This window comes from Myotis myotis, unplaced genomic scaffold, assembly GCF_014108235.1.
Source record: "Myotis myotis isolate mMyoMyo1 unplaced genomic scaffold, mMyoMyo1.p scaffold_m19_p_3, whole genome shotgun sequence".
Lineage (NCBI taxonomy): Eukaryota > Metazoa > Chordata > Mammalia > Chiroptera > Vespertilionidae > Myotis > Myotis myotis.
In genome coordinates, this window is record NW_023416335.1 from 766,292 (window position 1) to 910,470 (window position 144,179).

The following is a 144,179-nucleotide window of genomic DNA, read 5'->3' on the forward strand; positions in this document are numbered from 1 at the left end:
AAATATGTCATCTCTTTCAAGCCAGCACACGCTGGCCTCGCGTTACTTTATGAGCAATCACACCATGTTATTACTACGTGGAAAATAAATTGAACTGAAAAGGGACGTTAAGGGACTAGGTCAGTGAAAGAGAACATGGAAGGGTGCGTCAGTCTGAAGCTCAATCGTGCGGTCAGAGAGAACTGCCACAGACACACAGAACAGAGGTGGGGCTTGTCACCACAGGGCCGGCGGGTCCTTGATGCGGTTTGAGAAGGGGAGCCCTCCGAATTCATATGTCAATTCCATGTGAACACGCCAAAAACACTTTCCCCAAAATACCAGTAAGTCCACCTCAGGGGGTGGGTAAGCATGGCTTTGGGAATTTGAATAGGGAAGTGGTCAGCCTCCCTCGATGTTTGGATAAGCACGTTTGAGGGTTCCATACGATGCGTTGGGACTGACCCCACAGCCTGCTGTGCTTCCGGGCTGACAGAGGTCCAAGCAGAGGAGAGGTGGCTCCAGCGTCAGCCCTCCCTGCGCCCTGGGAGTCTGGGCAGGAGCCAGGCCCACCTCTTGGAAGCTACTCGAAGAAAGAATTCATAGACTGAAACCCAGTGCTGAGTGTTTCATCGGAGTTCAGACAGAGGGACAAGCAGGTTGGAACCTGGAGAGGACAGCGATGAAGACACGGGAGGCGGATTTCCCGCTCTAACCCAGGGCCCCTTGACGCTTTGGAAGACAAAAACAGAACAAACATTCAAACAATGATTGAGAATAATGATTGAGAATTTTTCAAAACTGGGGCTTCGGAGAGGTGCTTGCAATGGGTGTAGCTAACAAAGATGACCATGCTGAGTGTTTGAGGAGCTATACATCTATAAGGAAAAGCGAAACAAATAAAGGAAAATAAGCAACAGAAATGAACTGTCCATTTACAAATAAAAAATGTCCCATTTCAACAAATGCAGGAATACATCTTTAAATGATCAGAAGATGCCATCTCACTCATCGGTTGGAAAAAGTGTAAAAATATGATGTTGGTGAGGATAAGGGGCAGGGAGACACTTCTATGCTGCTGGCTAGAGAGCAAACAGAGAGGAACTGGGTAATCTCTGTTATACCTGAACACGCACGTACACGATCATGACCCAGCAACCCCACCTTGTGGTCTGAGAAACCCACAGACAAGCGCACAGACGAGGAGATTCAGTGCATGTCACACGAGGCAAAAGTTGGCACAACTTAAGCACTCACCACAGGTAAATGAACAAATTGTGCTCATACGTTTGTTTCTACAGCGAGACTCTTATCAGTCAAAGTAAATATGCCTGCGCACACCAATATGTACGAAATGTTTAAAATAATGACAGAGAATGAGCAAATTTAGAATAGAGGTTTATCTATTAGGTCAGTTACATCTGAGTGAAATGAGAGGTTATGACAAGAGGGGAAAAAAAGGACTATTCTACTTTATCTACAAAGTGCTATTTTTTTAAAAAGACAAATGTGGCAGAAGGTAAAAATGTATTAAACATAAATGTTTATTGTGCTATTCTTTGTATTTTCCTGTTTAAATATTTTATAACTTAAAATGTTTTAGAAAATTCAATCAATATCATTCTAGTGATAAAATCTCAAATTTTATGCAATTATTGGTTAATTAATTTTAAGCCCCTTTGGTATATCATGAAGTCCAAAGAGTAATGTTAGCTAAGTAATACAATTTCATAACAACTGAAATGTTGACATTAATTTTACAATGTATGTGATATATATATATACCTTAATAGACAATATTGTGGAGATAGATTATATATTTTTAAAACTATTTCAAGTTTTCAAAGTACTTTCACATACAGAAAGTTTTACAATATTTAGTTCTCTATGTAGTTACTGCGCATCAGTTCGATCAGGTTTTGTGGGAGTTTTTTTGACATGCTTGTTTTGTTCTCTTTCCACTTTTACGTTAAAAGTAGTGAGAGAGGGCCCTAGTTGCTCTGGCTCAGAGGATAGAGCGTCCGCTTTGGCAAACTGCAGCTCGTGAGCCACATGCGGCTCTTTGGCCCCTTGAGTGTGGCTCTTCCTAAGCCTTAGGAGTACCCTAATTAAGTTAATAACAATGTACCTACCTATATAGTTTAAGTTTAAAAAAGTTGGCTCTCAAAAGAAATTTCAATCGTTATACTGTTGATATTTGGCTCTGTTGACTACTGAGTTTGCCGACCATTGGCCTAAACCAGGGGTCCTCAAACTACGGCCCGCGGGCCACATGCAAATACAAATATTGTATTTGTTCCCATTTTGTTTTTTTACTTCAAAATAAGATATGTGCCATGTGCATAGGAATTTGTTCATAGTTTTTTTTAAAACTATAGTCCGGCCCTCCAATGGTCTGAGGGACAGTGAACTGGCCCCGTTTAAAAAGTTTGAGGACCCCTGGCCCTAAACAATGGAAAAATATTCTCGGGTGAGGCTTAACAAGAACAAAAAAACAGTGTGAGAGGGCTTTTCATGTAGGTGAATCTAAAACCCTTTTGGCTAAATTTTTCTAAAATGTAAGAAGTTCTTGTTTTTAGAATATTCCCTGAAAAGGCTCTCACCACATGAATAGCACTGAACACCTTTTCCAAGCCACTGCTCTTAGAGAACACGCCTGGCCTGGAAGACGACTCGACTAGTCATTTCATCCCCCTAACCGCTCTGCTTCTCAGCTCATCATGAAGAACTCGCTGTGCTCTGTGTGAAGAACGGGATGAAAGTACACACTCAATGTTCCCTGAATAAAAGAATGAAATTAGAGACCTTTTCCTCAGAAATTAGGTTATAGTGTTTCTCTCTGGGTTCTAAATCTAACTACGTCTGCTATTGTTTAACTCACCCTTTCAAAACCAATGAACGCAATCATAGTAAAGGAAGAAGGGCACTGAATTGGGCATCTGGGATGATTATATCAACTCTGCATGACTTGACAGATTTATAACGCTACAGGCCTCCATACCTTCATCTTTAAACTGTGAAGGTATAAACAGATAATTTCTAATGTTCTGCTTGATTTATGATTCTTAACTGAAGAGCTGGAGCAATTATGAACCAATTAGAGATAAAAGACTTTTCTATCCAACCGATGGACCATGCTAGACATGTCTTTGACCACTGTTTTCTCTACATGTATATTACCAACTATTTAGCACTGTACCTAACAAGTATCAGTCATAAAAGGAAATGATAGTCTATTTCCCCAGAAATGTTTCTTGGGATCTTCCCTCTTCATCATTCCTCCTTTCATTGTCTGAGTTCAGGCCATCAGTATCTTTTCCACAATCTACTTTATTTTTCTTCTGGTCAATTGTGCCCTGGTTTTAGAGGTCAGAGTGTAACCTGAATAGGGAGTCCAATGCCCTTCTCCATCTTTTTTTCTCCATTGACCATTTCCATCTTTTTAAATTTATCTCTCCCCCTCGCATCTTCAGGTCCCCATCCTCACTTCCTCCAGAGAAAGCAAACAAGTTAAAATCAGGTAGATCTACCATGCACTTCCCCACTTTGTGCTTTTGCTGTTCCTGTTGCCTAGTAAGTCCTGTTTCCTTTCCCAGCAGGTGAAATCTGTTTCTTTGAGTTCCTGTTCAAATAGCACTCTTATTGAACGTTTCTCTGAATACACGGGGAGAAAAAAATTCTCCCTCCACATGAAATCATCTCATAGAACTTTCATATAACCCCACTGTCGAACTTAGCACATTGAATTATACTAAGTTGTTGCCTTTTATATTTTCTCTAGAGGATGGGCTAGTTTTTCCTTTATCCATCCATCCATCAACCTTCTTTGAAGGTCTGCTCTTCATCAGGCACTTGGTTAGATGCAGGGAACAGTTGTAAGAGCTGACTGTAGCTTTTAGCAAGTTTATCGTCTATGTAGAAAGGCAACTTTTAAGTAAATTTTAATTTGCAGAATAAACTAAGTGCCGTGGGAGGGAACAGTCTGCAGGGAATACTTTAGAAGAAAACTCTATGGCTTAGGAGGGTAGGAATTTTGTCCAGGCAATTTCCCTAGTCCGGATAGACCATTCGTTAACTAGTCAGAGTCTGATATATAATTAAAACCGAATAAATGAAATTAAATACACTTTATGTCAAGTACAAGAAGGCTTAGTTTCTCCCGTGTGTTTGATAAAGGCCACAGGTAGTGAAGGTATTTCAAAGGCATGAAGACGAAAATATAAATGACAGTACCAAGTATTTCCATTCAACCAAACCCCACAAGGAAAAGGCCAGTGTGCACACCTTGAAGGCCGCATATTAACTCCATAGAGCTCCAAGAATAGAGACAAAACAGTTGCACCCCAAGGCATCTCCCTGGGTGCCACCTGAGTCCAATGAGACCATCATGAAGTGCAGGTGAGGGTGTGAGGCCAGGGCAGCCTGCTCCTGAAGAAGACTCGCTTCCCTCCTGCGGCCCCTCCAGGAGGACATTCTGACCTCTTGCTCGCATCTTTCACCCGCTCACGTTACCAAGAAAGTGCAGACTCCGCACGTGGGCAGGGCTAGGGGGCGGCTCACTGTGTTCCCGCACGGCCAGCCTCACTGTAAACCCTGCGGAAGCCTCGCAGAGCCTGGACCCACGTCTTCCCCGCGGACTACCCGTTGCTAGGTAACCACCTCTGGCGCGTTTGGTATCCCAGGGTCACGAGCCACTTCCGCCTCTCCACCTGGCGCTCCAATCAGTGGCCAGGATAGCCGTCACGTGGACCTCGGGGCGGGATCAGGGGCGCCGGAGTGCCGCGGTTGGCTGGTGGAGCCCTCCCTCCTACCCTGGAATCCTTAGTGCGCGGGAGGAGAGGGCGGGGCTCGGGAGATGAGGGCGGGGCTCTGGGGGAGAGGGCGGGGCCGGGAGAGGGAGGAGAGGGCGGGCCGCGGGGTGAGAGGGCGGGGCGCGGGAGGAGAGGGCGGGGCGCGGGATATGAGGGCGGGGCTCGGGGGTGAGAGGGCGGGGCCGGGCGCTGGAGGAGAGGGCCGGCGCGGGGTGAGAGGGCGGGGCCGGGTGAGGGAGGAGAGGGCGGGGCCGGAGGAGAGGGCGGGGCCGGAGGAGAGGGCGGGGCCGGGCGAGGCGGGGCCGGGCCGCGCTTTGGGCTCGCCGGCTGCGCCCACTTTATCCTGGGCTGCTGAGCGCGGCGGCGGCGCCTCCTCCCGCAGGTAAGGAGCCGGCGGCGGCGGCGGGCGGGGGACGGCGATCCCGGACCCTGTGGCGTCGTGCAAGCGATGGGTCCTGCGGTCCCTCCAGGAGCGCAGATCGGGCTCCGCGCGCCCCTGGGCTGTGCCCCCGACGGGGTCCCGCGGTCCGTCCCCAGCTTCGGACGCACCTCGTTAGGACCTGCGCACCAGCCCCCGCACCCACAGGTCTCAGTGCCGGGAGACGGGGTGTTCCTGTGCTCTCTGGGCGTGTGTGTGGATTGGGGGGGGTCCCCCTCGGTGCCCGCCAGCAGTGCTGTGCTGATGACCTCCCCTCCGAGGAGGGTCTTCATCTTCAGGTTGTGCCGGGAAAGCTGTCAGGAAAGGAGGAAACGTTCGGAAAAAAGACAGTGTGAAATGTGAGGGGCCTCGTAGACGTTGTATTTCACGAAAATGCCACACTTCCTGCCCCCTAAACAATCCAGACTTTTTGCAGGCAGATAGTAAGAGGAGCAAAATGTAAGCTGACTTTTTTCTGTATCAATTAAAAGCAATTGATTGGAATGACATTTAGTGATTACTTTGGTCTTGTATCAAACACCAGGCACACTTGTGTTTGTCACTCCCGTAGATACATTTACTTACGGGCGCCTTCAGCAAGGATTTGAAGAGAAACACTGCATTCCTCAATCTTTCGTTGTCTGAGACTTTCAGACATACTATTCACAGGATCTCATCTCTCTGCCAATCTCCGTAACCGAGGTTATGGGTCCCGGTTGAGTATGTTAAGTCACCTCAGTTAAGAGGAAGGTTTCCTTGAGGTTCTGTTTCTCTACAGAGGACATTCCTCGGGGATTTCTGCAGCTCTCCGCAGGCATCCCTGCGTAATTATTCTTGTTTGTAAATCTCCAGGGAAGAGTCTGCCAACAGGGAGAGAGTGGTGTCCCTGTGACTGTCCCAGGCCGCAGCCTGGCCTTGGAGGTTGGCTGGAGGGGCTGGCGTTGATGCGGGGGCTGGTGCCGACAGCCCCTGGGAGAAGCTCCCACTCCCCTTGAGATTCTGCCGCTTGGCCCCAGGGCGAGACAGGGGCATAGTCCCCTCTTCCCGGCCTGGGTCCAGTGGTCTGACCCTCCTGCCTGCTCTGCGATCTAAAGTTAAATGTAGTCATTGGGTGACTGTGGATTCAACAACCTTTGGGGGAACATGCTCTGGTGGCTTGCGTGGAGACTGATGTTACAACGCTACTTGACTGTCCTTGCGTTACTAGTTCCTGGGAGATTTTCTAAATTGGAATAAACCAATGCCTATTTCAAAGGGCACACATGGAAAGGAAAAAAAATAATATAATTAAGTGTGCTCTACAAACTTACTCTATATAAAACACGTAGTTGAATGGTATTATTTATATAGATCCCGTGTTCCCCTGTATTGACATCAATAGAAGTACTTAAAGAACTGTATCTCTGAAAAAAAAATATGTATTTATGTAAAAGTTTTAAAATTCTTCATTCTTCTTGTTTTCAATAATTAAATTCTGGTGTACTAAAATCTTTTGTGACCCATCAGTCACATAATAATGCCATCTATTAGAAAGCCACAAACTTAATTTAGCTTAAAAGAATATTTTTGGCCGAAACCGGTTTGGCTCAGTGGATGGAGCGTCGGCCTGCGGACTGAGGGGTCCCGGGTTCGATTCCGGTCAAGGGCATGTACCTGGGTTGCGGGCACATCCCCAGCAGGAGATGTGCGGGAGGCGGCTGATCGATGTTTCTAACTCTCTCTCTCTCTCTCTCCCTTCCTCTCTGTAAAAAATCAATAAAATATATTTAAAAAAAAAAAAAAGAATATTTTTGAGTTCCTCTGCTCCAAATAGAGGGACTACCCCGGGGAGAAGGTTTTGGTTGTTGTCTTCTATAGACGCCATCTTGTAGCCCTTCGCCTGGGCATAGGTAAGTCAGGAGCAGTTCTTAAATTACTTAGAGTTGGGATGGTCTTATTTTTGTTTGTTTCACCTTCATAGATACCAGACATCAAACATGAATGACTAGGTTGTCACTACCAGTAAAGTGCCTCCAAAGTACATAACATTTGCTTAAACTCTGTAAAGAAGGCTAACATGAAATTCAAACAGTTTTGAAGGATTTTTCTTCCTATATTCCAGTATGTACTTGAAATCTGATGTATGTGAGGAAGGCAACAGTTGGTCAGATTACTGAATAACCAGTTTACCCAGCCATTCATGATAAGGATGTATATACAAGTATTACTTCTACTTCCTGTAATTGCCAAACTACCTCATTCTATATTTTGTGTATCTATTCCATTGGGCAGACTGAAGTATTAAAGTGGAGTTATGTAGCTTCCAGTGTGTCTTCGAGACAGAGATTTGAGAGTATTTTGATCCACAGAAATCGTATTAGGAGATTGGGAGGGATTTCTTATTTACCCGACTCCTTCTTTTCTTTTGTATCAGAAACACGTACTAAACCAGGAGTTGGCTGGCTCTTTTCAACCTCCGAGGCCAGGCCACAGCCCGGGATAACCACATGGGCATTGTTCTCTCCCTGTTGAGACTATTCACCTTGCTGTGAGCAAGAAATTAGACAGCGATGCCTGCAGAGAACAAGAAATCCCACACAGAATTACTCTGTAGAGGAACAAAGCCTAAAGGAAAACATTTCTCTTTCTTGAGGTTATTTAAACTGTTCAAGGACTTGTAACTTTGGTTTTGAAACATGGGGGGAAATACTGTAGAATGACTAGCTCTGACCTGCACCTTTCAATATTGAAGGTAAAAATCCCAACATGAATAATTGGAAAGATTTCAACAATTTTCATGGTAAAACATAGGCCGTCCCCTGAGGAGAGTGTTGAGGCTGTTTTCGCTTGACTTCAAAGACTAGACAAATATAACTGGAGAGAAATTCGAACATTTGAAATAGGCTAGACTTCCTGAAAAAGACAACCTAAAACGATAGGCCCAGGCTCAGTTGTCATAGGGAAGTCACATTAGCAGGTACTTGAGTGATACTTTTTTAAACCATACGGATAAAAGCCTTAACTTGTTATTACTGTACATGCGCTTACGAAGTATAATTTAGTAGCCTAATTATCTCCTAACACTCTGGAATTCTATTATATTCTAATTTAAGAAATCCATATATAACGGAAACAGATAGTAATATAAATCTTATACAACAAGATTATACAAGAGATAATTCATCAGTGTTATTTGCCGGTATTGGGATAATTGATCATTGAAATGTTTAAGAAAATTATCAAAAGATGTAAGAAATACTTTTCCATGCTTCAGTGAAGAAGGTGCATCAGTGACTACTTGATTCATAGATGTGAATGCTCAGTCATGGAGAACTCACCATAGAGGCCATTAAATAATTTTTCTGATGCTTAGGTTTGTTGTTTTCTTCCAGATTGTCAGCATTTTAAGTTGTGAGCATGTGCCAGCATCCATGTAGGCTCACTTGCAATTACGTATAATAAATTCCATCTCATACTAAACACACAAAAAACTTCCTTTCCAACTGGAAAGTAGGAAATAAGTCTCATTACAAGGAACACTCCTGTTTGATATGCTGTAGGAAAGCCTTCATTCCCAATAAAAAACAGCTGCACACGGAGGGGTGAAAATTGAAGTCTTGGTTAATAAGAAATAGGTAATATTTAATTTAGTTTGGTCCTTTAAGACAAAACATTATGAATGAGTTGTAATGAAAAGTTATGCCACATTTTATTTATTTATTTAATCCGGGACATTTTTCCATTGATTTTTAGAGAGAGTGGAAAGGAGGAAGGGAGGGAGGGAGGGAGGGAGGGAGGGAGAGAGAGAGAGAGAGAGAGAGAGAGAGAGAGAGAGAGAGAGAGAGAGAAACATCCATGTGAGAGAGACACATTGATTGGTTGCCTCTTGCACGTGCCCTGACCAGAGTAGGGATTGAACCTGTAACCCAGGTAGGTGCCCTTGACCAGGAATGAACCTGAGACCCTTTGGTCTGCAAGCCAATGCTCTAACCACTGAGCAAAAACAGCCAGGGCCCACATTTTATTTTTAAGGTAAACACGGTAACAGGTTTGAAGGAGTCGCTTCAGAATTTAAGCTGGAGGGATCCTTGGAGACAAAATAATCTAACGCCACTATTTTGTGGATGAGGTCACTACACACATAAAGACTGTGTTGCTTAAAATCAGTCAGCGTGAAAGCTGGTCTAGACCTTCAGCCTTTGGCACTCAGCATTGGGCTGCTCCCTAAAGATGTTAAAAATGTATCAACAACATCATTTTCCCTTTCCACTGCATTTCTTCAAGTGACTAATTCAAAAGTTCGAGTAATGAAGGTTTAGATCACGTTTGTAATGTTAGAATGATTGAGGTGCATAATGAACAATGTGCATGTGTTTGGTTTTTATCATGTAAGATTTTACTTAAGCTATTCGTTAAAAAAGTGTTTTCCTACACGTTTTGCTATTTGTTGATTTGCTCATTAATACAATTTAAGTTTTGCTGCAAAGTCTTTTGTGATTCTTTTGGGATCCAGTTACCTTACAAATTTTTTTTATCCTAATGCATCCCAGTGGCACAATAAGTGTATGTAGCCCAAACATCCAGAATGGACTGTTAAGAATATAAGCAATAGGAAGCTTTCGGAAGTTACGTCTGAAGCGTAGGTTATGGTTACCATTAGGTGACATTTTTGAAGTTGGATGCATTTATTTGCTAGACTTTCTGCCACTTTGGTATCAGATGCCACCTTGAGTGGTATTATTCAGTGTGCACCCTCCACCAGCAGCATGGGTATTGCCAGGGCGCATGTTAGAAATGCACATTTTCAGGCCACACCGCTACGGAATCAGCATCTCTGGGGGCGGGCTAGGGATCTGGGTCTCACTGGGCCTCAGCTGCTTCTTCTGAAGGTGGAGATGGAGGGGTACTGACAGAGCTTCATGCTGCCATTGGGTCTGATCAGCTCGTGAGCTGGTGATGTCCATGTCTGATGCCCCTCTGGAAACTTGGGAGTACCATGTGCTACTAAACAAACGAATTCATTCCTAGAAACATAGTAGATCTATTTCACAAGTATCTATATTTCAATAATAGCTATCATTATTAATTATATCAGTTCATCTTTAGGGGGATTTTATGTTGGCTAAGGTTATACCTTTCGACAGGTGGTCTATCAAAGTAGAGTAGCAACCGATCCGATCTATGCATTGGCCCTGCCTTCGCTGATACAGCCTTTTACTTACCAAAGTTGAGGATTTATTCCAGGCCACCCATCATTGTATGGTGCACATATTAAAGAAATGTTTGGATGTAATAACTTTATGTGGGCTGCTTCTTTTCATTTTAAAGCTTTCAAGCTTTATATTCCTTTGCTGTTTTTTTTTTTTTCAACTGACTTGCCAGTGTAATTTTTAACATCCTTTGCCCAGAATATGAAAATGCCAGCTTTAGTGACTGCCAAATGGAAATCCGGATTGTCACAGATAGGTAAGCGTAAAGGTCCAGCCTACTTAAAAATCTCACAGATAAAATCCAACTTACGCAACAGAGAATTAGAAGGGGCGGGGATGCTCAGCTTGACAGGGTCATGGCGTAACTCAGGTCTTCCATCATGAGGAGCGGTCCTATGGACAGAGACAAGGCTACATCTTTTTGCCATGCTCTGTTACAGAAATAATCCTATATCTTTTTATGGCAAATATTTATATATTTGCATTATAATATTTACTTCTAACTCCTTAGTTGATGAGTGAACATACGTGATTTTGCCCCTTACTGTTTTTTTGGCTGACTTTCAGAATGTTCACACTGAAGGTATGTGAGTGACCCTGTTGTTCAAGAAAAGTGGATTCGTTCTTCTATCAAATTAAAAAGCATTTCCAGCCGAAGCCGGTTTGGCTCAGTGGATAGAGCGTCTGCCTGCGGACTGAGAGGTCCCGGGTTCGATTCCGGTCAAGGGCGTGTGCCTGGGTTGCGGGCACATCCCCAGTAGGAGATGTGCAGGAGGCGACTGATCGATGTTTCTCTCCCATCGGTGTTTCTGGCTCTCTATATCTCTCCCTTCCTCTCTGTAAAAAATCAATAAAATATATTAAAAAAAAAAAAAAAAAAAAGCATTTCCACATTACAACGAAAGAGATCCTGTAATCCTTCGAGCACCTAGAGCAGTGGTTCTCAACCGCCCTAATGCCGCGACCCTTTAACACAGCTCCTCATGTTGTGGTGACCCCCAACCATAACATTATTTTCGTTGCTACTTCATAACTGTAATGTTGCTACTGTTATGAATCGTCATGTAAATATCTGATATGCAGGATGTATTTTAATTGTTACAAATTGAACATAATTAAAGCATAGTGATTAATCACAAAAACAATATGTAATTATATATGTGTTTACATATATAATTATATATGTAATTATATTTGTAATTATATATGTGTTATAGATGGTCTTAGGCGACCCCTGTGAAAGGGTCGTTCGACCCCCAAAGGGGTCACGACCCACAGGTTGAGAACCACTGACCTAGAGAAATCCAGTTCTATAATTCAATTCCATATAATTTTCAGTCTGGTGGTTAAAATGTAGGGAGGTATAACAGTGAATGTGTAGCTGACCAATGGAATGCATTAGCTTTGCCACATCTTTAAGTCAGTTTCGTGGTCCTACATATAATGCCTGCATTTTGTGGATCAAATTGGAATTCACACTGGTATAAGTGCTTATTTTATGGTCCAAACTCGAACTACTGCAATGACCTTCTCTGATTCTATTTGCTCCCTAATCCAGGGTTTTAACCTAGCTTAATACTGTGCTTACTGTGACCTATTTTACAATCTAAGCTCTAAAAACATTGTGACTTGACATATGTTGGGAATGCTTCGATAAAGCGCCTTGCCAAATGCATGAGAGGAACGCTTACGGATGATAGAAATGGAAGAGATGAATCTCCGTTAGTAGAGATAACAGAGGCGGGTTTTCTGCTAATTTCCTTTCCTGTTGCTGGATTAAGAAAGTGGCCCTCAGCTTTACTGTGCACATTAATCTCCTGGGAAAGATGTTGAAAAGCAGGTAGCCAGACCCTGAGATGCTGACCCACTGGCTTTGGGGTATCATCCGGGAATCTGATCCTTGGCCGGTTTCTTAGTGAATTCTGATACAAGAGACCTGAGAGCCCTACTTGGAGAGGCACTGATTTAAAATCTCAGTCATCCTTGGTTACTGTAGTTTTCGTATCTCAGTGAGAAAGTGGTCATTTAGAATCGTGGACACCAGACAGGGGAAGACCTCAAGTTAGTAAACTAGGAACTAATGCAAATAAACTCTTCTCGTTTTCTGCAGCTTCTGAAGTTTTTTAACAAGCACGTATTGATTATATAATTCCAAAAACATGTTGGCATAGCCTTGCGCATATAGTGCAGTTGAGAACCTTCTGGCCCTTTAAATATAGTTCCTCATGTTATGACCCAACCATAAAATTATTTTCGTTGCTACTAGATAACTGTAATGTTGCTACTGTTATGAATCGTAATGTAAATATCTGATATGCAGATGGTCTTAGGCAACCTCTGTGAAAGGGTCGTTAGACCGCCAAAGGGGTCGCGACCCACAGGTTGAGAACCGCTGTTTTAGAGACAGTGGGAGAGAGAGGGAAAGACAGAAACATCGATGTGAGAGACACACATCGATTGGTTGCTTCTTGCATGCACCCTGACCAGGGCCCGGGCTGGGGAGGAGCCTGCAACCAAGGTACCAGTCGAACCTGTAATTGAACCTGGGACTCTTTGGTCCTCAGGCCAGCGCTCTATTCACTGAGCCATACTGGCTAGGGCAATGCATATCCTTAACGTAGCCCCTCTCAGCCCCTTCAGGGTAGACTTCAGTTTCTGCTCTTCTCCTGTTATCAGGTTATTTATTTTTTGTGTCCATCTGCTTGTCCTTGACACTGTTTCTAAAAACGATTGTGGATGGATAAAATATTAGTGCTCTATCTCAAAGAAAGACGTAAGTTAATGTGTTCCGGAATATGATGGCTGGGGTGGTAGCTGGGCAGGGAACTCTAAGGGGAAAATAACAAGATAAATGAGAGTGTCCCAGTGAACTTAGAAAATAAAATCCAATTATGCAACATCTACATGTGGACAAGATTATTGGGGGTGCTCCTCCTTACTTTGCTGTTAGCATTAGAAAACACTGCTATGGATTCCTAGTGTCTGGTTTCTTTTTATTTAGATTATATGACTGACAGCAGAAATGTGCAGCTTAGTGTTTTAGAGCAGCAGAATGTTCCCATTAGCATATTTAGCATAAAAAGAAACATTTTAAGCTTCCTGGAAATCCCCTTACGGCTCCTTCCCGTGACTCCTTCCTTCTCCCCAGAGAAAACTTGCTCACAACCTCTAACAGCACAGATGAATCCTGCTGGTGTTTAAAGGTCGATAAACGGAGTCATGTGCTATGTGTCATTTTATGTTGGACTTTCAGTCACCATGGCATTGCAGGCTTCATCCACTTGGTGTGGGTGGCTCATTCTAATTAGTGCACAGCACCCCGAATCTATGGTGATACTACGATTTCTATCTCCCAGATCGGGGAACCTGCCCTTGGGGGCGATCGGCGTGTCTCCCCCTCCCCACCGCCCTTTGTGGCAGCCATACTGGGCTCTGGATCCGTGAGGGTGTTGGGCGGGAGAGACTGCACCTCCTCAAACCCTGGCAGATCTGGGCTGAGTTTCCCTGCAGATGTTGTCCTGCCCACCCTCCACCCACCCGATCAGCTTTGGCTTCTCCCCTTCTGCCCCGGGGAGTGCGTCTTTGCTATCTTCCTCCAGAGAGAATTCACTTTTGCTTTGAAAAGCGTCAGTGTGGGGAAGACCACTCGCTCCAGTCGTGGGTGGATTTGTTTGAAGCTGACCCTCAGGCTCTGTGAGGGAGGGTCTGTTTCTATTTCCTCCTTAGTCTTCAAGTTAACTGCCACGACATTCTGAATTTAATTAAAAAAGGTGCGCCGCTTGCGTCTATAGACGCTTATGGCGTGCAAACGGTTAAGCCATAGCCCCAGATTATTCTTGCTGAAAGGACACCATTATTAGGTCATTTCCCCGTCCAGCCCTATGACATCACCAGAGCTCTCCAGAGCTTCTCAGTATTTTATTTAGGCAAATGCTGTTGGGGAAAACGTGGCATCCACCCCACCCTCCACCCCAACCACCATCATCAACGAAAAAGTGCTCGGCTAGGCTCTTTGGACTTCTCGTGTGACTCCTCTTCTTAGCCTGAGAGCTTACGTATTTTTATCCACTTTTCCTAGTTGCTCTCAGTGGGAGAACTAGAATATATATACTTGTGTGCCATTGCTGGAAGCCAGGGTCTTATTTATAAATAACAATATATATATATATTTTTAATTTGTCTTTATTATTGAAAATATTACAGATGTCCACTTTTCCCCCCATTGACTTCTCTCTGCCCTCTCCCATCCCTTTCCCAGGCCTTCGCCCCACTGTTGTCTGTCCATGGTTTATGCAAATGTGCACATAAGGTCTCTTCCCTCCCCACCCCCACCTTCTCTCTGAGAATCCTCATTCTGTTGCATGCCTCCATGTCTCTGCGTCTATTTTGTTCGCACGATCTCACTTATATGTGGAATCTAATGAACAAAATAAACTGACAAACTAAAGAACAATCTTTCAACAGTGAGGAACCATTCTGACCATTCCAAGCACACTTTTTAAACTGTGTACCTGCTTCTAGCTCTTCCTCCTGACGTTTTACTGCAGGGCTTTGATGGAGGTGGGGTAGAGGGATCGCCCTAAGTGCAGTGACATGGTGCTTCTGACAGCTGCCTTCCACTCATTTCGGTGCCTTCAAGGAGAGTTTATTCCTGGTGAGTAGGCAGGCAGGTGATCCCAGGTCCGCAGCACCCTGTGCACCGCCTGCAGGAGGCACGTGTACGCTTTCCAAGTCCCTCTCCCAGCCCCGTCCTCTCCTCTGACCGTCGCAGCAGGGCTCTAGGCAGGTCAGATGCAGGGATGGGGAAGGGGGTGATTTGAGCAGTGCATGATGTCATACTTCGTGCTCCCCTGTTTGATTGAACCAGTGGTGGCCTGTGCTCACCTTGCACGTTAATTCCAGTTCCTTGGGAAGTTCCTGTAAGTATCTTTGCTGTGTCACATGGTAACGGAGACAGGGCCGACTGAGAGCGTAACTGCAGCTGGTGCCATAGGTTAGAAGGCGTCCCTGGTGGGGACAGACTTCGGATAGGAAAGGACAGGCTGCAGATGCCGACATTTCAGAGGGTTAAGCCGATGCTCTGGTCTGAGACAGCAGGTGACACTGGATGGAGAAACCTGGCTGTGGAATCAAAGCAGAGACAGTGGAGACCAAGACTTCGGGCACAGGCCGCCGTGTCATTTCACTGTATCGGGATGTTACACAGGCGAGAGCGATAGAAACAGTCCCAGGTTCCGGCAGAAGAGCGCAGAAGCGGACACTTCGGGATCTGGCACAAATAGGTCCCCATACATTTACACCCAGAGAACTTTTAGTACGTTCAGCTCTCGGCCAGGAACTGCCCGCCAGGGTTTTGATTTCAGTCCTTGTAATTATGGCCCGAGGTGAGGACTGGATGCTGTGGCCAGCTTCTCAGAACGAGAGCAGGGCCTACGTCTTGTGCTTCATCCTACCCGTCCTGACACAGAATTAGAAAGCGCTTCTGAAAAGGGTGTTTCTCAGATGGAAACCCCGCCCCCGTCTGACTGGGCCTCGTGGATGTGCCCCTGCGTTTGCCTCCTGTGAAATGACTGACCCTCAGAGACTGAAAAAAAAACATGAGCTAACTCAGATTCTTTATCTACATAACTATCTCTTGCCCTATTTAGCTATCTAAAGAACGTCCTGTCCTCTGTAACTCTCCTCCCGCACATAGGTTGTCAGGACACGCTAAACCTTGTAAACCCCGCTTCCTTCCTACAGGCATCAGCCCTGCTTTCCCCATGCAGGTGAAGGGAGCCTGCTGTCTGGGCGAGCTGAGCTCCGTGGAGTGGAGTGTCTTCGTGGCTCGGCAGTGCTGGGTCTGATATCCCTGGGGGCCGTTGTATGCATCAGGGAGCTATTGCCACAAAAGTGCTGATACAGATCCCTCCCACACTCAGCACAGTAGGACAGCGAGCATTAATATGCTCACAGGTGTAATCCTAGGGTTTTCCTAACAGGTTTGGCTAAGCTGGGTGGTCCTGCACGTCCCTGGAGGCCTGGGATTGGTCTGGACAGCTCTGTCCTCCTTGGCCCAGCGAGGTAGCCATGGACTGTCCTTCTCAGGTTGACAGCAGGGGCACGAGGGTGGGAATGGACCTGGGACAGTGATGTCTGCCCACCTGTCACGAGGCCAAACAAGTTGCGTGGCAAGTCCAAAGGCAGCAGGCAGGGACCATCTGCCGCCGAGGAGGTCATGGCAAACAGAGATGCGGAGAGTGTGTGCGAGGGTCAGGACCGACAGCCAGGCCGTGTTTGGATAGTAATACTTGCAGTAAGGTTTCTGACATTGCAAACATTCTCCTTTATCGCCTTTGTTTATGTCTTTATCATGATGACACTGGGGTTTGATTATTGTCATTTCCTTCCATCCCTGATCTTACCGGGTGAAGGAGTGGACTAAGCCACCATCACCCCGCCTTCCTGTCTCAGTTCTCACGTCTCTTCCGAGGGCAGTTCAGGGTCTCCCTCTGCACCCCAGATGGTTCTGACAGGGAGGGAGGTTTGGGAATTGGAAACTGTCTGCCATTCTTACACTAAACGAACCAGGTTCTGTTCACTCTCAGGTCATCAGAATACCCGGAGTGCAATGAAGAAATGTGTGCTTCTAGGCAAGATAATGTTTCGCCTGAGATTACATGACATGAAGTATTTTGCTTTTCTTAATTCTTGCAAATATGGAAACTAGTGCTCATGGAGTAACATCAGGAAATAATCATGAGACGATGTGTGCCCTGTCAACAAGGTGTTCGTGTTAACTGCGTTGGATTTGCAGTGTTGTAATAAATCACATTTGGTGTCTGGGATAATGATAAAATAATGGTACCAGTTCAAGTGAGCATTTGCACCTTTTAAAGACAATTTCTTAAGTGAGTGGTTAGCCATTTCCGCACAAGGCATGGAAGAGTGGTCCCACTTCGCTTGGTGGGTCCCTCACAGGTCACTGGGGTCTGTGTCGTTGGCTCCTCCCTGAGTGTCAGCTCTGGGCGCCTTCCGTTCCTGTGACCTGCCCCTGGTCGCGGGGCTCTTCTGTCAACTCTCTGGCGGACACGTTGTGTCTCCGTACAGATATGGTTGTGGTGTGGCCCTTTGCCTTGCAGAGCTCACAATTTATATCCACACAAATTTTCACTATCCAGTGCAGATACCAACTTAAAGGCACCCAGGTGAGGGACTTGGTGCATTTGCGGAAGGCTTCAGAGAAGAGGGATATTTAAGGTGGGTCTTGTAAGACCCTCAATATGAAAGAGCTTGTTATTCACCGGAAAAGGGGGAGGGGAAGGACAGTTCAGGCAAAAGCATTTGAAAACGTCTGGACATAAAGTCACGACAGTATAGGACGTGTTGAGGGACTGCAGTGGAAGGAGGGATTGGTAAGTAACCTCGTTTATTAGTTTATGCAAGACACGGGGGTTTGCCCCAAACAGTGGCATTGGGAGGGAGAGAAGGGCCTTTTGAAGAGACCTGTTAAAAGACTTGGAGATCGAATGTTCTGGGAGGGGAGCGGGAGGGGACGAAAGGTGGCCTTTTGTCGGTGTCTTGGGTTACTGAGTATAACGATCGTCTCTGAAATGGGGACCGCAGGGGAAAGTCAAGGCTGTTTGGGAGTGGTGGAAAGGGGAAGCCTCGCTCAAGAGAGATGAGCTGGGTTTTACACATGTTCACATGAGATTACCAGGTAAAAGGCGGGGGGGGTCTAGGTTCGGTAGGTAGTTTGGAATGGGGTTTGGGCGTTTGGCATGGGTGATGTTGGTGGACTGTATTAGAAGAGAGACTGAACCACTGAAATAGTAGCAAGGTAGTTAGAGTTGTTGGTCAGCTGCTAGATAGAAGTTCAAGGCGGGGTAAGAATGCTTAATGCAGGACATAGAATTGTAGCTCAAAATCAGATAAGCAATAGACAAGAGAGACAACAGTGGGTGTGTGGGGAGCAAACCCAGAGTGGGGGACAATGCAGGAGATTCCAGTCCTGAGCAGCGAGGCAAGGACAAGGGGTCCGTGGGAACTCAAAGGGCAGGACAGAAAACACGGTCCACATTCAGGGACCAAGGTGGGAACCTTAAGCAGGAGGTTGTACCAATCCTGGAGCTTTCTCTGTAAGGCTTCAAGCAGGTAGTATTGACAATATTTCTAGAAAACAAGAAGACTTCGGCAGAAGAGGGTTGTGGTCCATTGATAAATTTGTAGCCATAGGCTGTTCTCACTTACCTACAGTGACATTTACATGCCATACAAGTCTATCTCTCGATGTCAGAACAACAGCTAGTTTGCTTTTGGGGTATGAAAAATGGAACACTCACATTCTTCAAATTGTTTTCTTTTTTCTTTCCACCACCACCTCTCTTCCCTTCTCCCTTCCTCTCTCCTTCCCTTCCTTTTTTTCTTCCCCAAGGTGTGAGGGTTTGATGAGCTCAGCCAGGACAGGATCACACAAAACCTGTTACACAGCGGGTGATACACCTCAGCTTTAGGGAGGCCATTTTCAAGTTCAGATATCCTCCCGGGATTCCAAGAAATCTCTTCTTTAGCGTGGCTAGTACATAACTTCTTCTGGAAGTGAGTAAGACTAAAATGAAGCCCAGTGGGTGTGAGTTTGATTCTCTGTTGAACACCTTAGCACCCCATTCAGTCCTGTGCTGTCTGTAAACCATTTCAGGTGCTAAGGTTAGCAGCCAGCTGAGCTGGAAGCGAATAGATATATAGGATTGACCTTGTCCTCGTACAGTTGTTAACCTAGAAACTTTCTCCGAGCTGTCTGTCCAACTCCTAAGGTTGACAATGAAAATGATTTTCTGCTTCCTGTTATTTTGTGTGTTCTTGTGCTAACTTGGTAACTTCTAGAAACTCACCTGTTTCTTGCGAAAGTTAAAACTAAGATTTTTAGAATGAAAACTGTAAACCAAATAAACTCTTTGATACAGCATTTTCTCAGGTACTGTGCAATAACATTATTGTTTTATTTTTTTTCTTAGTTGAATATAGGCGTCCATTTTCTGGTTTAGCATTATTTCTACAGATACTGTTCTTTGTAAATCGTTAACGCTGCTTCAGCTGAAATGTGTGTGCACTCCTCGCTTCTTGTCCTGAACAGCCCTTCTCCAGGCAGAGTTGGGGAGCTGCGTGGTTGAAACTCATTGTTGTTACTTTAGGTGCTGCCTTGCGATGCTGAGTTTCCATTTGCCTTGATTAAGGTAGAAACAGCCTATGGCTTGGATGACTTACATTTCAAGTTGGTTTGAGCAAGATGATTGGTATGAAGGACTGCAAAGAGTAAGCGATATTTATGTTGTAATTATAATTTTATGTTTTTTTTCTGTTTTATTTCTAATGCAATTGTATTGTATTACTGTGTCATTTTCATTGTGGACAATTTTGCATTGCAAAAGTTTGAGTCAAGTAACATACTTATTTGATAGATTTAAAAGCAGAGGTAAGAAGATGATATATGCAAATAGTCCTAATTACCTATACATTGAAGAAAAGGCATTTTTCTATCCTGGTTTAAGATGAATTCATAGTGTTTTCAGATTGTCTTTAGGCTTAAATATAAAGTGGGGCAAAAATAGGTTTACAGTTGTTCATATGGAAAATAAAACAATAGTAAGTAATAATACAAGAATTCTCTGTTTCACATACTCATAACTGTAAACAGACTTTTGACCAACCCTGTATAAACTAGAATTCTTTTGAATGAGATTAATATATAAAAATAGCAATAATTTCAGTGAAATAATTTTTCATAAAGAAATGCATTCAATGAATAGATGCGTATAATAATACTATCTGTATATCTACAGTAATAAAAGAGAAACATGCAAATTGGTGTCACTTCGCTACCCTTCCCATTGGCTAATCAGGCAATATGCAAATTAACTGCCAGCCAAGATGGCGGCCGGCAGCCAGGCAGCTTGAAGCGAACATGAGGCTTGCTTGCTTCAGTGACAGAGGAAGGTAACATTCCCCGCCTGCCGCTGCCGGCCTCTGAGCTTGCAGTTTGAAACATTGTTACAAATATAGAAGCTAAACAAACTCCAGAAACCTGCTTTCAGCCAGCTGGGATCTCAGAGCTGGAGTTGAAACAGTGTTTCGATTATAGAACCCAAACAAACCAGATACCTGCTTTTAGCAGCCGAGGCCTCAGAGCTGGAGCCAAGCCTCAGAGCTAAAGCTGGCCCAGAATAAAAAAAAAAACAAAGAAAAAAAGGAGCGGTTGGGAGCTTCAGTCACCCGCCAGCCTGAAAACAGCCCTCAGCCTCTCACCCAGACTGGCCAGGCACCCCAGTGGGGACCCCCACCCTGAAGGGTGTGTGACCAGCTGCAAACAGCCATCATCCCCTCATCCAGGCTGGCCAGGCACCCCAGTGGGGACCCTCACCCTGATCCAGGACACCCTTCAGGGCAAACCAGCCGGCCCCCACCCATGCACCAGGCCTTTATCCTATATAGTAAAAGGGTAATATGCCTCCCAGCACCGAGATCAGCATGACAGGGGGCAGCGCCCAAACCCCCTGATTGCCCTGCAGCTCTGTGTGTGACAGGGGGCGGGGCCACAACCTCCCTATCGGCCCTGCTCTGTTCGTGACAGGGGAAGGCACCCAACCCCCTGATCGGCCCTGCTCTGTGCCTGATAGGGGGGAGCTCCCCAACCCCCTGATCGCCCTGCGGCTCTGTGTGTGACAGGGTGCGGCACCCCAACCCCCTGATCGGCCCTGCTCTGTGTGTGACAGGGTGTGGCGCCTCCCCCCCCCCCCCACGGGCCCTGCTCTGTGTGTCACAGGGTAGAGCCATAACCTCCCCATCAGCCCTGCCCTGAGTGTGACAGGGTGCGGCGCCCTAACCCCCTGATCCGCCCTGCTCTGTGTGTGACAGGGGGCAGTGGCCCCAGCTCCCCTATTGGCCCTACTCTGTGAGTGACAGGGGCAGCACCCCAACTCCCTGATTGGCCCTGCTCTGTGTGTGACAGGGGGTGGCGCCGCAACCTCCCCATAGACCCTGCCTTGAGTGTGACGGGACGGTGCCCCAACCCCCCAATCGGCCCTACCCTGAGCGTGACTGAGGGTGGCATCGCAACCTCCCAATCCGCCCTGCTCTGTGCATGACAGGGGGTGATGCCCCAACTCCCCAGTCGGCCCTGCTCTGAGCCCGACCAGGGGCTGCACCTAGGGATTGGGCCTGCCCTCTGCCACCTGGGAGCAGGCCTAAGCCAGCAGGTTGTTATCTCCCGAGTGGTCCCAGACTGCGAGAGGGCACAGGCTGGGCTGAGGGACCCCTCCTCCCCCCCGAGTGCACAAATTTTTGTGCACCGGGCCTCTAGTCCAGGGGTGGGCAAACTTTTTGACTCGAGGGCCACAATGGGTTCTTAAACTGGACCGGAGGGCCGGAACAAAAGCATGGACGGAGTGTTTGTGTGAACTAATATAAATTCAGAGTAAACATCATTACATAAAAGGATATGGTCTTTTTTTTTTGTTTTTTTGTTTTATTCATTTCAAACGGGCCGGATCCGGCCCGCGGGCCATAGTTTGCCCACGGCTGCTCTAGTCTCTATATATAAAAGCCTATGTGACCATTCAACTGTTCAAGTGGTAGTTATGACAGGCACTGACCGCCAGGGGGCAGATGCTCAATGCACAGGCATGGAAACATGGAACAGACTGATGAATCTCAGAGGAAAGTGGGGAGTGGAGAGTGGGGAGTGGGGAGGGCAGGAAGAGATTAACCAAAGATCTTATATGCATACTAGAGGCCTGGTGCATGGATTCGTGCATCTGTGGGGTCCCTTGGCATATCCAGTGGGGATTGGGCCCAAACCGGCAATCCAGTGCCTCCTGCCGCTTCTGCCTGCCATTCCTGCTCATCCCAGCCCGGCTGCACCTGCCACCGCTGCTGCTCGGTAGGCTCGCTGCTGCTCTGCTGTGGTCTCCGGGCTGCAGTGGCCAGCTGTGAGCCCTGCGTCTGGTGCCCGTTGGTCAGCTGAGCGGCGCTCCAGCTATGGGAGCGCGCTGACCACCACTGGGCAGCTCCTGTGTTGAGCGTCTGCCCCCTGGTGGTCAGTGCACATCATAGCAACTAGTTGACCAGTTGTTCAGTCGCTTAGGCTTTTATATATATAGACTAGAGGCCCAAGGTCCCTTGACCTGGCCTGTGGGGATTGGGCCGAAACCGGCAGCCTGACATCCCCCAAGAGGTCCTGGATTGCGAGAGGGTGCAGGCCAGGCTGAGGGGATTTGTGCACCGGGCTTCTAGTAATATTATCAAAGGAAATGTAAATAATTTTCTGAGGTAGAGGGCTATGTTACATTTGATAAATTATTAAGCAATTATGTTCCAAAGGGATTTGCATTGCTACTATGGCAACTTTGGCATAGTATTTTGAAAATAACTATTTGGATGTATTATTGCAGTAGTACAAAACTGCTCTTTAAAAATGCACCTTATCAAAATGGATTTGTTTAGAATAACATATAATTTCTCTTAGACTTTTTACCCTTTTAATGAATGAATTATAAATTATTCAAATGAAGGCAATTAGTGGATTTTTTTTTCATTAATGAGTGGAACATCTTCCTGTAGTTTCCCAGCTTCCCCGTTGCTGCTGGAGGACAGGTGCTACTGAGATGTGCACCACTGAATGTTCCTTCCTCCTCACTTCTTCAGTTTCCCATTCTTATCATCTTCATCAGAGATATTTTCTCACTATTTCAGTTCATTTTATAATATACTTTTTATTGTTGATAGTATTACAGATACCTTCCATTTCCTTCCTTTTACCCCCTCATCACAGACCCTACCTCACACCCTCAGGTCTTCACTGCCCTATTGCCTGTGTTGATGGGCTATGCATATAAGGATATAAGTTTCTTTGGTTTATTTCTCCTTGTTTTGCTTAATTATCTCTTTCATTGTAAATCCTCAGCAGTTTAAAGCCTCTTGCCTGCTTTTTAGAATTTTTTCCTTCAGCTGTGAACCAAATTGGTAAACAGTCCTGGAGCCAGTTAATACCTGACTCTGGAGGAAATCCCTCATACTGTGAATCCTGAGCATTCTGCAGGATTGAGCTTGAAAATTCTAGTCCTACCCGTAAATGATAAAATATTTCAGCTTATGAGTTTAAAATAACAGCACTCCAATCCCCCTGGACACACGCGCACACGTGCCCGCTCACACACACACACACACACACACTCTGCAATGTCAGCATTCTTTATTATGTATTATGTCCATGTGTTTTAAATGTAGTAAGTGCATTTCTGATGTTGGAACAAAAGGCTTAGTGTCCAGTGCTGTCCATATTTCCTCATTGGGAGGGGACATGGGTGGTCATCTAATTTGGGGAAAAGGGTGCCTGAGGCCAAGAAAAAAATGCTTTTTACTAAAATCATGTTTTCCCTTACAGTGCCTCTGGGGCGGCTCATGGAGAGTGTGAGGATTCCAGTCCCTCCTCCACCCTCTGCTCCAGTCTGCCCTTTGCTGACACCCCTGGCCTTTAGAGATGATTTCTTGGTTCTGAGACATTCCATAGTAGTAGCTGTTGTAGGCATAGTGTGACCCTAAAACTACCATATTGTCTTCATGAGCGTGAGCTTCTTCTGGCTCACGTTTCGGTCATCTCTTACACAGGCTTAGACGAGAAAGAAAGATTCTACCCTAAATAATGAAAATGGGCACATGAGCATTGACTTTTATATTCTCCAAAAATCCAGCCTGTTACTTTTCAGGTGATGTGTATGTGCATTTATACCCTATACTAGAGGCCCGATGCACGAAGATTTGTGCAAGAATGGGCCTTCCTTCTCCTGTCTGCTGGCACCGCCTTCGCTCAGGCCGGAGTGCCTTTCCGCCTTCCCACGCTGCCCAGAGGCCTGGAGCAGCAGCTGGGGCGGTGCGGAACATCCTGCCCCACACCCGGCTGCTCGGCGCCTGCATATGCAAAATAACCCGCCATCTCTATTGGGTTAATTTGCATACTCTTGATTGGCTGTTGGGTGTTGTGAAGGTACAGTCAATTTGCATCTTTCTCTTTTATTAGTGTAGATAATCAGCATTCAGCATGGCAGACTTTGTCAGTAGGTTATGTTTTAAATATTCACAAGATGGATTTTTGAGTTAAAAATTGTAATGGAGATATGTAGTGTTTGAAAACTCACATACAGGTGTGAGTTTGATCTTTAGAGCACCAAATTGGCCTTTTACACATTGATGGAATTCTTGTTTATGGCATATGTACATACTTCTACAGTCTCACAGACACATATATAAACTTGATTTTAACTTAGTTGTAAAATTTAATTTTTGTCAGGGTTACAACTATATAGCTGTATTTTAAATTTTATTGTGATCATTTCATTTCATAATACTCTTGCATTTTCAAAAGTGAGCTCTCATCCTATATAATAAAAGCTCAGCAACCAAAATGGCAGAACGACCAGAGACCAGAATGATCACGGCCCCTCACCCCAGCTGGCAGCCCCCCAGTGAGTGGTTGGGGTGATCAGGCAAGCAGGCAAGCAGTTAGGGGTAATCAGGGAGTCAGGCAGAGTGGTTAGGAGCGATCTGACAGGCAGGTGAGTGGTTAGGGGCAATCAGGAAGGCAGAGGGGTTAGGGGCGATCAGGCAGGCAGGTAAGCAGGGGCCAGTGGTCCCAGATTGTGAGAGGGGTGTCCGACTGCCGGTTTAGGTCCAATCTGCAGGCGGGATCGGGCCTAAACCAGTAGTCGGAGATCCCCCGAGGGGTCCTGGATTTCGAGAGGGTGCAGGCTGGGCTGAATTTCATGCACCAGGCCTCTAGTGGTATATAAATGTAATGACAATATACTCATCACTTTCATCGTATTTCGTACACTTACTGTGCAAAGCATCTTCACTGCAGTTACAGTGTATGTGTGTGTGAGTGTGTGTGTGAGAGTATGTGACTGTGTGAAAGTGTGTGTGTGAGTGTTGTGTGTGTCAGTATGTGAGTGTGTGTGTGAATATGTGTCTGAGTGTGTGTGAGTGTTGTGTGTGTGTATGTGAGTGTGTGTGAAGGTATGTGTGAGTGGATGTGTGAGTGTGTGTGTGAAGGTGTGAGTGTGTATGTGTGTGTGTGAGTATATGTGTGAATGTGTGTGATCAGGCAGGCAAAGTGCTATGTTTTAAATATTACAATGTGGCTGAAACCGGTTTGGATAGAGCATCGACCTGCAGACTGAAGGGTCCCAGGTTCAATTCCAGTCAAGGGCATGTACATGGGTTGAGGGCACATCCCCAGTAGGAGATATGCAGGAGACAGCTGATCGATGTTTCTAACTCCCTATCTCTCTCCCTTCCTCTCTGTAAAAAATCAATAAAATATATTTTTAAAAAAATAAATAAATAAATATTACAATGTGTGTGAATGTATGTGAGTGTGTGTGAAGGTGTGTATGAATGGATATGTGAGTGTGTGTGTGTGAATGTATGTGAGTGTGTGTGTGTGTGTGTGTGTGTGTGTGTGTGTTTGAAACTAAAATTGTCCTCAGGCTGGAAAAATTAGCACCTTCCCTCTGCAGGGCTGTGGTTGCCAGGCTACTGACACCGGCCTTGCACGCGGTGCAGGAAGCTCAGGCATTCTTCCTCCCAGAGCCTGTCTCCGTCTGCGTTAGCCGTGAGCTGCACTGCCTGGGGCTTCATCTTTAAAGCGCACACGTTGTTTCTGGGCCAGAAAGATGATATGTTCTGAAGAAATAGACATGGGATTCCTTAAGTTGTTCAAATAAAAAAATGAAACATATAGAATAAAGATAAACAAGGATACAATATTTATCTGAAGCACATAGTTACCTGCCACCTAATTTTAAGTCTACTTACTTGCCTAGATATGTGACATTCTACAGGATTCGCATTTAAAATGCAGATGCATGTTTTGAAATGGACCACAGCTGAGCAGGTCTGCTTCCAGGAATGCAGATCCATTCTCTGCAGACCAACCCATGCTGACCACAGAGATGACAGAAGCTTTATCTCTTCAGAAACTCTAGGCATCACTTCATAAAGGCTATATAGTATTATGTGCCAAATATACTAGTATCTTATAATAATACTGTTGAAAAATAATCTGGACGTTTCAAATACTACCAGATTAAATACGTAACTCAGATTTATAAATGTCATAGTATTCATATTTAATAATAAATGATTTTTAAATATTTCACTCAAAATGTTAGATTTTTAAAATAAAATGCCATTTTGTTTTGTCCTATGTAGTATTTTCATGGCTGGTGTGGATGAGTTATTCAACTCTGAGTTTAGGAAGGACATAAGTTGGTGGACCCCGAGATTTAAAGGGCATACAAATTATGTGACAAAATCGAAATGTTTATATTATCTAAACATGAAAATTAGAAAGTAGCAAATCAGGATACACTAATAGTTAAAGTAAAAATATATTGGCATGGATTTCAGAGTAATTTATTGTTTTTAGCACAAAAATGGAGCTGAGGGACTTCTAGGTTCTAGTCAGGCAAGTAAGGAGCTTAGAAGTCCTCAGTTGGATCTGAAACAATAAAACCTGAAGGAACAGAAAATGGACAACTCTTCTCAGATCCACAAGAGAAGTGAGGTCACAGGACACACTGCTGCTCGCACACCTGGAGCCACAGACAGACAGACACAGAGGATCCCGGTGAGGCCACATACACAGTTTATAGTCAGCGGTCTCGGCTTCCGTCGGCCCCTCTTCGCAATGAACAACATTACCATGCAGCCTGTAGGTCTCCCTGTGTAACTCACGTCGTTTCTGTAAGAATATAGAATCCGTGTAAAAATGTTGAAGTTCTATGACAAATGCCCTATTCCTCTGGGTATTGGCTCATTGTTTTACATTTGAATTTGATGCCTTGAATAAATTGCCCCTTTTTACATTTGGCAATTTGTACATTTTACATAAAAATGTATTTTTATTTTACATAAAAATCTGTATAATATTTCTGCCCAGCCAGCATGGCTCAGTGGTTGAACGGTGATCTATGAACCAGGAGGTCACAGTTCAATTCCAGGTCAGGGCACATGTCCAGGCTGTGGGCTCCATCCCCAGTAGGGGGCGTGCAGGAGGCAGCCGATCCATGATTCTCTCTCATCATTGATGTTTCTCTCTCTCTCCCTCTCTCTTCCTCTCTGAAATCAATAAAAATGTACACAAAATATCTATATATTTCTGTCTGGGAAGCCCCATGTGTCTGGCACCAGGCAGGGCCCCCCCCCCAGGGGTCTCGGAGCCCTGCAGGCAGGCTGTGCACCCTCTGCTCCACGCAAGACCCCGTCACTCCCCTGTGCTTCCCAGCCCTGGGCCCAGTGTCCCCTGTCACTCAGCACTTTACAGTCTCCTGCTTCCCTAAGTTAAATGGCCTGCCTTGATGTCCATAGACATTTGCAGATTAAACTCCTGTCCTCTGAAACAGTACATTGAGATTGACGGCAATCATAGAACATTTGTTCAGGGCACAGAGACAAGGATTGAGGAAGACAGTTATAGACAATGAAAAGGAAGGTTGTTTCGGGATGACAGTAACCGACCTTCCTCCCCTTTGTTTCCAAGCCCAGCATGTCCCGGGTGAGGCAGGTGGGGCTGCTGGCCGCCGGGTGTCAGCCCTGGAACAAGGACGTGTGCGCTGCCAGCGGGGACAGGTTTGCCTACTGCGCCACCCTGGCCATCTACATCTACCAGGTAAATAACCCCGCCTCTCCCCGAATGTTGCTTTCATCAGGTGCGATGACCATTTAAGCAATAACTATCTTCCCCATCGTTCAGTTACATTATCGTGCACTCTGGCATTCAGCAGATACTCACTAAATGTTTCCTAAATGATTTTTTTTATCTTGAAACACCAACTCATTTCAGTTAAAAGTGAAAAAAAAATGTTGCTTTATTCTGAAGTAAAATTCCTTTTAATTACTAAAAGTGTTGTCGTCTATTGAAAATGTTGGAAATAATAGTGTTAATCTAGACACGAGTGAGTTTCCCACAGTAGCGAGTAAGGTTTTGTAGAGTTCACTTCTCCAGTGTGTGGCAATGTCAGCCTGCCCCTGGAGGCCCAGGCCAGTCGGCTCAGCTGGTTGGAGCTTCGTCTGAAACACCGGGGCTCAGGGTTCAGTCCCCAGTCAGGGCACATACATGAGTCAACCAGTGAATGCATGAATAAGGGGAACAAGTCAGTGAAAAATGCAGCTCCCATGGAACTCACAGTTCTCCACTTCCATCCCCCATACGGAAGACGGCAGCAAGCTCACTGTATACAGATATCAGATCAGCATATTGTATACCTGAAGCGAAGATAATGTTAAGTGTGCGTTATATATCAATTTTAAAGGTTAAAGAAAGTCATGGGACCGTTCCTGGGAAGGGGCATGAAGTTATTTTGATACCTTGGTCAGAAAACAGGTCTCTGAAGAGGTGTATTGAACTGGGACTTGGACAAATGGGGGGAGGGCATCATTGGCCCAGGGGACTGCAGGCCCAGGCCCTCCAGCAGGAATGGTTTGGCCGTAGTGGAGAAACAAGGTCAGAGTGGACTAGGAAGAAAATGAAGCCAGATGATACTGGCCAATAGCAGAGGCTCCCGAGGGAGGGTGTTCAGGGTCATGTTAGCAGTCAGGATTTACTGTGACTGCATGGTTAAACAGAGATTGGGATAATAAGTCACATAACAATGACTAGTAAAACCCTGAATAACAATGTGAAAAGTTCATTGCATGTTAAAGGATGAAACAATAAAATGACATCATATAATCCCAAATATGTTAACAATGATAAAAAAAAATTGGCTCACTAATGAATGGCACATTTACGAAGGAAATGGGAAAATGAGGCAATTCCTTTTGCCCACTTACATATAAGAACACAGTATAATGCCCCATCCAGAAAGCAAGGATATACAATAGGGTCATTGCTTGGCAGACTATGGACATCTTACTAATGTAATAATGAGAGTTAGTTTATTTAACCTAAATGTTTTTATTCAAATATAAGTGAAACATTGCAGTAAAAATATTTTTGAGATGAAGAGTGTTTTCCTCATAAGTAGATTTAACTATAAAAATATGATAAAAGTTAAATTATGTGTATTTAAATGTACATCATTTATTTTTACTTGTTTTTAAAATTGATACGTTTCATTTCAATTCTCTCATATTTTTTCAAAATAGTTACTGTCAGCTGATCAAATATACCTGACAGTAGACCAAGGCTTGAAATGTGTTCATATTTTGTTATTAGAGGTATGCTAATGTTCACCGAGGTAGCTTGCGGAAATGTGATTGATGGAAAGTGTACGATCTACAAAGAAGCACTGAAATGTTTTATTTATGTATTTTTTTTAGTTGGATCACCGTTATAATGAATTTAAACTCCACGCAATTATGTCTGAACACAAAAAAACTATCACAGCTATCTCTTGGTGTCCACATAACCCCGATCTCTTTGCAAGTGGCAGTTCCGATAACTTAGTGATCATTTGGAATGTGGCAGAACAAAAAGTCATTGCTAAACTCAACAATACAAAAGGTATCTTTGGAACGGGGATGTATTTTATGGAATGAAACATTTGTATTTCGATGAACAGAATATTTTATTTCAGTTAGCTCCGGTTGTCAAGTAGCCCAGCTTTCTCCTGGTAACCTGCACAAGAAATACAGTGCACGTCCTGGCTCGTGATTGTGCGTGTGCGTGTGTGCCAAACGGAAACAGAATTCCATGAAAAACTACACTCAGTACACCAAACAATCAGAAACAGTAAATACCAAATCATTTTGTTAGTATTTAAATAAAACACAAACATTTTCAAAACTCAGGGTGTGGCAAAAGTAGTTTACAGTTGTTCGTACCTAAAATAATACAATAATCTATATAATAAAAGCCTAAGTGATGGTTGTGGCGGAATGACCAGTCGCTATGATGTGCACTGATCACCAGGGGGCAGACACTCAACACAGGAGCTGCCCTCTGATGGTCAGTTCGCTCCCACAGGGGGAGCGCCACGCAGCCAGAAGCCGGGCTGATGGCTGGCAAGTGCGGCAGTGGTGGTGGGAGCCTCTCCCGCCTCCATGGCAGTGCTAAGGAACAGCGAGCCAAGCAGGAAGGAGCAAGGGGTCCTGGACTGCAAGAGGATCAGGCTGGGCTTAGGGAACACACCCCCCCCCCCACCCCCCAGTGCACAAATTTCATGCACCAGGCCTCTAGTTAATGAATAATCATAAACTGTTTCGCATACTCACAATGTTAACCTACTTTTGCCCCACCCTGTAAATATAAAAATAACAATTAGATAAGATTTTCTTAATGGGACAGTTGGCCTTGCCTATTCATTGCTCTATTCCAATGTGAAACCCAGGAGGACAATATGCACACATCTTTAGTGCCCTATTGAATGGGTTTCTTTCCTCCAGATCAAGGTGGAAAGCCCTGGTCCACACCAGTGGGTCTTAGTGAAGCGAATACTGTCACTACGCTGCTCCTCCTCCTAGAATCAGACCCTGCAATCATGGTGAAGTTAGTCATCCTGTTTCTGCATTAAATATCACAATATGCAACCTCTTTCTGAGCACCAAGTGTGGCTCAGTTAGTGATTATGAATTTGGAAGCTACTGCTGGGTACATTTTCCACATTTAGCTTCTTCCCTAAAAAATTCAGATGAGAACTGTGAGGGAGAACATGGAGACGTGATAATGTCGCTGACTTTATTTTGTTTAAAGATTCTTTATCATATTCTTTTCAGTGTGTAGTGACAATGTTGAGAATCCATAGGCCATGATATTTCAGTCTTGCTTCCAAAACAATAATAATGCATGTTGGAGGGAGTCTTTGGATATGTTCAACCTATTTTGTTTATTGCTTTTTCCTTGTCTTTCAAATTTAGGTCATTAGGAATGTTGAAAATACTGGTAAAATATACCAATTTTGTTATATAAATCTCATTTTAAAAATACTTGTCAAACAAGGTTCATTTTTCAACTAGAAAAATGTAAGTCTTATTTCCAGTTTCATACATCCTACTTACTATTTTTACTTGCCGCAACCAGTGAACTTCAGTATTAGTAATTTGCTGTAATCTGTGAGCAGATATTTTTAAATATTCAGTGAGCTTCCATTAACGCAAGTAAAACTTTTCCTTAAGGCTTTCCATAATCAGTAAGAGAAGCCAGATTACTTTTGGTACAAGCTTTGTGATCTAGAAACGCCATGAGCCTGCCGGTGACTCAGCTGGCGGAGTCTCCCGTGCACCAAAAGGAGGTGGCTGGGTTTCCGGTCAGGGCACACACTTCAGTTGCGGGTTCAATCCCTGTCGGGGCGCCTAGGGAGCAACCAGCTGATGGTCCCCTCTCTCTGTCCTTTCCTCTCTGAAAATCAATAAAAACATATGCTCGGGTGAGGATTTTAAAAAGTTATAAAAGCCATCGATAGCCTCCATCAAGATTTTTCATGTTTTTCTAATCCTATGTGTTTCTCCAACAACCACAAACCCTATAAATTTTCCAGTATTGTTTATATTAACAAACCGTGAATTTCCCCAATACTTTAAACCTAGCTTTCTGTGAAATTTATTTTAAGTAGCACGATAAATACTCCTTAAAATTCTGTCTGTGTTTTATGTGACATAAACTAAAAATATCACACAATGTCCTTGTTCTTATGAGGTTGTCACATGAAGTCTACATGAGACCATGCTATCTAAATGTTAAGCTAAAGTACAGCTGAGACCGTGTGTTGTTGTAGTACCACCCAGTCTATCCCCTGCTCTGTCATCAGACAGCGGCTACATCACCCCCATTCCTGGAGGGAGAGGTTTTTCATTCACCAGCTGTGTGGACCAGGGCTTCCTTTGCCACTGAATCCACAAAAAAAACTTTGCATTCACGTTGGCAGAATGGTTAAATAATTTTGGTAACAATTTAAATCAAGTGTGCATACCTTTTCCTCCGAAGTTTTCAAAGACTTATCAATAAGTCCCTCATGCTGTTTCCAAGTACCTCCTTAATGTGAAGATGGAAAACTTTGATATTTTATTTTCAAAGAGTTATTGTGAATATGTTTGATCACTTTCATTTTAAATAGTCCCCTTGAAATGGCTTAGACTTTATTTTTCTTCCTTTCCAGAATCCAGGGTAAGCAAAGTAGAAGTTTGCATGTCAGTTTTTCAGTCAATATTAGAACTTCCCCATCCAACAGTTGAACTTGAACCTGCAACTGTAGTTTTTACTTCATCATTACTTTTCCCCAATAATCAAAAAATTAATTTAAAGGAAATGTATTTGTTTAATTTTAAAATGTTAAAATTGTCACCCACTTGAAAAATGTCACAATATGCTGTCAGAAAAGAAAGCCTTTAATGGTGGATAATTATGTGTCCTACTTATCTCAGAATCTCGTTGGGAGAATCAAGTGCGTGAGTATTGGTAGGGCTCTTAGAAGCACGTGTATACAGCAGGCCGCTGCGGTAGGGGTCTCTGTTGTAAGGCTATGACATTGGTTCTTGCCCCTTTTCTTCCTTGCTGCCCTTCTGGAAATAGCCGTTCAGAGAGCCAGAATTCTCATGGTTTCTCAAGTGTTCTGTGTGGTTTGGTCACACAGTGTGTCTCACCCCTTATCAGGGAAATTCTACGTCTGTTAATGTACCTTAAAACCACATCGTCTTTTTAATCGACCTCATTTATATATTCATGTATTCATTCATTTAATGCAACTGGTGGAGTTCCCCTTGTATGTCAGGCCCTGACCTAGGCATAAGATTCCAGTGTCTGCCTCCTGGCTCATTATAGGCACGAATTGATTTTACGGTCAGTAAACAACTTTGGACTCTGTGTCTTTATTTATATCATTTTCTCTTCCTGGGAAATAGTGCTCATCTCATATATTTAAACTCTATGGCTCCTTCAAGCTATAATCTAAATCCCACTTACTTTGGGAACAGTAGCCCAGTGGCTCACAAACCCCATTAAAATCGATTCCCAGGCCCTAATTCCGCATCATCCACTGCCCGTCTTCAGTTGGGCGATCTGATGCAATTGATCAGTGTACCTGCTGAAAGAGTCCCCATCCCTGTCTTGAGTCAGGAATTCGCCGTAACCCTTATTTCATTTAGGATCTATTTGATTGCGATGACAGTGGGGAGATTTACAATGAACTGTCCTATTTTGTCTCACAGTTTAAGGGGGCTTTTACATCCATTGTTGTATTTCCTTTTCTCGATGTTCATGTGAAGTAAGTGGTTAGATGGTTGTAGTTGTAGCCAGTGTGCGGACGAGGAGACAGAGGTTCGGACGGGAAGTGACTTGTTTAGTTCACCTGAGGGAAGGCTAAGTTTGATTCTAAACTCCTGCTAAGACGGAGATTGTAGCATTAACTTCATTGTTATTAAATCCTTGACAGTAACGTCTAACTTTTCATACATTTCATCCTTATCTTCCCCATTTTTACTTAAGATCCTTTAAAGCAGGAATTGTAACCCATACTAACTTGTATAGGGACTGCCTAGAGCAGGTCTCACACACAAGAACTCGGTCAAAATTAATTGCTCTAATGAGCAAACAGTTTCCTAAAAGAAAGAACTCCATACCCTTCTTTACATAGGAAGCGTGTAATCGTGTTAGTAGTTTAAACCGAACTAGGTGCTGTTCCTTTCACCGACGAAGCACCCTGTGTACGTTCCCGGGGGTCTCAGGGATTAGTTTAAAATCCAGTCCCCAAGTCAGAAGGTCATGTGTTTGTAAGTAATGAACGTGCTCTTCTACGTGTTGTAGAGCTCACAGAGCAGAAGCTGCTGGATGGCAGTTCTCGCCGGAACGCTCTGCTGTGACCACGTCTCCTCTGTTCCAGGGACGCCCACCTCCCTGAGCTGGTGCTGGCACGCGGGCGAGGCCGTGGCCTTTGCTCCCCGCAGGGGCCCGCTGCTCATCTGGACCATCTCGGGGCCGGACAGCGGCGTGGCCGTGCACCGAGACGCTCACAGCTTCATGTCCGACATCTGCACCTTCAGGTGGCACCCCCAGAAAAAGGGCAAGGTCGTGTTCGGTCACATGGACGGGAGTCTATCGATTTTCCAACCAGGTGAGGATGTTCTTAGAGCTCCTCCATTTTCTTTTCCTGAGCTTCTGTGACATCTTATTTACACGGCAGAAAGCCAAAGGTAACAGAATTTTGATTTTTAAGTAATAGGTGTGCAAATATTATCCAGCATCTTACTGATTCCAAATAATCATTGGAAGCTAATTTACATCTCAGGCCTTGTCGTGCATTCAACCCAGCCATGCAGAGTTTACTTTGATGTGCCCTGAATCAGGCATGTGTCCCATAGTTTTACTTTTTAAGTCAATTCTTTGTTTCTGCACACTTACTAAGAAAGCGGCCTGAGTGGGTAAGGACATGGAGCTGGAATCCTTGATGACTTACCACTCAAAAATATTCTCCCACCTGCATGTAAAATGCCATTCAGACGCCCCAGATCCTCAGCCAGGTCTTTGGTCCTGGGGTGGAAAGGAAAAACAACTCTGTAGACCCCATTAGTTCATCACTCTGGCTGAAGGAAAGGGTCTGAAAATTTTGTTGATTTTTAAAATTTAAACAATAAAATGTCTATTGAAAACTTCCCTGAATGGCTCCCTGCTCATCACAGAGTCCTGCTGGCACCTGAGCAGCATGCTGTCAGCACCGGGCGTCTCTGTGGCTGGGGGCTCCTGTTTTCAAACCAAGTCACATGCTCAGCAACGTCACAGATACTCCACATCCTCTGAAGGGACACAGTTCTACCACTGAGAACCCAATATGGACTTCTTGCTCTCATTGACGCCCCAGGGCTTTTAAGAAGTCACGCACACACCATTAGGGAAGGTGTCATCTGGCCATACCTTTCCCTTTTGTGTAAACAAGAGCAAATGGGTCTTGAAGAAAATGTTGCTTTTTGATTCAGACAAGACACTCCGCTGAGGGTTTGAAACCGTGGCCTGTGGCGTTATACTGTAGCTCTCTGCTTCTTGCTTTTCCCCGAGGAGCGGCCACCCTCACCTTGTTACTGACTTCCCGCCCCATGGGGGTCTAGTCTCTACCTGACAAGATAGAATTTCCGTCCTCCAGGCTCCTGCAGGTGACTGCTGTCCAGTTTATCTATCTTGGAAGAAGAAGAAAAGGGAAATATTCATGGAGGACTGCCCACAATGAGGCAGTTCACCCATTATTTTAAATCCGTGATTTCAAAATTGTGATTGTGAGTATGTTTGTATATCTGTGTGTGTGTGTGTTGGGTGGAGGGGAGAAGGGATCCAGGAGACTCAGTCAGACTAAAAGCACCACTTTGTTCTGTATTATCTGTATTTTCATGCAAAAATCCTCATATGAATAGAGGGTTCCAGGGCCAAAAATGTTGGGAAGCCACTGCTTTACCTATTTCCAGTTATATTCTTGGACAAAGCCAGCTCATCAGAGAATGTTCTTACCTTCATCACAGAGCTGTTTTAATTGACTTGACTCTGCTGTTACCCCTAGGAGGGCATTAATCAAGTTTGCATTGTTTCACCTTAGAAATGTTGTTGGTGACATTGTCCTCGTACAACACCATGTCCCCGTTTGGAAGCGCTCAGGGGAGAGGCATTTATTTCTGGTGTCAGTTCTAGGAAACGTGCTTCTCGTCAGTACATTTTTTTGTTTGTCATTTTGTTTTATTTTTATCCTATTGTGCCACCTTTCATGATTTCTCTCCTCTTGGCTTTAGCCACCAGATCTCAAGATCAAAATTTCAACAGCTCTTTGGATTATGCATCATCCTCATTATTTTATTTTTCAACCATAATTTTCCCTTGCCCCAGTTTTTGTCTCTCATACAGAAATTGTCACCCTCATCTTACCAATTTATCGCATGCGTCTGTCCTTATCTGACAACACAAGGGGCCTGATATTTGTATAAAAAAATAGAACACAAGTAATAGCAAAATAAATAATGTAAACTAGAATATTATCAGCGGTTATTCTAATCACTGGCTTTACATTTATAGATTAATTTTTCTATATTTTATAATAAAAATGTTGATACCTGATAGAACAGAAAATAGTGACTATAACTCTTTATCATTTTGACTGTAAGGGGCTTTGCAGCAACATGATTTAGATATTATAATATTTTCATTGTAAATTTTATCATTTTTTTGTTGCTATTATTTTTTTATATCCTGGAATATTTTTATTAAGTCATAGATGTTAACTGGCACATGAAAATACCTAAAAATTAGTAAAGTACAACCTAGGTCAGGGGTGGGCAACCCCTGGCACGTGTGCCAAACATGGCACGCCAGTAACTTTTGCTGGCATGCGAAACCCTCTCCTATAATCTTCCATTTACAATTTTTTTCTTAATATCGACTTTTTTATTTTTCAGATAAATTCAGTGTAGGTGCATCTTAGATAAATAAATAATTTTACATAACAAGTTATCTTAAAGACCATAGACATGGGTTGACTAGAGAGGGGAAGAGCAATTTCTATGCCTCTGCCTTAACTCTCCCTGCCTTCCTAGATCCGACCAGTGTTTTGGTTTCATCCACATACGCTTGTGAATCTTTGTTCTCAGTGATGAATTTTGTTAAGTCTCGTAATAGGACTAGCCTGACAGATGAAAGTAGTAGCTTGGGCATATCTCTGAAGGTCACGAAATAGAAACCTGATGTAAAATCTCTGTCATCAGCGATGCAGCAGCAAAAGTCCCACTGATAATATCAAACGGAGTCAGAAAGTTTCCTGTCGGACTATCAGTGTACATGTATACATTAAAAAATAAATGTATTTTTCATCATCATATACTGTGTTTTTGTCGCTCGAATGAATTTTATTATTTCTTCAAGGTTCTTCACATACATACACCTTAAGAGATACCAAGTAGGCGTAACGTTCTCAAAAAATTAGGGTTGGCACGCAGAAGAATTTTGAGTCAGAGATTTTGCTGGTTTTGGCACACACTCACAAAAAGGTTGCCCACCCCTGATGTAGGTTAATAAACCATTTTTCTGCCTCTTTTGGCCTTGTAATGACCCACCTTATTAATATTCATTATTGTTACATAAAATAGAAATTTAAGATGATGTTTGTTTGGGGAAAGAAGAAGCAAACAAACTTTCCTTGATGGTCATTGTGAAAATTTGACAAATAAAACTGTTGTGCACTTTCTATGACTATATCACAAATTCTGACTAAAACAATATCTGTTTAAGATCCACATTGTATATATATAATATCATATTCTGATGAAGTTAATGTCAAGGCAGAAGCTGTAAGGTGTTTTTTTTTTAATATATATTTTTATTGATTTTTTACAGAGAGGAAGGGTGAGGGATAGAGAGTTAGAAACATCGATGAGAGAGAAACATTGATCAGCTGCCTCCTGCACACCTCCTACTGGGGATGTGCCTGCAACCAAGGTATATGCCCTTGACAGGAATCGAACCTGGGACCTTTCAATCCACAGGCCGACGCTCTATCCACTGAGCCAAACTGGTCAGGGCCAGCTGTAAGGTTTTCAATTCATTTCATAATACCTGACAGACCCACGGGAAACGCTTTTCTCTGCTTTGATAACCTGAAAGGTGGGAGAACCGTATGCGCTGATGACAGAGCTATGGTATCTTCCAGTTGTGTTATTTTTTAAATTAAAAAAAATTATTTTAACGTGTAGAGCACGCAGGGACAACTGGGCTGTCGCCTCTCAGTGTAGTCATTTCACTGCCGTGCTTGGAGAATGAGAGCGTCTGTGGAGTGGAGTCCCCTGAGGTGCGTTGCAGAAACGTAGTCCCCCCATTGCCAGTTGTATATGTAATTTGGAAGGAAGAGAGGATTATTTGTTGGGCCTTGGCTTCATTTATTTTGTTGTTTTTTTTGTGGGGTTTTGTTGTTGTTGTTGTTGTGTTGTTAATCCTCACCCAAGGATATATTTCCATTGACTTTTAGAGAGTGGAAGGAAGGGGAGAGTCAGAGAGAGAAACATCGATGTGAGAGAGACACATCGATTGGTTGCCTCCCACACAAGCCACAACCTGGGCCAGGGATGGAGCCTGCAACCAAGGCACGTGCCCTTTGACCAGAATCGAACCTGGGACCCTTCAGTCTGAGGGCCAGCACTCTATCCACTGAGCCAAACCGGCGAGGGCGGGCCTTGGCTTCATTTAATTCCCCTTGTTTTGTCTCCTGTGTTTCTGGCTGCCTTGGTTGTACTGGAGTCAGGAGTGAATGATGGTTATGACAGATGGTCTGATGCATGACAAAGAGTAAATAGTGATGTGCTGCTCATATCGCCACTGTCCTAAGCACTTTCAGCAACTAGTTCATTTAATCTTAAAAAACAAACAAAAAAACTCTACAAGGTAGGAATCGTTATGTTCACTATACACACAAACACTAAGCACATGGAGAGGAAGTGTCTTGTCCAAGAACTCCAAGCCCGTACGTGGTGGAACTAGGTCAGGCTGGACCCAGTCTGTGCTTTTAATCACAGCAGGATGTTCTTCCTTCTGGAAAGCCCTTTCCTATCTGTGTGCTTTGTCACCCAGTGAGATGGTAGTTGATGACAGAGTCGTGTGTATGCATGTCTTTCTCTCACAGTTTTTCAGTAACAAATAGGGCAGGCTTCCCGGGTACTAGAGATCGCCAACGCAGAGCAGTGCCGTCTGACCTCCGTCTCTGGGACAAACTCTGTTCCCCGCCGTCACACGTCCTGGGTGACTTCGCGGAGAAAGTCAGCACCCTCCCGGTTACTGACCTTTTTCTGAGAATGTCGTTTGAAATCATTTTCTTCGCATTTTAACAGGGAATAAAAGTCAGAGACATGTTCTGAGGCCCGACTCCCTGGAAGGGACAGACGAAGAGGACCCAGTCACGGCCCTGGAGTGGGACCCGCTGTCCATGGATTACCTCCTGGTGGCCAACCTGCATCACGGGATCCGGCTGGTGGACTCGGAATCGCTCTACTGCATCACCACCTTTAGCCTGCCCAGCGCAGCCGCCTGCGTGCAGTGCGTGGCCTGGGTCCCCAGCGCCCCGGGCATGTTCATCACCGGAGGTGAGGGCTCCCACCCCCCACATTTAAAATGCGCGTGTGTTCTTTAATTCAGTCAGGAAATGATACTCCTTCATTGGTTACTTCTGTGTAAGACCTATTAATACTGCAAATTAAGACCCTGTTATCCAGGTTTCTGGTAATAAATTGGAATATGTATGTGCACACGTGTGCATGTTCATGCTTGTGTGTGTAAAAATACAAAGACAGTTCAGTTTCAGTAATGGCAGGACGAGAGTTAAAGGATGGACTCGAACAGCGGGTTATCTGGACAGGAGGCCTATGAGCCTTCCTGGGGATTGTGATCGGAGTGAGCCCTTATGCCTAGGCAGCCCCAGAACCTATCACATGGCTTCCTAATCAAGAGAGTGAGCAAAGTCAAGGAGTGATGAGGATGGGAAGAGGGGGGATTTAAAATACTCATTAGAAATTAATTAGTATTACTATTTATTCTTTACTTAGGTTCAGAAAGTATGGTCTCTGAATGATAGTGCTAGCAGCTGCTGTGTAAATCCTGTTATTGGCTTAGTGTAAAATAAAAGAGAGTCTTTATCCTCTTGACATTTTTAAAGAAATTATTTGCACATTATTCACAATAGCCAAGATCTGGAAACAGCCCAAGTGCCCATCGGTAGCTGAGTGGATGAGAATGGCATACTACTCAGCCGTAAAGAGGAAGGGAATCTTACCCTTTGCGACAGTGTGGATGGACCTGGAGAGGATGATGCTCGGTGAAATAAGCCCGTCAGGGGAAGACAAGTACCGTGTGATTTCACTTAATATGTGGAATCTAATGAACAAAACAAACACAATAGGAACAGACTCAGAGATAAAGAGAACAGACTGCCAGCTGCCAGGGGGGAGGGGCTTGGGGGTCTGGGTGAAATAGGTGAGGAGACTGAGCAGGTCACATTGGTGGTTGCAGAATAGCCACAGAGATGCAGAGATGCGATTGCAACGTGGAGAACACAGCCGGTGATGCGGAGGTGACGGGCATGGAGCCAGGTGGGTGGGTGGGTAGCGGGGACCACGCAGTAGAGGACCTGTCCTTCCAGCCACTGTGCTGTGTGTCTGAAACGGAGGCGGAACGGTACTGGCTGTAGACTGTGGTTTAAAAAAAGACATTCTTTACTACTTTAAGCACTTCGGTTACACATGGAAGCAGACAGATCCTTATATATCTTAATTGCCTTTAATTTCATAGGGTACGTTAATGATAAACATGGGAATTTTTTATATAGCTAATATCATTATTTTTGAGATAAAGCTCACATACCATAAAAGTCACCATTTTAAAGTGTACAGTTTAGTGGTTTCTATGCTCAGAACGTTGTACAACCTTTACCGCTATCTAATTCCAGAACATTCCATCATCCCCTCAGTTAATTCCCTCTGTACCACTAGCAGTCACTCTCCGCTACCCCCTGTCCACCACCCCTCCTGTACACGTGTGTGAACATAAACTGCTAATCTGCTTCCTGTCTCTGGGGATTCTGATGTTTCATAGAAATGAAATAACTCAACATGTGGCCTCTCTGACATAGCAGAGAGGGTTGAAGCTTCATTTGTGTTGTTGGGCGTGTGAGTAACTCGTTCCTTTTTAAGGGCGAATGACATCCCAGGGCATGGGTATGCCAGGTTTTGTGTATCAGCTGACAGACACTTAGCTTTTTTCTACGTTTTTTGCTGTTATGGACAGCGCTGCTATGAGCATTGGTGTGCAGGCCTTTGTATGGGCGAGTTTCTAATTCTGTGGGTACATTCATTGGATGCCATTGCTGGGTCACGTGTTGGCTCCATGTTGAATTGTTTGAGGACCTGCCAGATTGTTTTCCAAAGTAGCTGATGAAGGTAGAATTCTGGGGGCTGCCTAGCCGGGTTTCGGGTCTATTGGGCAGCCTTGTCTGGCTGCAGTTTAGCAAGGGAGCTGCTTATGAATGTGTCGGACGAGGGAGGATTGTGTAACGGTGGGTGGGAAGTTGTCATTGGCTGCCTTTCCTAGACCGCATGGGTCAGTAGGTTGCTTTTTGTGATCAGATTGTCACAATGACCTCTGTGGGTAGAGGTGCCATAGAAGGCAGTTTCTCACCCCAGAGAAGAGTCCAGAACAGAAAAAAATAGTAAACATGTCAAAAATGTAAAGGTTGAATAGCACGTTAGCTGTCTCTTTCACTGTGTTATTGTATAGTCTTATTATTGAAGAAGGCCATTGGTAGTGCTAAAAATCTTGCATGTTGAAGATTTTGTTATTACTCTTACATCTGGGCATTTCATATCTCAAGTAAAATTGTTAACATGATGCTTTTTCCTGACTAGATTCTCAAGTAGGCGTTTTACGCATTTGGAATGTTTCAAGAACAACACCGATTGACAATTTCAAACTCAAGAAAACGGGGTTTCACTGCTTACACGTACTTAATTCTCCACCAAGAAAAAAATGTGAGTAAAAGTATCATCAGAGTTTAATACCTTAAAACTTCCAAATGAAATGTAGTGATATAGGCGTATCAGATATGTGCTACTGAAAAGCACATGTAAAAACCAGCCTTTGGCAAAATCTGTGCTTAAGGAACCACGTAAGCCACACAAGCTAAGCTTTTCTGTCAGGCCTTACTGCTTCTAAATCCTGGAAACGGGAGTGCTGGAGGTGCTGAGACCGGAGAAGTAACATTGTGGAGGCTGATACACGGTATACCCTGCAATTATTTATTTTTTTGTTTTGTTTTTTTGGTGGTTATTTGTTTCTTTGCTTAGTTCAGGGGTGGGGAACCTTTTCTCCACCAACGGCCATGTGGATATTTAAAACATCATTCACAGGCCATACAAAGTTATCAGCTTAAAGGTTAGCCTGCCGTATTTGGTCAAACGTTTAGTTAACCCCCCCCCCCCCAATGTCTTGGCAGGGCCAGACCACATGACTTCTCGGGCTTATATGACCAGTGGGCCCCGTGTTCCCCACCCCTGGTTTAGTTGCTATGACGTGCATAACATAGGATGACTGAAATATCACCGATTCTCTTCTTTCACATTGGTTTTCATATTACAAAAACGGTCCATGTTCTTTAGAGGAAAGTCATAAAATATGGAGAAGCACATACCAGTCTTGTCATTTGTGAGTAATTCCTTTTCGGGAATCTATTGCTAGATGTCTAGTCTCTTACCCCATTTTTAAAAATGTAACAAAGTGTGGAATAAGAAAAATTATGTGAAAATGAAGATTTTAAAATACAGACATACCAAATTCTAAAAAAAGGAGGATTTACAGGTAGATAAGTACATAGAAGGTATCAAAACCACCCATAACATCAGTAAATTAAAATATTAGAACAATGAGTCATGAAACATATATGAATTTTAACCAAATGGTCAATACAGTTTCATGGAATCAGATGCCTCTTTTGTTATGAGAAGTTCATTCTAGCTTGAACTTCCTGCCATTCCCAGATTCCGAGAAATAGTGTTATCCAAATGAATGCAGTAAGGAAGACGATTATATTTGAATAAAGAAGGGAGCATACTAAAAAAAAGAGACTATCTGGGAAGTATTTATCTATATTCCAGTATGTAATTAGTATAGATTGATCTGATAATTTACAGTAGTATCATTGTTTTGGATTATGTTTGCAAAAGAATATTCTTGTTCTAAGGAAAAACTTCTTGAGAAGAAGACACAGTATGAGATAAAGAGTAGGCAGAAGATAACTAAACATGGGGACACTTACGCAAGTGAAAGTTGGAGAAATGAAAGCACATGAACAATAAAAGTAAACCTGAGGAGGAAGAGAGAAAAACTGAGAAGAAAATGTGACGCCAGACTGTCTGGCCGCCATGGCTCAGTGGCTGAGCATTGACCTAGGAACCAAGAGGTCACAGTTCCATTCCAGGTCAGGGAACGTGCCTGGGTTGCAGGCTCGATCCCCAGTAGAGGGTGTGTGGGAGGCAGCTGATCTATGATAGTTCTCTTCCATCGATGTTTCTGTCTCTCTATCCCTCTACCTTTCTTTCTAAAAGTTAATAAAAGCATATTAAAAAATAAGTAGAAAAAAATGTATGTCAGACAAGTATGGTTCTTAATTTGGGTGCTAAATTAAAGTGAATTATATAATCTCAAGGATAATTATTTTCATTAGAATAGCAATTACTAGAGAGTTATGAGCTTTAAAAGACAAAATTCACGTGTGTGTGTGTGTGTGTGTGTGTGTGTGTGTGTGTAAGGGGGAGTAAGCTGATATATCCAGACTTTGAAAGAAGGTTCTAATTAAAAAATAAGCATTCTCTGCTTTAATATATGGGGAGATAATATGCCAGATATTCACAGCATTAGTGATTCCTCACACACTACTTTTATTTTTTTTCTTTATTGATTAAGGTATTACATATGTGTCCTTATCCCCCATTGCCCCCACCCCCACTCACGCCCTCACCCCCCTGGTGTCTGTGCCCATTGGTTAGGCTATATGCATGCATACAAGTCCTTTGGTTGATCTCTCCCCCTACCCCCACCCTCCCCTACCTTCCCTCTGAGGTTTGACGGTCTGATCGATGCTTCTCTGTCTCTGGATCTGTTTTGGTTCATCAGTTTACGTTGTTCATTATAATCTACAAATGAGTGAGATCATGTGATATGTATCTTTCTCTGACTGGCTTATTTCTGACTGACTTTTGGCAAAACTGCAAGTACTCCTGAGGCAGAAATGTGGTTGTTGCCTACAGCTCACGGACCCCAGTTCTGCTGAGAGGAAACACGGGAGCCTGTTTATAAACCCAGCCTCACGGTGTCATCTGCACACGGGAAGCTGCTACCATAAATGTTCACCTGCTGATCTTCTTCTTTTTCAGTTTCAATCCAGCCTCCAACCCCAAATCACTACACGTCCTCCACGAGTGAGGCGGTGCCCCCGCTGGCGCTGCCCCCAGGCCAGGCGTTCTCCCTGCCCCCCGGGCACGTCCTCTGCTGCTTCCTGGACGGGGGCGTGGGCCTGTATGACCTGGGAGCCAAGAAGTGGGATTTTCTGAGGGACATGGTATGTCTGCGGTCCTCCCTTCTTTCACACCCGGCACTTATTTTGTGAAGCTCATGATGTTTACTATTCACTCACATATTAATATTGTTAACATTTATTTTTGTAAAAATTCAGCCTGGCTGGTGTGGCTCAGTGGTTGAGCAACATCGACCCATGTACCGAGAGGTCACAGGTTCGAGTCCCTGTCAGGGCACATACCCAGGTTGCTGGCTCCTTCCCCAGTAGGGGGCGTGCAGGAGACAGCCGATCAGCGATTCTCTCTCATCCATAATGTTTCTGTCTCTATCCCTCTCCCTTCCTCTCTGTCTAGAAATGTATATTTTTTGAAAACGAATCATATCATTAGGACTTTACCCGGGTGGCTGAAACATTTCAGAATGATGTCTAGAATGGTGACAAAACTATTAAGATTCTTTAAGCTTTAAACATGAAACTCCAGTGAACATTATGGTCTCGCTTATCCTGGTTGCCCTGCATGGCTGGTAGTGTTCCATTGCTGTGTGGACCATGCCAGCCCTTCGTACAGTGCTGGGAACTGCATTGCTGTGCCATGCTCTGGAAGCAAAGAGAGAAGTAGCACAGGCCTTTCTCAGGAGGAAGGACAAGTCCGTCTCTGCCAGCTACCCCAAGCTTTGGTGTTCTCATCTGTAAATGAGCAAGGCGGTTGGGTTAAGTATTTTTAAGATTTTTTTTTTATTAATGAATCATTATAATTCTATGATTCTATCATCAGTTTTTTTTTTAAATGCTTTTATTGATTTCACAGAGAGAGGAAGGGAGAAGGAGAGAGAGAAACATCGACGATTGGCTGCCTCCTGAGCACAGCCCAGGCATGTGTCCTGACTGGGAATTGAACTGGCGACCTTTCGCTGCATGGGACGATGCTCAACCCACTGAGCACCACCGGCCAGGGCCCTTCTGTTCTCAGGACCACTGAGCCTCTGTATACAATAGGGTACAACCTCACTGAGGACTCGCGCTTTTGTTGGGTTTTAATCTATGCTTTATCTCCACTACCAGAACTAGGGCCTGGCACATAGCAAGACTTCATTAAGTTTTGCTGAATGAATGAATACATGCATAATGAACGAGTGAATGAATATAATCATGTATATTGTGTTGTAATTACTATTTGTCAAGAATCATCCTCCCTAATTCTTCCTTGTTTATAAAATGCCCGTTTTTTCCCGTACAGGTTTGAATTATACTAATCTAGACATTTAAGACTTTTAAATGTTAATTGCTTTTCTCTGGAAAAACTTAGAAAGGACTCTACAGCTATAATTGCCCTTCTTTTAAAAAAAAAAAAAGAGGGAAATAATCAATGATACTGTTATTTGAAGGCTAATTTGATTTTATCCTCAAATAAAAATATGGAACATCAACAAAAATATTTTTTAACAATATGTAGCTTAGTTATATAAAAACATTCCTTTTGTAGATATTCTTCAGTTTATTGAATTTTCTTTCCATATAAATGCTTCCCCAGTGTGGGAAATTTTTTCCCCATTTCAAATTACCACCTACTTTTAAAAGAATTATGAAAGGGAAGGGAGAAAAATATAACAAGTGTTTTAAAATTCATATTAGTAAGGAAGTTACACAATCTAAGTTCAAACTACTTTCTATTGAGTGTATACCCTCATATTAAAATATGTTTTATTTTAAAAAAAACTATGTTAAATTTATAATTCAATCAAAACTAAAACATTCCTTGATTATAAATTATTTCAGTGGCTTTTCTCACTTTTAAAGTGTCTGCCAGTCAGAAGAGACTTGAGTTTTTTCCTCACAAAGTCCCATTGCTAACGCAGACCCAGACCTGGGATGGCTAGACAGTTACCAGCACAAACATCCGACGTGATGTTGCAAGTGCCAAGCATCTCCAAGCTTCCAAGGTACATGGCATCAGAAAACCCCTGTTCAGATCAGATACTTGCTAACAGGCGTCCTTCCACGCGAATGTCGACTTGATTAAAATGAAGAAAAACGCTTCCCTTTCTTCCTTTCACCCCTGCATTCCTCCCGATAAGAAGAAACATTCACCACGTAGCTCTTGCTATATGATTTCTCAAATGCGTTCTGAAAGCATAGCCGTGAATTAACATTGAAGAATGCACCTGCAGGCAGTCCCCTGCCCCTGCCCAGCCCCTGGGCCTGCACCAGCAGCTGCACCTGCCTCCCCTTCCTCTCGCTGACTCTGGAGATTGTCCCCTCCACTCCCCTCCCTTGTAGCCCTGGTGTGGTTTCTTTCCTCAGGGCCCTGCTCCCTGGTATCGTGTGAAGGCTACCTCTGTACCTTTAGGGCAGGCAATCGGAGGGGGGGGGAGGGGGGGAGAGCTCGCCCGCCCTGTACCTGTGTTAATTCTCCCCAGCCCCGCATGCTGCGGTGTCTGCTGCTTGGAGTAGGAGGGGAGGGTCAGTTCCCATCCCCAATGCTGGGAGCCACACATGGCAACTGGCTGCTTACCTGAGATTCTTCCCAGGTTCGCCCACAGGCACCCAGTCATTAACCTCCACTTAGCAGGTACATGTTTGCACACATCTGTCCATCCCACCGCACAGCCTGCGGGACGTCTGGGACCCATGTCGCCATGTCACGGGAACAGGATTGTGAGTTCCAAAGAGTGAACTTGCTAGAAAACGTTGGAACAGTTTAACAACTTGATGAAAAGCCAAGACCAAGCCAGATGCGTCTTCTTTCAGTTAAAACTGTGAAGTCCTTTTGGACTATGTCATTGGTACGAAGAAAGTGATATTTGCATTAAAGGATGCTTTCAGTTTTCTCTTGTCTTTTATTATGTTCCCAGAATTACATAGTAACTGTTAAGAATTCACTGCTTTATGAATTTCTAGCATCGTCCTCTGTGTACGATAAGTATTAAGAAAAGCTATGCATTGGGTCGCAGTTGAAATCGGACTTTTGGAAATCTTTGACTTAGTTGCTGCCGTAGGGAACGGAGGCTGAATGAATCTAGGTCTGTGAGGTGTGTATGGTCACAGCACAGGGACCCTGCACAGCAGCAGCACGCGGGTCCTGTGTCTTTGCTTGCCGTTGCATGTTTGCAGTCGTATTTGGAAACCCTGGTACCAGGTTGAACTTGACTGCACACTGGTTTGCTTATTAATCACCTGGGTTGTCTGAGTGGCTGAATTTTCTCAGTGACTTGTGTGCCTCATCCTAGGGACACGTGGAAACCATCTTCGACTGCAAATTCAAGCCCAACGACCCCAACCTCTTAGCGACAGCGTCCTTCGATGGCACCGTGAAGGTGTGGGACGTGGACACGCTGACCGCGGTGTACACGTCCCCGGGGAACGAGGGGGTGATTTATTCCCTCTCCTGGGCGCCAGGTAAGCATGTCCTTAAAATCGGGAGGACAGCTCAGTGGCCTTCCTGACTTTTGTTTTCATGTGAATGCCCTTCTTCCCCTCAATGTCGTCTCCTTCCAAAGGCTGGTGGAGGCGCAGTAGGAAGAACGTATTGGTTGGGTGAGTTTGGGGGAGGTTTTCAGAATAGACTTCCTGCTGGACACTTGGGTTTCTGGGCCCTTTGGTATCACATGGCTATAGAGAAAAGCCGGGGTAAATCAGGTTCATTGCGACCCACCTAATTTTAGCTGCGTTTGTACAGACATGCCTGTAACGATATAACGCATTTTACGTGACCATTTTCTTTAAAAGTTTTATACAAATCAAATGTATGAAAGTGTTAAAAATGTGCTTTCTAAAATTACAGAATGTGCTTTCTAAACCACAGTACAGATTTTTCCCGGGTGCAGCTGTTCTGCAAATATGAATGGTTATGCATCCGCCCCGTTCACTTGTGACCGTGCGAGTAATTCTGTGGGTTTTCACATAAATACATTTTTTTTTAAAGAACTACTTAGCAAATCTCAAGTCTTTTTCAAAGATTACATCTCCGGGAAGCACATTTCTGGCAAGCATTTCAGGTAATGTCTGTCCAATTGTTTCCCCAGGTGATTTGGATTGCATTGCCGGAGCAACTTCCCAAAACGGCGCCTTCGTTTGGGATATTAAAAAGGGCAAAGTGATCCAGCGCTTTGACGAGGTAAGGTGTTACTTGCCTGATGTCTTATGCGGCCTCAGACTTGCCCAGTGCTGTTGTCGCTTAACGTCATAGATAACCCCCGGGTGGCACTGTGTTCTCTGAATTAGAAGGGCACCCAAGGAGATGTTTACATGTTCAAATGGATTCTGAAAAATAACTCCACCTCAAGTGGCATTAGGTCTTCGGAGGAATCTGAGTCATCCTCCCCAGATTATCTGGGCATATATTCAGTAGCTGGAAGAGACGAAACCCAGAACAATTCCCACATCACCGTCCCAGGCCTCTCGCTGGTTAGCTGTTGATGTAGGGAGAAGCCTTTGTTGCCTGAACCCGACTCTTCACCTCTGAGACAGGGAAGTTGGTTATATACTGTCTTAGCTTCCCTTTCAGTCCTCAAATCCTTTTATTCCATGACAAGCCCTAAAACCAATCCTCTTCCTCTTTGTAGTGTCACAGATGGTGCTTGTACTTCTGCTTGGAGTAGGTTGTCACCCAGAGGTGACCGAGTCCCACTAATATTTAGAAAATATACATGGTCTCATGACAGCATGTTAGATACGAATCCAGGGAAACACCCCAGAATCTAGGATTGTCTCTTGCTATTTTGAAATTTCGTTCATTTCGAGTGATTACTGTTAATGCCTATTAAGTATATAACGTCTATAAAAATCGTGTCTATATTTGAGGCTTTAAAACCATGTATACTAAAGACTTATCCCTTTGAGGATCAAGTAGCCTTCATCTCCGGAGGTTGGCAAGTGTTTGGGAACTTCCAACTGCAGGGGGCAGTGTTGCCCTCAGCAGAGGAAACTTCCTACCCCCCCCCCCCACCCCACCCCAACCCCAGGACTGAGCTCACCTCCTGCCCTTTCTCCATGTAACAACCACACTCTCCTCCAGCACTGCCCACCCTATCCTCTGCCCCCCCTCCGCCCACCCTAGCCTCTGCCCCCCCTCCGCCCACCCTAGCCTCTGCCCCCCCTCCGCCCACCCCTCCAGCTAGAACAACACGCATCCCATGACAAAGGGAGAAGAAAAGCACCTGAAGAGGAAACCTAAATACAAGACACTCACCCAGGTGTCAGATCTGCTGGGCTGTTCTTAGGGCATCTTGTGACCTATAGGAGCTGTCCATTAGCTCTGGAGCCGCCCCAGCCCCACCCCAGCAGCCCAGCATCGTAGCACCGTGTTCTTATCGCCTGTTGCCACCATATCCTTCTGGTTCAGACCAGTATCAAAGGCTCCAATCTAGGAGGATCAATGTGGCGGAAATGAGCAATGCCCGCGGGACTTAGCCGTTACCTGCGCCTCACACAGGAAAAGCAGGGTATTCGAGAGCCGGGGTGTACCCTGCGTGGGGGAGCGGAGATGGGGGGGTGCGTGCTCCAGGGGACGGGGATGGACACGACCCCATTTTGTATACATTTTTGTAAGCCTCCCCCTTGACCTCCAAAGAGGTAAAAACAGCAGCTAGAGACCGCCTTAGTCAAACGGCCATAAAACAGGGTAAAAGGGCATTTTCTCTCCCCTTAAAGCAGCACAGCTTAGTGGGATATAAGGTTGAAATGTCTTCAGTCAGCTTTGGAAATGGGGTGACGGCACCTTATTCTCCCGTGACCCCGTTGAAGGATGACATGCCCGTGGGTAACACCCTTCTGGAGTTTTAAACGTTCCCATCACAGCAGCTGGGACTGCGTCCCTTTCCCCGCCCGCAGTCTGAGAACGCAGACGCACAGATGAATGAAGCTATTTGTTCTAGGAGTGACCTTAAATCTGCTCTTCTTTGCTTTTACAAAAGTAAAACTTTGAAATTGTGAAGAACGGTCGTGGCAACAGTGTCTGCCGTATGTCTTCACTCCAGCCCCGGCTGCCCTGGGTAGGAAGCCGGCGGTCACCTGCACCGCAGCCTGGTGCGTGCAGGAGGCAGGGAGCAGCGCTTCATCCGTAAGGAGCTCAGCAAGCACTTCTGGCTCCTGACCGGGGTCCACAGCAGAGAGGCGGAAGCCCCCGGTTCACGTCCTGAAACAATGATCCTGAGGTTAAGTGTGAGAGCCGGACACATGCTTAGAGTATATATTCCCTCCCTGCTGCGGGCCCTAAGGCCTCCGTTAGCCTCACCCCGGCAGCTCCTCGTAGCGAAATAACACCTAGACAGAGTAAGTAACTAAGAGAAAAAGAGGTGAACTATTTCTTATTGATAGGTGTTTTGCATTTTTTGAAGCATGGAAAGAATGGGATATTCTGCGTTGCCTGGAGTCATAAAGATTCCAAACGAATAGCGACCTGCAGCGGAGATGGTCTCTGGTGAGTGCTGTGAGCGGCTGTCACCTCCACAGAGATGCCTGGGGCCTGCCAGTGTGTCCGGCAGCTCCTCCCTGAACGTCCTGACGCGGTTCCATTTGTGCACACCTGTCACCAATATTATGTAGACGTCCACACAGGCATCTGCTGTATCGCTATGATGCATCAGTAATAAATAAGGATGAGGTGATGTTCAAAAATAAATAAAAAGAGCCCGGCCGGTGTGGCTCCGTGGTTGAGCATCGACCTATGAACCAGGAGGTCACAGTTTGATTCCCAGTCAGGGCTCAGGCCCCGGTTGCAGGCTGGATGCCCAGTGTGGGATGTGCAGAAGGCAGCTGGTCCATGATTCTCTCTCATCATTGATGTTTCTCTCTCCCTTCCTCTCTGAAGTCAATTTTTAAAAAATTAGCAATAAATAAATAATAAAAAGGAGCCAGCCATGGCTGCAAAGTGACAGCACTACCCAAGTAATAATTACAAGAGTGAGTGGCCTCCAAGAGGCTTGAAGGACTTTTCACAGAGTCTAGCTGTTTCTCCTCCGATTTTGGAGGGAGTGGCAGGTCAGTGTTACAGCAACTCAGGAGCTATCATGTGCTCTAGAAACGTCTCCACAGTTGGGGAGGTGCCATTATTTAGAAAAGGGTAGGGATAAGGGAATTCATGTGGGAAATGCCTTTTTATAGAAGCTCAGTTCTCTGACCCCGTGTCTCAGAAATACATGCTTTCTCAGTTCTGTTAAGTCCTAGGGGAAGGTAGGTTTCCAAAATATACCTTGCAAGGGAGAAATTGCCTTGGGGCTGAAATAATGTTTTAATCTGGTGATGCCCCCTCAGCTGCAGGGGTTGCCGTCTCTGACGGTGATACAGACACTCATGGTCGCTGGATTAGAGTCATTTGTCCCGTCTTAGGTTTTGCTGTACAGGCACCACTTTTCTTATTCTCACTTTTAATTTCAGTGGAAAAGACAGTACTTATGGAAACTAAAGTTCTTTACTGGGATATTAAAATTTTCGGAAATAACAATATTAGTGATGTTTCCCTTGAAATAACTATTTGCAAATTGATACAGACCAAAATACGAAAAATGTGCCTACGTGATTTTTGGTTGGGTGACACATGTCTGCTCAGGGCTGTATTTATTTGATGACTGAGCACAGTCAGTGACTAAACACTTTACGCACGGTCACCACACTACCCAGTACCCTCAGAAGTTCTGGTGGACCTAACGGTGTCTTAAAGGGTCTGTTCCAAAAACTTTTTAAAACCTGTAATACATTAGTTTATACAGAACTTACTTTTTTCTTTCTAAAGGAATCAGTAGCCCTTGCATTATGGTGTCATGTATATGGTATTTCAGTTAAAGTATACAGGATCCTTTTAGGGAAAAGGGGTCCTTCAAATTTCTACTTATATCACTTAGAACATGCAGAGAAATATTACAACATGTACATCTTGGACTTGGTATGATAGTACATGTAACCAGCATTAGAAATGAGTTATTTTAAATAAAAATTTTGAAGCCAAATACCTAAGACATATGTCAGTTACATCATTATGGTTTAAAATATATGTGTAACTTGTGCTTTTCCTCAATAAAAAAATTCTATAAGAAGTCGTTTCTAAATAAAAATGTATCCCCTTTACGGGGTATAAGTAGATGACCATAATCAATAGTATGTGATGCAGATAACATTTACCCAGCACCTTCGAATGTGCCCAGTGCCTGCAGCCAAGGTCCCTGTCCTAAAGCACTTGGGCTTGACTTACGCAATTCTTCGTCCCCTTGAACGAGTGTTTGCAGTGTGTGCTTCCTGTTGACACGTTGCACTCGGTTTCAGTATCATCCGAACCCTCGATGGGAGAGTGCTGCACAGGTACAAGCATCCCGCCGCCGTGTTCGGTTGTGATTGGAGCCAAAACAACAAGTGAGTATTTCCCCCCGAAATCAGTGATAATTACACTTCTGAGATGTCAAATAACCACAAAGATTAATGTCACCCCAGGGGGAATACGCCTCCCGCCTTAGGTAGCATTCCCCTTGCCTAGCCTTGGCATTGCTTATTGGGTCCGGGTGTCTTTTTATCTCATGACTTGTCTTTATATGATTTAGAAACATCAATTCCCTGCTTTTGAAACAACTTTCTGGTGCTTTAGGGTAAAGCGTGTGGCTGACTAATGAAACATATAAATCAGTCCCGTCTATAGGGTGGCCCCCCAAAATGTATACACACACTTTGAATCATTTAAAGACAGTGTTTATTAAAATGCATGTCATTTTCAAAATTGAGCAATCAACTCTCAAAGTGATACCTTTTTTGTAGCTCTGTGTTCTTAATCAAACACTGTATTCAATACACAAATTCCCTTGTGTCTGACCAACATAATCTCATTTCTCAGTTTCATAGGTTTAATAGGCATTTGACAGTTGAAATTAAAATTAGTGACTAATGCAATATGCTTTGTTGGCTAAGAAAGCTTTTCTTTTCAAAAAGTCCTTCATACTTAACTATTATGCTCACTACCAAGCCTGCCTAATAAATTTTATTTTTAAAGATCTTTTAAAAATATTCCAATTGCTATATTCATGTTCTACTTAGCATGTTAGGAGATAAGTGAGAACACCTTGAATTTATAAAAGTTTATTCATAAGGTATTGCTGAATATTAATTTTGATGCCTGTATGTACACGCTTTGAATGTTTATTATTTCATTTCTAAGATTTTATACTTACGTATCTGTGTGTGTGTATACATATATATATATATTCATTTATACATATAAATATTTGTATTATGCAAATGATATTGAAACCAGCCCATGTATCAGTGGGCTTGGGCAGATGTAACCTGCATATTTACAGATCAGCATGCCCGTTTGAAAACTGGTGTATTTCTTCACATAGGACTATATAAGTACAGTTGTTATAACCCCTGCGACAAAGGTCAGCTCCCTGCAGTTCGAGGCCTGTGCCCTGTGATGTGGGCTCTTGGCCTCGAGGGTGTGGGAACTGCTTATGGTGGGCAATGGCCCTTAGTGGGGGCTGCTCCGATGGGCCCAGGATCCCACCGTCTGCCGAGGACTCAGACTCCCTTTGGAAACAGTATCCCAAGCATGACCACCGGGCATAAGCAGTTGCTTGGCTCACTCTCACGCTCCTGAGAATGCGGAATGAGATCATTTAAAGATCAAATCCACATATTCTAGTAGGTCCTTAGTTGCCTCCAGCAGTTAGAGCGTCTCAAGCTCAAAAGAGAATCGGCAGACGGGGCTGTGACTCACCCTAGATAGACAGCCCTGGTTTGGGGGTGATCCCAGCGGGCCTCCCCAGGGGACTACTGCTTGACCCAGGTCACCACAGAATCGACCAGAGGGCCGGGCGGGTGTCATTAACAATCTGCTTACCCGAAAGCAAGCACATCTCCATCACTCACCACTGGGGACCCGTAATAAGAACCAGTAGTTCTGAGAAATAGTCAAGAAGTTCTCAATCTGGACATTTTGAAAAAGAACACATCGAAATATAAATACCGTTATCTCAGATCTAGGATGAATAAAATAAAAATGTAACTGGTTAAAGGGGAACAGTAAGAGAGAGGGCAGTTTCTGCAAATTATGTTTTTACTTATGTAAGATTTTAGTCTCACTTCACGAAGGAAGCAAACACTTCTACTGTTGGAAGTTAGAACTGTGCGCGTTTGAAAATGATCAGCAAGAAGTAACATGGCATCTTTCATACTTTCCTATCTCCGTGGGCCACAATGGCCTTTCAGAGACATGATAGCCACTGGCTGTGAAGACAGAGGCGTCCGCGTCTACTACGCGGCCACCAGCTCGGACCAGCCGCTGAAGGTGTTCAGTGGGCACACGGCCAAGGTGTTCCACGTGCGCTGGTCTCCCCTGCGGGAGGGCATCCTCTGCAGCGGCTCTGATGACGGGTACGTGGCTTTGGATCCGAATTTCCTGGTCCATTTGTATGAGCCAACTGGTGGGGAAATATGTTAAATGTGCACTTAATATGTTGGCAGTGAACAAGTACCTAACTGCATTCAACCAGAGGTAAATTAAATGTTGCTGTGCTTATATTATCATCAGTCATGATTTCTATTTTCTTACTTATTTTACTTCACTGTGGATGCTTGTTTCTATCTTACTAGTAACAACGTTAATAGGAACAAAAATGTTAAAAGGATCTGTTGGGAAAGGGTAAACGGTCGGAAACAAGTCTGTAAAACACACAGAAGAGTTCATTTTAGCGTTGTTCACGTGTCGTGGAAAACAGGTGACTGTTTCATTAAGAAGGGATGAAAGAAGAGGGATGTATATCTTGGCATGAAGAAAAGAGCTATAACAGGAGTGATTTAACATTTTGGGGCATTGTGGACGTTTCTGAAATCTTGTCTGTATTTTATGTTCAAACAAGACTGTTTTGCATAATACAATTTGGTCACTATTGAATAGGAGATAAATTTAAGTAAGGATGATCTTCATGCAAGTAAAAGTCATAGTATACAGTAACCTCAGGTCTAATATTGAAAATTAAATATTTTATTCTTGAAATTTTGGAATCAATACAAATTTAATAATAACAATAATTGTGGGGTTTCTATGAGTTATCACCAGTCTCTTAATAAGGACTCTAGTCTAAATTATATAACACATGAGAAAAAGCATAATCTTCAAATGTCTAAGCAATATTTGTCAGAAAGACAGCAATAAGCATGTAACTGACTTATGGTTTTGAAAGTTGAAAGACTCTACTGAATTCTGGTTATTGGTCCTCCTAGTAGTTATATAGGTGATGGTTGTACCTAACACGCTACGTAGCACCTTTACATAAAAGTCAGAATTGTTGGGAAATCATTAATTGCCAGTGTCCTTATTCCAGAATTCACAGGTACTGTGCTTCAACCTGGAAGCCCGCTCTCCTTATGTACAAGGGGCCACAAACATGCTTTTCTTATGTTAAAAACACACACACACACACACACACACACACACACACACACTAGGACTTCAATGCCTGATATTTGCCTAATCTCACTGATGTCCTAAAAGCAAGGACACCTGTTCTAGTGCCCCCTATGGTAACTATAAAGTATTTTGAAACCAGTCACTTTAATATAGTCTTACAGCTCTAGCTAGTTTGGCTCAGTGGATAGAGCATTGGCCTGCGGACTTAAGGGTCCTGGGTTTGATTCTAGTCAAGGGCACATGCCCAGGTGTGGGCTCAATCCTCAGTAGTGGGTATTCAGGAGGCAGCTGAGCAATGATGATTCTCTCTCATCCTTGATGTTTTCTGTCTCTCCCTCCTTCTCTGAAATCAATAAAAATATGTTTTAAAAAATTAATATAGTCTTATCTATGAAGGTGTGATATCAAACAAAATAATTTAAATATATATAAGAAATCAGCACTCAAAAGTAGATTTTGATACACCTGGATACACTGTGCTGTCCTAGGATAAGGGGGAAAGAAGAAGTCTTTTTATAGAAAGCAGAATAGATATGCTGTAAAGAAATACAAATATATGTAATGTGTCTCCTTTGTAGTGTAATGTAATATTTGAAGTATCAATAGTTTGGTATCAGCAGATTGATATAAATCTGTAACTAAAAAATTAGTATGAATTGTCTAAGCAAAGTTGACATTTGGGGGAATCTTAAGTTGATTTTTAGTTCAAATTTTATTTTAGTAACAATTGTACTTTGTTTAATCAGTAGATTCAAGTCATATCATGAGTCCAGTTATATTTAAATTTTGGAATGATCTGAGAGTGATTCCACACTGAATAAGCAACTTATTATGATGACTGATATAATCATAAGTTTGAATTGATTTTTCAGATGATATCCATTGCCATATATACAGTATTTTCATGATTTACGAAAAATTTAAGTGTTCTTAAATTGTCATCCAATATGAGTAATAACTCATATTTTTCTTTGGTTTTATCTGTTCTGGGTATTTCATTTTAAGAAATAAATTCTTTAAACATATAAACTGTGAAATAGTACATTTAGTATCATTAGCAAATGACCAGTAAAAGTCAGGAGAAAAAAATACTCTGTATTGCAGTACGCTAACTCTAGCCTAATTATTCATTTCCAACTTCTATGAAGAAGAGATTCTTAGCATATCTTGAAACATAAAATGCTTTTTTGATATACTGAGAAGTAATCATTGTGCTCCAATAAAAATATGTGAATATTTTAGGTAACTGATAACTCGAATGGTATTAGACCCATAATGTTCTATTCCAGTTCTGTTCGCATCTGGGATTATACTCAAGATGCCTGCATCAGTGTTCTCAGTGGGCACTCCGGCCCCGTGCGGGGGCTGGTGTGGAACCCGGAGATCCCGTACCTCCTCGTCTCCGGCAGCTGGGACTACACGGTGCGGGTGTGGGACACGCGCGCAGGGACGTGCCTGGACACCGTATACGATCATGGAGCAGATGTGTATGGTAAAGAGCTCCTCATGCTTTTCCACTGTGCCCTCTTCATGGTGACTCTCGTTTCTGAGCAGTGTGGTGTTTTTAAGACGTTTTACACTGTTTCATTTTAAAACAACATTCTCATTAGAAACCAAACAGACAATAAAAGCATCATCAGGAATTTGCAGAATATAACTTTTGTTTACATTGTGGTGTCTTTACCTGCAGGTGTACTTGTGTTTACACACACACACACACACACACACACGCACATATTTGCATGTATGGCTTGGATTTTTCTTCCTCTCTTACCATCAGTCCAGGGGTAAGTTATAAAACAGGAAATCAGTAATGAAGTAGATATAATTTATTCAGCCATTCCTCTACCGCCAGGATATGTAGAGTGGTGTTTTGTTTTTTAATATTATTGAGTTGGGTATGGAAAATCAGATATCTTATCTTTTGCACATCTTTACTCTCATTTGCAGCACCAACACCTTAATGGGCCTAAGTAGGTCAATTACGATGGCAAAAATGATTCCTGGAAGAAAGTAACCCTAATCCAGCCATGTGTGTCCATGTGCTTCAGCCCAATGGCCTTTTAATTGAGGCAGTGCAGGACTGAGCGTGAGAGAGAATGGCACTTCTGGACATTTTAAATCAAAAGGGCCCCGTACTTGTAGCTAGAACTTCCACGGAGTCACAGATGGCTGTGTGCTGCATTGGTATTAATAAACAGATATAATTTCAACATTTTCATCCAGGGCCGCTTGCTTTCCCATAACTATTCCATTTATAAAGGGTGTCCCAAAATTCACGCAAGATTTGAATTTTGCGTGAACATTAACAACAACAAAAAATAAAAGCCTAATTTTACTTGGTTTATTGCAACAGATTCTAATATCTGTTGCCCTTTGATTTCAATCCCTTCAATTTGATAAGTATTACCAAGTACCAATTATGGACCAGGAGCAAGGACAATGAAGACCAATGAAGACCACGGCTTTGCGTATGTGCCAGCAAAGCCGTGGAGGCCATTTACCCAATGTGCTATTCCATACATGACCCTATCCTGTATACTTTATGAATCAATAAGAAATTTACAATTTTTAATTATAAACCTGTGTTTTCCATCAAAATTACTTCTTGTGTGAATTTTGGGACACCCTTTAGCCATTATTTATGGAATATGCTAAGTAAGTTATTCCATTCTTACAGTATTTTCAGTCAAGATAGAAACATTTCTTTAAAAGTCCAATCCTGTATGCGTTCGCTGACTTCCATGTAGATAAAAATTTCCAATGTTGACTCCAGTTAACACCATTTCTTCTTCCTCCAGGCTTAACGTGCCATCCGAGCCGCCCCTTCACCATGGCCTCCTGCTCCCGGGACTCCACCGTGAGGCTGTGGTCATTGGCACCTTTAATCACCCCTTTACAGATTAGCATCCTGGCAGACAGACCATGGAAGGAAATTATCGGGAACACTGGTACTGACACTATGCATGTGTCAGCTTTTTATTTTTACTTTTTATTTATTTATTTATTTATTTATTTATTTATTTACTTTTAAATGTCTTTTTATTGATTTCAGAGAAGGGAGAGGGAGAGAGAGAGAGAAACATCAATGATGAGAATCATTGATAGGCTGCCTCCTGCACGCCCCCTACTGGGGATGGAACCTACAACCTGGGCATGCGCCCTGACTGGGAATGGAACTGCGACCTCCTGGTTCATAGGTCGACACTCAACCACTGAGCTACGCCAGTTGGGCCAGATTTTTATTTTTAACTCAAATTTCCTGACAGTCTTTCCTCACTGAGTGATGTCTGTTCTGCAGATGACGCCATCCTGCAAGGCTCGCCCCCTGTGCTGTGCGGCAAAGTGTCGAGGGACATTAAACAGGAAATAGAGAAGCTGGGTGGACACCCGCGTGGGAAGAAGCTCAGGTGGTTTTCGGAGTGTTTGTCCGTGAGTATGACAGGGATGAGGTGTGAGCATTTCCCTTTGCCCCAAAATGGATCGTCACAGCCGTGGTCACGAAGTCATCACATGTTTACACGTGTCATGGGTTCCCTGCGTCCCTCTGAACATGCCTGCACAGTGTAAGGAAGCAGGTGAAGCCGGAAACAGGCAACGGGAGGCGGCGTGGCTGTTCCCTTGTTAATGCTGTTCCGATGTGCCTGCATTGCGTGTGTGAAGGTGCAGCGTGCTGCGGGGTTTCTCTCTCCTGAGCACATCTCTGGCTGTTGACTCTGCATCCACTGTTAGCCTCCAGGTGGCAGCGACAACCTGTGGACCTTGGTGGCCGTGATCAAAGGGCAGGATGACAGCTTGCTTCCTCAGAACTACTGCAAAGGCATTATGCACCTGAAGCACCTGCTGAAGTTCCGCACGGTGAGTGCAGTGGCACACAGGAGGGCTCTGGCAGAAAGGAGTTGTGCGTTCTCGCTATCCTATATAATAAACCCCTAACGTGCAAAATGACTGGTCACTATGACGCACACTCACCACCAGGGGGCAGGCACTCAATGCAGGTTCCCCCCGATGGTCAGTGTGCTCCCACAGGGGGAGCACCGCTCAGCCCGAAGCCGGGCTCATGGCTGGTGAGCACTAAGGATCCCTTGGGGGATAGCCAGCAGTTGGACATCCCCTGAGGGATCCCGGTCTGCAAGAGGGCACAGGCCTGGCTGAGGGACTCCTTTCTCCTGGTGCACAAATGTTGTGCACCGGGCCTCTAGTTAAAACATAAAGATTATTTTAAAATTTTATGTAATTAGAGTTAGTCGACTGAAATATGTGAATGTTGAGGAGATAAATCTTCAGTAAAACCAAGCATGAGAGTCTGACCACGAGAGCAGCAATTTCCTGAGAACCGAGGAGGCAGCCGTAGTTCTCATAAGTCAAACTTCGCGAAATCCCGAAGGTCACCTGGACCTGCTTGCAATGCTTCCCATTTACCCTGCAACCAGGTGACGGGGATGTGGGGGCCACTCTGGGTCTGGTCTCAGGGGCCTGAAAGGCTGTCTTCTGAGCTATGTCTTATTAAACTGATCGTAGTGAATTGTAATGCAGAAGCATTAGTTATCTCACACCTGGGTGATCTGCAGTACCCACCACACTCCAGGCCTGGGCCCGGAAAGAGAAGTAGCTCTTAGGTCTGCAGTGAAAAATGTCCGCAGGGAACTTACCTGTCAACATGGAGGGAATTGCGCACAGCTAGATGCGTCTGACTGCCACAGTTCCCTGTTGGCTGTACAGGAGCCAGTTTGAGGAAGCTGGTAATTTAGCTTCTGTCAGCGGCCATCTTATGCCTCTTCATCACGGCTGTCTCTCCCTCACTGCCTCCGGCCCTGGGGCCTCTGTGTCACCATAACCCCAGGAGCTTTAGGGACAGTGGGAGTTCGCCTCTGCCACCGACCCCAGGCCCCCAGGCTCCATCCCCACCCGCCCTGTGAGCGAGGCTGCCTCCTTTAGAGGGAAGTGTGGTTCTCAGTCTGCTTCCCAGTGCCAGATGCTGTTAAGTTGTGTGTCCACAGAGCGCCCTTAGGGCAGGTGCATCCCCAGCGCTTGTGTCACACAGTTCAGGAGAAGGGCCTTTTCTTCGCCTCAGTCTGAAGCCCAGGAGCTGACCACAGTCAAGATGTCCAAGTTCGGAGGGGGCATCGGCGCGCCGACCACGGAGGAGAGGCTGAAGGAGGCCGCGGACATACACCTGAGGCTCGGGCAGATCCAGCGCTACTGCGAGCTCATGGTGGAGCTCGGCGAGGTGAGGGGCCGTCAGAGTTTAGCAGTGCAGTCGGCCTTGGTAAGTTAGGGGCTGTGAAGCTGACCTTTCTCCGGATCTCGCTGGTCCTCGGTCTGTCAAGTGTCTGCCATCACAGGGGGTCCTGGGCTCGGGGACCTGCTGGACACGCATTTCCCACCCCAGGCCCCAGTCAGAAACCCTGGGTGGGAGCCAGGCACCTGAGCTTTTGTTTTGTTTAATGTATTTTTATTGAGGGGGAGAGAGAGAGAAACATCAATGACGAGAGAGGTCATTGATCGGCTGCCTCCTGCAGCCCCACACCGGGGATCAAGCCCACCACCCAGGCATGTGCCCTCTGGGATGAGAATCTCAACCTCCTGGTTCATAGATGGATACTCAACCACTGAGCCACGCCCGCCGGGCTGATCCGAGCTTTGATAGGCCCTCCCGGAGCCTCTCGAGCAGGAGGAAGTCTGAGAACCACTGCCCGAGGCTGGACTCTGATTCCCGAAGAAGCTTCTCCGGTGGCTAACTTGCCCCGTGGGTTCCCTCGCGAGTACTGGTTGTCATAACTCAGTCCCGCACTGGCCCACTGAGGGTCATCTGATGGCACAGCCTGATTTTAAAGAGGACTGAGCTCAGCAGTTCCCATGAGAGGTTCGGATGAAGCTGCCCTGGTAAAGTCCTGCATCAGGGCCAGCACTGGACAGGGGCGGGGACCGGCAGAGCCGAAGGGGGCGGCCTCTGTTCCTTGACCGGGGGCTGGTTACGTGAGTGTAGCCAGGGTGGAAACGTACTGAGCTTTTCATTTTCCTATGCGTGTATTTACTCCAACAAAATCCCCCCACCCCACCAAAAAACAAAAACAAACAAGATGACGTGGATTTGTTTCATACTTGATCATTTTTCTAAATGTCTAAGTTAGTTAATTTCATAGTTACCATGATGACGACATACAAGTAAGGATACTTATCAATAATATGAAGGTAAGCAATAGTTTTAATAAAATACGTCAAGATGAAGTTTAATGCACCTTTTAATTGCTTCATACTCTAGAGACAATTACTTCCTGACCTTAAATAATAAAATGTATCATTTAAAAGCATTGTTGAAAGGTGCTGCAAATTAAAAAGTGTTTAATCTAGGAGCAGTGTAAAGGTTTTACTTATGAAGAAGTAAAGATATGACATAAAAGTTACTTTTTTTAACAGGGCACTACTAGAAAGAATGGTACCTATCAAAAGCCAAAGAGAAATACATTTTGATAGAACAGTGTAATTCTTTATCTTTATGAATTTTTTATTTTGGCATATCTAATTTTAAACTATTTAATTCAAATTTAATTAAAGATCCTTTACTCAGGTGCCGTTTTATCAATGGACTAAAGATCTCCAGAAACTGCTTAAAATCCTTTAGAAATATGGGTGTCCTTGCAATTGTTCATCATTACCTCCTTACAGATCGCTTATTCCTGCAAGGCCAGCACTGTGAGGTTAGAGCAGCGGTTCTCAACCTGTGGGTCGCGACCCCCGAACGACCCTTTCACAGGGGTCGCCTAAGACCATTGGAAAACACATATATAATTACATATTGTTTTTGTGATTAATCACTATGCTTTAATTATGTCCAATTTGTAACAATGAAATTGGGGGTCACCACAACATGAGGCACTGTATTAAAGGGTCACGGCATTCAGAAGGTTGAGAACCACTGGGTTAGAGAAACATTTAATCTTTTCACTTACAAGACCTGTTTTTATTGAAAGAGCTTGGTGACATTAATTTAGTTTACATTTCAACTTCTTTTTTCCATTTCTTCCTACTATAGTATAGTTAAATTTCCCTTTAAAACATATTTAGATTCCCTTTCTTAGGTAACATGATGATAAATTATATAATATTTAAAATTACCTGATTAAATTTTAACGTTAATTGTAGGCTAATTACCAGTTTTATAGCCTTAATTGCAGTAGAGCTCTGTTTTGAAAAGCCTTCATTAAAACGAAGTTTTGCACCCTGTCTGGTGGCTCCGTCGGTTGGAGTATCATCCCGTGCACGGGAAAGGTCGTGAGCTAGGTTCCCAGTCAAGGCACACACCTAGGTTGTTGTGCACGTACCTCAGAGGTAACTGATCGACGTTTCTCTCTCACATTGATGTTTCTCTTCCTCTCCCTCCCTCTCCCTCTAAAAATCAATTAAAAAACATATCCTTGGGTGAGGATTAAAAAATGTTTTAAATAAAATGAAGTTTGATTTATGTAGTGATCTTTCAGAATATTTTCCCTTCACTTCCCTTCCAAACTTGAATGTAAACTCCATATTTTTTTCTTTTTATTGATTTCAGAGAGGGAGAGAGAGAGAAGTAGAAGCATCAATGATGAGAAAGAATCATTGAAAGGCTGCCTCCTGCACACCCCTACTGGGGATCGAGCCTGCAACCCAGGCATGTGCCCTTGACCGGAATCGAACCCGGGACCCTTCAGTCCGCAGGCCGACACTCATCCGCTGAGTCAAACCATCCAGGGCTGAACTCCATATTTTTAAATCACAGTCACAGTCAGTCTTGGTTGAGCAATGAGCTTCTTTATTAGTAGCCTAATATTTCAAATATGAAGACTGGTGTTACCAATTGTAAAGGAAGAATTTACAATAAATATAATTTATAAAAATGAGTAAGGAAAGAATAGAAATAGATATATTTGTTAAACATAACAGTGAAGTAAAATCTCAGTGCAAATTATTTTGAACGTAGAACATAGAATACCACAGAAAAATTACTCTGGTGTTGTGTTGGACGATGAGTTAATATATTTTTCAAACTAAAAACTCTAGTTACTATCCCTCCCCCACCATCACCTTCTTTCTCTCTTCCTCCCCCTCTTCCTAGCTCTTGTCTCTCTGTATAATACTAGTTTGGGATTTTCCCTGCTAAATAATACAATTTACATATCATTTCATTTTAAAACTAGAGGCCTGATGCACAAAATTCGTGCAAGGGGCTTGGCTCTCGCAACTGCGGCAGCTTGCCTTGGCCCTGGCTTCATCTGGAAAGTCATCCGGAACGACATCCGGAAGGTCATTTGGCTGTCTGGTCTAATTAGCACATTAAGCTTTTATTATTATAGACTAGAGGCCTGATGCATGAAAATCATGCAAGAGTAGACCTTCCTTTCCCTGGCTGCTGGTACTGGCTTCCCTCTGACACCTGGGACCTGGGCTTCCCTCGCAGCCTGGCTTCATTGGGAAGGTCATCCGGAGGGATGTCTGGTCTAATTAGCATACTAGGCTTTTATTATTTAGGATATAGTAATATTTATACTCTGTGGGATGAATGAGATAGAATAGAAAAGTAATCCTGGAAATGCTCACACTCTAAATACACTCTAGAATCTTGTTTCATAAATACAAGTTCATTAAAGAACAAGTCTGCTGGGCGTGAGACTGTGCATCAGAACGCTGTGTTTCTGCTCTTCTCCCCCTGCTGCAGTGGGACAAAGCCTTGTCCGTGGCACCAGGCGTCTCGGTGAAGTACTGGAGGAAGTTAACGCAGAGGTAAGGCCGTCTGTGTCCCATAGCCCTTCCAAATATGTTAGCATAGGAACAACAGGTGAAGAGGACAGCAGCTTTTGAGATTTATACTTTATGTTCTTTTAAATAATAACTGAATTTCATGTCTTCTGACACAATAAACTAATTGGTTACAAGTCATTTTGCTGCTCTTATGTTTGACCTGACATCTGATAAAGTAATTGGAAGGCCAATTTCCCATGTCAGTGGATGAAATGACAGGTCCATAAACATGCTCACTGGTGGCTGTGTTGCTATTGAATGGTAAGTGGTGAGATTTTCTGAAGGTTCCCAGATGTTTGTGGAATGCTTCCTCTGTGATCTCAGAAACTCTCTCAGCAGACACTAATCCCCGCCTTTTCCTCTCCAGGGATCTTAGGGAGGAGCTGGTGGTCAAGGAGAATGTCAGCACCAAGCAAGCTTAATTAGGTGTCCTTGCTGACGAATGTCATAAACAAGATTTTTTTCTAAGATGTATTCGCTTTCTAGGGCTGCCATAACAATGCACCACAAGCGAGGGGGTTTGGAACAACGGAAATGTATTCCGTCCCAGTTCTGGAGCCAGAGGTCTGATATCAGGTCATTGGCAGGGGTGGTTCCTGCAGAGGGCTCTGAGAAAGAATCAGATCCACGCCTCCTCTCAGCACCTGGTGGTGGCCAGCAGTCCTTGGCTTGCAGACACATCACTCCAACTTCTGCCTGTCTTCGCATGGCATTGTTCTTATGTGCCCCTGTGCCCAAATTCCCCTCTTTTTATAAGGACATGACCCATATCATATTTAGGGTCTGTCTTCACCCCTGACCCACTATAACCCTATCGTAATTAATTACATTGACACCCTATTTCCAAATAAGGTAATGCTCACAGATATCATGGGCCAGAATGTCAACATATCTTTTTGGGGTACACATTTTAACTTACAACATAAGGCTATTCTCATTCATTCATTCATTCAACAAATATTTATTTAGTGCTTATTATGTGTTAATCACTGTGCTAGGCCTATAGAATACTATTTAATGAGTATTTATATCTGGCATTAAAAATGAAAACTTTCCATTTTTATTTTATGGTACATGATTTGTAATAAAATTGAATTGCACCTCACATTTACCATTAAAAATCAATCAGTGAAGCCTGGAGCATGACGGGAGTAATGCATTGGCTATGGAGGCAGGGTTCCCAGCACCTGCTCTCCCAGCTGTGAGCTCAGCAGCAGGCGGCCCCGCCCTCCGCTGGAGGCTCCCTCCCCTAAGCTCCAATATCCAAGGAATTCTCCGGTCCTCGCTAAGGTCCTGAGTGCTACTCCTCCCACTGAAGCCTTAGGAGGTCAGGTTAGCTGAGGACGTTTATTCCTCAAAACAGTTTTGTCTTAACCTCAGCAAAAGCTCTTTTTCATTTATCTTTGAAAACTGACACCAGATTTTCCCTGCGCCATGGTCCACATGGTGGCCAGGAAATGATCTCTCTCCCCAAGGCTCCCAAGTCTACGTTCTATAGACGCCACCATTGAGCTTGATTGGCCGTCCCCTCCTAGTTCCGAATGCCAAGGGGGAGAATACTGTTTCTAATCAGCTGTAACAAGGGATTCAGGGTCATGTGGTATCAAGAGAGCTGTTGGGAGGAACCCCAATGACCCTGTACATTGGGGATGGTGGAAGGTGGGCTGGAAAAACAACATAAAATGCATCTACTGCCCCTGCTCAAAGATTGGCCATTGAAATGCAATTTAGTGCAAATGCCAACACAAGTTAGATAAACCAGATTCATGCTCAACAAAGCAGGTTAAACACTACGAGTAGAAGGAACTAGCTGGCCTTTTGAGAAAGTACCTGGGATGATGGTAGGGAAAGAGAAGCAGAGACAGACAGACGTGGATACAATAGAGACAGAGAGACCCACAGGTACCCTTCGTAATCTTTGGCGTCAAGATCCCCCACCCCCTTCACCTGTCTGGAACATTCCTGGGTCACTTACAATACCCCACCTTTCATTATCAATATTTATATTCTTGCATCATTCTTTTTAATGATTTTTAAGCAAGTGGCATTTAGAAGCTCTCTATTCATCATTGTGTTCACGGTACCATTTAAAATCCTCTTTAACAAAGCAGACACCCACACATTTGTTAATCCAGTCGAGAGCAGATCTGCCATGGCGCCGTATCTAGTCTATCTAGTTGACCTTCAGAAAAATATATCGCTCGTGCAAATAGATAAGCTGCACTAATTTTAAGACCTGCCTGGTCAGTACATTTAAAATATGACTGTATGTGGTGGTCTAAGGAAAGAAATATCTATTATTTCTGAAAGTTTTTGTCATCTATGATTTGATCATAACATCTGTCTTTTAAAAAAAGTGATATGCAAAAAAAGCTTTTATGAAACCTGCCTCCAAGTTTAGATATTTCAGAAAAGCTTAGTCCACCCGAGAACCTTGAAATGACTGTGTTGTAAAAAGAGAAATTATTCTCATTTCATTAGGAGAGCCGACCAGCTAATCCAGCAAGATAAGGACGACGCCATCCCATACTGCATCGCCACTGGTGATGTGAGAAAACTGGTCCACTTTTTTATGGCCCGGGGTCAGCTTAAAGAAGCTCTGCTTGTGGCCCAGGTACAGGTGCAGAGTCACGCTGCGCACGTTGGAGGGCGGGCGTGGAAGGGAGAGGGTCCTGTTGACTGATCGCCATCCTGACAGAGTCAGAGAAGGCCAGGTCTGTGCTGTGGTCACACTGACCTCATTTCAGGTCCTCACATACACACGCTTCTCTGAACTCAGAGCCTTTGTTCGCTGCTGAACGTTGCATGAGCTCGACCAGCTTTTCTGGTAACTGAGCACTGAAGCTTCATGTTCATACAATGGAGTTCACCTGTTGGTGGTTTGTTTTTTTTTTTCAAATTCTAAGGTGGCTCCGAATTATGGTATAAATTTCCAACATGACTTAGGTATCCTTTGTTCAAAATACTAGCCTGAAATGTGTCACTTACCAACAGTGAGCTAAAGGTTAATTAAAGTAATGGTGTGTGCCCTAGCCGGTGGTGAGAGCATCGGCCCTGGGACTGAGGGTCATGGGTTCCATTCTGGTCAAGGGCACAGACCGAGGTTGCTGGCTGGACCCCTGGCCCCAGCTGGGGTGGGTGAGGGAAGCAACCAATCTATGTGTCTCTCTCACATTGATGTTTCTCTCTCTCTCTCTCTCTCTCTCTCTCTCTCTCGCTCTCTCTCTCTCTCTCTCCCTCCCCCCATCTTCCCCCCCCCCCCCGGAAAAATCAATGGGCAAAAAATATCCTCAGATGAGGATTAACACACACAAAAAAAAGGAATATTGTGGTGAAGGCCTGGGGAGGAGTAGGGAGTGGGGGGAGGGGATTAGTGGGGGAAAGAAGGGAACATGGTAATACTTTCAACAATAAAGATTAATTTTTTAAAAAAAAGAGTGATGAAAGTTTTCATTTAATTCTAGGCTGCGTGTGAGGGAAACATGCAAACCTGCCACGTCCCCACCCCCGATGGAGCCTCCGGTCCCGAGGATGCCCGCGGGGAGGACTTCACCGGGTGAGCGGCGACGCTGTGTTGGGGTCGATAGGTTTCTATGGCTGGTTTCCCTCTCGGCGTATTTCAGGGCCCCGTGGCCCGTCTTCCTTTGCACACACAGGACGTGGCGGGCTCAGGTCCCCCTGCATTTCCCACCAGCATCCAGGTCTGCGGCAGCATCCGACCCCAGGTGCACAGGGACATGCCAGCCACGTGGGCGCGGCCTAGACCCTTTAGCTTCCAGGAAGGCAAAGGGGTTTCAGTGTGGAGACTGCAAGGCCAGCACCTGAGTCCTAAGGCTGCGGCAGCCCGTGGGGAAGGGCTGTGTGGGGTCACTATGCTCCCTGTGCAGTCAGTGCGGACCGGGTCCCGGTGACATTCCTCATCACCCGTGGCCCCAGGGTTAGTGTCTGGAGTAGCATTTCAGCCTCTTGCAAAGAAGAAATCCCAGGAGTTACATTCGCAAAAGAAAGGAAACTAGACTTCTCCAGAGTCTTTCCCTTTTCCAAATCTAGTCGCCCACCTTCCCGGCCTCTTCTCTCGGCTCCCCTTTCGCCCTAGTACAGCCGTGGGCAAACTACGGCCCGCGGGCCGGATCCGACCCGTTTGGCTGTTCTATCCGGCCCGCGGAGCCGAAAGAGCGGAGGGTTCTCTTGCTCTCCCCTCCGCTCCTTCACCAGCAGCAGTGTTAACATGGCAATGTCGGAAACACGGCCGCAGCTCCTTCTTCTGAGTCCAGTTCAAGAACCCATTGTGGCCCTTGAGTCAAAAAGTTTGCCCACCCCTGCCCTAGAACATAGGCCATTGGAACGTTTAGAACACTGACCGGGTAAAAGGGCCATAAATGTTGGGCAGTGATGTGTTGGGACCAGCGTTTCCTCCTGGTCTTGGCTGCCCTCGGCCATCCCACTCCGCCTCTTGCAGACCTAACACGCGCACTTCCCACGGCCCGTCACCACCCAAACCTTGGAAAGTGAGGGTTCCGCCTGCAGCTCTCCACAGGTTAACTGCCCCCTGCCGACGAGTCTCAACTCATTCCACGAGGGGTGGCAAGTTTTGAAAATTAGGCTTTTTTTCTGACATTTGGGGGACTCACCAGCTCGTCTGCTAAGAAAGACTGCTGTCCTGACTTCCCCCAAGTCCGGCCTTCTACCTAAGTCCCGGGTGTCCAGTGAGGTCCCTCCGATCCGCGCAGCAGCCTGTGATAAGGGCATCAGCTCCCTTCCTGGGGCGCCTGCTGATCTAGATTGTCCCCCTCTTCTCCCCTCCTCTTCTCCCGAGGCTCCTGCACACGGCGAGCGCGCAGCTGGCGGAGTGGCACTTCCAGGGCGGCCGGGCGGTGCGGGCCGCCTGCTGCCACCTGGCCGTGGACGATGTGGAGGTACAGTGCGGGGGAGGGCATGTGAGGGGAAGGGCGGGTGTCTGAGGGACAGCAGGCTGAGTCCTGAGTCATATGCGGGTCTGCATGCTTTCCCAGCCGAGGGTGACACTGCGCAGGCCCTGGGATCTGTCCTTCCATTTTAAATTTCTATCACAGCTGGCTCGAAGTATCTCAGCATAGGTGAGAAGCAGGAGGAGGTAAAGGGGAAGTCGCTGCACTTGCACTCCATTCCTGACGTTTGAAAGATCTTATTTTACTTCAGTATGTTCTTTGCCAGTTGTACTGTTAGGGTGTTTCCCACTGGACCCACTAATGGAATCAGGGAAATCCTAAGTAAAGACGCAGACTGGGGGCTCCTGGCTCCTTAGAACACTGCCTTCCCGGGATAATTGATACTCATCGGACACTACTTAGGAAGCTTTTAAGAATTGACACTTTTGCCCTGCCAGGTGGCTCAGTGGTTGAGCATCGACCTATGAACCAGGAGGTCACGGTTCGATCCCCGGTCAGGGCTCATGCCTGGGTTGAGGGCTCAGTCCCCAATGTGGGGCGTGCAGGAGGCAGCTGATCAGTGATTCTCTCTCATCATGGATGTTTCTCTCTCTCTCTCCCTTCCTTCCTGAAATCAATAAAAACACATTTAAAAAATAATTTACCTTTTTTTTCTGATAGAAACTGAAGGACATATTGAGGACATTGCAGGGAGACTGTTGTTAATTACAAAAATATGAGCAAGCGCTCTAAGCTCTAAAATTCTAACCTTAGAGAGTGTTTCCTGTGTGTCCCTGTATCAGCGTTTCCGCTTGAAATTGCAGTCACCCCTCTGCCCTGTGTGGAAATAGTGCAGCAGGGTTTTATAAGAATGCCTGAGTAGCAGCTCACGCACCCGGTCTGCTTCCCGAGCTTGGCGGGAGCGGTGCCCCTGCCCCGTGTGCGTCTCTGACCCTGAGGACATTGTTTCTCCCTGGCAAGCTGGCCATGGCATCGCTGCTCCGCGGGAACGAGCTGGAGTTGGCGGTCTGCGTGGGCACGGTCCTGGGCGAGTCGGCAGCCCCAGCCACCCACTACGCCCTGGAATTGTTGGCCAGAAAATGCATGATGATCCCAATGTGGTAAGAGCTCCTAAATGCAAAGAATTGTATGGTGATGGAATGCATCTCTTCAGTCTTGCAAGTCGCATTTGATCACTTGTTGGGATATACAGGGTATCCTATTTTTTTTTTTTTTTATTATCAGAAGCTAACATATAGTTGATACCTAAACTGGATGAGGACAGTACAAAAAGAAAAACTGCCAGAGAATCTCACTCATGAACATGGAAGCAAAAGTCTGGAACCAAATACTTAGCTAGCCAAAGTCAGGCCTATATAAAAGGATCAAGGGTAACTTGCCTTTATACCAGAGAAATAAAGTTGGATGACTTTAGAAATACAATTAATATAATTTATCACATAATGGAATAACATAGAAAAATCATATTATTGTCAGAAAGATACAGAAAGTCATTTGATAACAGTATTGGTATATAATAATAGTAATAAAATCTCTTAAACTAGGAATAAAAAAGAAATGTACTTAATCTGGTAATGAATACTTATAAAAACCTACCACAGACATTCTTTGTATTGGTCAAATATCAGAAAGCATCTTTTTTGAGAGCAGGGTCTCCTTTTTTAATAAAAGATAAGATTGTGAGAGGAAAGGGGAGTGTGAGAATGAAGTAACGGGCATGTAATGAAATCTACTGTGGCCCATCCTGAATAGCCCAGCTATAATTCCATAGAACTCCAAGCCCATAAAGCATCAGGAGTCAGTAATGTGTACATCTTAAGATTATCAGGACCACACATTCCCACATGTCAAATTCTGCATCCCTGCTCCTTCTTGTCAGATCCTGCGTCTTGGTTTAAGGTTTGGAAAATAAGGTCACTTTTCCAATGGAGAGTAATAACTAAGGTGATTTACCGGGGACTTGGCACAGGCCATTGCCTCGAACTTGGCAACGCTTTCAGGACATACTCTGGGAAGTGGCGGGGGTGACCTGGGCCTCCTGGTCCAGTGGGTTCTCACTTCTGCAGAGCCCCGTCCTCAGGGCCAACCGCCCTTCACTAGGGAGGGACGTTAGGGAAGATGCAGGGGATGCTGTCACTCAGAAGGTATGTGTTGAGTAAAGATGATTTTAGACTTTAATCTTCTCTCTCACCAAGTTACTTAGCACCTCGAGACGTTCTGGATAAGCTTGTTTGCTAGGACCATGACCTCTCCCCGCTGTCCACCCCTTGCACACATGCCACTCTTAAGATGAGCTCTCAGATTCGCCTCAGGCCTCAGTGCACGGTCAGAGCCAGGATTCAAGGCCACATGAATGGTCTCCAAAGTGTGCACTCTTACCTAGGGTCTCAGTCAGTACAGCTGCTGTAACAAACACTCCGGCAGCTCGTAGACAACAGAAATGCATTTCTCATGGTTCTGGAAGCTGAGACCTTCAAGATCCAGGCGCTTGCGGATTAAGTGTCCATGGAGCCGGCCTCCTGGTTAACAGTTGGCATCTTCCACTGTGTCCCATGGGGAGGGGGCCGCTCTGTGGCCTCATCTACGAGGGCATCAGCCCTGTTCATGCCAGCTCTGCCCTCCTGACCTGAGCACCTTCCAAGGCCTGACCTCCAAGTACCATCTCCTTGAGGGTTTGGTTTCCACGCGTGAGTTTGGGGGCACACACATGCAGACTGCAGCAGCCATTACACAGTTCTGCCTCCTGTGGGGGCTGACTCAGGCAACACTGTCCACTCTCCTTTCCACCTGCACGTGGGAGCTCTAGAGTGAGCTGGGCATCCCAGAGCTGTTCTTTGTGACCCATATGGCGCAGGGTAGGAGAGCCTCTTCCCCCAACCCCAGCACGCCATGGGCCCCTGCCCCAGACCCCCCGCATCGGTGTATGCAATGCTGCCCCTTTGAGAGACCCAGGTCTCCCTTGGTCGAGAACTGCAGTGGTCAGTCACCTCGTCGCCATGGCTTCCCTAATCCATCCCAAAGCATGAGGCCTGTTCTGAGAGGTGACTGCCTCCATGTAAAGTCAGCACCCAATCTAGGGAAATGTGGTTTGTGTGTGTGTGTGTGTGTGTTTATGTGAAAGCAAAAAAAAAAAAAAAAAAAAAGGCAAACAGGATTAGATACTGAATTAAAAGAGTTTTTAAAATCTTTCAGCTGACTATATATCTTAGGTGCTTTTAATATAAAGCAAACGTCTGTTTCCCTGTAACTCCCCCAGAAGTTCTTCCTTAAATACCCATCGATACGTAGATATGTGTGCCGAAAACCAGAGCACAGTTCAAATTCCGAAATAGATGATGCTGATCGGTTATTCCCGGGGGAAGGGAGATCTGTAAGTCCAGTGGCTAGTAGAGCTCCACAAATTTTAAAGAAAAATTAAGATAGCAGCATAGTTTCAATAGAATGTGTGTAACTTCATAAACCAAGAATCCTTCACATGTCTGTGTTTGCTGGTTAAAGTTCGCTGCTGGTTGGTTCTCATTGCCTGTCTATGGTATTCATATCCAGAATTGTTTTCTTTCTAGCTTTCCATCTGATGAATACAGGTATCATCTACTTTTATAAAAGCTGCTTAACTAAATAATTTATATTCTATATTATTGGGACACCAACTGTATATTAAGAAATTATCATTAACTGTTTTCACTGTGTCTTACAGAATGCCAATTTATTTCCACAATTTATAGCATATAAAACCTAACCACAGATGAATGACAAAAGTCCCTATAACCTAGGCACAAAGCACTTGTGATTTTGTACTTAGAGGTATATAATAAGTGAACGGTGGCTCTCTACAATATAAAACAATAGCGAATTCAGCTAAGCAAATTGAAAGGCCTGTTCTGATTGTGAAATTTAAGAGGTTAGATCATTTGGTTGGTCCATATCATTACTTGTAACATGGCTTACTAAATTTTCAGTAAGTAGTGATTTCATCTAATGAGTGAATAAAATTAGATAGCATTGCTGTAAATTTTACAGTATCAGGATATAATTCAAGACAGGTTTTGGTCTGTAGTTGATAGAAGTTTGAGTAGAATTTTAGGGGGGCAATTTTATACATTATAAAAGCAAGTAATTTCTATATTCTCATGGACATTATTGAAAACTGTTATTAACTGTTAGTGTCAGAAAACAAAGTCATTCATAATTTTAGCAAGAACAGATGAATTACTTTAATTTGGAAATTGTAAACACATTCAAATATTTACCTTTGCAATGATAATAGAAAATGAGACACAACAAATTATCTCTACTGTTCTATGCTCACTATATTCTTGATTAAATATCTCTTAATGTTTTTAAAAATAGCTCATTCACATTAATGGCCGATCTAGATTTCCCTGAAGGCTTCGCACAGAGGTGAAGGGGGGTTTGTCTCACTCCGGCAGCACACCCTACCTAATTCACACTTGAAGTATCGCCTCTTCTGAAGTCATGCTGAATGTTTATCAGTTTCTTGAAAGCTGAATAATAACATCTCAAACTATGAAAATTAGTGTTTTCTCAGTTACGATGCATGCAACCAAAAACTCTCCATCTAGTGATTTTAAAAAAAATTTATAAAAAATACTTTTTTATTTTTTTAAACATATTTTTATTGATTTCAGAGAGGAAGGGAGAGGCAGAGGGAGATAGAAACATCAATGATGAGAGAGAATCATTGATCGGCTGTCTCCTGCACACCCCCTACTGTGGATCAAGCCCACAACCTGGACATGTGCCCTGACCAGGAATCAACCACTGAGCCACACCAGCTGGGCAAAAAAGTATTTTTAATGTAAAGCTGCTGTACATGCAATTTCTTACACACCTTAGTTTTAAGTGTTTTATTCCATTGATCACATCTCTAAAAATGTAAATGAGAAAACTGCATTTGTGTGTGACTTCCACCTAATGTTTAACAGATAGGCAGGATGCCCAGCTCCCAAGCGTAACCTATGCACTCCAGTGAGTGGCCCCCTGTCCATGGCTGGCGAGCACTCACTTCACAGTCTGTGATTCATTCCAAAGCACAGATCTAATTCAACTCAGTGTGATTAGGCCATTATATAGGGACAGAATCAATTGTGAACATGTGAAGACTCCGTTTAGAGCTTTAAAAACTATTTAAAGCCTGGCCAGTGCTGTTCAGTGGTTGAGCGTTGACCCTTGAACCAGGAGGTCAGGGTTTGATTCCCAGGTCAGGGCACATGCCTGGGTGGCAGGCTCGATCCCCAGCAAGGGGCGTGCAGGAGGCAGCCGATCCATGACTCTCCCGCTTTCCCTTCCTCTCTCTGAAATCAATAAGAACATATTTTTTAAAGTAACTATTTAGGAATCTCATCACACATTTTTCCTTCACGCCCTTTGGTTCCTGGCACCTGTGCCGAGGAGCGGCATGGTTAAGCGGGAGGTTGGTGCTGTTGTGAAGCTAGGACGGCCTGGGAGGTATCCTGAGCCTCCTTCCTCGGACTTAGTTCTCACGTTGTGTGTGGAGTTTTGTTTTCATGGGCGTTTCCCCTTTTGTTATGTGACCAGGAATTTGGCAGCCGATCTGCTCCTGATGATTCCCGATAATGAACTGCAGCTGGTGAAGCTCTGTGCCTTCTACCCAGGCTGCGAGGAGGAGATGAGCGATCTCCGCGAGAAGGTAGTTGGGGTCGCAGCACCGTGACTTAACTCATTTCAGGTTCAGGGATTGAGATACAAACAGAGAAGCAAAGATATGGTCTCCCTGGGGCCCTTGTATATATACAACAAAGACGATCCTAAGAAGTAACTGTTATTGAGCTTCTGCCCTGTACTTGGAACTCTTCTAAATGTTCACATGTATTTATATTTTACTCTGTCCTCACGAAACCCTGAAAAGCAGGGGGTGTTGTTCCTATTGCATAAAGAAAGTGAGCACAGAGGAAGGAAGGAAGCTGTTGCCTAAGTGAGTGAATGGTGGGCGAGACCACCAGCCTCAATGCCTGTCCCCGACCCCACTGCTCCCCACTGCTCCCCACTGCACTCAAGGTGCATGGATGCCAACTTTTAAAAGTAGACAGTTTAAGGCCTTTAAAAGAATTGATAACGTATAATGAAATCTGCATGCATTTTTATTAAGCGCTTTAAAAGAATTCTCCTTTGCAGAATATAGGAATTTATGTACCAAAATTATATATAAAACAACCCAAGTGTTCTACAATAGGGAGGTTATATGTTTATATAGCTTGTAGGACATTTCTGTATGTTAGTGCTACTAATGCATTAAAAAGATCTTGAAGTTCTGTTTTTATTGACATTAGTCAGCTGTAAAACAAGTGAAAAGCAGATTATGACACTACGCACATGCCAACGTGATTTTCATTTTGAAAATGACTACACAGCATATTTAAGAAGATACATATAGTTCTTTTGAGAAAAAGATAAAAGTAAAAAATGTTCTCATTTTCAACTCTAAAAATAACCTAGATTTTGTACTTATATGAACCTTGATTTTCCCCCCAGTGTGAGGGACCCTATTCATCAATAATGGGTACTTACTGAGTATTGTGTTAACCAAGTATGTGTGTGTGTGTGTGTGTGTCTGTGTGAGTGTGAGAGTGTGTATGTGTATTTGTATGTGTGTGTATGTGTGTGAGTGTGAGTGTGATACCAAAGAAAATACTTGTGAAAAGATAAATGTTGAGTTACCAATGGGTTGTGAGCTGAGTGACTTTAACTTCCTTATACACTTTGTCTTCCCTGACTCGCTTTACAAATGAGCTGTGCTTTGCTCATAAACATAACAAATGAAAATTATTTTCTGTGGAAACCAATGCACATGGAAGGAAGAGGGATGCTGTTTTCGGTTGCGCTTTACGTGGCTGTGCAGTGTCTTACTGCACGCGGGCATGTCCCTGGCCCAGGAGGCTTAGGGAGATTAGCACCTGACTTCGATCACAGCTGTTAACGATGGGGCCAGAGGGGTGGGAAGGCCTCCACCAAGTCTTCTCACTGCACGCACGTTCTGGAGAACATAATTACTGTCTCGTCAGACTCCAGTAATAACATTCAGAAAGACTGGTTAGAATGTGTGAAGAAGCGGCTAGCTGGACAACTTCACAAGTAGTACAGACAATTATACATTCAAATATTATGTTACTTACACAACTCCCAGAATCTTAAGGTACAGCAAGAATTACAGGGGTGATCACCTTACTCCTCTTGTCATATCCTATTTGAGTGAGAAATTTAAATGGGGACCACTGTTTTTACCAGTTAACTGCCACGTGTCTCAAACGGAAACCATCCCCTTTTCTTCCATACGCGCTGGAATATTTTCAAATTTAAGTTACCATAATCTTCTTTACAAACCCAGAGACGTCACCAGCAAGTCTGATTTTAAAATTGGGCAACCAGAGTTGATATGCGAGGTTTGCGGCTATAGACGAGGGTGGCGTGTGGGGCAGGTCCGCCTCCTGCATCTGTAGACGCTGATGGCGTCCAAGGGGTTCATCCCCTCTGCTCTTTGAGCATTCCTCAAAGTGAAGAGGCCTTTTTTAAATCTAGCCAGGCACAGTACCACGCACATAGGAGTTGCTCAATAAATAACTGTTGTTTAGTGAGTAGAGATAGGAAACAATAGGAGATGTCATACACATGAGAGCTCCTGTATTGTAGTTTGTGGTGATTTTTCTGAGAGGTTGAGTGATCTGTAATGTTAAATATACCTAATTTTTAAACAACAGAAACTATTGAGTAAATGCATTAGTAAGTAAGTGAATTGAATAAACCTTTTCAGTCACTTAAGGGGATATAAGAGGAAAGTGAGGGGAAGAGGGTGGCAGGTCCCCCAGGAGAAGGGACAGGTGACCTCACGGGGGTGAGGCACACTTTCCGGAGTCATAATGCAAACCATTTCTTGCTGTGGCAGCTCATTGCAGTGGTGGCCAGAGTGGTGGGAGCCAGAGCATCAAACTGTTTATCAGTGTCTCTCAGAAACTAACCAACACACTTCAACAATTTAACTGAACCAACCATGGACATTATTGGAATTTGATCCAGGAGATAACGTAATTCCTGCCTTGTTATGGAAGCAGAACTCACCTGCGGGAGGAATAGACTCGGTTTTAACCGGATTTTTAAAAATGGAGACCATGGGGAGCACTGCTTCTCATGCCACAGTGATGACATTCCATGGGCTCCAACCCCGCACAGTGGAGGATTTCCGGACGGCAAAGCTAAAACTTGTAGAGCTTGTACAATTATTGAAATGAAGCTGCTTTGTCTCAGAGGCCACATGAAATTAATGTATTGTGTACATTAGTTCTTTATAATGGTCAGCATATTTGTTCTAAAATAACAAATCTCAGCATTTTTTCCTAAGTTACAGCTGCAGGCACTAGTCCCAATATCACAACCAAGGTGATTCACTTCCCACCTCTTTTATTAGGTAATGGGTGGTAAAAACCACTGACTCTTGGGTAACATCCTATTTATTATTATTAATTATTATCACTATTATTATTACACCTTCAAGATAGCTTCATAAATATATCTCAGTAGAAGTTATTTTATTCACATCTATTTTGAGCAACTTTCCTAAGAAATAAATATGAAGCTTATGTAGTACTTATACTGTTACTTTTATCTGCACATTTTGGTGATGTTGTCCTCAACCCGATGATTTTCTAGTGCAAGCTGCCCACCGTAGGAGAGTGTATGCAGTTGGCGGAGACAGCGCATGCAGACGGCAATGTGTTTGAAGCTGTAAAGTATTACTTGTTAAGTCAAGAACCTGAAAAAGCCCTTCCTGTTGGTGTTGACTTCGTCAAAGGTGAGTGTTTAGTTGGTAGAGACATTTAAAATCTGCTCATTTACTTCATATTTTCATTCATGCTGCTAAAAAGCTTTCACATCAAGCACTAGCCACCCTACCTTGAGAAAGGAAAGACACTGCTGACCATATGGGGTGGGGCCTGAGAGAGGGTGGGTGGGTGAATGAATACCTGTGATCGGATCCCAGGGACAGATAGGATTCACCAGAAGGGAGCTGATCCCATGGGTTCAACAGTGGGGGAAACGTGAACTCTGCTACTTAGAGACTCTTCATTTCGTTCTGTTTTGCCAGAACACATCAGTAGTTCCGATTGGACTTTGGATACCATTTATCCCGTTCTTGACCTGCTGAGTTACATTCAGACGGAAAAGTTACTCCTGCCCACGTGTACCGAGTGAGTACCTTTCCCCAGAACCCATCACTCCGGCCACGTGGTGTTTCACGGGGGCTCTGCGAGTTTTGGTGTTTAGATCAAGAACGAAGATCGTCTTGGACAGGTAGAAGGACATGTCGAAAAAATTATGTTTTTATCTGTTGTCATCTTAAGAAAAAGTGCAGAGGTCAGTTTGAACCAGGAATCATAAATCTTAGTGTGCTCCTTTACTAATAGTGCTTGTATGTTTATATAGGTATGCACACACACATACACACATACACACCAGGTTCAGATGGGGCTAATTTAAAGCTTTTGGGTGGTTTTGGACCTCACAGTCCTGAGAAACTGGTGGTCTTATCTGTTAACTCTCCATGTGTGCAAAGCATGCTGGGCTAGGACGTCAAAGGTGGATGCCGCCCCCAGAAACACGTGTCATTTAAGGCAGTTAAGGCAGGGGTGGGGAACCTTCTCTGCCGAGGGCCAGTTGGATATTCATAACATCATTCTTGGGCCACACAAAATTATCAACTTAAAACTAGCCTGCTCTATTGGGTCAAACATTTCATTAGCTCGCCCCTCATGCCTTGGCAGGGCCAGACCAAATGATTTCAACGGCCTTACACGGCCCTCGGGCCAGAGGTCCCCCGCCCCTGGTTCAAGGTCACTGTTCCATGTGGCTGAGGTCCCGAGACTGTGGATAATCTATGATGGAGGCCTGGGCCCCTTTTGCTTGATGCCCGTGTGGGAAGGTGAAGCCGTGTCTACACGCGTGGCAGATCCCAGGCAGGAAGGTGGTGGGTGAGCGTCCGTGTGACGGGGATTCCTACTCGGACCCAGCAGCTCCCGAGGGAGCAGGCGCATGAAGAAGCGGCGGAGCAACCGAGAAAAACAAGGCGAGAGTGAGACAACGTGGAAGATGTGTGTTTTGACAAATTTGTGAATTTGTCACAGCACAACGCCTGGCTGAGCCGCCTGGTGAAGGCAGCACCCTCGCGTTCAGAACATGTTCTAAACAGGGTTTGCTGTCAGTGTCGCCCACTAAAACAGACACAAGTGCAGTGACCACAGACGAGAATGACGCTCTAGGCTTCAGGGTACAGGATTCTTAAACCGGACCATCCTCCCCGCAGAGCGCGGGACGAGCTGCTCACCCTGAGTGGCTACGCGGGCGCGCTGCTGGCCGCCAGGAGACGGTACGCGAGCATCGTCCCCGCGCTCTATGAGTACACGAGGTAGGCCCCGGCTGCCGGGAGAGGAGGGGCTCTTCACGGAGCGGGGGCCCCAGTCCTGCCGCACGCGCCCGCTTATCCGCTCAGCCTGCGCTGTGTCACCCCACGAGGACGGTGGGTCCGGCGCCGCCAGGCCCTGCCTCTTGGCCCAGCTCGCAGCCGCGCCCCCTCCTCCCCGCCGGCCGACAGTGTCCGACTGCCCTCCTGCTTGCTTCCTTCCTCCCAGCAGTCATGTTAGTGCAGACGCACACGGCCCCACAGCAGCCGGGCGTGGCCGGCCGGCCGCAGAGCTGGCTTCTCCCACCGCCCCCCCTGCATTATGCAGCTCGTGTGTCCGTCCCCCCCCCCAGGCTGTCACCCGGCCCACAGCTGGGGACCATCTATGGCTCACCAGCACTTACAGGCTAACCACACAGTGAGCAGGCGCACGCGCGCACACACACACACACACACACGCGCACACGCGCACACACATGCACGCGCGCGCACACGCACACACACTCACACTCACACGCACACACACTCACACTCACACGCACACACACTCACACTCACGCACACACACTCACACGCACACACACTCACACTCACACGCACACACACTCACACTCACACGCACACACACTCACACGCACACACACTCACACTCACACGCACACACACTCACACTCACACGCACACACACTCACACTCACACGCACACACACTCACACTCACACGCACACACACACACGCACACGCACACACACTCACACACGCACACACACGCGCACTCACACACTCAGGTATACGCATGAATTTTTGAACAACAGCTGTGAAATCTACAATGGCAGCTGTTTATTTGCTTTCCTGGTGTCCTAGTCTTAGATGCCAGCTGTTCATTTCTTTCTCACGCTGCAGCCAGCTGTTGAAACGTCGGGAGGTGTCCGTGCCTTTGACCATCGAGCGCCTCTCTGAGGAGCTGGAGGCGTGGAGAGCCTGCACGCAGCCCGCCCACCCGTGAGTGACTCTGACGAAGAACGGGAATGCTTAGTGTCGTCCACAGGCTCATACAGAATGCGGATTGTTGTCATTCACGCGAGCAAAAGCAGGACTCTTGGTTTGCTTAGCAGATATTCAGTAATAATTTACAATGCTGCCCTTTTTCTAAGTCCTTCATGTTTACTGTAAGTTGCGTCTAAAGTTGATTTGGCATCATCTATGAAGGGGGGCTGAAAAGCATCGGGACCGTTTCTAGTTAAGCCTTAATGATTCTGTGATTTTACAAAAATGCAAATACAATGTGTGTTGACAACACAGATCATCAGAGGACTCTCCCTACACACCCGCTTCCGAGTCGCAGAGAAGGGTGTACGCAGCCCTGCTCCGGAGACTGCAGGCCGAGCCGCTCAGAGGGATGGTGGGGCCGGACTATGTGACGGGATCCCACCTTCCCAGCCATTCGGACGCTCACATCTCTTGTCTCACGGGGTTAAAAATCCAGGTACTGTCTAACGGGGCTGCGAATTTCATGCATCAGGCCTCCAGTCTACAAATAATTTGTTGACAAGCTGTATTATTTGAAATCATGCTCAGAAACCTGGTAACTTTAGAACATAAATAAGCAAGGTTTTTGTGTTTTGAAAATTGTGCTTTTCCTTCTAAGAGCTGAGCAATACAGATTGAAAGGGGTTTTTTTGTTTGTTGTTATTTTTTTGCATTTAGTTCTTCAGAACTGCCCTTGACATACGGACTAACTGATATAACTAAATTATAGATCTGCTGGCAAATCACACGTTTGGCACAATTTTAATTATACAGACACACACACACACACACACACACACACACACACACACACACAGCAGGTTCAGAGGTTCTGGCTTGGATAACTTCCTAGCTGTATAATTAAACAGTAAAGCACGTTTAAGGCTATGACGAGGCATATCTGCCTTTATAAAATGGCAACTTCGTAGTATTTAACAGATTAACATTACCTGTTATCTCTGTTAACACGGCTCTATTTAAAGATCTCAAATTATGAAACTAAGTCCTATTTTGAAAGACATCAGGGTATATATAACATTAAGATGTTTTAAAATGTTTTTATAGTTGTAGCAGTTCAAAAAACTAATTTTTCTCATACTTTTTAAACATTTGTATTGAATTTATTGGGGTGACATTGGTTAATACAAAGATATAGGTTCAAGGGTACAATGTTTAATACATCACTGTATATTGTATTGTGGGTTCGCCACCAAAGTCAAGTCTGTATTTTTTCATTTCCTGTCAGCACCGTGCAAACATCACCCGTGGGTTTTCTATTGGAGGGATTGTCTCTGTTTAAAAACATGTGGATTTTTACTCCTCTTCTTCCCTCAACTCTCGCCGTGTGCAGGGCCCCGTGTACCTCCTTGAAGATGGGAAATCCGCCATCTCCCTGAACGATGCTCTGATGTGGGCCAAGGTGAACCCCTTCTCACCTTTAGGGACTGGCATTCGCCTCAACCCGTTCTGATGGAAGACTGTTCTCCGGCTTCATTGTGTCTTGAAGACCTTTTATTGGTTAGTATTAACCTCTGTTGCCCATGAGCTGAAGGTTGGGAGGAGGAGAGGGGGAAGTAGGGAATAACAGTCGATTTTATTCATTAAGTTCAAAAAATAAAATATTTATATACTTTTGAGAAAAAATAGGTGTCTCCTTTATAAAATAGAATAGCCATAATTGGGGGAAAGGAAATATTTGAGCTATAAAGGACTGAATGAATCATCGAAAAGAGCACATAAGACTTTCACAAAGTGCAGAAGGAACCCAAGTATTTATTGTTGAGACAGGAAAGGGTGCGACCCCTAGGACAGCGCTTGGTGTGCAGTATAATCCTACTGAACATTCGAAGGACTGGGGTTCCAGGCATAGATGCGGAAGGTGTGTGGGCTGAGCGTCCATTCACAGACACATACCTTGTCTTCTATTTAATGTATCATAAGCCACTGGTTTTAGCTCATCTTTAATAAAAGTTTACAGTTATAAGTTTAATATATATCAATAAATAGATACACAATCAAAATACTTTATTAATCCTTGTCCAAGGATATTTTTTAAATTGATTGTTTAAAGAAAGAGGAAGAAAAACATCGATATAAGAGAAGCATACATCCGTTGCCACCCCTACACTCCCCACCCCCAACTGGGGATCAAACCCACAACCTAGGTATGTCCCCTGACCCGGATTCGAACCTGCAATCTTTTGGTGTTCAGAATGGACGGTGCTCCAACTAGCTGAGCCACATGGAGAGAACATTACCAAGGTTTCTATCTGAAATTCAAATGTCCAATTATAAAGGAATCGGTTCTATAAGCATGAAAACAACTGGGGAGTGAAAACCAAAATGCAGTGGCATCTGTATGAGAATTTGCATTTTATGATAATTGACTGTTTTAAAAGAGACCGGATATGTATAGATATTAATTTTCATTAATGCACGTAATACTGACATAATCTCTAATCCATGTATATTGACTATAACTGAATTTATTTGATGAAATTTAGTTTGAAGTAAATTTCCTGTAAGTGGGATATTAAAAGTTTGGAAATAGTATGTAAATTCAGGTTTTTAAAATATTAATTAAAAGAGTAAAGCTACAAGAAAGAAAAGCCTGAAGCATGGCCATAAGTATCTCAGTTGTTCTAGAATTCTGACTCTGAAGTTTATGAAATGAATGCATTTCAGGAAGAACAGTACTTTTATACTCGAGTCATGCAGGATTTATAATATAGATGTTTTTGTCTAATAATCGTGGTTATTATTTTTAAACTTGTTGCATTTAAAATATTTTAACATTTTCTTAAACAGCTTCTTAAAACAGAAAACAATATATAATATATACCTATCACATTGACCACTTCTAACTCCTCATTAAATTTCATTTTATTAAAAAAATTAATATTATAAATGAGAACGTATGCAACTCAGAAAGGCAGTGGGTAATATAAAGTGTATCTGAGTATTTTTTAACCCTTGGTGATAAATGTAACTCAGAATTGTTTATTAATTGGCATATGTGTACTAGAATTGCCTTACTTCAAAATGAGTCTAAGTCAGTGGTTCTCAACCTTCTGGCCCTTTAAATACAGTTCCTCATGCTGTGACCCAACCATAAAATTATTTCTGTTGCTACTTCATAACTGTAATATTGCTACTGTTATGAATCGTCATGTAAATATCTGATATACAGGATGGTCTTAGGCGACCCCTGTGAAAGGGTCATTCGATCGCCAAAGGGGTCGCGACACACAGTTTGAGAACCGCTGGTCTAAGTCCTACCATATTCCTCTTTATTCTGTTTTAAATAAGGAAGCCTATCTTTTGTGCTTTAATTCCTTCAAAAGCCATCATTGAGTTTAAGTTATACATATATAAGTAATCACATTTTGTATTTTAATGAATGCAGGAAAAACGTATTTTTATGTATAAAGTATGAAAAAAAAATCATGTCTGAAATCTGTCTGAAATCTAAACTGGACTGATTCAAGTGCAATTCCATTATGCTTTGACATCTACAATGTTCTATACCTTAATGTTAATTTTAACTATGAATTCTTTGCAGAATTGTAAATGTCACTTGACTATGTCAATCTGTATATATTGTACCTTAATATGAAAAAAATAATTTTTAAAATTATAAAAGCATTTTCCATGGTTAGATTTCATATGCATGAAAATCCAATAAACAATATGAGCTTATTTTACTATTTGAAGATGTCCATAGTGTGGACAAATAATTTTGCAGGTTTAAACCTGCCTTTATGGAGGAAGTCTCATAAGACAGTGAATTTTAAAAGGACTGGGAAAAATTTTTCTCTCGAACATTACCAGGTGTTTCACAAAATTGCAATATCAAAATGATTTACATGTTGTGAAAACCTCTGATTTTTATGTCAGTCAGTTAATGAAACATACATATATTTCCACAAGACCATTTTTTTGGTCTTCAAAGGTATTCTGAATGTAGTATACGCGTCACACATTATCTGTAAAATCCGGTATTTCCTATTTAGTGCACTCGTAACACGGAAGTTATGTTTATAGTGCACTCCTAGTGAGTGCTTATTGTACCGTACCTTTGAAACATTTGTACGTAAATAAATTGAAAAACACTTCATGCTGCATTGAAGCAGCATGTGACTGTGCACGTAGTTGTCTAGGTTTGTATGTATGTACGTATTCCAGGTCCCCCCAGGGAAAGCCAGATGTGACATGGCTAGCTGGTAGGATGAGCATCAGCCTTGTCCCTAACGCTCCACTGCTTCCCAGGGGCACTGCAGGTGTGAAGGGTTGAGCTGTCCATCAGAGATTACCCTCCCCGGGAGGAAGCCTACAAAAGCCACGCCATGGACCTTCAGAGGGAAGACCCTCCACGCACAGGAAACGACGACTATGTAAACCGCCACGTGAGCAGGAGAGAGCAGCAGGTCTTCCATGGCCCTGAGGAGCGTTCTGCCACTTGATGGGCAGGACCCTGTTCCTGAGGCGGCCTAGCTCCCGGGAAAGTCCGTCCTTCCTCCTTCCTTCCTTCCTCCTTCCTTCCTTCCTTCCTCCTTCCTCCTTCCTTCTTCCTTCCTTCCTTCCTCCTTCCTTCCTTCCTTCCTTCCTTCCTTCCTTCCTTCCTTCCTTCCTTCCTTCCTCCTTCCGTCCTCAGAAGGAAGGAATAGACTGGAAGGTGAGGAGGAAGACGGGACGGACGGGACGAAGGTCAGGAAGAATGGAGATAAGACGGACAGAAGGACGGATGGCTGAAGAAGGCAGGAGGATCGCCTTCCTCCTTCCTGTCCTTCCTTCCTCCTTCCTTCCGTCCTCCTTCCTTCCTCCTCCTCCTTCATTCCATCCTCCTTCCTTCTGTCCTTCCTCCTTCCTTCCATCCTTCTTCCTTCCTTCCTTCCTCCTTCCTTCCATCCTTCCTCCTTCCTTCCTCCCTCCTTCCTTCTGTCCTTCCTCCTTCCTTCCTTCCTCCTTCCTCTGTCCTTCCTTCCTCCTTCCTTCCTTCCTTCCTTCCTTCCTTCCTTCCTTCCTTCCGTCCTTCCTCCTTCCTTCTGTCCTTCCTTCCTCCTTCCTTCCTCCTTCCTTCCTTCCTTCCATCCTTCCTCCTTCCTTCCTTCCTTCCTCCCTCCTTCCTTCTGTCCTTCCTTCCTCCTTCCTTCCTTCCTCCTTCCTTCCTTCCTTCCTTCCTTCCTTCCTTCCTTCCTTCCTTCCTTCCTTCCTTCCTCCTTCCTTCCGTCCTTCCTTCCATCCTTCCTTCCTTCCTTCCTTCCTTCCTTCCTTCCTTCCTTCCTTCCTTCCAGATTCTAAACACCCTCCTAAGAAGTCTTCTCTTTCTTTTACTAAATGTGCTCTCCCCCAAAATGTAAAATCAAACAAGGAAGTCTCCGGAGGTAGAAATTCTAATAAAACTGTGGAAGCCTTCCACACTGCAGGAAATGTGACCAAGGGTAGCTGGAAACTGACCCACACACGGTGGGACTTACCACTGTCATCTGGGAAGCCAAAGGGACTGTGAATGAGATGGCATCTCACAGGAGTGATTCCAGTTGAAGAAAATGTCCCAAATACGAACATAACATTACTAAAAGATGGAAGAGAACCCGCCTTTCAGGGTGCCAGCCTGCTATGGTTTCCCTTCAGTAAAGTATGGAGGATGGCAGCAGCCCGTGGGTACATTTAGATGGAAGAAATAGGCCGCTAAACCCCAGACCAGTTTCTAAGTGAAGGTTTTCCTTCTCCACAGCTCGGTCTCAAGGAAGGATGCCAGTTTGTAAGAAACGTTAACGGCTATTTATGGACCTGGGCAAGATGGTCTGTGGGCCAATGTACAAGGATCATCGTTCAGAATAAATGTTTTTATTTATAGATGTGTTGTGTAAATAAACACTGTCCGGCTGCCTAGTAACTCTTTTCATTTCTAATGAGGAAAATATCACAGAGCACAGTCACCATTCCTACCAGCTCTCTGGGGAAGGCCTGTGGCTCATCGAGGTGAGTTGTGTTTAACTGCACCCTTACGGTGATCTGGGCTCATTCTGCGCTAATTAATTTGCTTCGTGTTTTCCACGGGATGTGGCACAGGTGATGTTAATAAACGGTTGTTGAATGGAATTGAGAAGAAAAAACAGCCCAAGAATGGATACGACAACCACTTTAATTTACTTTCCATTGAAGTATCAGCTAAGGAGGCGATTCTGTCCCTTTAACGTGGCAAAGGTGGTGGCAGCCCTTCTTCAAGCCCATGAGGGGTTTCCAAGGTCACCTGTCCAGGTCTGGACAGGCACCATCTCAGGGCCGAGAGGTGTTCCAGGCTGCGTCCCCTGGATTGGTTTCCTAATTGCCAGCGTTGCCTATATTTGCTGGAATATTTTTAAAACAAAGATAAAATCAGTGTGTTTATTAATTATGTACGCAACCACCCACGTTTCTGATATATCAAACGTACGCACAGCGCAGGGCCGCAGGCGGAGATGGGTTCATCAGGATAGTAGCCATAAATAAGAGCTCGGCATGCCACCCGCCTCCGGGAGGCGCCAGCAGGGCCTAAAAATACCCGCGGCTTATTTTGATCCCGAAGATGACTCAGCTGTTTTTAAATGTTGCTTCAGAAACAGCTGAGGCCACTGCACAGGACTCCAGAAGCCTTGCTGTGGCGCACGCAGTGCACACCCGCTGCTGGAACTCTGAGCACCTGGTCGGCCACCCGGGCCCTGCGGCTCACTCACTCCTCAAGGGACAGTCCCGTTGCCACTAAGAAATCTATATTCTGTGGCGCATCATGTGGCTTATGCTAGATTTAGGTAAACCGATAGAGGAAGTTAAGTGTTAGAAAAAGAAAAAGACAGCTTGCCCGGTGTGGCCCAGTGGTTGAGCATCAACCTAGAAACCAGCACCCAGATGGCTCCCACAGAGGAAGGAGGGCCTCAGCTTGGGAAGCTCCCCTGATGGGGCCCCATCTCTCTATCAGGAGCACAACAACGCCCTGGCCAGTTCGGCTCAGTGGATAGAACGTCGGCCCATGGACTGAAGAGTCCCAGGTTCCATTCCGGTCAAGGGCATGTACTTCAGTTGCAGGCTCAGTCCCCCGCGCTGGTTGGGGCATGCGCAGGAGGCAATCAATTGATGTGTCTCTCTCACACGGTGTTTCTCTCTCTCTGCCTCTCCCTCTCCCTTCCACGCTCTTTAAAAATCAATGGAAAAATATCCTTGGGTGAGGATTCACATAAAACAAGAGCAAACAATGAGTCAACCAACTGTGGCATCCTTTTAGACCGAAGGCTGAGACCAGCATTGCAACTCTTTTTAAAAATGGATGGACCTGGAGAGCATTGTGCTAAGTGAAACAGGCCAGTCACTGAAGGAAAATACCACATGATCGCACTCACTCATGGATAATAAAGACCATTATAAACTTATGAAAAAAAAATAAATAAATAAATATGTCAATGAACACAGCAAAACAAACAAAAAAAATCCCTTTTCACAGATAAAAAGTTAAAAATGAAACCACAGCAAAAGCGCGTACGTAGAACAGAAACGTCCCGTGGCCGTGGAGTCGCTGCTTTGGGCTTGTGGCGAGAGGCCTGGGCAGAGATGTGGTCCAGAGTGAGTTCTCCCACGGTTGGTTTGACTTCAAACCTGCCTGTAAAATAGACACAAACGTCGTTTCTTAGGAATTCACTGTGGCCATTGGCAAAATAAAGCCCCACGATTTAAAAATTCAGCAAATTGTGTAGATAACCGTTTCCCCATAATCCTAGGGGTGCTGTGACTACAGAGCTTAACACCCCTCTCCCTGCAGTGCTTACCTTCTTCATGCACAAAATAGTTGCTTTAAAAAGTTACTTTAAGCCCGGCTGGTGTGACTCAGTGGTTGAGAGTGGACCCATGAACCAGGAGGTCTCAGTTCGATTGATTCCCGGTCAGGGCACATGCCTGGGTTGTGGGATCCATCCCCAGAGCGGGCGTGCAGGAGGCAGCCAATCAATGATTCCCCCTCACCACTGATGTTTCTATCTCTCTCTCCCTCTCCCTTCCTTTTTGAAATCAATAAAAATATTTTTTTTATAAATCAAGGAAATCATAAGGCAGGAGGACAATGGCTGCTCTCGGCGGGAAGGGTAGAGAATGCTATCATAGAGGACGCTCAGGGGAATGTGAAGGCACCGGTGATACCCTGTTTCTTACAAGGGGGTACACAAGTGTATATGCATTATACGCTGCATGTATGATACATTTCACAGCAAAACGTTAGTGTCTGAAAACATCCCAAAAATCTGAACCTAAAATTTACAGTTCTGCCTCTGCTCAAATTCACAAGTAGAACAAAGAAGAGACACAAAAAATGACAGAAGATGGTAGAACAGACACGATAAAGGAAGGACAAAACGTCTGTCTCACAATTAATTAGGGAGGGAGGTCAGGTTGCGGCTCTCCACTCCTTCCAGAGACTAGAGTAAGATGGCTCTTCAGAAAACTGGGTTCAAAAAAGGGAGCGAGAAATCCTGGTGACCTACCCCGCCTGGCTCCGGGACGGCGTGGATGTCTAGGTAATGACGAGTCTCCCAGTGTCTGCAGTCAGGGGGGTCGGGTTCCCAGGCATGGGTGGTGTCCCGAATAAGTGTCAGAAAAGCCACAGCAACAAGATGACACTGTGGCTGACCCAGTCGGCCTGGCCATCTACACACCAACAGCTACTACAGAAAGGACAGCACTGACCACACTCTAGAGAGCAGCTAGGGGTCAAGTACTTACACCCTGACGGATGCTTAAACACTCCTATCCTCCTGGGTATCTTGAGTTCATATGTGAACTTCTGAATTCCCACAATATTTTACGTGAACAGATTCACTTAAAAGATTTTCTAAAAAGAAACGTGCTTAGACACTGGTAACCTATGCTTTCATCAAAATGAATGAATTATAACACTAACCACCCCGACGAAAAGAATTGATCCCACTGCTTGCATAACGGGAGTATTTCCAAACCGGTGACCGGAGACAGCAGACATGAGAGTCTTTCCTTCATCCGTGCCCCAGAGGAGCGTCATTGGGCGCGGAGGAATTCGGTTGAGGATTTCCAAGGAAAACTTACTTGGATGCATCTTTCTGCTTAACTTCCTTTGTAACATTTGCAGAAGGAAGAGGAAATCGATTTTCAGCTCATTGCTGAGCAGGCTGCGATTGCTCATGAGTTCGGACAACCTAATGTTATCTTTAATGAACTTGGAGGCCGTGGACCTGGGGAGCAGAGGCAGTTGCATCTGGTAACTGTAGTCTGTGAAGTTCACAAGGTCGTCCTGGATACTTTCAGTTCTGGAAATAAAAAAATAACATGCTGTTCACAAGCGGCATTTTAGGAGTGAGAAGTGTGTTACCCAAAGTTTCAGATGACGCGGTGTTTGCTAGGAAACCCAGCTCACTCACTCCTGGTGTGTTAGCAAGCGGTGCACCTCCTGGACCAGGATCTCCGGCACGCCGGCTTTGCAATGGATCGTGCCGTAGATTAGTTCTCTGGGTAATCTGATTTTCTTTTTGGCCAGGAACTTTAATAGTGGAAAGAAAACATTTGCATCGTGAGTAGTTTTATTCAAAGGTTCCATCGCTACGAATTCCCGCCAATCCCCCTTTTATCTCTTCACCAATTTTCTGTCTCACGTGTTCATCATTAAATGATGTTATTCGGCAAGAAAACCATTACACCCCACTCCCACGTGAAGTGAGCATGTTAATAACCCTCTTTTCAATCTCAGGAAGCAAGCTGCCAACGGGCAGTATCCCCTCTGAGCCCACCACACACGTCTAGAAACCCAGCCCTTTAACACCACCCATGCAGCAGTGAACGCCGTCAACGGTTGCGGATTTACCTTTTCCAACTGCGCCCAGTTATCCAACTTGACTCTTAAAGAAGTGCCGTTTCTAAAGGATGAGAGGCTAAGGTCCCAGGGGTAATAGATAGCGAATATTTCTGCTACCAGGAAGCCATTGGAAAAATCCCTGATCCGTGGCCGGAAGGAAATGAGAGAACATGGGGTTACTTATACAGTCTGCGCTCCAGTGAACACCAATCTAAGATTCTGTCTTGACAGCAAGTAACTGGTCTAGTGAACCTGAAGAGCCTGGACTATTTCAATACTCTTGTAGTCACCAAAGCTTTCTACCTATATTAGCGCAGGTCTAACATTTAATGATCGATTGCTTGAATGAATGAATGAATGAATGAAATGCTCTATCTATTGTGTTGTTTCAGGCCCGCTCCCTAAGGGCGCAGGTGTGTGTGTGGGCGTGGTGGGCGGCCTGGAGGAGGCGGGCGGGGTCCACCGGGCCCGCTTCTCCCCCACCTGTTGATGTTCCTGGGGAAGAAGGTGAGGTCCAAGCTCTGGAGCCAGCGCAGGATCGACCTAGACAGGCGGGACCTCCTGGGCGGGTGCGGGTAGACCAGATACTTCTTAGGCCGCCCTGGGGCTGCCTCTGAGGCCTGTGACGAAGGTGGAGGTAAGTTGGCCTTGGCTACCTCTGAGGCCTGTGACGAAAGTGGAGATAAGTTGGCTTGGGCTGCCCATGGCACTTGCAAAATCGCTTTCTTCTGGCGGCTGGCTGCCATGTAGCTTTCTGGGTTTCCATAGCAGCACCCGCGGGGGCGGGGCCTCGAGGGGCGGGGCCTCGAGGGGCGGGGCCAGGGGACACGATACCTGAGCAAATTGGACATGGACCTGGTCCTGGAGCTTCAGCCTGGGGGCTGGGGGAGGGGTGGAGGGTTTCAGGCTGTATTCCTTGTCTTCACTAATTTAGAGCTCCCTTGAAGTTTACATTTTATTTTATTTTATTTTATTTTATTTTTTACATATATTTTTATTGGTTTCCGAGAGAGGAAGGGAGAGGGAAAGAGGGTTAGAAACAATGATGAGAGGGAATCCTTGATGGGCTGCCTCCTGCACGCCCCGCAGGGGGGAGGGATGGGCGGGGGGGGGGGGGGGGGGGAGGGGGGGGGCGATCCTGCAACCACTGGCCAGGCCGCAGGGCAAAATTTTAGATCCCATCCCAAGGTTTGTAAGCCCAGCTGGAGGCCTGTTTCCAGCCAAGCGTTTTAAGGAGCAGGTGAGAGGGCTCCAGAGGACGAGGACGGTGTTGCTTGGAAACTGGAAACAATATGGTGTTTCCTCCTGAATACCCCTGGGAAAAAAGGCCTTCAAAATTAAGTGCCCAGTGTCTAAATGTTTAATAAGATGCTTAATGTCTAAATAAATGTTTACTGTCTAAACGCAGCCTGCCTGTTTCCTTGATTATTACATTAAGTGTTCGTAAAAATTACATAGTATTTGGAAACAATTTGTAAGTTGGGTTTTCCCACTTCCTGAAGATGCCCCAGTGTGTGCAATTCATTCAGTCAGTCTCCACTGAGTCCCTACTGTGCACTGACACGGGTACTTGGGATTTATCAGTGAACAATGGGGGGGGGGGGAGGAGGGAGGAGATGATTGCAGAGCAGCATAGACAATTATAAATTAAACTAGAGGCCCGGTGCACAAAAATTTGTGCACTCGGGGGGAAGGGGGGGTCCCTCAGCCTGGCCTGTGCCCTCTCGCAGTCTGGGACCCCTCGGGAGATAACGCCCTGCTGGCTTAGGCCTGCTCCCAGGTGGCAGAGGGCAGGCCCAATCCCTAGGTGGAGCCCCTGGTCAGGCTCAGAGCAGGGCCGATTGGGGAGTTGGGGCACCTTCCCCTGTCATGCACAGAGCAGGGCAGATTGGGAGGTTGCGATGCCACCCTCAGTCACGCTCAGGGTAGGGCCGATTGGGGGGTTGGGGCACTGCCCCCTGTCACACTCAAGGCAGGGTCAATGGGGAGGTTGCACTGCCACCCCCTGTCACGCACAGAGCAGGGCCCATCGGGGTTGAGGAGCTCCCCCCTGTCACTCACAGAGTAGGGCCGATAGGGGAGTTGGGGCACCACCCTCTATCACCCACAGAGCAGGGCCGATCAGGTTGGGGCGCCGCCACTCTCACACTCAGGGCAGGGCCGATGGGGAGGTTATGGCTCTACCCCATCACACACAGAGCAGGGCCCGTGGGGTGAGGGGGGGTTGGGGCGCCTCCCTCTATCACCCACAGAGCAGGGCCGATCAGGGGGTTGGGGCGCCGCCACTCTCACACTCAGGGCAGGGCCGATGGGGAGGTTATGGCTCTACCATGTTACACACAGAGCAGGGCCGATCAGGGGGTTGGGGTGCCTTCCCCTGTCACGAACAGAGCAGGGAGGATAGGGAGGTTGTGGCCCCGCCCCCTGTCACTCACAGAGCTGCAGGGCGATCAGGGGTTTGGGCACTGCCCCCTGTCACGCTGATCCCGGTGCTGGGAGGCATATTACCCTTTTACTATATAGGATAGAGGCCTGGTGCATGGGTGGGGCTGGCTGGTTTGCCCTGAAGGGTGTCCTGGATCAGGGTGGGGGTCCCCACTGGGGTGCCTGGCCAGCCTGGGTGAGAGGATGATGGCTGTTTGCAGCTGGTCACACCCCCTTCAGGGTGGGGGTCCCCACTGGGGTGCCTGGCCAGTCTGGGTGAGGGGCTGAGGGCTGTTTTCAGGCTGGCGGGTGACGGAAGCTCCCAACCGCTCCTTTTTTTTTTTTTTTTTTTTTTATTCTGGACCAGCTTTAGCTCTGGCTCCAGCTCTTAGGCCTCCGCTGCTGAAAGCAGGTATCTGGTTTGTTTGGGTTCTATAATCAAAACAATGTATAACTCCAGCTCTGAGATCCTGGCTCACTGAAAGCAGGTTTCTGGGGTTTTGTTTAGCTTCTATATTTGTTACAATGTTTCAGACTGCAGCTCAGAGGCCTGCAGTGGCAGGCGGGGAACGTTGGAGTCCTCCGTCACTGAAGCAAGCAAGCCTCATGTTAGTTTCAAGCTGCCTGGCTGCCGGCCACCATCTTGGCTGGCAGTTAATTTGCATATCGCCCTGATTAGCCAATGGGAAGGGTAGCGGTCGTACGCCAATTACCATGTTTCTCTTTTATTAGATAGGATATTTACACAACAGTTTTAAAAAATCTATTATACCAAAGGGGGAAGAATCAATGTGGCATGTAGCTACATGTTATTGTGCAAAAGGTAAAATTGTGGTTGGAAAAGGGGCCACATACTAATCTCGAGAGGATCAGGGGAGGCCTGCATGGCCCACCTCACAATGCAGAGACCAAAGTCACCACACACACACACACACACACACACATGCGCACACACACGTGCACACACACGCACACACGCACACGCACACACACTCGCATGCACACACACATGCACACACACGCGCGCGCGCACACACACACGCAGTCTCCATATGGAAATTCCTAACTAAAAGTGAGTCATGGTGGACAGTCACTCCCAGGCCTGTAGCTGCCTGACAAAGGTTAATCATTTTGAAGTTGCCCGTGGTCTCTGTGCATCTAAGATAACATACCTTTGAAATGGAAGAGTAACCTTCCTTCAGACCCCTCGGCGCTCACCTGCCCGCCCCGGAGCGCCAGCCCAGACGGCAGCCACACTGCAGGCCGCTGGGCTCCCAGCCTTTAATTTTCAATCTGGGCAAGAGCGGAAGTACTAATTCTTGGCTTCCTCCAAGATTCCACTATTTTAAACGATGGAACAGAAGCTATTACACAAGAAGAGATTTAGAGAAGGTGGGATAAAGAATGCACATTTCTTTTACCATCTAAGCCTGCTGCTTATTACGGATTCTGATACTTTCAAGACTCAGCCTAGATATAGGAATGTGGGATTTTTATAAATTTTAAATACTCACTAATTAAAGTTTTGATAGAAATATTTTATGTCTAGCCCAGCAGGTGTGGCTCAGTGGTTGAGTGTCACATTGGCCTATGAACCAGGAGGTCACGGTTTGATTCCTGGTCAGGGCAAATGCCCAGCTTGCAGGGTAGGGCATGCAGGAGGCAGCTGATCGATAATTCTCTCTCGTCACTGATAATTCTCTCTCTCCCTCCATGTTCCTCTCTGAAATGAATATACACATATATACATATATATATATATATGAAATATTTTATGGCTATTTGTGATCTATAAATCAATAGGACATAAAGCAAATTTCTCAAAAACTTGAGGCTTCTATGTGATTGTTTATGAAAAGGTGATGTTGCTCTACACCAGCGGTTCTCAACCTGTGGGTCGCGACCCCTTTGGGGTCGAACGACCCTTTCACAGGGGTCGCCTAAGATCATCAGAAAACACATATATAATTACATATTGTTTTTGTGATTAATCACTCTGCTTTATTTATGTTCAATTTGTAACAATGAAAATACATCCTGCATATAAGATATTTACATGGCGATTCATAACAGTAGCACAATTACAGTTATGAAGTAGCAATGAAAATAATTTTATGGTTGGGGGTCACCACAACATGAGGAACTGTATTAAAGGGTCGTGGCATTAGGAAGGTTGAGAACCACTGCTCTACACCATAACCTCCATTTAAAATTTGTTAAGATCTGGTTTCATCCCCGGGCTGCAGCGCCCAACTACCTACCTTTGCCTTCCGCTGTTTTAAGCTGAACTTGGAGGCTCACCCTAGAACTACAGGTTATTTCATAATTGCCACTGGACTGTGGGTGTTCCAAGGTGGTTCTACGGAAAGATTATGGTCCAGTTCGTACGGTGCTGGTGATGAAATACCCCCCTTATAAGGCTGCCTGCTAATGACCTTCCTAAGTTGGAAGGCATAGCCCTGAGAATGCAATAAACTAAGCATGGATTGGGAATGCCCTTTCTACTTAAACAAGAACTATAAACTTAAGTCAGAACACATCTACTACCTAAATTACTATCTAAATATTTTACAGGTCAGTGTCAGAATCAACTTCTTAAAAGTGAGTGCAGGATTTTATCCTCTGCTTGGATATTTTAAGATCGCAGATGCTAAAATTAGTTTCTGCTAATTTTGAGTCAGAGTCTCAGCCTTTATCTCCCCTCTGGGGGCCTCACACAACGGTGTTCAGGCCAGACTCACAGCAGAGCACTCTCCTCAGTGGAGCACTCCAGTGCATTTGACCGTTTCTCGTCTCCATCTGTACAGATGAGCCTGGATCCTGCTCACCCCTGTGACTGTAATTACAGTTCATGGTCAGCTCAGTGTCCATTGGTAATGACATAATGGGCCATAATCATCCCCTCGCAAATGGAAACCCCAGTAGGAACAGTATCTTTCTCCCTCCACAAATACACAAAGAGTTAAAATTAAACCTTTCTTTCTATATACACTGTGCGTTTGTATGGGAATGAATGAACTGCTACAAAGGAACTGGCAAACGTATGAGGCCCTTGGATCTTCGCCTCTGATTGCTGAAGGTTAAACAGATGGAAATTAATATATTGGACAAGTTATTACTGCGAGAGCACAGCGGCTCAAAGATCTCGGTGGCTTCACCCAGGAAGGTTTGTTTGTGGCTGACATTTCACAGGCACTGTGGGTCAGTGGTGTGAGTTTCCATGTGTGGCGATCCGAGCTGGGTCAGATTGCCTCGCTGGCCTCTGAAGGTGCTGGGGCAAAGGGAGAGAGAGAGGAAGTCGCCGAGCCTGCAGGTGACCCGGGTCACTTCTGCTCATGTCACCGTGGACGCTCCTCTACCTGCGTGGGAGTCCCGGAAGGCAGGGGAGTGTGTGGCCCACTTAGCCAGGCTCACTGCTGTGATGGGAAGCCTCCTCTTGAAGAGGTCTGATCCCGCAGGTGGGCTGCGCGTGGACATCAGAGAAGAATGAGTTCCAGGGGCTTGGCCCTGAAAACTCAGTCCTCCTCCATTTGGATTCTGGGTAGGAAATGGTCTCAGAGATGCTTTGTCAGTCACCACATTTCTGTCCCTCATTCTTTTCTTCTGGTGACCTCAGAGTTTGACCTTCTGCATCTGGAAGAAGGACGTTTCCCAGGTGGGGAGACAGCTCTCCTCCCTCAGGTCAGCATCACCAGGAGGGACATCCATGCCCCTCCCCGGCCCCTGCAAAACTGGGAAGTCCCCCAACGGAGCAGCGGGAAATGAGAAGTGAGCAGGAGAGATAGGAGGGTCAAAAGTAGTTATCATTACCTATTGCTTTGTAACAGAACCATCCCCAAACTCAGCAGCTTGATTTACTGACCATAACTTATGTTCTCACACTGAGGTGGGCAGCATCGGCTCCTCCCGCCTGGTGTCAGCCTGGTGCTCAGGCTGTGGGGGGTACTGGTGGCCTTGCTCACACACCTGTTAGTTGGAGGTAGATCCAGGCTCCTCCTCCACAGGTGGGCCAGGCTCCCCCACAGGTGGGCCAGGCTCCTCCCCCACAGGTGGGCCAGGCTCCTCCCCCACAGATGGGCCAGGCTCCTCCACAGGTGGGCCAGGCTCCTCCTCTACAGGTGTCCAGGCTCCTCCCCCACAGGTGGGCCAGGCACCTCCCACACAGGTGGCCAGGCTCCTCCACAGGTGGCCAGGCTCCCCCACAGTTGGTCTAGGCTGCCAAGGGGATGGAATCAGAAGGCACAAAGTCCCCAGAGGCCTACGCTCAAGAGTTACCCAGCATCTCCACCACCATGTTTTTTATGGGTGAATGATATTTACTGGGAGTTACAGCATCACAGCAGAGCAGGAGCAGGTGCATAATTTGCAGGGCACCGTGCAACATAGAAATGTGGGCAGACCACTCAAAAGCAAGCTTTTCAGATGACACAGCAGACCATTCACCCAGCACGGGGTGCCTGGGAAGGGTCTGGGTGAGAGTCCAGCCCATTGTTACTAAAATAAGCAGACAGGGGTGGGTTGATCAATTAATTGTCCCTTCTCAGACACAACTTGATGAGGAAGGTGGTGAGAGTCTCTGCAATACTTTCCACTGCTTGTCCGAAGGAGAATGCAGCTGAAAGTATGAAATCACGGCCTTCCATTCCCCGACCGAGACCGTGTGGCTGAGGACTAATTGAGTCCTTCCCACGAGGAGTCATTTCCTGCTGAGGCAACAGGCCTGTGCAGAGTGGATGTGCGTCTGCATGATCATCGAGACCTGCCACGTGAAGCGCTGCCTTCCTCCTGAGAGAGCTGCCGCGGAAATGGTCAAGTGAGGACGACATTTCCTTCCACCTTCCGTGCTGGGTGGTACTACTGCCCCTGGAATTAATTGGCGCTCGGGGTGCTGCCGGGGTGGGGGGGGGGGAAAGGGGGGAATAGAGAGCAGTTAAAAGGACATGTGCCCCTCACATTTCCAGGGAGATGATGACCCTGACCAGACTCTGAAAGCCAAGTCCAGCAGCTTCGACGCCAGGGCTGCTGGCGGCATGGGGTGCACATTACACAGTTCTTCCTGGTTGCTGTGCATCCCAACACACCCCAAACACCCCCAAATGTGTCCCCAGGCGCCTGCATGTCAGGGGACTGTGCTGTTCGCTGAGTCACGGAGGGGCCATTCCCCATCGCCGTGCATCACTCTCAATGCCCCGAACCCCATTCTCCAGGGCCTCCCATGACAAAATCAAAGACGAATTAGAACCGAAAAAACAGAGGTTTTATTCCGGGGACACTAATCACACTTGGATACATGGACAAACATGTGATATATTTACATTAGGACAGCTCTCTGACAAGACAGCCACTCAAGCTGAGTTACAGGGTGCCAGCATTCGTGATGGGAAGGGCAACGCTCATGTTAACATGTGGTGCTGACTCTGAGAGGCAAGACCCAGGAAGGGGAGCGCAGTCCTCCCACGCTCCAGGGAACCTCTGACGCAGGAAAAGGACAGTCAGAATCTTTTTTACTAAAAGGCAGTTTTAGTGCCTAATGGTATTTAACGAGGTTACTCTACAATAAAAGCACTTATGAGGACATTACAAATGTTTTCAGAGATTTCAGTAAAACAGATGCATTTAAAGGTCTCTAGCCACATAGGGAACATATTTTAACAAACTTGCTGCAGCCTTATTTCTATTTTTGAAACTCCAAACAAATGATTTTTAACGCCATCGCCGGGACGTTGGAATTTTATGCAATAATGGTTTATTTCCCAGGGGTCTCTGGAAGTCAGCAAGAGAAGTATGACAGGAAATGGCATGCAAGCACAGTTGAAGCAGAAGATAAACACGGGATTCACCCTGTAGAGGACACTGTTTCAGGAATGTCCTCTTGGATCCAACGCGCCCTGGCAACCCAGTGTGCTGAGCCCTTGCCTTGGGTAAGGAGAGTTAGAAACACCCTACTAACCAGGGGCCTATCCCAGGGGTACATTTTTTAAGGTCGCTAAGTTTGCTAAGTGGCGCCCCACAGTTTAAGGAGCTTTTGATCTTCCACATTTTAAGGCCTTGGGCTGCCCTGCTCCCTGAGGTGTGGCCAGGAAAGGACCTCTTTGTCAAGCAGACAGGAAGTCCGTTTCCCTCGGTCCAGGTAGCACCAGAACCAGGTGCTGGCGATTCCTGAACCGGGAGGAGGCTGGAGGGATGTGTCTGAAAGCGCTGGAGAGAGACCTTCAGAGACTGCCCTTGAGGAGGGGGAGGCCTTAAAATAGCCCAACAGGTGTGCGATGTCCTCACCCTCAGGGTGTGGGGCAGCGATAGCTTCCAGTCCCAGCCTTCTCTGGGCCAGGCCCACGGAAGGGGAGGCGGCCAGGGAGCTCTCTGCCAGGAGAGGGACGTCCTCTTTCTCTGTGAACTGATCATGTAATGACAGTGCATGTGCCACACAGTGGTTCCCCAGTGAATCTTCTTTATTTCAAAACAGGTATTAGCTGCTCTTTTTTTTTTTGAAAATATATTTTTATTGATTTTTAGTGAGAGAGGAAGGGAGAGGGAGAGAGAGATAGAAACATCAATGATGAGAGAGGAAGTCACTGATGGGCTGCCCCCTGCACACCCCTGCTGGCGATCAAGCCTGAAACCCAGGCATGAGCCCTGACTGGGAATCGAACCAGCAACTACTTGGTTCCTGGGTCGATGCTAAACCACTGAGTGACACCAGCTGGGCTCCCTGCTGTTTTCTAAGCCACACTCATAGTTTGTCTGAATATAAAAAAATACAGAGCATCATTGCAGACCAAAATAGAAAGGTGAATGCATTACTTGAAGACTATAGACCTTTTAAAATACGCCATATAAAGAATAATTTTGCTTAGAGTTCACAGATTTCCTTTTCACTCTAAAAAACATAAAATGGAGAACTCTTTTCTTTTCCTAAACCAACAAAAGGGTCCCTGGGAATAATAATATATAGATATTCAAAATATACTGTGTCCAAAAACAATAGCAATGCCTACCTACAACAACAGTACCCACTCGTACACTTACAGGTAAAATCCATTCTTCCCTGCTTCCCTGGGTGTTGCCCTACCTGCTTCTACCCCATTGTTAGCACATTTTAATATGAAATATGCACTGTGCGGATGACGTGGAGCTTCGCATTGTCTGAGCACGGAGACGGATTTTACTGTCTATCGGTACTGGAGGAAGTTCTGCAGCAGCGTGGGCAGCTGGAGCTGCGGGATGAGGTGCAAACGCGGCCGTCCGATGCGGCGTCTGATGCAGAGGCGGCACAGCTGGCAGAGGGAGCTGGGCGTGGCTGCAAGAGACAAGCAGGGTTTGTCCATGAAAGCAAAACACGGATTTTCTTATGTTGCAAGATGCATGAAATCAAACCAGAAAAATCTCCAGTGCTTTGTAGCAAACTGGCAGGATGACCCCTGTACTGGGGAAATCATATGAGCATTTACACTGCCTTCATAAGACTGTATTAGAATCGAGGTATATCCCATCTACGCCCTTTAAGACATTGAAGTCTTTGGGCTAGAAACAGCTCAGCGGGGTGGCTCGGTGATTGAGCATCAACCTATGAACCAGGAGGTCATTGTTTGACTCCAGGTCAGGGCACATACCAGGGTTGGGGGCTCGATCCCCAGTAGAGAGTGTGCAGGAGGCAGCCGATGCATGATTCTCTCTCATCACTGATGTTTCTATCTCTCTCTCCCTCTCCCTTCCTCTCTGCAATCAATAAAAATACATTTTTAAAAAATAAAACCTCAGAAACAAATTCTGCGTTTTGAAGGAGATACAGATCAAAGGAGGACATGCACTATAGGAGGAAATTCTTTTTTTAGAAAATTTTGTTTTATTGCTTAAAGTATTACAAAGAGTATTACCTATGTCTCCTTCCACACACCCCCCCCCTTGACAATCCCCTGGCCTCCCCTACCCCCCAGTGTCTTGTGTCCATTGGTTATGCTTATATGCATGCATACAATTCCTTCGGTTGATCTCTTACCTCCCCCCCTCCCATCCCCCCAACCCTCCCCGGCATTCCCGCTGTAGTTTGACAGTCTGTTCGATGCTGCTCTGCCTCTCTATCTATTTTTGTTCATCAGTTTATAATGGTCTTTATTATCCATAAATGAGTGAGATCATGTGGTATTTTTTTCATTGACTGGCTCATTTCATTTAGCATAATGCTCTCCAGTTCCATCCATGCCGTTGCAAATGGAGGAAATTTTTAATTGTTCTTCTCAAATTTGATTTACTTTTTAAGCCAAAGCCAATTGAATTACTGTGTCAGAGAGATTCCATTTTGGAACTAAAGTCTTAAGTGTGGAAATATGTCCTGATCATGTTTCTACCCACGTTGCAGAAGTCGCCCGCCCCTATAACATGAGGCGAGCCTCTAAGTGTTTATTCACAGATAGGATGCAAAACTGCATATTAGGTAGGGCCAAAACCGAATCTATGTAACTTAAACAAAGGAGTATAAAGTTTAGGTCAGATGGAAAAAAGAAAATTAAGATCATTGTGATTGTCTTTTTCACAGATAGAACCTGTTAAAAAGTATTCACTTCCACAAAATGCTCCAAATCGCACGCCATGATTGCTTTGCCCGCCCTCGGAGGCCTCTGGTTTCACCTGTTCCCTGCTCCCGGCAGACGAATGCCGTGGTTGGGATGCTCGCATGCTCCCCTACCTTCGTGCTGAAGCAGCATTCTCTCCACCAGGCTGCTGGAGGAGGCCACGTCCACCGGCCGCAGCAGCTCTGTGTTCTTGGCGTTGATATCCGCCCCAAATTCCAGCAGCAGGTGGACAATCTCCGTGTTGGACTGCTGGGCAGCAGCGTGGAGCGGCGTGTCCCAGTATTTGCCTTTCTGCACGTCAGCGCCTATGGGGAAATATGGGACCGTGATGGGTACAGACAGCAATTGTTCTAAGAGTCCCCTCAGCGCAGGAAGGAAGGTGTGGCAGAAAGGACCTCAGCTCCCTTGGCACTGAGTTCTTCACGCATACGTATCATGTACATGTACACACATACACACACATATATGAACATACACACACATACATACACATACCATAGACACATACATACACATACCACATGCTAACCTGACCAGCTCAGGGAAGGCCTGCATGGCGGTCTTGCAAACTCAAAGACCTAAAGTAACCACTAAGGATGGTCTGAATTTACACTTTAACTACAAGCAGTTCTGGTGGGTAGTCATGTCCTAGGCTGGTATCTTCCCTGACAATCTTTACCTTAACTGAGCCTCTGTCTTTTTGCATCTAAAACAGCTGTTCTCAACCTGTGGGTCGCGACCACTTTGGCGGTCGAACGACCCTTTCACAGGGGTCGCCTAAGACCATCCTGCATACCAGATATTTACATTATGATTCATAACAGTAGCAACATTACAGCTATGAAGTAGCAATGAAAATAATTTTATGGTTGGGGGTCAAACATGAGGAAATGTATTTAAAGGGCCAGAAGGTTGAGAACCACTGATCTAAGATAACATGCCTATGAAATGTCTGGGTAGCATGTAACTTCCCTTTTTCCAGACCCCTTAGGGCACAGCCTAATGTACCTGGACAGCAGGACAGAGACCACAGATTCCTTCTTGTTACTGTTATCCTGTTAGTTGTTGACTGTTAACTGTCCTGCACCCACCTAAGTATGTGTCCATCATTTCACTTTCTATCCAATCGCAGAGGATTCCCCGCGGTGCTTTCTCCCGCCTCCCTAACCCATCACCAATGGATTTCCTGTAACCCACCTACGTCCCCTCCTTTGATTGCAACGTATAAAAATAGATGAAAAAGCCGCCATTCTCCGGAGCATTATCGCAATCCGTTGAGATTCTGCTTCCGGGCAACAGTTTGGCTCAAATAAACTCACAAAATTCTTTACAGGTTTGAATGTTTTTATGTTAACATTACACATCAACAAACAAACATACATATGTACATATACATATACATACACATATACATAATCTTAAAACTTGGTACATCTGGATGAAAAATGCACATATTTTTTATATTGTTTACTATTCTTCTATATGGTTAAAATATCACCTAACAAAAAGAACTTTTAATTTTAAACAGTTCCAACATTCATCATATCAGCTACCCTATGTATTATAAACAGTGCACAATCAGTTTGACATGTATCTATCTGCATCGTGATTGATAGCTCTCAGGAGTATTCAAGAGCTTATTGCTTTTCTTCTTTTCATTTATTTTAAGGCAACAGAATTCTTTTGTTTCTTCGAAAACTCGTGATTCCAGAGACACGCGCTCTTTAGGTAAAGTGTAAATAGATGTTCCTGTCACTTCTCACTCGTGCAGTTGAAGGAGATAACGACACACAGGCACTGAGCCTGTTCAATGAAAAGGCACATTCTATTTCTGCATGCAATTTTTTTTCAAATGCTTACATTTAAAAATAACTTCCGTGTTAAATCACCTACTGCATTGCCTTTTATCTTAGTGGCAGCCGCTGAATGCATGACTGATGGCAAAATGCTATTTAATGTGGAAATGAGAAGAATCCCATTTTCCAGCACATACATGGTTACAACACAGAGAAATGTATCGATGAAAATGCATTAGTCCTTTCAACTCGACTTCCTGGTCCTGCCTGTCAAACTCTTGTTTGTAAGAAGCAGTGCACTCTAAGTAGGGGGTGGCCCTCCTGCTACGCTCAAGTTGCAATCAATGTAATTGTTTTCAACATTTTAACCTAATGGAAATGCTTAGTGGGAAACTGCATAACAAAATCTCCATCAAGGGAGCGTACACTCTGCTGGGTGTGTCCGTTAGGAGAGAACAGAGCCTGAGAGTGGTGCTCCATCCTAATTACTACCCGCACTTCTCAGTATTCTTCTCCGTATTCTTCTCCTCATAAAATATCCAATGGAAAGAACACATTCCTAGCAAAGTAAAGAAAGGTAATGAAGAACACACTCTCCTTGTTATGTAAACTTACGGGAGACACAGCCAGGAAATATCAATCTGCCAACAATTATTAGCAGAACTTGCGTTTAAGAGTCTTATTAGTAAAGGGAGCGGAATAGATGGAGACTGCTTGCTAGAAATGTGTAATTTAGCGAAGATACTGTGAGAAACAGTAAGGGGTCACCAAAGATCTGTCAGGATGTATCAGAGGCCAAACGATTGCCATCCTATATAATAAAAGGCTTATATGCAAATTGACCAAACTGAAGAATGACCGGTCGCTATGATGTACACTGATCACCAGGGGGCACACGCTCAATGCAGGAGCTGCCCCCCGATGGTCAGTGCACTCCCACAGGGGAGCGCTGCTCAACCAGAAGCCCTGAGCCGGGCTCACAGCTGGAGAGCTCAGCGGCAGTGGCAGAGCCTCTCCTGCCTCCATGGCAGTGCTAAGGATGTCTGACTGCTGGCTTTGGCCAGCTCTCCCCTCTCAGGCTGCGAGAGGGAGAAGACCGGGCTAAGGGATCCCCCACCCCCCGCCCCAAGTGCACGAATCTTGTGCACCAGGCCTCTAGGGAACAAAAAAAGACATAGAAACTTATTTACTCATTTTGAGTATATTTAAGCACCTGCCATGAGAAGCACTGTACTAGAGGGAAGAGAGGATGGAAAAAGAGAGAAACCATAACTTAACCAAGCTCCCAGCCCTGGTCCCAAGGTCAGGAGAAGTTTCTGAGGGGCTGTACTGAACCTCGAGGACCTGGTTTGCTTCAAGTAAGTGGACAGCACATCTCCTCACGTAAGTAGACAGAGGTAAGTGAGACGATGAGGTCTAGGACCATGCGGGAGTTAGGGTTGGTGAGGGGTAAGGCGATGAAGCAGTTAACTATCCCTAGAATTTTTTTGATCATTTTCTTCCCAGATATATTCATATTTAGCAACATTACATTCAAACTTGAAGATCTGAATGTTATGACCTTTGACCTTTGTAAGTAGAGGATTTGGAGCTTTGAGGTGAAGTGGAGTTATCAGGAATGAGGTCTTGCATGGAACAGAGTGAGGAATCTCGGAGGGAAGGCGGGTGGGATGGTGGGAGGTGATCAACCAAAGACCTTGTACGCATATGTGCATACACCATGGACATAGACAGTAGGGTGGTGAGGGCCTGGGGTGGGAGGGCAGGGTTGGAGTTGGAGGGGGTCAATGAGGGAAAAAAGGGGACATATGTAATACTTTCAACAGTAAAGATTAAAAAAAGAATGAGGTTCTTGTTTATAGGCTATAGACTGATGTGTGAGAAGCTTAGAATAAGAACATTTTTTAAATGAGATATAATTTTTAAAGTAGTTCATGTAGAGAAACAAGTGGAGCCCTGGCCGAGTAGCTCATCAGTTGCTTAGAGCTTCACCCCAATATGTCAAGGTTGAGGGCTCCATCCCTGATGAGGGCACATACAAGATTCAACCAATGAATGCATAAATTGGCGGAACAACAAATCTCTCTTCTCTCTCAAATCAATCAATACCTTTTTTTTAAAGAAAAAGAAATAAGAGCTGTATAATTACTTGTGGGTCTGGATGGAATGGAAGATGTTTTAAAGGTCATTACCAGCGTAAAGAAGCTTCCGGATGCAGTGGAATTGCTGTGACATACAAGCTACATACAGCGGAGTTCCCAAGTGAGGAATGTCTTGGTCAACATCTATGCCCCAGGATATCAGGATCTGTAGACATTCATGGTGACCTGCAGACACAAAGTAGAGACCTGTTTTCCTTGAGGCCCATCCTCCCACGCACCTGTGCCCACGGCTCCAGCCTGTTATTCACGGAAAGGTCATTGCAACCGCGCAGGTGGCTGCAGGGACCGCTGCCCTTGTCACTCCCCCGGAGCTGACCTTTGCTGGCGGCCTCGTGTGTGGGGGAAGGCAGGCAGGACTCCAGCTGTGGCTTGGCTCCATACTCCAGCAGAAGTTCCGCACAGCACGGGCTGCCCTGGGAGCAGGCGTTGAATAACGGCGTCACGCCATCTATTGTGATTGCATTGACCTAAACCGAACCAAAATCTCAGAGTGAGATTCGGAGGATCACACGTGATTGACTCTCAGGCATGTTTAAAGGTGTGGTGATCTGCTCACAAAAATAACTAGGAACGTGTGTGGTAAATATGACAAAGGATATTTAGCTCAGACACATGGATAAGGAAAGTTTTACAACTTCAAGAGATACATAAAAAGAGGATATGGTAGATAATTCATAGAAATGAACCTACAATAAAAATGATGAAAAAATACATACTCAAGGGTCAAATGCACAAAAATGAATTTAATGGTTAGGTACATTTCAACAGGTAAAAAAATCAACAAGTGTAAGAGTGATTGATGAAAATGAAGCCAAAGCCACTTTGCCGGGAGCAGTTTAAATTGAAAATAAAATTTCTGAGGATTTATCTAAAGAAAATCATCCAACTCAGCAGGCGTGGCTCAGTGGTTGAGAGTCAACCTGTGAACCAGGTGGTCAGGGTTTGATTCCCAGTCAGGGCACATGCCCAGGTTGCAGGCTCAATCCCCAGTGTGGGGTATGCAGGAGACAGCCAATCAATGATTTTCTGTCATCATTGATGTTTCTATCCCTCTCTCCCTCTCCCCTCGTCTCTGAAATCAATAATATATATATATATATATATATATATATATATATATATATATATATATATATATTTTTTTTTTTTTTTTAAAGAAAATCATCCAAAAGATGGGCAAACATTATGGGCACGAAGAAGTTCATCTATTCCTATTGGGAACCACGAAAGCAGGGAACAGCCTACAGAGTACTCCATAGGATGCGGCATGCTACCCCGCTTTTGCAATGATTGGGTTTCCTTCTTCGAGTGCAAATGAGAGAAGGCTGGGCAGCTGGAGAGCTTTATTTGTATTCTGTTTCCTTTGAAAACCACCAACAAGGAAAGGGAGGCAGAGTGAGAACTTTTCTTGATTTGAGTACCTGGTAGATGTGAGCACTGAACAGGGACTTACATTGGCTCCAGCTTCCAGAAGAGTCCGGGCACAGGCCACGTGATCGCCGAGGCAGGCTTCGTGCAATGGCGTGACATGGTCTATGGTGACCGCGTTTACGTTATAACCCTAAATGTGACGTGAATAATGTTGGAAGGTGAGAAAAAGTTCTGTAAAGTCATCTCTACAGTTGTCACTAAAGAGGGATACAAAAGGTCAAGGAATGTCACCTGCGCCCTGTAATTGTGACCCCACCCCACCCAGACCCAGTGCTGCTTTAAGTCTTGTGCTCAATAGATTCTGAAAGTATTATTGACATTCGGCTACATAACGTTTTTCTTTCTCGTTAGGGCTTGCTTGGGTTGCTATTGGTTTTTTGGGTTTTTTTTTTTTTGGTAGAACTGGAGACTGGGTATAGGCTGGATCCCTTGCTTTGTGAAGTTTTGTCAGGAAGTAGGTCTGAGCAGGTTCTGTGCTGGTGGTGAGTGGCCTTGACTACAGAGTCAGGCTTGGCTTGGAATCCTTGACACATAGGCAGTGATGGCTTTCATTCAGATGAGTCCATTAGCCTCTAAATTAATGGAGATTAAATGAGCTGGCGCAGGGAGAGCAATTACTGTTACAGTGCCCTGCACAGAGGAAAGGTTTGATTTGATTATTCAATCACAACGGAACACGCCTAAAACTGCCATTCTAATTAAACTAAAGATATCAGACCAACGTAATTAGGTTTGACCAGGATCTGCGATCCTTTGCCTTCTTGCTGTGGGTGGTGATTCGTTGTCTGTTGACCATCACACTAAGCACCATCCTGAGGAGACTTTTCTGGGCCAGATCCCCGTAACGGACTGCAGATCCCCACGGTCTGAAATGCCAGAGGGACGTGAGGAATCTTAAATCGGAGGCAAGAAAATAATCATCCTCAATCTTCGTGACTGGCAAGTGGCAATTTTTAAGGTCCCTTAGGTCAGTGGTTATCAACCTTACTAATGCCACGACCCTTTAATACAGTTCCTCATGTTGTGGTGACCCCCAATTTCATTGTTACAAATTGAACATAATTAAAGCATAGTGATTAATTACAAAAACAGTATGTAATCATATATGTGTTTTCCGATGGTTTTAGGTGACCCCTGTGAAAGGGTCGTTCGACTCCCAAAGGGGTCGCGACCCACAGGTTGAGAACCATTGCCTTAGATGATCCTTTCCAAGATTTCCAGGTGGCTGGCCAGCGGTCAGACTTGGAGAAGGGATTGCCCACTGCCACACACCAGGGACCGGACGATGGAAGCCTCGGGAAGGGGAGATGCCCTATCACTCAGGACTGGCGCAGCCTCTGGCTCTGCCTGGCTGGGCTGTCGGTGCGTATGACATGCGTGTTATGAAATCCCTCAGGCTGCTCCCCTCTCTGAGAACTGCGCGACCCTTCAGGGGTCCCCTTTAAGCATGCATGACCTTTTTGCAGGTTGTTTTCATGACGTGATGAGCAAACAAAAGAGTCACATGGTTATCAGAGAAGTGGGCGGGCCCAAGGGGGCTTCTCGCCCTAACTCTTCCCTTCACAGACGAGAGACAGTGGGGGCCAGAGACATTGGGGTTCACCTTCAGTGCCAGCCTTGCATCCAGGTCCCCAGCCCCAGGTGCCCTCACCCTGGGCGACAGACACTGCTCTCCTCCCTCGTGGCCCTGGGAGAAAGCGCCTCTCCTCGATCCTGGGAGACACGGGGCAGTGGCTGCCTGGCCGGGGTGTCTGTTGGAGTCGTGTTGGCAAATAGTTTTTCTCTTTTTGCTGCACGCCGCCGGCAACTTTTAAAAACCCACAGGCCGAGCCAGCCAGAGAGCCTGCTGTTTCAGCAAAGCCCCTGTGGTTTCCATCTTCCCTCTGGTGAGGGATGGGCAGGCAGGTGGGAATGACCGGTCCCTCGCTCTCACAGACAGTTCCCCACAATGCATCACAAGCTACCATGAAGAGTCTACTAGGCCCGTGGTCGGCAAACTGCGGCTCGGCAAACTGCGGCTCGCGAGCCACATGCGGCTCTTCGGCCCCTTGAGTGTGGCTCTTCCACAAAATACCACGTGCGGGTGCGCACGTACAGTGCGATTGAAACTTCATGGCCCATGCGCAGAAGTCAGTATTTTGTGGAAGAGCCACACTCAAGGGGCCGAAGAGCCGCATGTGGCTCGCGAGCCGCAGTTTGCCAAGCTGCAGTTTGCCGACCACTGGTCTAGGTGGCTGGTCTGATGAGCCTCTCTTGGATATTTTAGGCTGAACTGAAAAAGCTGCACACATTGTAGAGTGAAGGATACTTAACGCGCTTAATAAATAACACGCGATTCCAATGATTTCCTACATACGTGTGTCTATCAATCAACAAATACACTGCGCAGGAAATCGGAAATGCTAAGACTTAAGATCAGATAAAGAGGTTTCCAATAGACGAGAAACCACAGACTTGACCGCTTGGTGAGTTCAACTAAAAAGGCTAATGAAATTTCCGAAGTGGTGTTAGCGTTTTCGAGCTGATGACTTGGGGGATTCATGTTTTCTGTGCATGGCCCGGGCCGGCGTTAAGCATATGGGACAGTTCACCTGTGACAGGAGTGTCTGCAGAGCCAGGAGGCGGCCTTGACTCGCCGCTTCGTGTAGGGGGGAGCGGTCTGCCCAGGAACCTGCGGAAGAGAAGGAACACAAGGTCTGATTCCAGGTGAGCCCTCTTAGGACCCACCCCGGAGAAACAGGGACCCCAGATCCAGGGCTCCTGTGGGGACCGGGACACGTATCCCTCCATCAGGAAATTGAATGCTCTACAGCAGCGGTTCTCAACCTGTGGGTCGCGACCCCTTTGGGGGTCGAACGACCCTTTCACAGGGGTCGCCTAAGACCATTGGAAAACACATATATAATTACATATTGTTTTTGTGATTAATCACTATGCTTTAATTATGTTCAATTTGTAACAATGAAAATACATCCTGCGTATCAGATATTTACATGACGGTTCATAACAGTAGCCACATTACAGTTATGAAGTAGCAACAAAAATAATTTTATGGTTGGGGGTGACCACAACATGAGGAGCTGTTTAAAGGGTCGCGGCATTAGGAAGGTTGAGAACCACTGCTCTACAGGATCCTGACTGGCTGACCCCAAATCCCTCACCTTTGGAATTCTCTCCTTCAAAGACTAGGGGGATTCAGGTCACGAGATTTGCCACCAAAACCAAAAAATAAAAAACCACCTCTGTCTCATGGTTGTCCAGACAGAACCCCCAAATGCTGTTTTTGGCACTTTGAGCTGAGAATCGACTGGACAAGCCACCTCTCCAAGCCCTCCCCACCCCCACCCTGCTGTTCCCCTGCCCAGAGGTGTGAGGGGCTGCAACAAATGAAAATCATGTTATTTACCCAACAAATGACTTTAAAGTCAACTCTAGTGCAATTTAAATGGTCACTTGGCTGCTCATCAGACACGCATCTCAGGCAAAGCACGTCTGAAGCCTGTGCCAGCAGATGGGTCAGGAAAACCACTGGAAGCTTGGGAGGGCCTTGTCCGTTAGACGCCTCCACATCGTCCCTGCATGTCGTGCCTCCGGAAAAGTCCACGGATGCCAGTGCTTCTGTGTTATGGTTCTGCAGTAGACCTGCCCACACCCTAAGTGAGGTCCAAAGAGCTCCACTGAGTAAGATGCCACTGAATACCACAAGGTGACGGAGTGGCCCAGCGAACCTGCTCTAGACACACAAGTCAACTGCCAATCACCAGGCTTTTTCATAACCGGTGATCCTTGGGGTTTTATTACAAACACTGCTCCTAATGGGGAGGGAAGAGCCTTTCTTCTACGCACTGGCATTGATTTGTGACTAATGGTAATGACAGCTAACGTTGAATAGTGTTCCCCACGCGAATGTGCTCGTCGAAGCACTGCGTACGGCCTCTCATTTAGGTCTCACCGCTCTGTCAGGTGGATGCAATGATTGTTTCTAACTGAAAGGTGCGGAGCTGGGAGCTAGAAGGAAGGAAATCACTTAGAGGGAGTCACATGGTCTTCCTCCGAAGCTGATCTAGTTAGACCTGCCCTCGCTGTCTTGGTTTTCCTTTCCATCCAGCATTATTTCCTGCTCATCCAAGATTACTAAGCCAGACATCCGATTCCTTGAGTTTTCAACGGAAAGCAAGTCACTGTTATTAGCTTTTGTGTATTATTTCTTTCCACATGCAACACTCCTGTTATACATTAGAAGCAGGGTTGAAATAAATATTGCACACCCATCCCATAACTATCCATTGATAGGACAAACGTTGGTGGTGAGATAATAACTTATAAGAAATTGGAGCATTGTATTCTCACTACCTGCATTGCAAAAGTCTCCATTGGAAATAATATCATTTTCGGGGACATGTTTCGAGTTCTAGGTTTTAAATTGAAATCTGAATCTTTGCAAATCATACATATCCTTAAACAACTTGATTGAGGAGTGAAACTCTGGAGGACTTTGGAACATATACCCATTCTCACTGTGAACATTTAAATATGAAAATGATAGCCCAGCCAGTGTGGCTCAGTGATTGAGCGTCAATCCATGAACCAAGAGGTCATGGTTCAACTCCCCATCAGGGCACACACCCATGTTGCAAGCTGGATCCCCAGTAGGGGACGTGCAGGAGGCAGCCAAACAATGATTCCCTCATTGATGTTTCTCTCTCTTCCTCTCCCTTCCTGTCTGAAATCAATAAAAACATATGTTTTTTAAAAAAATTATAATATTCACTTTCCAGGGAGATTGCATATGTGTGAAGCCACAATGTTCAGTTTATTCAGCAGAGCAGCAGTCAATTAATAAGGTGTTGAGTATTCAACATTTAAATGATAAGCTATAATATTTATAAGAATCATGTGTGCCCTTCTGCTTAGGGGCTTAGTGGGGTTTATTACCCTTAACTTATCTCTAAAAGCTGTGCTGAATTAAATGAGGCCCATTGGCTAGCACTAAGCGTTCTTCCCTCACCATTAGCTACCACGGCAATTAACCAGATGCCGGGGTGGGAAAGCCGAGAAATGGCCTTTTGGGATTCATTCTGGACTCACGTTGTCCAGGTAGATTATGAGACCTTCAAGGGGCAGCAAAGTTAACAATATGTGCAGCTATGAGGAACCTGATATTCCTCTTTTGCACACTATTGTGTTTGTCCATCAAAATGATTTGGTCGCCCTCTGACCCATCTGAACATTGCTTGCTGGTGTTCACCAGAGAAAACAGAAAAAAGAAAAAGAAGGAGATGGGTCAATTAGAAAATAGGCTACATAAGGACCAAATAGAGAATAAAGTATCTGAGTTCCCCACCTATATCCCAACCCCCAGGCCTCCCTCCCAGGACTGTCCCATACCTTGCTGTCCCACTCTATTTTTTTTTTAAGTCCATTACAGTAGAGAGAAAAAATGCTGATGCCAGATCTTACTTATGTGTATTTGCTATCATTTCTATTAATATGACCTCCATTTGGCATGAAAAGGGAGTTAAATGTCACAGTAATCTGCTGGAAGTGTAGGCAGGTGGTCAGGGACAAAACCACCAAAAACACAGCATGTAGGACGAGAGACCCGTTGGCCCACCAGGCAGGGACCACGCTTAGAAGAAATAACTGCCAAGTTAGTATTTTCCAGCTGAGCCCAGCTCTGCTCACTGCCTGGGACCCCTGCTGCCTGTTATTATTGCTTCCAGCAGGGGGCAAGCAAGAGCAGGAGGAGGACAGATGGAAATGGAGACCCCGAGGAAGTGAGAAACCAGGTGGGGTGGAGAGCCCAGAAGCTCCCAGAGGAAAAGGTGGCCTCCACGCAGCCATCTGATGTGAGGGCCAGTGTCCTCATCAAATGGGAAAGCATCGCCTGTGGGGCAGGATATGGAGGTCAGGAGTGAGCCTCTAGGGCAGGGGTCCTCAAACTTTTTAAACAGGGGCCAGTTCACTGTCCCTCAGACCGCTGGAGGGCCGGACTAAAGTTTAGAAAAAAACTGTGAACAAATTCCTATGCACACTGCACATGTCTTATTTTGAAGTAAAAAAAAAACAAAATGGGAACAAATACAATATTTGTACTTGCATGTGGCCCGCGGCCGTAGTTTGAGGACCCTGCTCTGGGGCCTGCTCTACAAATGCACAGTAAATAACACTGAGCTTCCTGCTCCACAAGACCAACAGACGGGAGATTCCAATGTGAACTTCAGGGAGCGATCCTTCTTCTCCAAAACTAAGGAAACTCATGCCATAAATAACAGCATCTACTTTTAAAATATATTTCTATTGATTTCAGAGAGGAAGGGAGAGGGAGAGAGAGATAGAAACATCAACGATGAGAGAGAATCATTGATTGGCTGTCTCCTGCATGTCCCCCATCTCCCCTACTGGGGACCAAGCATGCAACCCAGGCATGTGCCCTTGACTGAATCGAACCTGGGCCCCTTCAGTCCACAGGCCAATGCTCAATCCATTGAGCCAAACCAGCTAGGGCAATAACAGCATCTATTGACTGAAATGATTTTCAGTGTTATCAACGTAATTAAATACACTATATGAAGCAACAGCATGACTTATGAAGGTATTTAAGCTAGCAATCAACAATGGCTGCTGCATTTTCTCTCTGGTAAGCTGTAAGAAATAAGCTGTACCAATCTATTAAAGTAGTTTACAGCATACACATGCTGTTCAATGAAAAACAAAACACATTTCTTGTTTAAATTCTGCTGACCTAACTCCCCAACAACCCCACCTCATTTGTTTCCTTGTAAGTCCTTAGAAGAATTTCTGCAATTAATCTGGACAGAGGTGAGAATCAAAGGGACTATATCATGTTCCAGTTTCTGTTTTAAACTCGGTCTTCCCCCCTCCCCACTTCTCCCCTCCAGAGCCTGAAATTCAGCACTTTTCTAGTCAAATGATCTCAATACTATCTCACCGTCCAATACGAATATGCTTCCTACTAGAGAGGTTTGCAAGCTTTCCTAAGACCCAACAAAATAAAATATCTTCACACACAACCCTTCAATCACCTTACAGCCTTGTTGGACTTGAATTCGGAATCTGAGATTTTTTTTTAAAAAAATGTCCAATTTAACTCTTTGGGATAATTCAGTGTGAAATTATTCAGTGTGAAAATCATTTTTACAGAATAGCTGTAAGTTTCAGCACTCTAATCAAATGCCTGCTGGCACAGCCTCCCTGTCGCTACACAGGAGGTGACTCAGAATATATTTAGAAACGACACGAGTTCCCAGACATCTGGTATTTAATTTGCAGGGAGCGAGGCTGCCCTGATGGGTAAACATCACAACACCGTCCTGAGACACATACAGTCTGTGAGGGGTTGCACCCACCTAAGTCGCCGTCTCCCCAGGGCACCTCAAGCCAGCCACTCTCGAGGTAAATCCGGCTCATCGCTCCTTTCTTATCAGCATAAAAAAATAAGTGCCTTGTCAGGTGCTGGTTCTATTCGGCCATTTTAAGGAACTCTAAGCTCCTTGTAACATGACCTTCCTTCTCCAAAAAGCAAAACAGCTTTGAGAAGTGTGACTTACTTTCAAAATGGCCTCCCAATTACCACTCCTCTTTGAGAAACTGCTGGTCCTAACCTTACTGATTCTCCTGAGAGGGTGCACCCTGCAAGAAATACAGGTCTCGCATTTAGATCTCTGCCCCTGGCTGTGATGAAACCAGTTCACTGTTTAGGGACTCTGACTTCTCCCCACCTGAGCCCCACCCTAGAGGTGGGGTGTAGACATGCTGAAGAGGCTAGGACCAGTGATGCCTGCATAAAGGAAGCAGGGTGCCAACTCCGAATACATTTTATAGCTCTTTATGCTACAGAATATTACATCAACCATCTTCTTCATAACGGACGCGGGGCCCCAATTGCACAGATTCTTGTTAAGACTCTGTGTAATTTCATGTTATCTTTCTTTTAAAAAAATGTTTTTATTGACTTCAGAGAGGAAGGGAGCGGGAGGGAGAGAAACATCAGTGATGAGAGAGAATCATTGATTGGCTGCCTCCTGCACACCCCACACTGGGGATCAAGCCAGCAACCTGGGCATGTGCCCTGACCAGAAATTGAACCCTGACCTCCTGGTTCATAGGTCGACGCCCAACCACTGAGCCAGGCTGGCTGGGCTCATATTAGCGTTCTTAAAGGAGATCCCTATACAGTGGGGCCTTGACTTATGAGTGTCCTGACTAACGAGTTTTTCGAGATATGAGCCGTCTCTTGGCCGATTTTTGCTTTGAGTTTCGAGCTAAAATTCGGGTTACGAGCCAGCTTCAGATACCCCACTGCTAGTTGGCACAGCGAACGTCACAGTGAGCGCCACAACATCAGCCCAGCATCCCGTGTCTCACTCGTTCACTTTATGATTTGATGTAAGAGTAATTTGAGTTACGAGCTCCGTCACGGAACGAATGAAACTCGTCCGTCAAGGCCCCACTGTACATGGATCAGCTGCAGGCTCAGCCACTTTCGGCTCATCCACGCTCACAGGTTGACAGCATAATTAAAAGCAGCAGGCCTTTGCAGACCTCCGTTGTTTCCTCTTCTGTTGACCAGTTAAGCCGAAGAGTGGAGCCACAGAAACCTTGGAGGACATGGCTGGTAAGGAGGGAAGGAATGCGTTGCCAAAACCCGTCCCTCAAAGACTGAGACTGACCCTGTTTCTCCATTCTCATCACCTCTCTGAAAATTCCCGGAATAAAGCTAGTCAGTATCTGAAACCACCAGATTTTTCTGTGCCCTGGGAACTTCAGGTGTACTAGTATATACTGAATTACATGAGCATGCAAGTTACCCTTACCAAGTTCTTGTTCATGGTCTAAAGCCCTCTAAAAAAAAAAAAAAAAAATATATATATATATATATATATATATATATATATATATATATAGAGAGAGAGAGAGAGAGAGAGAGAGAGAGAGAGAGAAAGGTAATATGCAAATTAGGCCAGGACGCCATAACGGGTCACGAGCGGACAGGAGGAGATTGCGCATGCAGGTGAGGCCTGGAGCAGAGATGGAGACAGACGGGGCGGCTCCGGCAGCCCCAGAGCGGACACAGGCAGGGGGGCAGGAGGGCCTGGGGCAGAAGTCAGGCGCCGTCCCGGCCGCCCACAGCGCCCCGAAGCGCCTCCTCTCGCGATTTCAATCGCGCGCTGGGCCTCTAGTATTTCATGAAAAGATAGTGTATGGGCCTAATAGAAAAAAAACAAAACAACACAGGTAAGTGAAAGAACTACATGGCTTATTTCAAGAAACAAGCCAACATTTTCAACAAATAGTGGTTTCCCAAAATTAAGAGGGCAAGTTTTTCAGACACTTTTCAGACAATAGTGCTGAATAGAGTCTTGGGCAGATGACTCATTACTGATCTTTGGTGCCGTGGACACGGCTCGCTGGCCATCATCAAATAGACCTGAGTTCCAGCTCCCCACAGAGATGAGTTATGTGGCCTTTGGTAGTTACTTAATCTTTTGAGCCTGTTTTCTCCACAGTAAAGGGATGGAAGGTCTACCTACAGCAGAGGGTTGTAGTGAGTCTGAAGTACTTTGCAGCCCACCAAAACACACACTGTGTGACAATGCAATCCACCTTCCATTGTAAACAGTGACTTCCATAAATCTGCACAAGTTTTTGTCTACATCTTCTCAACAGAAGATAGACGAGCTTGACTTAAGATAATGAAGCCTTAGCTCATCATTCCGCTTGACTGTGTATCTGTAGGAGATATAGATAGGAAATGGCCAAAAGTCAGGGACCGTGATCGCATCCACATGGATAACTCTCTATTCCAGTGGTCGCCAACCTTTCAGACCTCACGGGCCACCAGTGGTCCGTGGACCACCACTGGTTGGTGACTGCTGCTCTAATCCACAGCTCTTCCCTGGCCTCTCTCACCGATTTTAGTGCCGCATTTTAAAACTGACATTCACCTGGATATTTTGCTGGCATCTCAATCCATTTCTGAAAGCAAATGCATCACCTTTCTCTCTACACCAGCTACTCCTTTTGGCTTCTCTGGCTTTACGCAGTATGACCATACCCTCTGTCACCTGGCACGAAGAATATAGTCTTAAATTCAAGCACAGTCATTTCAGGGAAACGTAAAGATATTGACGATGTCATGTGCTTCCTTGCAAGGAGGCAGCTATTACTGGCCTAGGAACTCCTGTTAGTCCTTTATTTTTCATGAGTTCACATCCTCCTGAGCCCAGTCCTTGCATCTCGCTACACCCACCCTCGTGCGCATCCTTCCTAGTCCCATCGATATAAGTATCCACTTGTTGGTCACCCCAAGTTATATCTCCAGACCAGCTCTCTCCTCTGAATTCCAGACTTGTGTTTCCAGCTCTAAACGTGTGTTTCCACATAGAAACAGGAAAGCCAACTTCACATGTCCGATGCTGAACCCTTGTTGTGACTCTTCTAAATCTCCCTCCTTTCGACACAGGGCATCCCCACTCCTCCAGGGGCTTCAAGGCCCAAACCTTGTGTAACCACTAATTTTCCCATTTCTCATACCCCAGTGAATCCTTCTGCCTCTGCCATTCACACATGACCCTGACTTTGGTTATCATCTCACTGGAGGCCTTGTGCATGAAAATTCGTGCACTCAGGGGTGTCCCTCAACCCAGCTTTCACCCTCTCGCAGCCCAGGACTCCTCGGAGGATGTCCAACCGATTGCTTAGGCCTGCTCCTCGGGTGATTGGGCCTAAGCTGGCAGTAAGACATCCCTCTGGCAGCCTCGGAGCCCTTAGGGGATGTCCAACTAATGGCTTAGGCCCAATCCTCCTCGGGAGCGGGCCTAAGCCATTAGTCAGACATCCTTAGCATTGCCATGGAGGTGGGAGAGGCTCCCATAACCACCGCTGCACTGGCCAGCCATGAGCTAGCTTCTGGTTGAGTGGCGCTCACCCTGTGGAAGCACACTGACTACTGGGCAGCAGCTCCTGCATTGAGCATCTGCCCCCTGGTGGTCAGTGCGCATCACAGCTACAGGTCATTCCACCATTAAGGTTAATTTGCATATTACCCTTTTATTATATAGGATGATGTCCACTGCTGCTACCCTCGCTCAAGCCACCATTACCACCCCCCCCCCCACCACCGCGACCTATTGCAAAGGCCTCCTGGCTGGTCTGTGTGTCTGCCCATGCCCTTCCATCAGTCTGTCCTGAGTGCAGGAGCCAGAAAGAATCCAGTTGCCTGTCTACTCACCCAGAGTAAAATCCACAGTCCCTGTCATGCCCAGCAGGGGTCTCCCCTGGATCCAGGTTCTACCTCTCCCTCCCTCCATCTCCCAGGCTCAGCTGCACCTGCCTCCCTGCTTTTCCTCAAACACACCATATACCCTTCTGTTCACTCTGACACACACACACACACACACACACACACACACACACACACACACGCTTCCTCCCTGACTTCCGGTCTCCACTGAAATACCACCTTCTGTGAAGTCCTCCCTGGTCCTACCTGTCATCTTCAGCAAGATGCAGCAACTGTCCAGATTGCTTTTCACCGATTTGTTTCCAGTGGTAGATATCATAGGGTCATTGTTTAATGTCACAAAATACAACTCTACAACATTTTAAATGCTACTATATAATATACTAGAGGCCCAGTGTATGAATTCATGCAGGCCTTGCCTGCACCCTCTCGCAATCTGGGACCCCTAGGGGGATGTCGGAGAGCTGGTTTTGGCCCAATCCCACAGGCCAAGCCGAGGGACCCCACCAGTGCATGATCGGGGCCAGGGAGGGACGTGGGAGGTTGGCCAGCCAGGGAGGAACCGTGGGAGGGCTCCAGAGCATGTCCGGCCCGTCTCACTCAGTCCCGATTGTCTGGACCCCAGCAGCAAGCTAAACTACCGGTTGGAGCGTCTTCTCCCTCGTGGTCAGTACTCATCATAGCAACTGGTCGACCTGTCGACCAGCCAACTGTCTGTCTCCTGGTGGTCAGTGCACGTCATAGTGAGTGTTTGAGCAGCCTTAGCATATCATTAGCATATTACACTTTGATTGGTTGAACTGATGACCAGACGACTGGACACTTAGCATATTAGGCTTTTATTATATAGGATATTTCATTCTATATTACTGATTGAGTTTATCCCCTATTAAATGATGTGTAGGCACCTTTCAGTTTTAGGGAATCAACATTATCTCTTATATATAGAATGTGTCTAATTATCAGCTTAATGTAAAGTCTAAAAATTTTGATATATGCGATCCAATTACCTCCAGCAAGACTGGGCCTGTTTACATTCTCACTAAAAGTGCTGGGAAAATTTGAAACGAAAGCTAAAGAAAGTTTGCTAAGTTTTCCTTTTTTAAATTTTATATCAAAGCATCGGACATTTTTACAATAATTTCACTATATTTAAGCCATATCAAAGAAGATCGTGTAAACCTATATTTTCTTTACACAAAATTAGATTTTTCATATAATGTTATAGTTTATTTCCAACTTCCTCTGGAATCTATCTTCCTTGAAGATATGTGAGTCTTCTCTAGGTGAATTAATGTGCTGTTATTTTAATTTTTTTATCACCTCATCCAACTCTGTTACGTTGCTCAGACCTGTGGTCATGTGCATATTTAGGTGATTGATCTTCATTTCAGGAGGGACAGGAAGCTTTTTATTCTACACAAACTGATTGCCCAACTTCCTTCTTGGCTTAAGGACCTCGAGACTATTCATACTGTTTCCCAGAACCCAGCACAGTGCCCAGGACACAGTAAGACCTCAATGAACACCTGCTGAATTGTTAAATTGTCTTCTTTGTAGTTAACCACCTTCTATCTAAGCTAATTTGTTCTTTCTAGTAATCTTTACTGATAATTGCATGACTAAAAAGTAACTTAAGGGCCCTGGCTGGTGTGGCTCAGTTGGTTGAACATCTCCTGGTGCACCAAAAGGTCACTGGTTCGCTTCCCAGACAAGGCACATGTGCAGGTTGTGGGTCTGGTCCCCAGTCAGGGCACATATGGGAGGCAATTGATTGATGTTTCTCTCTCAGATGGGTTTCTCTTTCTCCCTCCCTTCTTCTCTCTCTAAAATCAATGAAAACATATATTTTTAAAAAGGAATTAAAAGGACATGTAATTTGGGGTGAGGAAAAAGAATCAAGTTGCTTCCTTGGTCTTTTAAAGAAATGAGAATATTCTAGTTAAAAACATGCTCATATATTTTAAAATCCTATATAATAAAACCCTAACGTGCCAATCAACTGAACGATGGAACAACCAGCAGAATGACCAGTCGCTATGATGCACACTGACCACCAGGGGACAGATGCTCAATGCAGGAGCTGCCTCCTTGTGGTTAATGTGCTCCCACAGGGGGAGCACTGCTCAGCCAGAGCCAGGCTCACGGCTGGCGAGTGCAGCGGCAGTGGTGGGAGCCTCTCCCACATCTGCTGCAGGTGGCTGGTAAGGAGCGAGGGGTCCCAGACTGCGAGAGCCCTGGACTGTGAGAGGGATGTCTGACTGCTGGCTATTCCCTGAGGGGTCCCAGACCGCAAGAGGGCGCAGGCCTGGCTGAGAGACCCTTCCCCAACCCCCCGTGCACAAATTCCATGCACCAGGCCTCTAGTTTTATAATAATTTATAAATAGTTTTCAGACTCCAACCATTACACACTAAATATAGCTCTTACAGTTTTGGAGTAAGTAGGGTGTCATTTTTACTTCTGAATCTTCAATTCCAACCTTTAAGTCTACCATCGACCACACTGGTATCCTACTAGAATGAATACTTAGGTTGGCCTTTCCAACGTCACTTTCCTCACCTAGCTCCTCTTTGGTACTGTGCCCATTCTCCCGGATACTGTTCATGTTTTTCTATTGTGAAAACTAATAAGTTTATGTCAGAGCACTTTAAAAACTTCTATTCGTGTTCTTGCCACATCACCCTAGTACAGTGGTCGGCAAACTGCAGCTCACAAGCCACATGCGGCTCTTTGGCCCCTTAAGTGTGGCTCTTCCACAAAATACCGACTTCTGCACATGGGCCACAAAGTTTCAATCGCACTGTACGTGCGCGCCCGCACGTGGTATTTTGTGGAAGTGCCACACTCAAGGGGCCAAAGAGCCGCATGTGGCTTGCGAGCCGCAGTTTGCCAACCACTGCCTTAGTACGTTCTGGTCCAATTTATTATTTATTTATTTAAAAATAAATATTTTTATTGATTTCAGAGAGGAATGGAGAGAGAGGAACATCAATGATGAGAGAATCATGGATCGGCTGCCTCCTGCACGCTCCCCACTGGGGATGGAGCCCGCAACCTCGGCATGTGCCCTGACCTCCTGATTCATAGGTCGATGCTCAACCACTGAGCCAGGCCTGCCGGTCTCCAATCCAATTTAAATGATTCAAAATTTCCATATTGAATTGCTTGTAAATGGTCCTTTCCTGTTTAACAGCACCTTTCCTTGTCTCCACGCCACCTAGAAACACCTGCCGAAACAGAAAGGCGAGCAGCCCAGGGGCTGTAAGTGCAGGTGCGTTTCCCACACTAGCTGGGGCCGGGTGCGCCCGCAGCACTGAGCCTTGCATCTCAGCATCTGCCCCTGGAAGGCAACCCCAGGGGAAGTTAATTTTGCAAACATAGCTCCACAGAGTTTATTTCAGGAGCCAACAGACCGTCGTGGCTGCCACTAACCTTGACTGGTCAGAAGGCCCCAGCTAGCGTGTCGTTTGGAGGCACCTTCTTCTCCCCTCTCCAGCCTTCTTTTCGGGGGGCTCTGCTGAAGGCGGCCCCTTTTTCCAGCAGCATCTCCAGGCATCGCGTGCTGGGCGCGTGTCCGCCACAACCAGGCGGCATAGGAGCAGGTGCCCCAGCCGCGAGCAATACCCGCGGCGGATGCTGGCTCCTGTTTCCTTCCCTGAGACTGTCACAGGCCCTGCGTGTCACTGGAGAAGGGCCTGACATTGAACTCTGTGCAGAACGGCTGGGAGGTGCGGGGTGGGGGAAGGGCCAGACCTGCAGGACCATTTTCTATTTTTAAAGCTGCAGCCGGAAGTATTTAACTATTTCTGTGATACAGCAAGTAAAAACGTGTCCATGTGCCTTTCCTGGTCAGAAACTGAATAGAAGCGAGAGCTGTCTTTCAAACATGAATTATGTACACATCAGTGCGGCGTAAAGTGGCCGGTGGATGCAGCTCCAGACAGCACTTCGCAGCCAGAAAGCTCAGAGGCCCTCAGCACACAGCCCCTTTCTCCTTCCTCCTCGGGAATAAAGTGTCTGTGATCCGGGTCAGCTGGCCGCTGGCTCCCGCTTCACCTGGTGAGGATCTAAGTTTAGAATTGGCTGCCCTACAAGATCACAGTCACTTTTTTTTTTTTTATGTTTTTTTTTATAGGCACAGCTCATGCTTGTGTTTTTTTCTGGAGGTCACTTCTAGACCAAAAGACGTCAGCAGGCAGTTTAAGTGCGGCTGAGATTTTCCACCCTAAAAGGCAGAGGGAGAGCAGCTGGGGAGAGGGGAGGACAAACCAAACATGTGGCTGGCGTGCTTGGCTGGCACGGGAGCTTGACCCTGTCCGTGGCCGAGTGGGGCGTGACGGGGCTGCGAGGATTAACTGAGCTGGTGATCCTGTACACAGCACTCACAGCCGAAACCTGCCCGGGGGAAAAATGGCCACGGATCCTGTGACCCACCTTTAATTTTTTAATCACTGTTTGTTAGACTCTACCTTCTGTGGGCATATACGGGGGGGAAATATCACTGGGGTATTCTTCAGAGAACAAGCAGGAGAAAAGAACATTTTGTGAGTAAAATTATTTCCCATGCACTTCCTGCCATAGCGGATCGCCAATATTTACCTCCAAGTTATCCCTAATGAATACCAAGAATAGCCTTTCCTTATCTTGAATTAAGTTCCAAATGATTTTGAATATGTTCTAATCCTCCAAACTCTGTGACCCAGGAGGGGCCAGTATCTTAGTCTCAGCTCAGTTTCCTTTCCTATAAAATGAGGAGCCCAGAAATTGTGGTCCATCCAGATGATAATATGCCCATGGCTAGACTTCCTGAAGCAACAGTAATTTTTCAGCTCCACTATAATCTTACTAGAGGCCCGGTGCACGAAATTCATGCACTCAGGGGGGCGGTGGTCCCCCAGGCTGGCCTGTGCCCTCTCACAATGTGGGAGCCCTGCGATCGGTGGCCCCAAAGAGGTAGGCCCCGCCTACCCATCCAGGGCTCCTCAATGGATTGCCCTAAAAAGGTAGGCTGGAGTCAGGGGTCCCGCCTCCACGGCACGCACAGCCATCTTGTGATGGTGTGAGGGCATCACGACATGATGGCGTGAGGACCACCTAGGCTTTTATTAGTAAGACTAGAGGCCTGGTGCATGAAAATTCATGCACTGGAGTGAGGGGTCCCTCAGCCCGGCCTGCCCCCTCTCACAGTCCGGGAGCCCCCAGGGGTGGTAGGCGACCCAGCAATCAGGGGAAGGCGACGCCCCCATCACAGCCCTGCTGCTGCCACTGCTGGCAGCGCAAGCCTCAGCCAGCCCTGGGCGGCTGGGCAGCCGCCATCTGAGGCTTGCCTGTGCCTCAGTCAGTGGGGTGTTCAGGAGGACCCGAGGCCCCCGGCAGGGCTGAGGGACTCCAGAGGCAAGCGCTCCATAGTGGGTGCTGCCATCTTGTGAGGGTGTGATGGTCAATTTGCATATTCCCTCTTTATTAGATAGAATGAGACAAGCATTGTATAAGCAGTCCATCACTGACAAAACTTTATGTGGTGCATGTCTGTAATCATTCCTTCTCTCAATAAAGAAATCACAGTTTAAAATAAATAAATAAATAAATAAACAAATAAATAAATAAATAACAATAAATACATAAATAAAATGAGGAGCCCTCTTTCGGCCTGTACCATTCTTTGGTTTTCAGATCCTATGGCTCACACACAAAGGGCGAGGTGGCATACGAGCTTTATGCATGTAATGTTACCACAAAGGAGGCCAAACTTCCCAATGGAACCAGCTCAGCCCAGGCTGTCTGCATGGGGCACAGGACCCCAGGGGAAGGTGGGGAGGGCTGAAGGGTGGTCGGCACAGGGCCTGCTCAGTCCAGCACATGCACATGTGCCTGTTGTCATGCCCACCGCTCCTTGTCCCACCATGGAGTCCATAAGCGAGACTGAAGATCTCCACTAGCCACACAGTCACAGTAAGTACTAATATTTTTATTTAAAATTCTTTGAGTTCTTATACAGTGTTATGTAACTTTCCAATGTACAATATAGTGATTCAACATTTCTATACCTTACACTAATTCTAGGAATCACCCGTCACCATGCAAACCTATCACAATATTATCGACTCTATTCCCCTCAGAGAGGAGGAGGTGGGGCAATGGGTGATAAAGGTGAAGTCAACACTAATTTTTGTGGGTAAAACTATAGGAGGATTGATTATAAAAATGGGGACAATTTTGTTATTAAACCAATTTTGGATGCCTGTGTATAATGATCCATTAATATGCCTGCCTCCTCCACAGTGCTGTGCACTGGGGTTGCAGGGACTGAGGACATGCACCTGTGATTTTGCACAAAAAATGTTAGTTTAAGGAGTGTGGTCCCTGGGAGCTCCCCTCCTTTGAATGGGGAATTCCCAAGAATACCTCCAGAGGGCTTCCTGTAGTCCTGTAGTCCATGGGTATAGATGTGCATTGCATTCTGGGAGAAGTCCCCAGATTTAGTTTACTGAGCCCTGTGCTGTGCTGGCCAGTGGAGCACACATAACAATTCACCTAAATAATCAGGTGGACTAGGGAGCTAATTCTCTCAGAATGTTTACATGCATCCAAAGCATAAGTCAGTTTTAAAAGTGACTCCATGGCACGGAAGGAAAATGCCATCACAGACAATTTACTAGAAAACAACAACAACAAGGAACAAGAGATTGAGTCAACTGAGCATGCTCCCTCCCCTGTGTGATTTCCTAAAAGAATCCACAGGGGAGCGAATGCGGTGGAAGGAATCATTTCGTGTTGTGATGGGGTAAGGAAGGATGCCCCAGGGGACCTCAGAGAGCCTGGCCACTTCCTCAATGTAAGCACAAGAGTGGACTGGACCAACCGCAGGAGACTGACGGGCCTTATGAGCAGGAAGAAGTTTAAAAGCCAACCAGGATTAGAGGAAACACCAGGGGAACGAATGAACATTATATTCCATAGGTGATAAAGGCCTGGGAATGATATGTCAGAGAAGCAGCAGGAGATATTCCACAGATGGGAGGTGGCATGCTATTTCTACCCTCGGAGGCTAACGTGACAGTGCAAAGCCTGAGGGAGGCTATGGTAAATGGAATAGGGTGATTCCGTTCCCCTGAGCCGTCCTATTCCCATTTTAACCAACCCGGAAGTGTCTGAGGACTCGGGGACCTGTGCTTGTCTGGCTACCACTCCGTAGAGAGAAAGGAACGGTAAGACAGTCAGAGAAAAGCAGTGGAAATCCTCAGAGAGATGAAGGCTCCTCTGCGGGAAGCAAATCCTGATGCCTTTAGATACTTCACAAGGGAAAGCGGGAACCAACGCGGGATTGTGATGCAAATCTACAGAATCATGCAATTGCGCTGAGTGAATAGACTTTTCCAAGAAATCCTGAAAAACCAGAATGTTGGGCCAATCGCTATCCACAGTTTTAACAGGCATATTTGGGACACAGATATAAAATGTAAAGTTTTTTTTTTAGTTTACACAACCAATCACACACGTCAGGAGTTCATGCTTCCAAAAGGAAAATTGCCCCATTTTTGTACCTTTGATTCTATGTTATTTAAACAAGTGGGTGGCATTTAGCTAAACTCATGAGTGAGTGATCCACAGACACAGATTCTTGAAGGTGTGTTTCTGAATTTGGGGACTTAGATCATGAAGTTCCTCCACTGTCAGCAAAATATTAAGATAAACAGACCCCTGCTTGGATCTGGGGTGGCAATCTCTACCATTTATAAACTCTGGAATATTCCCAACATAGAACTACCCACCACCCAGCTTAACAGTTATCAACTCACAGGGAGTCTGGCTTCATCGGCAACCCACCCCCTTCTCTCCCATCCCCGCTCCTAGGATTATTTTGAAGCAAATCTCATTATATAGTTTTGTCCATAAACAGTTCGTGTTGGTGTTGGCGGTATAGTGGTGAGCATAGCTGCCTTCCATAAACAGTTCAGTATGCATTCTAAAAGACGAGGACTCTTTGTCATCAAACTACAACATGATCATTGCTCAAAAACCATAATTCCAATAGACCAGCTAATACAGGGTGGACATTTTTCTTTCCCAAAGAGCAGCTCCGTCCATACACTGCTTTCTGTAAGTATACCTAAATGGATATCACCCTCAAATCCTTTATCTTGGAGCAAAAGTCTGTGTCTATCTATTTTATAAAACGTCTTTTAAAAAAATATAAACTACCCAGCCCTGAAAAAAGGAATGTTCAGTGTTTCTCCATTACCAAGAGCTCACAAAGAACAAGATAAACTTCCCCTGGAATCATCACAGAGATGTTTTGCTACCTGTGGGCGCTATACTCCCGCCGTTGCTGAGTCCCATCTGGAACTGGCCATTATTCAGCACTTCGGTCAGCGTTGCTGCGAGTTTCCTTAGGAAGCCACGCGTCTGTGTAACTCTCAAGAATCACTTCTGAGCCCCATTTTTGTACCATTTTATCTTTGATTCTATGTTATTGAAACATGAGTGCCTAGATCTGTTAGCTTAGTGATGGGGACTGAGGCAGATGAGGTCCTGGGGAAATGGAGCAATTGTTTTCTCACAGTTACCCTTTGTTTCAAGGGCATTCATGGCTTATACAACGGTTGCTAGGAAACCGACAGTGACATTGTGTGGTCCCTGGGAACTCCCCTCTGAGTGGGAGCTGCGTGGTTAGGAGAGGCCACAGGGGTCTGAAACATCACTAGAGAAAACAAACTTGGGATCATTAGAAAACCGCACATCTAACATCAGGGCCTAAACGCCGTGGTGAAGGACATTTTATTAGCTTGTACTTTTATTGTAGATACAGAACCAAAAGGTGAGGGGCTCCTATTGAGGGAAATGTACCTGACCCCAATGTCCAGGAAACTTCGCAATGAGGAGTAATTCTCCTTAGCTGGAGCTCACAGGTGATTTCTACCCCCACTCAAATGTGTGTTAACATCGAGGGCTAACATCCTCTCAACATTTTTAAAATGGCTTCTATGACAGCGGTTCTCAACCTGGCGGTCGAACGACCCTTTCACAGGGGTCGCCTAAGACCATCCTGCATATCAGATATTTACATGACGATTCCTAACAGTAGCAGCATTACAGTGATGAAGTAGCAACGGAAATAATTTTATGGTTGGGTCACAAATGAGGAACTGTATTTAAAGGGCCAGAAGGTTGAGAACCACTGTTCTATGATGTTATAAAAGAAACGATGTCCTTGAATTTGGAATATTTTAAACTATACCAAATGACTGAAATGGTTTTTTTAAGAGACACAAATACTAATCCCTATATGTAGAAAGAAAATAATAAAATACGATTTTAATTCAAAGTACCCAAATGCTTAAGTCACTAGACACTAGCATAAATTCCAACTCCTAAGGTATACTCATCTCTCATTGTGTAATGAAAGAATAAGGTGGTGGGATAGCATTCATTCATTCATTCAGTACTCATCAGGTGCCAAGTGACACGTCCTGGGGGCACAAAAATGAAAAGAGAATTGCTGCCCACTTGAACCTGAGACTCCAGGGAGGCATTTTAGAATCGCATGGACCTCAATCGCTGTCTAAGTAACCTTTGTACATCTGGGAATCAAAGGTTCTTCCGGTCATGACGAACTCAGAAATTCCCATCGTGGGGTTACAGCGATGGCCCCATAACTACTGAAAAGGCCACTAAATATCTGATGTACACGCACTTTCACTGCGCAAATGGGAAGCAGTGAGCCGTGGTCCTCAGGAGAGAGGACACAACCTTGCCGGAGACAGTGCGTTTCCGTGACCAAGACTTCTGTGAAGCCCAAAACGTCTGCGGAAAAGTAGGCAAAACTGTCCGGGCTGCCGCCGTTCTTCTTACCGTGGTATCTTTGAAATCGCTAAGCTGGCGTGTATGGTGTGAAATTAACGAAAGGCACCAAAGTGAAAGGTGCCATTGTGAAAGAAAAACAAACCAGGAAGATCTACCCAAAGACATCGATTCTGTTTTTGAAAACAGGACTAGACATCTCTCCAGACTCCTGATAAACGTTTATATAGAAGAACTTCTATAGTGCATTTTAAAAATCCTAGTTTTATTTTTAGACACAATAGAAATAAAATATTTTAAACTCTCATGGATGTGACTTTTAAAAATCAATTTTGTCCAAAAAAACAAAAACAAACAAAAACAAAAATAAATAAATAAATAAATAAATAAATAAATATCAATTTTACTTGACTTAGCAATTTATCTGCCTTTGACTTAACAAATTCCAGGAAAGCCACTCCTTGCGAAATAAGGGTGCAAATTAGGAACCTCAACTCGGCCACAAACCGCCAGAGCTGGGTCCGTATTCTACGTCAGCCAATTGCTAAACTTGTTACTTTGGGAAAGTCACCTAATTTCTTGGTGCCTCGATTTCCTTATCTGGAAAATGGGATAACAACCGTACCTCATAGGGCAGGGGTCCTCAAACTATGGCCCACGGGCCACATGTAAATACAAATGTTGTATTTGTTCCTGTTTTGTTTTTTTACTTTAAAATACGATATGTGCAGTGTGCATAGGAATTTGTTCATAGTTTTTTTTAAACTATAGTCCGGCCCTCCAACGGTCTGAGGGACAGTGAACTGGCCCCTGTTTAAAAAGGTTGAGGACCCCTGTCATAGGGTGTCTGTGAGAATGAAATGAATTACTAAACAAATAAGAACAATGCGTGGTGCACAGTGCTCAATTAACGCTAGTGTTTAGGGCATTATTCTTGCTCGTGTATATTGTAAATAGAAATGTGCCATTCATGCTAACTTTAGCAAACCTTGTCTCTCTGTATAGTAGTTAAATTCAAAAGCAAACTAAAAACTTACAACTTTCAAGGACTTCAGTTACCCGTAAACATCACACCTTTGCATGGTCCATCAGCGGCTCAGTGACGATGGTGTATGTCAGTGATGGCGAACCTACGACACGCGTGTCAGAGGCGACACGTGAACTCATTTTTTTGGTTGATTTTTCTGTGTTAAATGGAATTTAAGTATATAAAATAAATATCAAAAATATAAATCTTTGTTTTACTATGATTGCAAATACCAAAAATTTTCTATATGTGACACGGGTTAAGTTAGGGTTTTTCAAAATGCTAATACGCCGAGCTCAAAAGGTTTGCCATCACTGGTGTATGTAAAACAGCTCCCGGTAGCCTGTAACTTCACTGCTTTGTAACCAAAACACAACAGATGAGCCAACAAAAACAGTCCATGAGGATGAAGCAACAAAAAACAGACTAGAAGAGTTACAGACTCAGATGATACGTCAACCCTAGCTCATGTGAGTCTACTGGTTGCAAAGAAAGAAATGCTAGTTGATATATAATATGTAATGGACCAGCCATTTTCAGGTAAAAGTCAGAGTTTAGAAAATACTTAAAACATTAGAAATGAAAAATAAAATAAAGGGAAGAAGCCACAAATTTCAAATTAATTGAAAGCACAAAGTCTCTGGAATATTCTTTATTCTTATCAACATCCCTGGTTCTGGAAGATTGTGTCAGGGGGGATGAAGGAAGAAGATTTGGACAGTTCCCAAGTGAGTTTTGCTGAGTTGAATCAAATTCAACCCAAGCTGAATACTCGCTGTTTATTGCTAGGTAAATGCCGGTTTAACAGACACAGAACTGACGGCAGTCATTAGATGAGCAATAATGCCCATGTCTTGCACTGCAAATGCTGATAAATTTAATGGTCATTGCCTCTGGGCTTTCCAATGTTGGTGTGAAAGTGGGCATAATCCAAGCCATGGCTTCATCATGCCCATTTTTCCTCCCAAATTTCTCTTCTGTCCATGTTCATTAACGTCCAATACCAGCAACAACGTTGAGTCAGAGGTCTGGACCAAGCTCCTGTGTAACAGTTACTAACTGTTCTCCCGACATCCGTTCTGGCCATCATCCAGTCCCTTTTCTCTTTATTGATTAAGTGATATGTCTGGGAGTTGCTTCACAATGATCCCCACAGTAACTTTCACAAGTTTGATCATGTGCTTCTGCCAAAGCCAGATCGTGTCTCCCAACAGGACATTATCGTTCTGCTCAATGTATGGGCCAGGATGTTATCTAAGATAGGAGACTTTATGAGAACAGATTTCTTAGAAAGCTAACTCCTCTTGCTAGATTTGGCTTGCTGATATTTTATTTAAGATGTTTGTATCTATATTCATGAGTGAGATTTGATTAATTTTTAAATTCCACTTTCCCTCTTCTCTGAAAGTTATACATCATATTTAGTTTTTAAACACTGTCTGTGCCTAAACTTTTATGCAGATTTGACATTAAGGAGAGCTAAAATAGGATTGGTGCTATAATCTTGTCTTTGTAAGTAGAATCTCTCCAGTATAAGTTGGGACTGACACGGGCCTTGTGCGCCAAGCACAAACTCATTGCATCTCCTTGATAAATATCATTTTTATCCTACTGAAAGGCGCGCCGCCCGCCTCTCCGGGCGGTGCGGGAGGAGGAGTCTGGCCACTGGGCTCTGGGATCCCTCCGCGGCCGCCGGCCTCCCCGGAGCGGGTCCGAGTGTCCGGACCGGCTGCGTGGTGGCCGGCGGCGGGCCGAGGGGTGGGGCCGGGCGGCGACCGACCGCGGGGGAGGTCATGGGAGCGGAAGGCCTCACCGCCTGGCTCTTCCCTCCCTTCCCCCGTGGTCGGCTCCCCGCTTGCCCGTGCTGGGGCCGGGGGTCCATGCGGCCCTTGGGGCCCGGTCGGGGGGGCCGGGGCCTGCGTGGGCCAGCCGCTGGGCCCCATGGGGGGGGGCATTGGCTCCCCGGCCCACGGCGGGAGCCCGGCGTGGGCTGCCACCCGCCCGCTGCCCCCCGGACCGGGCCCAGTGGGGCGCGTGCCCTAGCTCGGGGAGGCCGCCATGCTGCAGTGCACCGGCCCCATGGCCGGGCCTGCTCCGAGCGGATGCCGCTCCTCCAGAGCTGGGCCACTCCAGCGGCCGCACCCCGTTTGCTGGGCCTGTGCCGCCCAGACGCGCTGGAGTCCCAGTCTGCCCGCAGGCCAGCTGCAGGGGCTGTGCGGGAGGGCCATCCTGCCTTGTGGCGAGTTCGAGAGGCAGCAGCAGGAGCCGGGCAAGGACTGCGCTCTCCATCTTGCCTTGGGTCCTCCATCTTGGGACAGAGCCATGTGCGCCCTCCATCTTGCCTTGGGTCCTCCATTTTGGGACGGTACCATGTGCTTCCTCACGGGAAGAAGCCGCTACTAGCCACACCCAGGATTTCTCTGGACTAACCAATAATAATCAAGGGAAGTGCACGCCATCACTATGACCGACTTGCGCCTGGCCAATCAGCGGGGCCCACAGTCCCCTCTCCTGCCCTCACTCCACCCCCCTTTAAAACCCCCTGTCCCATCAGGTCTCTCTCTCTCTCGGCCACTGGAGCTTACCGTTGCATTGGTGAGTGTGGCAGGGGAGCCAAACCTAGGTTTGAAATAAATGACTCTTTGCTTTTGCATCGGACTGACTGGCTCCCTGGGAGTCTTGGGAACTTTGAATTCTGGGCACAACACTACAACCTGTGACCCGCCACCTCAGCTAAGGTGGCCCAAGCCTCGCCCCAGCCACTGCCCTCCCGACACTTTGTCCTCCAACCCTGGGCTCTCAGGAGTGTCCAGGTGGCCTGGCCAGTCCCCCCCCCCCCCCCCCCCCCCCCCCCCGCTCACCACCAGGAACAGTGAGACACATTCTGTGAACCATGTACACTTAATCAAACACACACAAAGTCTCCCCAGATTGTTCTCGGTATAAAATTAGTAAAGGTTAAGCCTTTTGCAGACCCTATGAAGACAAATGATGGACCAGGATATAATAGGGAGGGAGGAAGAACGATGCTGTTAAATCAGATTTTTCTGAGATAAGCTTTAAAAACGTTGGGGAAAAGCTCATCTTAAAAAAGAACGCCTCTGCAAACCATCTGTCGGAAATGTGCAGGCCACGTGGCCAAGAGCTGCGGACGAGACGCTGATAGGTCACAAAGCCTGGATCAGTGTCGCAGAACCAGATGTGAGCAGAGAACGCAGGCTGGGCAGTGCGTGAGCGCACCGGGGACCGTCTCCCAGACAGGAAGGCTCACCCTGAACCGCATCACTGATGCCACAAGGGATGCTGAGAAAGAAGCATCTGCAGAAGCAAGCTCTTCTTGGGTGACTGCAATGCCCAGGTGTGTGTACAGGTAAAGGTGCCAGAGTCGTTAATAACAGAACAGAAAAAATTTCAGGTAAAGGGACAGAAATAATAAGGAACTTCCTTGAAAATGCTGAAGGTTATCTACAAAAATGAACAAAACCTTCAGAAAACATTATACTTAAAGGCAAAATGTTCAAAGCTTTCCCTCTGAAAGAAAAAAAAAAGTCATTCAGGAGCAGCACTCTATTTAAAATTGTGCCAAAAATTTTAATCCATAAAATAAAGGAAGAAGAAATAAAAAATAGTATAGCAATTATAAAGGAATAAACACAACTGTCATACTCACAAGTAGTAGGATTTTCTACCTAAAATCACCCCACGGAACCTACAGATTCTTATTAGAATTAATGAGTTTAACAAGGTTGCTTGGTATACGACTAATATGCGAAAATTAATTGTATTTCTCTATGCCTATAACATACAGGTGGAAACTGAAAAACATTTAACAAGATACTATGTACAGTAGCATAAGACAATTCAGTACTTAGGAATAAATTTTAAAAAAAACATGTAAGTCTCCCCCTTGGGATAATCATAGACATTAAAGAAAACATGTGCAAATGGGAAACATAACATAAATGGGAAGGCCAAAGTATCACAAAGATGGAAAGTCTTCCTCAAATAAGTGATTACGTAACAGGCTCAATGAATTTCAACAAAAACCGAACAGGCGCTTTATGGACCAAAGAAGCTGCTTCTAAAATTGATACGTGAAATTTTAAATTACCAAGATAGAAATGACGCAAACTATTGAGAAAGCAGAACAAATTGGGGGGGGGCTTGCTCTCCCAGGCACCAACACATATTCTAAAGCTGCAAAAACCAGGAAAGGTGAGAGCTGTGGAACTGTAAGGATGCTCATAAACAGACCCCACACCAAGCCCCTGCTGGTGCAGAGGGCGCTGCCGTGGCTACGGAATGTAGGGGTGACTTTCCGACAAGTGGTGTGAGAAGACTGGCTGCCCACTAGTAAAAACGGACTCACACCACTCAAAAACTCAGCTCTGAGTGGGTAATTCGGAAGGAAAGCTCTAAGAAGAGAATACAGGAAAATACTTTTATTATCTTGGAGTACAGCAGGATTTGTAAGGTAAATTGTACAGTATTAACCAAAATGGAAAAGTTTTCTAAATGTGACCATTTTTAAATTAAGAACTTCTGTTCACCAAAAGAAAAAGCCATACAAAGTAAAATAGCCACAAAAGATCATTGTCATTGGTTCTCTTAAGTTTTATTCATTGTTTATCTAATTGTTAGCATATATAAATAACTTCTAAAGACCAATGGAAAATCACTCAAAAGAATAGATGGCAAAATATTTGGCAGGCACATCACGGAAGGGGAAATACAAATGCCCAATAAACATGGGAAAATGGTATTATTAGTCAGGGAAGTGAAATTTAAACCATGAGATACACTTAGGTGCCCACCGGATTGGCTACACTGAAGAACACGGACAATACCGAATATTAGCAACAACGGGCAGTGCCAGGAATTCCCATACACTTCTGTCTCTCCATAGACACGACTGTGATAGAAACCCGTGTGGTGCTATCTCAAAAGCAACGACACGGGTGCTGTGTGGCCTGGTCCCACCACGCCGCCAGCCTTGCAAGGTCATCTCTCCTCACTCTTTATAGCAACGCCATTCGGAATTGCCCCAGATGGGAGCAGAGTTCACAGCATTGCAAATGAAGGAACCCCGATGCATATAGAAAAATCTCTCCATCATGGTGTCCAGGGAACAGAGAAAGTCATGAAAGAATGTGAAGAAACTGATTTAATTCCCACAAAATGTTAAAATAGGCCAAGGCAAACCTTACCCACTTGGTTTTCATAGGAGTGAAAACCAAAAAGAAAGGCAAGACAATGATGGCTATACCAGCGAAGCGCCCTGTCGTTGGGCACGGGGCATGGGCGCTAGGGCTGGGTAAGGTCACCTGGGAAACTTCTGGTTCCAAGAATGTTGGCTACTTCTCAACTAGGATGGTGGTTAGCAGGTTTCTGCTTCACAGCCTCTTCCTAAAGCCTGTATGTGAGTTCTCTCCATTTCTCCCCGATGTAGTTTAGTTCGTGGTGAAGAAAATGCTAATTAACACAGAGAGGCCAGCCCTAAAGACTAAAATCGAGGAGGGTGTTAACAGCAAGCAAAGCTCATGGCTCCTCTTACCTGCTATCCTTTATCCCAAGCGGTGGTGTTTGGGAGCCCCCCATCCCCTGCTACGACCTCCCAAATCAGCCGAAGATCTGCTCCCTGCCCTCAGCTCTAACTGAGAAGAGCTGTGTGCACCTCCTGAGTCACAGTGGAGAGGAGGAGATTTCGGGTGACAGGCCCCAGTGGCCAGGAGAGCAGAATGGCGGGCGATGTGCCCAGGGACCGCTGCGACCCTTGAAGGGAATGAGGAGCATCTGTCCGGGGACCACGGGGCTGTTCCGGAATAGCTGCCCTGATGTGTCCTGGTGACTCACGCCAGCTGTTCCGAGCAGCTGGGCTGAGTAACCGCCATGCTCTGCACTTAGGGAGGCGAGGTGGGTGTGACACATTCACAAAAGGATCTTGGGTTCTCTGTGTAACAGCTTCTCTGGCACAGAAGTGATTCACCAATAGTCAAAGTAACACGAGAAATCCTCGTGTCCCGGGGCTAAAAGGGGACTTAGCGACCATCTACTTTAGGGACTTACAAATGGCTTCAGCCTGGCCGGTGTGGCTCAGTGGTTGAGCGTCGACCTATAAACCAGGAGGTCACATTCGATTCCCAGTCAGGGCACATGCCGGGTTGCAGGCTTGGTCCCCAGTGGGGGGCGGGAGGGGAGTGCAGGAGGCAGCCGATCAATTACTTTCTCTCATCATCCATGTCTCTCTCTCTCCCTCTCCCTTCCTCTCTGAATCAATAAAAATATATTCAAAAAACCCAGAAACAAATGGCTTCAAAGACCCTGGAGCTGAGAGCTGCCTTGCCATGCGTCAGCCGGGCATGGCCTCGGTCTTCACAGGCAACGGCCTCCAGGTCATAAGAAAAGGGCAGAGAGACGCAAAGCCCGCTGGCCCGGCCTCGCGCCTTTGTTTTGCAGATATGGGCCCTGATGTGGAGAGAGGGCAGGGGATGTCCTCACAGTCACCAGAACCTGACCAGCAAAGCAGGCCCGGCCCAAGTGGTCTACTTCCTGCCCACGCTCTTTCCATGCACGACACTGGCACTCAGCGCCCGGGCACTCAGCGCTAGGCCTGTGGCCTGAGGAACGAAGGCAAGACCAGGGGGCCAGGGACCGGCCACACCTCCATCGCAAGGCGTCCGTAAGGATGATGAGTTAATGGCTGTATCTGTTTACAACAGCGAATGGATTGTTTGGGGCTGGTGTTCACTATTCTCATAAAAAGCACACTTTTCTTGTCCTTTTGTTATTTTTTACTCACTTTCTTCACACAATTGTTCCATTTCTACCACCTGCCAGCTTGCAATGTTAAGAGGGCCACAGATCCATACAGGGAGTGACATGAGCCCCTGTGTCCTCGCCTCTGAGCATGACGGCTGCCAGAGAAAACCCGACATGCACCTCGGACAGGGACCCAGTGTAGCAACTTACACATGGTCCTCCTCCTCCCCCTGGCTCTGGCCACAGAGGCTTTCTTCACCACAAACGTGAGCTCGCGGGAGGTTCTAGCACCACTAACCCTGAGCTCATGGAAGGTTTGTTTTGTTTTGTTTATTTTATTGATTTCAGAGAGGCAGGGGAAGCAAGAGATAGAAACATCCAGGATGACAGAGAATCATTGATTGGCTGTCTTCTGCATGCCTCCTACTGGAGATCAAGCCCACAACCCGGGCATGTGCCCTGACCAGGAATGGAACCGTGTTCTCCTATTTCACGGGTCGACACTAAACCATTGAGCCACACTGGTTGGGCCATAACTTCTATTGAAGACGAGGCTAGATGGAGCTACCTTCTGAAAATTCGGGGTCACCGTAGGCCACCATGTTGCTCAGAAATGCCACTCCCCAGTTTGTGAGGGCTCCACATGGCATTCTCCGCCCCCCCCTTTTTTAAAAAAAAATGTTTTTATTGATTTCAGAGAGGAAGAGAGAGAGAGAAACATCAATGATGAGAAACAATCACTGATCGGCTGGCTGCCTCTTGCAGGCCCACACTGGGGATCGAGCCTGCAGCCTGGGCACGTGCCCTGACCGGGAATGGAACCGTGACCTCCAGGCTCATAGGTCCATGCTCAACTGCTGAGCACTCCGGCTGGCCTGGCATTCCCCTTGGAGACAGTTCTTTGTCCCTCAGCCTGTTCCTGCCTGGCTGTCAGGGGTGACACTCCTCTCTGACTTGAGGTGGAGACTGACGCCTCCTCATGAGCAGCGGATGAAGAGGCTCCTCTCACACTTACAGGAACCAGCCCTAATGTCCCCACTGCCTGAGTCATCACTTTGCTCCCGGCGTAATATATGCAGTTCAATGGCCTGTGCAGTTTAATGGTCTCGGACTGAAGAGAGAAGACAAAGACATTACCTGTGACTTATCGCTTTCTGAACAGACGCTTGGCCACCTTCAGAGCGTCCTTGAGTGGCGGGGGGAGGGGCAGTGCTCCTGCCAGCTCCTGGGGAGGCCCTGCAGGCCCGAGCCCAGGGTCCCAGAGGGTGTAAACCAGCGATAGCGTCCCAGGTTGTCCGACGATGCTATGAAATAACTCTGCGTCCTTATTTCCGGATATAAACCTGCTTATTCAAAAAGATTATGTTTCTCTCTCCACGTGAGGAAAGGAGCTTTCTGTGAGATACGTCCAGGGAAAAGCTGTGTTTTCCTTGCTTCCTGGAGCGACCAGCTGGCAGAAAGGAGCAGAGAAAATCAAGGGAAAAACGCCAAATCCCTAAACTTAGCTCTTCACTGTTAGTGTTGTCATCACAGGTTTTTTGTTTGTTCGTTTTTTTCTGTCTTCCCTTTTCAGCTGCCACTGATGAGGGGAGGAGAGGAGAGGGGAGGGGAGGGGAGGGGAGGGGAGGGGAGGGGAGGGGAGGGGAGGGGAGGGGAGGGAGGGGAGGGGAGGGGAGGGCAGGAAAGTGGTTTGGCAGGAGGTAACCTGGGGCGTTGCCTGCTGTGGGTGAAGCCTCTATGCCCCACCTAAGCGAGACGGGAAGTTCACTAAGGGCCCTCACAGGGCTCTCATGACGCCCTTCCAGAAAACCCAGGTATCCCAGAGGAGAGCCGCCACCAGGTACCTGACCAGGTTTGCCCAGAAATACGTTTCTGTCCAAAGAAGTTCTGGCAAGAAGAGTTTCTTAGAAAGAGTAGGACCATGGGGGAGGCTTCTGCAAGTCACTTTAGAGCAGCTCCCGGGGCAGGCAGCGTGGCTCTGCTGGCTGCTGCTCCATCCACAGGGGGCCCAGAATCCCTGCTTGCCTTGTGTGTGAAGCCTGGCAGAGAACATATTTGCCTGGCAAGAACAGCTTGTGTCTTAAAGGCCCAGAACCCACTGCTTATTTTTGCTTGAGCTTTTGGAAGGTGTTGGTCTTTTAAACCCTTTTTAAATAGTTAAAATTCTGCGTGGAAAGGGCCAGTAGACAGAGCGTGTGGACAGCACGGGAACCTGCTGAGCACGGAGGCCCCGTTGTGCCATCGCCTGGCTCCCCGGGTGTGACAGACGCAGGGGTGGGGAGCGTCCGGCTCACAGCTCCTAGGAGGCCTGCGAAGCATTGGGTCTGGCCCTGCCGAGGCAACTGCAGGTGGGACTCGAACTTCAAGGAACCTAGGAGGTGTTCTCATAGCAGCATCCATTTATATTCAGTGAGTTAGTGAAGCGAGTGGTGACATCAATCTCCAACGGCCCTTGGCAGGCCAAAGGTCCCCACCCCGGGGAGAGGGACAGGCGTGGGCTTGAGGAGAGAGACTGGGGAGCCGGGGCTGGTGGTTAAAGCTCTACTTCTTCCGGTGACTGACTGAACACGCTGACAACTTACTCGCCTTTCTGAGCTTCAGTTCATCCTTAAGTCGACATAAACGTAAAAGCAGCCACGCACGCCCGCAAACATCTCCCTAAAGAGCTAACACCAGCTGGGGCAGGACGCCTGCCTGCTGAGCAGCTGAGGCCCACTGTCAGCCTGTGCTTTGGCAACTGTTCAGGAACACGATTAGTTATACGTTCACTATCCTTTCTTATTGATGCTTCCCTGTTACTACATGGTGGCATTCTTGCCCTGGTTTTGAACATGTTTAAAGGACAATATAACATGTATGGAGTGTTAGTTACCTGCCAGACACAGGGGCAAATGGTTTAGGTCATAAATTATATCGCATATAAACTTCACAATGACCCTCTGAAATAACATCCATCCACCATCCCCATGTTACAGATGAAGCCACTGAGGGCTACAGACCTTAAACAGCTTTCCTAAGACCACAGACACGGCTAGAAAGTCTAGAACCATAATAGAAAGATGTCGGGTGGCTAAACCACTAGGTTGTCTAGAAGGTGATTTTAAAAGCCTGTTTCCCGCTGATTTGAGGTCTTTCATTATTGCTGCGTTCTTCAATATCCAAGGCATTGTTTCTCCTCTTTGCCATTAGTGGCGATTTCCGGGACCGAGTGACTTGCTTAGTAAATTATTTCCTTCTCCGAGTAACAGCTGTTTTTCCCTGTAGTCGGCTTACAATTCAGGATCCAAGTATTTGGCAAGAATCACGTTTGCCTTGTGAGCCTCAGATTAATTACAAACATCATTTTTTCCCTTCTAACTAAATTCTTTATCTTCCCCAAAGCTTCTTTTTTCAATAATCAAAATAATCATTCGAAAGCTATAGAACCAGGTTTGTGGCCGTTTGTATGTACTTTTAAAAATCTAGCTCTAAATAATTTTAAACATCTCAGTCATTTATGCACATTTATGCAAATCGAATGAACTTGCATAAATAACAATTCTTCAACACAAATATTAGCATTGCTTCCAGGAGACCCTAAGTATTGAGCTTATTCAAACAGATTTCGCTTTCACATTCTTGTCATATCACCCCAATTAGATATGCAAGTATTGCTTTAACATTCATTGCACAGGACGTAGCCTCTCTACCCCAAACCACTCTTGTTCTGTGGATTTGAGGAGTAATGACAAGGAGCCACAAAACCTACCTCCTACCCTGGATTCCACTAGATGGGCTATTTCATCATGACGACAGGGAAAAACGCTCCCTCGCATTTTCATGAGCCCCCTGGTTCTCCAGGTCCTTCTTTCTCAGACTCAGGGGGTCTGCGATTCTGGGCACTTGAACTCTAAGGGAACTGGCCTTTTTCCTTTTCCTAATTCTCCGTTCTGGGCTGTGGCTCAGGCGGGAAATAAGACACAAAGCTCCCGATTTCTGAAATTTGTTGGGTGGGTCATTTCATTCTAAAAATCACTTGCTACTCTACCGGATGGGCGGCAGGACTCATCATCTCCCCCGTGAATGGGGTAGAGTCGGGAAACAGAACTCGCGGAACATCTCCTGGCTCGTCAAATGCGCTTGTTGCTGTGAGGAGTGCGTGCTCAGAGGCATCCGGACTGCTCACCATCACCCTGCTCTCCTGGGGGAGGGGGGGTGGTGCTTTCCGGAGGAAGCACAGCTTCCATGAGCCTGTGGCAGCTGCCTACCTGACTCAGTCCCTTAGCAGGGAACCGGGCAGGTCCTGATGGCCAAGGGCAGGTTCTCCACCCACTGGCCTCCACTGCATTGTCTGGGTCTCCGTCCTCATCTAAATCAAGCTGCACACTTGGCGACTCGGAGGAGCCAGTGCTTCTATTTAAGACCACGGGTGGGTGGCGTTTGGGTTTCACCTTTCAGCTTGTTTGTAGTCTGCCCGCGGTGAGACCACAAGGCCCCTGGGAAGAGGGCCTGCGTCCCGGCGTTTCTGTCCTCCTCAGGAGGCAGTGGAGACATGGACATAGCTGCCCCGGGGCAGAAAGAAGCGTCCGGCCCTCTCACTTGTATCCCTAACCCTCCGGAAAGAGTGTTGAAAGGATATTCAGCGGTGACTCATTTCACAGGGGGGTCAGGTTCTGGAGAGATGCATGTAACTTACATTATCTTTGGCATAAACTGGGACAGTTTTGTTTAAATCCTCATTTTATCCTTTTCTTCAGAGAAAACTTCCTTCTAAAGCCCAACTTCTGAAGATCCATCAAAGCCGAAGTGTTCTGTTAGAGAGGGGAAGGAGGCACATGGGAAACCTCCCCTCACAGCACCCCAGCCTCTTGGGCCCTGACGCTCTTCTAGAACACTCCTGAATCCACTCAGAGGGCAGAGTTTTAAAACCCTGTCTCACAGTAACCACTGGGGAATTATGAGGCTGAGAAAAAAGATCCCTCTAATATGTTCACCCTCAACCTCAACTTCGCAGCGTGCACCTGTTTAATCACAGGCCCCCGGAAGTGCTGAGGATGTGTGAGCCTCCCTCAGCCTCCCCCGCTGGGGCCTGGCATTCTTTGGGCATTTTCAGTCTAAAAGCCAATGGTCTGCTTTGTAGCATTGCTGAGAGAAGGCTGGAAAGAATGGAGGATTTGTTCTTTGTGCGGCTGGTAAAGAAGAAAGGCCAAAAGTTGTTCACATAGCCCTTAGCAAGTCTCCCTTCCTTCCTTCCTTCCTTCCTTCCTTCCTTCCTTCCTTCCTTCCTTCCTTCCTTCCTTCCTTCCTTCCTTCCTTCTTTCCTCCCTCTCTCCCTCCCTCCCTCCCTCTCCCTTTCCTCTTCCCTTTCTTCCTTCCAAAACTTTCTGAGGTGGTTTCGGAGGAAGAGGCATTCCAAATGCTTCACCGCTTTCAAGGACACGGATTGTCTGTCACCGGAGCTAAGCTTTCCTCCCTCCTCCAGATAAGGAAATGAGTATAATGTACTAAGACTGTTGCAGGAACCCACGGACCTGCCATGGAGCCCCTCTGAGTAGGTGCACTGTGGGGTCAGTGTCACGTAGGCATTCTATCTTCTCCAAGACGTGGTTTGCAAAGTTACATCAAGGATTCTGTAAGATGCTTCTGGTGGTAAGCATTTCCATCATTAGCTAATGGCTCGTTTTTGTAGGTGAAATCCAGGAAAGGCATTAGAAAGCTCTCACTAGAACTATTACGTTTGGATGTGCACTCTGAGAAGATGTGTGCTTATTTTCACATTGACACCAACCACCCAACCATGAGTCCTTATCTAAGGGTTATCTTCATTCTTCATCGCAGATGAACCAGGCTTGTTTAGTTCCGCGTCCTAAACGTCCTCTTTTTCTTTATATTCAGCTTGGTTTCATCTTTACTTTGCAACTAGATATGATCTGTCTTAGAAGTTTAACTGTAAGTTCTACCTTCTCCATGAAGTTCCTGATACTCTCAATGGACTTCGTTAGGTAACATTCATTGCAGAACTAAACTGCTTACCTAGCACCTTACAAATTTCTATTTGCTTGCTGTTTGGGTGTTTGACATGTACAAGGTTTGGCTCCACTCACCTAAGTCATCTTTTTCTCAAAAAGCAATTCTTATGTAGTAAAAAGTAAATATATATATGCACAGCCACATATGTACAGATTCATACGCATCCAACTACAAACATGTGTCACATAATATTGTGCCAGGAATAGAGTAGGTATCCAAGTATTTATTGAATTGAATTAAATATAAAACTGTCAGTTAAGTCAATTAATAAGAAAAAATCGCTTACTTTAATAATTTACCATTTCAAAAGAGATAGTATATTGGAAAGCAGAAAATAGAGACCTAGTTTTCATTCTTTTTTAAAAAAAAAATATTTTATTGAATTTTTACAGAGAGGAAGGGAGAGGGATAAAGAGTTAGAAACATTGATGAGAGAGAAATATTGATCAGCTGCCTCCTACACACCCCCTACTGGGGATGTGCCCGCAACCAAGGTACATGCCCTTGACCGTAATCAAACCTGGGACCCTTGAGTCTGCAGGCTGACGCTCTATCCACTGAGCCAAACCGGTTAGGGCAAGTTTTCATTCTTTAACTGTCCTTATTATATAAAAATTTCAGAGTTGAGTATAACAATGGCATCTATCAATATATACAAAATTCATTCTGAAAAATATCACCGAAATGCTTTTAATTTTCCAAAAGCTTAGTGGGTAAGCAATGAGCATACCTGTTCTTTCCCCAAAATAAATTCTTTTAACAACAAATCTCTGAGGCTTTTGGTAAAGATTTAGGCAGGAAATGTGAGTTAGAAATAATAGTACCAGTAGGTTGAGAGGTGGAAAGTACACAGGAGTGAAAGTGGGGAACTGGGAAGCATTATGACTAAAGACCATGCATGCTTATGGGAGAGAGCATGCTTGCTGTCGGTACAGCCTTTATTTAAGAGCCACATCCCAGGCAGAAGCATTCTTATCTGTACTCTCTCCTCTGTGCTCCCACGGCCCCTTCCTTAACCATGCAAAATAGCACTTATGATGCTTTTAAATGACTTTGTTATCTGTCTGTCTCTCCCACTAGCCTATACACTCCTATAGGAAAGGGACAGTGGTGTGTTTGCATATTTTATTCTTAATGCCCAGCACAGTGCCTTTGACATAAAAGATACACAAGAAAACGCTGTAGTAAATGAGCAAATAATTGAATGACCAAAGGAAGAAAGAGAAGAACAAAAGGCATGAGAAGGTTATTCCCAGGAAAACTGATCCCTCCTAAGCTATCATCAACTATGCCAAGTTCCTTAATTTCACAAATTCATGGGATTCTCCAAACATGGAGGAAGAAGAAAGATATTAACACATTAAAGTGACAACCTTTGTTCCCAGATTCCATTTTCCACTCATGTGATAAAAATAGTTTCCTCCCCAAAAGTGGCCTGGCATACCCAGACATTAGTAGAGCTTGGGTAAAATGAAAATCTCTTTAAAAACATTTCGTTGGCACTTTCGATTATAATGTTATGCTTTTATCATAGAAGAGCAGTTCTATTGATCCAGGTTATTTTAGGCAGTGCTCCGCCTAAGTGTAGAACATGTGCCCCGCGCTCTCACATCTTTAATGCCTTTCTATAATGAACACCAGGAAAGAAGCCATCCTACAGATTTGCCTCTTGAAATTGCTCACCGCTGAGGTTCTGGGAAATGTTCCTAACATAACTAACCTCATATCTAATCAACACAGCAGCACCGAAAACCACCTGACGGTGTTCCTTAGAAGCAGGCGTGACAAATACCACTGTGTGCCGTTGCCGGAATCTGCTGCAAAGTTAAATTCCTGGCATAGCTTTCAGACCTGGGATGGACGTTACTGATGGAGAAAAAATGACATGGCATTATATAAAATTCTAGTTGCTTTCCCACCCAGTTCACACTATTCTCTAAATGACATGTACTTTGACTTGTGGTGGGAGGCTTGCACAGTAGCCCATTTCTAAGTGTCAACAATAGACAGCTCAAGAAAAAAAACCGCACGCTTAATGGCAACCCTAAATCCAAATTTATCAAATTACAAACACGAATATCGCATGAG

General features: G+C 45.6%; 3 protein-coding genes across 11 annotated transcripts in view; 1 reads left to right on the top strand and 2 right to left on the bottom strand.

Annotated features, from left to right (window-relative positions):
* Positions 1 to 5,095: 5,095 nt before the first annotated feature.
* Positions 5,096 to 86,852, top strand: WDR17 (WD repeat domain 17). 7 transcript variants are annotated; one of them, XM_036299759.1, is made up of 32 exons: positions 5,096 to 5,172; positions 19,568 to 19,688; positions 27,970 to 28,098; positions 29,751 to 29,934; positions 34,244 to 34,474; positions 39,210 to 39,461; positions 41,775 to 41,897; positions 44,298 to 44,482; positions 47,668 to 47,836; positions 48,463 to 48,554; positions 50,776 to 50,858; positions 52,697 to 52,783; positions 54,629 to 54,793; positions 57,119 to 57,321; positions 58,631 to 58,780; positions 59,131 to 59,261; positions 59,562 to 59,687; positions 60,904 to 61,059; positions 64,525 to 64,589; positions 67,089 to 67,221; positions 68,072 to 68,163; positions 69,424 to 69,523; positions 70,496 to 70,635; positions 73,099 to 73,119; positions 75,095 to 75,206; positions 78,218 to 78,359; positions 78,654 to 78,756; positions 79,869 to 79,970; positions 80,868 to 80,966; positions 81,267 to 81,450; positions 82,345 to 82,511; positions 86,731 to 86,852. In XM_036299759.1, the coding sequence occupies exons 2-31, from the start codon at positions 19,623 to 19,625 to the stop codon at positions 82,462 to 82,464; spliced, it is 3,945 nt and encodes a 1,314-aa protein (XP_036155652.1). In that variant the 5' UTR covers positions 5,096 to 5,172; positions 19,568 to 19,622; the 3' UTR covers positions 82,465 to 82,511; positions 86,731 to 86,852. The 7 variants fall into 7 exon arrangements, 6 of the variants coding, with proteins under 6 accessions (XP_036155652.1, XP_036155651.1, XP_036155654.1 ...); XM_036299758.1 differs by lacking the exon at positions 86,731 to 86,852 and adding an exon at positions 85,263 to 85,618; XM_036299761.1 differs by lacking the exon at positions 86,731 to 86,852 and adding an exon at positions 85,263 to 85,618 and having other exon boundaries at positions 27,975 to 28,098.
* Positions 86,853 to 87,772: 920 nt separating this feature from the next.
* SPATA4 (spermatogenesis associated 4) lies at positions 87,773 to 91,603 on the bottom strand. Its single transcript, XM_036297045.1, has 6 exons — positions 91,327 to 91,603; positions 90,853 to 90,982; positions 90,413 to 90,531; positions 90,081 to 90,301; positions 88,513 to 88,629; positions 87,773 to 87,777 (listed from the first exon to the last, which is right to left on the bottom strand). The coding sequence occupies exons 1-6, from the start codon at positions 91,587 to 91,589 to the stop codon at positions 87,773 to 87,775; spliced, it is 855 nt and encodes a 284-aa protein (XP_036152938.1). The 5' UTR covers positions 91,590 to 91,603.
* Positions 91,604 to 99,852: 8,249 nt separating this feature from the next.
* Positions 99,853 to 144,179, bottom strand: part of ASB5 (ankyrin repeat and SOCS box containing 5) — a 49,321-nt gene continuing 4,994 nt past the window's right edge. Inside the window, exons 1-7 of one of the 3 annotated variants that reach the window (XM_036300621.1) lie at positions 121,928 to 122,141; positions 109,818 to 109,897; positions 107,249 to 107,356; positions 106,112 to 106,262; positions 105,826 to 105,960; positions 101,951 to 102,142; positions 99,853 to 100,564 (exon numbers count right to left, since the gene is read on the bottom strand). In XM_036300621.1, coding sequence (XP_036156514.1) covers positions 100,437 to 100,564; positions 101,951 to 102,142; positions 105,826 to 105,960; positions 106,112 to 106,262; positions 107,249 to 107,356; positions 109,818 to 109,897; positions 121,928 to 122,051 — 918 coding nt within the window. In that variant the 5' untranslated portion in view covers positions 122,052 to 122,141 and the 3' untranslated portion in view covers positions 99,853 to 100,436. Of the gene's footprint in view, positions 100,565 to 101,950; positions 102,143 to 105,825; positions 105,961 to 106,111; positions 106,263 to 107,248; positions 107,357 to 109,817; positions 109,898 to 114,596; positions 114,705 to 121,927; positions 122,142 to 144,179 lie in introns of those variants that run through there. The other 2 variants (XM_036300622.1, XM_036300620.1) reach the window with 2 other exon arrangements.

Excerpts from the sequence above, each read along its gene's own strand:
- SPATA4 (XM_036297045.1), bottom strand. The coding sequence starts at position 91,589 with ATGGCAGCCAGCCGCCAGAAGAAAGCGATTTTGCAAGTGCCATGGGCA. Across the intron at positions 90,532-90,852 it reads ACTGGGCGCAGTTGGAAAAG|TTCCTGGCCAAAAAGAAAAT; the intron begins GTAAATCCGCAA and ends CCACTATTAAAG. Across the intron at positions 88,630-90,080 it reads AAGCAGAAAGATGCATCCAA|GCAGGTTTGAAGTCAAACCA; the intron begins GTAAGTTTTCCT and ends TCTATTTTACAG.
- WDR17 (XM_036299759.1), top strand. The coding sequence starts at position 19,623 with ATGGCTTGGATGACTTACATTTCAAGTTGGTTTGAGCAAGATGATTGG. Across the intron at positions 39,462-41,774 it reads GGGCATGTTCATCACCGGAG|ATTCTCAAGTAGGCGTTTTA; the intron begins GTGAGGGCTCCC and ends TTTCCTGACTAG. Across the intron at positions 80,967-81,266 it reads TGCACGCAGCCCGCCCACCC|ATCATCAGAGGACTCTCCCT; the intron begins GTGAGTGACTCT and ends TTGACAACACAG.